Source organism: Bubalus bubalis, chromosome 5, assembly GCF_019923935.1.
Source record: "Bubalus bubalis isolate 160015118507 breed Murrah chromosome 5, NDDB_SH_1, whole genome shotgun sequence".
In the NCBI taxonomy this organism is placed as follows: domain Eukaryota; kingdom Metazoa; phylum Chordata; class Mammalia; order Artiodactyla; family Bovidae; genus Bubalus; species Bubalus bubalis.
In genome coordinates, this window is record NC_059161.1 from 18,824,771 (window position 1) to 18,925,771 (window position 101,001).

The window sequence follows — 101,001 nt, forward strand, 5'->3', positions numbered from 1 at the left end:
TGTGAGCTGTTACCTCATTGTAGTTTTGATTTTAATTTCTCTAATAATTAGTGATGTTGAGCATCTTTTCATGTGCCCTTTTTTTATGGCAGGTAGATTCTTAACCACTGGACCACCAGGGAAGTCCTAGAATATAGTTTAAAGTCAAAGTGAAGTGAAAGTGAAGTCGCTCAGTCGTGTCCGATTCTTTGCAACCCCATGGACTGTAGCCTACCAGGCTCCTCCCTCCATGGGATTTTCCAGGCAAGAGTACTGGAGTGGGGTGCCATTTCCTTCTCCAGGGAATCTTCCCGACCCAGGGACGGAACCCGGGTCTCCCGCATTGTAGGCAGACGCTTTACTGTCTGAGCCACCAGAGGAGCCCTTAGAGTAAATGATACCTTATAATTTTCAAGCATCAATTGAGTGCCTACTGTGTGCAGATAGGGTGAGGTACTGAAAAGAGCACAGCTCTCTATGGAGAAGGACCTGGGTTTGAATCATGCATCTGTCATTTATGAACTCTGACCTCATCAAGAAATGTAACTTATCTGAATTTCAGTGACAGGGAGATAAGACCTGCTGCTGAAATTATGATGAAAAGAGACCATACATGTAAAGTGCCTAGTTCACAGTAAGTATTCCGTATATGGTAGCTATGATTATGTGGGGCACGAGGCGTAGTCCCTGGAGAAAACCTAGAGGAAGAGACACAGCATGTGGCACACACTGTGCCAAGTGCTTTCACACACACACACACATCTCCTATGACTCCCACACTTACACTAGGAAAGAGGTACTTAACTGTTTTTTTTTAAACTGAGGCAAATGAGGTTGAATTCAGACTGTGTCCTTAAGCAGCATCCAGTCTAGCCAGAGAGATCAGCTGTGCAGAAACAGATAAATTTCAGCACAGAGTAGCCAGTGTCCTTTGAGGGGCAGAGCCAAAGGCACTGAGGGGTTGAGAAAGGGAGTGGATTCTGAGGACTGGCCAGCTGGGGAAAGCAGAAGGAAATTAGAGGATTAGAGCTTCCTCTGTCTCGCTGGACATCTCTGAGTTCCTCGATGTCACCACCACAATCGCCTGTTGACCTTGGAAGCCCAGCACAGCTGCTGCGGCAGGGGGAGGGGGGCTGAAGAGCAGGAGGGCAGCCCTGGGCTCTTCCAGCCCTCCCCTTTCTCTCTCCTCCCCTTCACTAAAGCAGTACTTATAAACAAGCCTTCCTATCTCCATTAGGCTCCGGAGTTCTATCCAACCTGTGTTTTTCGGCATTATCCCCAAAGGTCATTGTCAGAATTTTATTTCTTCTATTAACATGAAGCCCAGGGTCTATTTTACAGAAATACATTCCAGATTATCTTCCCTAGAATCATTCTCTATCATGTGAGCTTGACTTGCTTATAAGCACATGTCTGGGCCATTTCTGCACTTGATTTTCAAAACATCATTGGGTACCATTTTCTATATAGTCTGGCTCATAGTAGGTATTACAGAAAGTCATTTAGTCAATATGCACAGTTATTGACTATCTACTATGTGCCAGGTACTGGTGTCTCGGGCCTCATGGAACATACATTCTATGAATGGCTGATTAACTAATGAAGGACATATGAATTTAACTTGAGTATCAATATCTGTGGCAGATTATTAATGAGAAATTGGAATAAATAAACTCTATGGCTTTAATGAAAGTATGGTGTATGCAGTGCCACACAAAGAAATGACTAATTCATTGTGGCAGAGGCCAATCCTTGAAAATGGCATCACTGGGCCTATAAACATGTCATCTTGTAGATGAATAACAGGTCTGTGAAGCTGGGCAAGTTTACAGATTTTTGAAATTTGATCTCAATTTCAGTTGCAAAGACCTAAATTGGGTTAGAGCAGCTTGCCTTTCATCCTCAACCCTCCTTGTTCCTCAGGGATCAATGACTAATTCAGTTTTTTAAAAGTCAGATGGCAGGCAGCCCAAGTTCTCAGCCTCTGGGGGTTACATCTGGTTTGGTGACTTCCGTGGTGCGTCATGCAGGGGCCACATATCTGCAGCCATTATGTGAGTGATATGCAGAGTATAAGCATTGGAATTTTTTCAAGTACGTCAAAGGGCTGTATTTCGGCAGCTGATGAACTCCAAATGTTTTATTTTTTATTATTCCAGATTTTCCTGTAATTGTCTCACCTTTTGAATTTGTGTCATCTCGGTGTGTTCCCAGAATTCTGTATTTAGGCTACTGTCATCTTGCTGTTAAAAAAAAAAAAAATAGAGAGCTTTTACTCAGTTCAGTTAACAGTGTCACCTTAGAATCTACACTGATTCTTCAAAAAGGGAGAAAAGCAGACTGCTTTAGCTTGGGAGTGAAAGTCTCATTTCTCCCTTGGTTTCACTTCCTTTTCCATTCTGGTTTCCATTCCCATTTCCATTCCCATTTCATTCTGGAGTCTCCTGTTCCCTGAATTTAGTTTCCATTTAAGAAGCTATTTTCTCCGAACCTGTTTTTCTCCTTAGTTGTTGCCACTTTCTGGCCCTGGTTTTGCATCTTCAGAGGTCTGGCTGCTGCCACAGTACTTGCCTTAGCCCCAGCCTCAGCTTGCCGGGGCTCCAAGCCAACTCAGCTTTACTGCTGCCACTCAGCCGCTCACTCCGACTGTCCATCTCCAATGGACTCAGAACCTTCTGGTTCCAAACATTCTCTCATACCCAACCCCCACCTCGGAACAAAGGCAGACGCTCCTACTGGGTGCTGCTGCTGCTGCTGCTAAGTCACTTCAGTCGTGTCCGACTCTGTGCAACCCCATAGATGGCAGCCCACCCGGCTCCCCCGTCCCTGGGATTCTCTAGGCAAGAACTCTGGAGTGGGTTGCTGTTTCCTTCTCCAATGCATGAAAGTGAAAAGTGAGAGTGAAGTCGCTCAGTGCAGCTAACCCTAAATGGGAGGAAGCAGGAGAGGAAAATATACACATGATCAATTCTCTTTAGCACTGTTTCCTATACTTCATAGGTAATGAGTAGGAATTGATGGAATTTGTATTTCAAGAATCTTCGTTGAGTTTCCCTGGTGGCTCAGTGGTAAAGAATCTGCCGGCCAATTCAGGAGACATGGGTTCAATCCCCGGTCTGGGAAGAACCCACTTGCCACAGATCCCACTTGTGTAATGTGTGTGCCACAACTGCTGGGCTTGTGCTCTAGAACATGGGAGCCACAACTGCTGAGCTCGAGGTCCACAACTACTGGCCCTTGTGCCCTAAAGCCTGTGCTCCACAACAAGAGAAGCCACCTCAATGAGAAGCCTGCACACTGCAACTGGAGAGTAGCCCCTGCTCACCACAACTAAAGAAAAGCCTGCACAGCAAGAAAGATCCAGCACAGCCAAAAATAAAAACAAAATAAATAAATAATTTTTTAAACTTGCATTATTAACTAAATACTTCCAAGTGATGGTAGAAAGGAAATTTCAGAATCCTTAAGAATAAAAAAAAAAAATATTAAGTATCAGATATTTGGGTCCCCAAGATGGCTGAGTGATAGCCACCGATTTTTTTGTTTAGTCACTAAGTCGTGTCTGACTCTCTGCACTCTGTGACTGTAGCCTGCCAGTCTCCTCTGTCCATGGGATTTCCTAGGCAAAACTACTGCAATGGGTCACCATTTCCTTCTTCAGGGGATCTTCCTTACCCGGGGATCGAACCCATGGCTTCTGCATTGGCAGGCAGGTTCTTTACCACTGAGCTACCAGGGAAGCCCCCAAGATGGCTGAGAACTCTTTTCTCAGCACCTCTTCTCAGAACCTTCCAGAAAAAGGTGGCTGAAGGTAAGAACCTCTGAAATCTGTCCTTGTCCCTAATGTGTGTGTGTGGGAAGAGGAGTGTGGTTAGAATGTTTGGGATACCTAATCTCACAGACAAGGCAATAACAGGATAAAGTACTAAACAAAGAATGTTGATGCTGATGAAACCTTTGAAGAATTCAGATGAGTCCTTGGAGTGCTCATCCTGGGCCCCTCGAATGTCATACAATCCTGAGTGGGATATTTCCCGTCTATGACTTCATTTGTAAGATGACACTGTTCTTTTGCACCAGTACATGTGGACCAGCTAATTAAAATACTGTACTGGTTCATTCAAGAAGTATTTACTGAGTTCCTACTACATACAAGGCATCGTGCAAATGGACTGTCTAATATGACATAGAAATTTAAAAATAGATCGCCATAAATAAACTCCATGATAGGGTTATGTAAAGCCTTTCAGATAATTTTAGCCATTTGTATACACAAATAGGACTTCTAATTCTACCATTTGAATGACTTAACCTGTATTTTTCCACCCTCACCCCTCCCTTCCAAACCAATTCATTCATCTTAGTCTACAGCCAATTTCTATCCGTTTTCTAATGGTAGGATTAGAGCTGTCATGTAAGATTGTGCCCTCTACCAGGACATCTCACCAAAGGGGCAAACAGGGTAGAAATACTCTACGTTCTGCTGGCTAAGCCATATGACCTGGCCTTGGTCAGCGTTCACCCAGAGGAAGGAAATTGTTTTCTAATTTGCATGAATGTCCCTTATATTTTAATTATGGCCCTCCTCAGTTGGTTCATGGACCAGAGATGGAGTAAATGGACAGAGTTTAGTATTGTAATTAAATAAGATTTACAATAAAGATACATATAATGGCATAGATGGTGTCTGTCTAGCTACGTGGTAAGTCATTCATGTAGGTGGCTATATTTGGTGTTCTTTTTACTCAGCCAAGCCAACTATGGGGAAGCAAGAGAGAAGGAGGAGGCCACAGTGAAAGCTTGGTGAGTTCCTCTGGAACCCCAGTTTGAGCTTCTTCCTCAGCAGAGGGTCCCCATCAGCTAAGTGTTTCCAGAGATCTTGTGTCCAGGGGTCTGAAGGCATATTTAACCTACTGAAAGACACCAGCATCTTCCCTCTGAACCAAAGAGAGCAGGCATCAGAAGCCTCAGTCTCTAAAGGAGAAGCTGTTGGGCAAGTAGATCAATGAGAAGCTGCTTTCACCATCAGGGATGAAAGCTGGAGGCCAAAAATACCTTTCCTTGTCAGGCAAAGGTTGGGGGGATGAGCCTTATAAATGAAAGAAAACCAAGTGGTATGATTTAAAGAAAGGATTGCGGTTCCCCAAACTCCCCCAAAACCATATGCAAAATTCTGCCAGATTCATTTGACTTAACTCCTCTCGTGGCGAGTTAAGGTCAGGTGGACTGCTTACGAGTCAGTCTCACTCTGGGGAGAGTTCATTTAATTATTTTGATTTCCTAAGTGCCAGCTGATTCACTGGAGCAAAACGAACTTTTGCTGGATTGAGAGGAGCCTGCAGAGGTTTGGCAGAGGTGTGCTATGGGTTAAACTGTGTATACCCCCAACTCAAGTCCTAGCCCCAGTACCTAAGAGTGTGACCTTATTTGGAAATGGAGTAGTTGCTAATGTAGTTAGTTAAGATGAGGTCCTATCGGAGTAGCATGGACCCCTAATCCAGTATGACTGCTATCCTCGTAAAAAGGGAAAGTTGGATGCAGAGACCCACACACAAGGAGAACACCAGTGAGGACTGGAGTTACACAGCCACAAGCCAAGGCACTACCAGCAGCTGGGAGAGAAGCCTGGCACAGACTTTTCCCTGGTGGCTTCAGAGGGAGCACAGCTCTGCCAACACCTTAATTTTGGACTTCTGGTCTCCAGAACACTGAGATGGGAAATCTGTTTCTCCAGAGCTGCCCAGTCTGCAGTGGGTTGCCATGGCAGTCACTAGACACTAATGCACTGTGGGATGGGGAGAGAGGGGCGAGCCAGAGTGCTTCTGATGGGCTCTGGCTTTCCAAACACGACCACAGCCATACCTCCCACCCACATGTTCTTCCCACAACGTGACTTTGCCAATTTTCCCATTGAGTGCTGAGGTCTCTATACCCTCCCCTTGAACCTGAACAGGATTTTGTGACTTCTTTGACTAATTAGAGTATGGTGAAGGTGACATGGTGTGGCTTCCAAGGCTAGGGCACTTCTGCCCTTGTCTCTTGGGACACTTGCTCTGAGGGAAGCTAGCTTCCGTGTAAGTGGTCTTGCTGCCCTGAGGCCACCACACTGTGAGGAAGCCCAATCTAACCCACACAGAGAGACCACATGGAGAGCCCCAGAGTCTACACAGAGAAAAAGATGCCTGACCCTCCACCCTGAGTTGCTCCAGTCCTGCACTGTTTTAATTCAGTCACTATTTGACTGCAACCGCAAGCCAAAACTGTCTACCCAAATCCCCAACCCACAGAAACTCTGAAAAATATTAATGGTAAAAACAATTGCTGTTGTTTTAAGCCACTAGGGCTTGGGATTTGTTACACAGCCTGCAGGGGTAACTGGAAGATGAAAGGACTTTGGAGAAAGGGAGCCCAAAGGGAAAGAGAGATGCAGAGATGCTACAGTGAGATCAAAGGCTAAAAGACGGCAAAAGTCCAAAGAAAGAGAGGTGCTGAAGGCATTTGAGGAAGGACAGTGGTGGCTTTTTCTCCAACAAGGGCAGTGCAGTCAAGTGGAAAACATCTGGGCTGGAAGACAAATGACCCCACACCCCTCCGGTGCTGCTGCCCACTGGCACTTTGAGCAAATGCCTTTCCCTCCCTGGAGAACGTTTTGTGAACTCATGGTGTGTGGAAGAACAGCTCACCCTGGAAATGTGGAGCTAAAGAGCAAGAATTGCACCCCCCCGCCACACACACATACCCGTGCATCAATTCTTGGGCCTCCAGGCACCCTCTGACTCTGAGGGGTTGTTCTCATGTAGACTCTGCTGCTGGAAGATGCACCGACCAGCCGAGACAAGTATCTGACCACTTGGCAATCACAGTAAATGAATCCAATGACACTCCAGTTTATGCACCCACAGGGATGCTTGACCTACACGTTAGGACAAAGACCCCAGACACGGGTGATGAAAACAAGATGTGACCACTCAGAGGGACCCTGCCCCAAAATGATCAACTGGCCTCCCTAGGGGACGGCTATTCCTCAGGGCCACAACTGCGAAACCAATCTCTCCTTAGGTTAAAAATAGAAGAGGAAAAACTAAGTATGTAGTTCCTTGGAAATAAGGAATGAGCCAGAAGAACTTGAAAGTAGTGGGAGAAGCAGAGGAGGCCAGCTCTCTGATGGGACAGCTCATGTGTACGACAGAGGAGCCTGGGCCAGGAAAGCCTTGCCTGACTTTCTGTCTGCTCTTTAAACCGCTTTCCTCCCTTTCCTCATACACTGTCCTTTAAGTATGATATATCTTGGTCTGTATGTGCTTAACAAGAAAATATATAATAAATAGAGTTTAAAAAACAAGATGAATAAGAAGAGAGCTGAACATATTTCTCATCCACTATTCTTAACTCAAATAGTAGCCTGCCAGGCTCCTCTGTCCATGGGATTCTCCAGGCAAGAATACTGAAGTAGGTTGCCATGCCCTCCTCCAGGGGATCTTCTCAACCCAGGGTTCAAACCCAGGTCTCCCACATTGCAGGTAGATTCTTTACTGTCTATGCTACCAGGGAAGCCCAAGAATACTGGAGTGGATAGTCTACTCCTCTTCCAGGGGAATTTCCTGACCCAGGAATTGAACCGGGGTCTCCTGCATTGCAGGTGGATTCTTTGCCAGCTGAGTTACAAAGGACACCCAAGTAAAGACAATCCAAAGTCAAAAGACGATTGTGGTGATAGCACAGTTGTTTTTAATGTTTAATTAGGTTATCAGATATTTCATAGATTCCAATAGCTGAGCATCTGTCATCAACAAACATGAGCTAATGAAGCAAGAAGTCCAAAATGATCAAGAAATAATGTAATCTTGAGCCACTTGTAAAACAAAGGTACAAAATCATCCCTTTGTATTACATTTATATGATAACTCTCTTTATGTTATAAAATCCCCAAGGGATAAACAGAGATGCTGCTAGTGTGTTACTGGATGTCTCCTCACCACATCCTTGCCCTTGCCTCTGCCTTCTCCTCTTCATCCATACAGACATTTTTATTACATGTTAAGTGTCGGGCAAGGCTCTGGCAACACAAAAAGGCTTTGACTATTAACATCTTTGATGAGACTACTGTGCAGTTGGAGAGACAAGACATTTATATAGATATAGTACCTGAATCACTTTAAGTGTCCATTCAAAATATGTTGAGTCCCTAACTATTCTAATTGTAAGAAGAAACCATTCCAGAAATAAAGCTGCTCTCTTCACAGTGCAATGCTGCTTAAAAGATGGTATGGAAATCGCCCATGGCAACCCTAAAAGCAAAATAAACACACACAAATGTGCTCTTATGCAACTCGGCTGGTGCCAGGAAAGAAACGAGGGGTGGGAGCGTCATCCATGGACAGAGGTGGGGACAGTGGAGCAAGGAATAGCCCTGGCACACTGAGAATGTCTGTACCTGTAACTGTGATGATTAAAGCCGGAGGCAAATGTCACAGTCAAGAAAGAGCAAAGGTCAAGTACACGTTTAAAGTCAGCTGTCAAAGTTGGGTCCGCCAACCTCAGAGCTGAGGTGTGTGGTCAGACAGGGTCGGTGAAGTGGGACAAATGAATATAGAACTGACGGTCAACCAGAAGACCAGTGGCTACACAGGGGCAGGATGAGGGGTAAGTGATGGTGAGGATTTTAAGAGGCTGGAAAGAGTAAGGAGGATCAAGGGAATCCTAATTCTCACAATGGGACTTCTGTTTATTCCCAGTGCAGATGTATAGAGAAAAGCACATATATAAAGGTGAGTTGAGCCCATCTACAATAAACCTCTAGAGGAACGGTAGAAATTAGAACTGAATCCTCTTCTGGGACATACTATCATTTTTACATTAAAAGATGGCAGTTGGGTTCATATTTCTGTATTTCCACTGATGGTGATAATGTCTGATTATTATTTTTCTTACTTTCCCATATAAGACAGAAGGACAGATCTGACAAGGTATATTTCCAAGATGCCCAACTACCAGGCGGAGCTGCCATAAGAACAGGGCACTTCTGCTTCCTCTTAGGCCAGGAAAGGTGTAAAATGATCCCACCATTCACAGGCTGTTGTAGAAACTCGCTGACTGTCCTCATGGAATGGTCCCACCTGTCTGTGGGGTCACAGTCATGGCACCCACAGCTTTTGCATAGTAAACATTTTCCTGAAAGAAGAGAAAAGCCTTTTATGATGTAGTGAGGTGCCCATCATTGGTGGAATTCAAGTGGAGGCTAGATGCTCAAGGCAAAGGCACTGGAGAAAACATTTCTGGCCTTGGATTGAAGGTTTCTCCCAGCCCTGAGGTTCTCTAATCTACCTGCAAACCACTGTTGACAAGTGGGATGTAAGGAAATGTGTCAGAAGAGCAGCCATATTTAGAGGAAATGTGACAAAGGATACTAGTGGTCAAGAACCTGCCTGCCAATGCAGGAGATGTAAGAGAGGTGGGTTCAATCCCTGGGTGGGGAAGATCCCCTGTAGGAGAGCAGGGCAACTCACTCCAGTATTCTTGCCTGGAGAATCCCATGCACAGAGGAGCCTGGCAGGCTACAGTCCATAGGATGGCAAAGAGTCAGACACGACTGAAGCAACTTGGCATGCACATTCTAAAAGATTCCATCAAAAGAGCCTGATACCTGACAGTCTTTAATTTAGAGCCAAAGAATTTTGTAGCTCCTATTTTTCTGCCATGTGTAGAAATGTACATAGATTACAAATGCGTAATCCTGTAATATCCGTGTCTGTTGCAGCTGTTATCAAGAGCTTTGAGTGCTAGGCTTGAGTCCATATGGGACAGAGGAGGCCATGGTTCCTAGAGAAGAGACAGTTGGAAAACAGCCATCTCCCATCAGTGATCTGGTGTAGAAAGGTAGATGACTTTGTTTTTCCCTGAAAGAAAAAGAGTTTGTAGTCAGATATGTGTGATTTTCCTTATAGCTCAAAAATAAATTATACAGTGCTCAGTAAACTCTGAGATTCAGGGGATTAGATCTGATAGACAGAATACCTGAAAAACTATGGACGGAGTTTCGGGATGTTGTACAGGAGGCAGTGATCAAGACCATCCCCAAGAAAAAGAAATGCAAAAAGGCAAACTGGTTGTCTGAGGAGGCCTTACAAATAGCTGTGAAAAGAAGAGAAGCAAAAGGCAAAGGAGAAAAGGAAAGATATAAGCATCTGAATGCAGAGTTTCAAAGAATAGCAAGAAGAGATAAGAAAGCTTTCCTCAGTGATCAATGCAAAGAAATAGAGGAACACAACATAATGGGAAAGACTAGAGATTTCTTCAAGAAAATCAGAGATACCAAAGGAACATTTCATGCAAAGGTGGGCACAATAAAGAACAGAAATGGTATGGAACTAACAGAAGCAAAAGATTTTAAAAAGAGGTGGCAGGAATACACAGAAGAACTATACAAAAAGATCTTCACGACCCAGATAATCATGATGGCGTGGTCACTCACCTAGAGCCAGATATCCTGGAATGTGAAGTCAAGTGGGCCTTAGGAAACATCACTATGAACAAAGCTAGTGGAGGTGATGGAATTCCAGTTGCGCTATTTCAAATCCTAAAAGATGATGCTGTGAAAGTGCTGCACTCAATATGCCAGCAAATTTGGAAAACTCAGCAGTGGCCACAGGACTGGAAAAGGTCAGTTTTCATTCCAGTCCCCAAGAAAGGCAATGCCAAAGAATGCTCAAACTACCACACAATTGCACTCATTTCACACGCTAGCAAAGTAATGCTCAAAATTCTCCAAGCCAGGCTTCAACAGTACGTGAATTGTAAACTTCCAGATATTCAAGCTGGATTTAGAAAAGGCAGAGGAACCAGAGTTCAAATTGCCAACATCCGTTGGATCATAGAAAAAGCAAGAGTTCCAGAAAAAAAACATTTACTTCTGCTTTATTGACTATGCCAAAGCCTTTGACTGTGTGGATCACAACAATCTGTAGAAATTTCCTAAAGAGATGGGAATACCAGGCCACCTGACCTGCCTCTTGAGAAACCTGTATGCAGGTCAAGAAGCAACAGTTAGAACTGGACATGGAACAACACACTGGTTCCAAATCGGGAAAGGAGTGTGTCAAGGCTGTATAATGTCCCCCTGCTTATTTAACTTATATGCAGAGTACATCATAAGAAATGGATGAAGCACAAGTTGGAATCAAGATTGCTGGGAGAAATATCAATAACCTCAGATATGCAGATGACACCACACTTACGGCAGAAAGCAAAGAAGAACTAAAGAGCCTCTTGATGAAAGTGAAAGAGGAGAGTGAAAAAGTTGGCTTAAAACCCAGCATTCAGAAAACTAAGATCATGGAATTTGGTACCATCACTTCATGGCAAATAGATGGGGAAACAGTGAGAGACTTTATTTGGGGGGGCTCCAAAATCACTGCAGATGGTGATTGCAGCCATGAAATTAAAAGACGCTTTCTCCTTGGAAGAAAAGCTATGATCAACCTAGACAGCATATGAAGAAGCAGAGACATTACTTTGCCAACAAAGATCCATTTAGTCAAAGCTATGGTTTTTCCAGTAGTCATGTATGGATGTTGTACTATAAAGAAAGCTGAGCGCTGAAGAATTGATGCTTTTGAACTGTGGTGTTGGAGAAGACTCTTGAGAGTCCCTTGGACTGCAAGAAGATCCAACCAGTCCATCCTAAAAGAAATCAGTCCTGAATATTCAGTGGAAGGACTGACGCTGAAGCTGAATCTCCAATACTTTGGCCACCTGTTGGGAAGAACTGGCTTGTTGGAAAAGACCTGATGCTGGGCAAGATTGAAGGTAGGAGGAGAAGGGGATGACAGAGGATGAGATGGTTGGATGGCATCACCGACACAGTGGACATAAGATTGAGTAAGCTCCAGGAGTTGGTGATGGATGGGTAGGCTTGGCGTGATTCAGTCTACAGGGTCGCAACAAGTCAGAAACGACTGAGCGACTGAACTGAACTGAACTGAAACTCTGAGAAACATTTTTAGCCTACTCGGTCAAGATTCTCTTACTACTTGAGAAACTTCAACTCAAATTCACAAACTCCACAAGATAAAAGAGCAGGAAATCACAGTGCATATCATCCTTGAGAGAGGTGTATCATTATAAGAAAAGAAGAAAAAAATTTTTTTTGCTTCAGTGGTTATCACTTATTAGATTTGGGTTAGAACTATACTTTTTATAAAGAAAACAATGATCCATTAACTCTGAGTTAATTTTCTTGTACAGGGTTGGTGTTTCTTTTAACTAATAGCACACTTTGAACAGTATCACCTGAATTGGGTGATACTATGGCTATGAAGTACAGCCAAATTCCTGGCCCACAACTGGGTTCAAACCCATAATCCAGGGCTCATCAATATTATGCTCTTATCAACTTGAGCACCTAGTGAAGCCAGAGGTGGGAAATGACCTTTGCAAGACTAGACTGTAAGCTTTCTAACAGGGATTGTGTCTGTCTTTTGCATTGTGATAGCCCAGCATTTAATACAATCCCTAGAACACAGGAGGCATTTAATACATGTTTATGGAATGGATGAAGTTTTTCCCTGGGTACCAAGAACCTATATGTCTCATTTCTCCTTTCACTTTTTATTACCCTGAGTTCCATTTTCTAAAGGTATCTACTCTTCCACATTTCATGGGTTGAAAGATGAATTTAGAAGAAAAAGCAGGGATTTCCCTTGTGGTCCAGTGATTAAGAATCCACCTCTCAATGCAGGGAATGCAGATTCAATCTCTGGTCGGGAAACGAGATCCCACATGCCACGGGGCAACTAAGCCCAAGTGCTGCAACCAGAGAAAGTCTGGGTGCTGCAGCAAAGACCCAGTGCAGACCAAGAAAATTAAAAAAAAAGGAGAAGAAAAAGGACTTCCACGTGATTGTGACAGAATAATGTTTGTCAAGATGGGAAAAATAAAGGAAAAATTCTCTCAAAAGTCAGTAGTGTGGGATGATTTGAGAGATTAGCATTGAAACATGTATATTATGTGTAAAATAGATGACTAGTGTCAGTTAGATGCATGAAGCAGGGCACTCAAAGCAGGTGCTCTGGGACAACCCAGAGGGATGGGGTGGGGAGGGAGAGGGGAGGGGGGTTCAGGACTGGGAGGACACATGTGCACCCACGGCTGATTCATGTCGATGTATGGCAAAAACCACTACAATATTGTAAAGTAATTAGCCTCCAATTCAAATAAATTATTTTTAAAAGGTCAGTAGTAATTAACAATAATGAGATCATTTGGTAAAAGACAAATCAATGTCACCGTATCTTCTCTGAACCAACTGCACAAAGGACAGTCCACCCGGACAGGAACTGTACCACTTTGCTGACATCAGGCACCACTTAGGAAACAAACCACTCTCTTTGCAAGCATCATCCATAGTATGTGTTCCCTATATGCTGAGGGAGGTGTTTCGGGTCCTATGGTACAAAATGAGGCCAAACCCAGTTCTAAATGGAGCTTGGAGTGGCAGGTGCAGAAAATAAAACTCTGCAGCTGTGGAGAGACAGTCTGTCATCCCCAGGATCCTTCCACGTGCCTCTTACCTCGGGGCCTCTTTCGCCAGGCTAGGATGCCAACTCCAGCCAGGGCAATGGCGAGGACAATGAACCCAACAGCTTTCATCACCAGAAGTATAGTTTCCGATTCTGAAAGTAAGCAAATAAGGGAGGAAAAAATCCACATGTCCTCCTGCTCTTCTATGTTATCTTTTGGGGACTTTTTTCCTGTGATCATCAAGAAGCCCAGTACTACTTTTCTTACTGTGACTTCTTCACTGCTCTGTGGAAAATAATCTGAAACAGGAACAGCTGTTCCCAAAGTATGGTCTGAATGCCCGAGGTGTCCTCAAGACCCAATCAGAGAGTCAATGAGATCTAAGTCATGATTCCCCGCCCCCCTTTTTTAAATCTCAATCTCTCACATGGGCACAGGGTAATTTTCTAGAGGCCACACAATATGAGATGACATTATCACTCTGACAGCAAATAGAATGCTATGTTTTCTAGTGTTTACTTAAAAAATTTTTTTCTTTAATTTGCAATACAGTAAATAGAAATAGATATAACTTACATAAACAAAAGCTCTTTGGGGTCCTCAATAATTTTTTGAGTATAAAGGAGCCCTGGTACCAAAAAGTTGAGAGAACCTCTGATTTAACAGACCTATTCTAAAGCACGCAGTGATCCATGGTTCATGCTCACCACCTTTCCTCAGTCTCACTCCCCAGACAGCCACAACCCCAGCCTTACCCTGGAAACCCTGAAGAACCATGTGGACTCCGCCATGCTCCACGTGACAGGAGTAAATGTCACCATTCTGAGAATCCAGCTCAACAGACACCCAAGTCTGATAGGTCCCATCCCCACTGGGAAGAATGCCTCCATAATCAGTGTCTTGGACAATTTCTTCCCCGTTTTTCATCCAGTTAATGGAAATTTCTGGGGGATAAAAGCCATAAGCTCTGCAGTAAAGAGTTGTAATCCCTGGGAAAGTTTCTTTGTGATTGACTCTGACTTTGGGGGGCTCTAGAAAAAAAAGAAGTTCAAGTTAAAATAGAAGTATCTTATGTACTGAGTGCACAATACTAGAAAGCAGCAACTGCATTTCCCAATTTTGTTCATTGCAGGAAACATAAAAATAAGAATGACCCAGAACCCAGGTTCACCAATAACAAATTCATTGATCTAAAGCCAGTTTGAGCAGATTTCTGTTACCTGAAACCATTAAAATGAAAATGAGTATTCAGCTAGTGAGTGGGAGAATTGAAACAAACTCCAGTCAACTGCCTCCAAAACCGATGTGCTTGAACAGAGAGTCCATATTCATACCTGTAGTCCAGGTGCCTCCCCAAGGGGCTGCCATAGCTCTGGAAAGCCCCACCATTAAACATCACTCCTGTGGGAAAAGGCACATTGTGTCTGGGAGTTTCCCACAGCATGATACAGACATAATTCATTTTGAATAATGAGATCATGCATGAAAAGTTCTTTGTTAACTAAAAGTTGACCAATTGAATCATATCTTTGATGTATAAGAGGAGTTTTTTCTGAAAGGAATCTTATCCTAATCTCTTAAGGTAAGCAAAGACCCTCTGTGTGTCTTTTTTCTAATTTCAGATTTTTACTCATCCTGGTGTTGTAGGATCTCTTGGTTACTACAAAGCTTGAAGAATTGCATTACCTCCCAAAGTACTGGGCAGGGGGTGCCCAAAAGTTCATTCAGGAAAACCCAGATGAACTTTTTGGCCAACCCAATATTACCCAACTTATCATTAACAGGAGATGGGAGGATTTATCTCACTGAATCCCCCAAAAGGAAGCATCCCTGGACATACTCCACTCAAAACAAGTAGAATTGCTGAGTGTTGTTAAAATGCTGATAAAAAGGTAACTAGGGAAAGTTTTCATGAGGGAGTTACAGGTCACTGTAGCCCAACTAACAAAACAGACTTCAGAAAAGGATGGCTAAAAGCTAAATTAGAGGACTGTTACATATGAAACCGCTAGTTCTGAGGATGTGGGGACAAGGAGTTCCCCCTCCTCTTTACCTGTTCTTTGTAAGGCATCTTTCCCATATTCCAGGAATCTCTTTAACCAAGCAATGCATTCTTCTTCCAGCCAATTCTTCTGATATTGTAACTCATGCCGATTGGCCTCCCATGCCCGCCTGATGATGTCAGCCACATTATCCATGGCCATCCAGGACAGGGTATCTTTATTGAAGATAAGGAAATCCTGTCCATCATACGCATATTGGAGAAATCCCGTGGTGCTTCCATCCTCCAGTAACTCACAGCCGATCATTCTCTGGTAAGTGTGAAACCCTGGAAGACACATAAATGGCAGGAAGGGAGGGGTTGACATGGGGATGTAAAGGTGGGTACCCGGATGATCTGACTAGGGGCATGGCTGGAAGCATCTTCTACCCCAGAATACATTACTGCACAGGCCTAGCATGGCATCACTGAGTCTCCAGAAAGTTCCTGTGATATAAGCCCACCTATACATAGGTATCTACAGAGTACCTACTGCATGTCAAAGGAGTATGATAATTCCTGCCTTGTGGAGTTACCCTATATTGGGAACAACTAACTGATAAACTTTTTACTGCAATGGAGGAGGGACAGATACCCAGGAGCCAGAAATATCCCCGGGGAAAGTTAATGTAGTAAGTCATTGCCCATAAGCAAGCACCTCATTAGGCCTGGAAATAAGACACGCAACGGCTAGATTTAGGAGGAGATGCAGGTCAGCAGCCTGAATGAGGATGGGACAGGGACATGGGGGCACATGGGGTCCTGGGGAAGAAACAGACAATGTGGAAGAGGCACAGGACAGATGGCAGGCACTGAACCCCAGCAACAAGATTGCCTGAGCTTTGCCAAAAGAATGCAGCTCAGCTCACAGCCACTGTCAGCCCAGGGGCCTCTACCGGGTTGGGGGCTAGGGATGGAACGTGCTCATCCTTGCTGCCTTCACCACCTGAGTGATTGTAGTGACGCTGCAGCTGCTTCAGTTCCACCTTGAATGCCTGCTGCCAGCCCCGCAGCAGCTGTGTGTACCTCTCCCAGTGATCAGGCGCCAGGTTTTCCTCCATCCACAGGGCCCGTGGCTCCTTCAGCTGGGAGACACTGTTGTACATGGTGATGGGATGAGAATCCACATACCCGGCTGAAATAAATTCAGGGATCCCATAGCCAGGCTCTGAAATGCCCAGGCGAAAATATCTCAGAGAGTGAGTCCCTGCAAGAGAGGCAGAGAAGTCAAATATTTAGGGTCACGGCTGATCCAGATCCATAAGTTGCTCGATTCCGTCTAAACCTCATGATAGTCCTCCGTGTTCATTTGCACCCATTCCTTCAGGGACCCAGCTGCTACTTCCTCTTATGGAATCACAGAACGCCAGGAACTTAGACCTGGAAAGGACTTCAGAGCTTTAGCCAAGACTTGGAGCCTGTTTTGTTCAGGTTGAACATTTTTACACATAACTCAACTTGTAGGTGAAGTAAAGTGCTCTGGTCTTTGGAGGAGGGGCCCAGGGCCACTCACTGGCCCCTCCAGGGAGATCTATCCCTGAAGGATTCTGAGGGTTTGAAAACCCTGACAACCAACCCCCAGGTTTCACCAGCAGAGGCTCTAGGGTGATAAATGAGGGCCCCTATCTCACTGCTGTGCATGCACATGCACGTGTACACACACACACACACACACACACACACCGGGTTGGTTAGTCTACTCAACAGACCCACAGTGAGACCCTACATAAAGACTCAGGCCTCCCAAGGAAAATTTTTAATTTTTCCTTAAAAAATTTAATTTTCAAATTTTAAAAAGCAGAATGCTTTGTCTATTATATCAAACCAACTCTGAAAACCATTTTCCTATTCTTTCTCTACTTTTTTCTTCTAGCCAAACCTCACTGTAAGAATTGTCATAGTCCCTGATGGTCAAAAGCTGGCTAAGATGAAACAAAACTACGTGACTTTCTCTGCTGCTTTTGCACTGAACTTCTCTCGTGTCAACCAGGAAGCTCCGCGTCCGGTGGAGACAGCGCAGTCTGGAAGGAATGGGATGGTGTTATAATGGGGTCAGTGCAGGGCGTGGGCCTTCAGGGAAGACTTTCTAGAGAAGATACATCTTAGGGGAGATCCTGGGATGGGGAGGAGGTGAGCAGGCAATGAGGCTGAGCAGGGACATAGGAGAGAGGACAGATAGTAGGAGCAGAACAGAAAACAATTTGTACAGACAGAGGCTAGGAGAGCGGGGTTCACTGCGGGAACCAGTGGCCTAGGATGCTGGAGCTCAGCAAGCATCACATAGGAGAGGCGAAATGACACCTAAGAGGTAAGCAGAGCCGAGGCCAAGGAAACCAAGGTCCTCCATGTCCTGCCAAAGAGCTGGAGGGGAGAAAAGACACAGCACGGTAGCTTTCTTCCCAGGCTCTGCTCACTGTTGTCTGGAAATGCCCATCTCTAGGCCTTTTATCTTGTTACCTCCTGCCATCCTGACCCATCAACATCCTCCCCAGTCAGCAAAACGCATCTCTAAAGACAGCCCCCAAGACCAGCCCTGACATTTGCAAGGCTGTGTCAAGAGATCAGAGGAGGCCCACATGCCAGAGGCCCAAATATCTTACAGGGATAAATCAAGCTAACAAACTGTTTAGTATGTTCTACCCTCCCTACCTTGACAAATATCCTGTCATATGACCTCAAAGCCCAAGTTCAAATTCAAAAATCTGACTTGGTGGTGGCGCAGAGAAAGCTAGCCTCCATCCTCCAGCCCCTGGGCCTTAGCCTGAGACCCACCTCCTTCTCTACCTTCCCCAAGTCCCCCCAGCTCTGCTAAGGGCCTGGTGCTCTCTCATTCAGGCTCCATCTATAAACACTGCCTCTTTGCCACCTCTTGGACTTAGCAGAGGCCTTACCAGCAGCATAGTCCATCCTTAGGAGGATGGACCAAAGGAAGAGGCCCGTGTAAATTCAAGCAGCCCTGAGTCATCTGGGCAGAGAGCTGCAGGTTCCAGATACCTGTGGTGAGGTGCAGACCCAGGGCAAGCACCTCCGCTTGGCCTCATGGACGCTTGCTCTGTGGGGAAGGATGTGGATAAGGGAGTTGTTGGAGCAGGGCCCTCTAAAAGGTGGAGCCACATCCACGGCTTCTCTTGTATGTGTCTAAGAGCTGCCCTAGACACCATTTCCCCCAGTTTTTTCCAGGTAGCTCATCCCACTGTTGTCCCCTTTGTGAAGGCTCAGATCTTCAGGCATGGCGTTGGTTGCTGTGGAGAACCTCAGATGGGGGTCAGGGTGACCCCCAGGTTGAATGCCACTTAATGAAGTTTACTCCTTCCTCTTCATTTTAAATATATGTTTAAGAAAAAAGTCAAATTAAAAAAAAAAAAACAGTTCACAAAATGGTTGGGTTCATGTTTGTGTATGCACATCTGGCTATAACTTTTTCTAAAGCTGTTTATGAAAGAATCCATACTGTGCAGACTGTCTTTTAGAACAGGCCTCCCCAAGGCCAGGGAACCCTCACCTCAATCCCAGGGATGGGGAAGCCTGGTGGGCTGCCGTCTATGGGGTCACACAGAGTCGGACATGACTGAAACGACTTAGCAGCAGCAGCAGCAGCAGCAGCAGGATTCCCTGAGGCCGAACCAGGCCTACTCAGCCCCGGCCCCTTCCAACCAATTGCACCAGTTCTGTAACCTGCAGGATCCTCCAGTTTTCTTTCTTTCTTTCTCAGTTTTCTTTCTCTCTGCTCTTCCAGCTGGGGTGGGAGCAGTTTTTGGCAGCACCCATGTCCCATGGGCCCCCTCCCTGCAGGTAGTATCCTGCATGTCAGCTGTGGTGCTGAGCAAGATGGAGGCTGTTCTCCCCCAGGCCTGGGCAGAGCATAAAGGCCCCATGGTCCCTCCGTACTGCTTTGACCTTTTATTCCCCACCCCTCTCCCTTCCCATGGCGATGGGGGCTGGAATGGGGAGGCAACCCAGTGAAAACCTCTGAGACTGGACATAAGACCATCACAAAAGTGTTGCTTCTTATGAAAACAAGAGTGAGGATAAAGCAGAGGCATAAACTCTATCCCCGAAACAATAGTTCCATATTCTGCCTTCTATTCTCTTATCTTTGTTCACTGTCTACCCACTTCTCAGTCCTAAGATACTTAAGAACTGGGATTTAGCTTCTTCCTTCTGTATTTCCTATAAGGCCTAGCACAGGGAGCCTAGCGCATGGTTGGAACTTAAATATTCGTAGGTATTTGTAAATTGTTTGCAAAACACTATTTTTATGCTTCAAAATAATTAATTATGCTGGAATGAATGTGAATCAATTTAACTTCAAACTTATGCTTTATTATAAAAACATTTTTGGCCTCACCACATGGGTATCTTAGTTCCCTGACCAGGGGTCCAACCCAGGACCCCAGCAGTGAGAGCTCCAAGTCCTAATCACTGGACTTAAACTTTAAAATAGAAATTTTAATAAAATTAAATTAAATTTTAGTTTTATAAAATTAAATTATAATTCCCAGGGAATTCCCAGGAACTTATACTTTAAAAAATACTTTTCATAAGGCGCAAGCTGGTGAATGGGAAGCAGAGCTGAAATCTAATTTACATCCAGCCTAGAGTCTGCAAAAGGTGTAATATGGTGGAATCTGCAACCGATTTTGCAAACGGTTCTATTTCTCCACATCTGGAAAGGTTTTGTGGTTCCTCCGCAGATTATGCAATTGCTCAAAGATGGAGGCAAAAGAAGAGCAAGTCATGAACATTTTCTCACACTTTCTTAGTCTCCATCTGAGTACTCAACAAACATGTGAGTACCTTCTCTGTGCTAGGCGCTGTTCTGGACTCTGAACACATCACATACAAAACAGGTAAAAATGTCTGCCCTTCTGGAACCTGCATCCTAATGGGAGGACACAAGGAAGGCAGACAATATAAAATAAATACATATAACCCGTCATTTAAAAAGTGCAGTGGATAAAAATAAAGGTGCAAAGAGGACTAAACAATGTAATTCTAAACAGCGGAAGTTAGGGAAAGCTGGTCTGAGAAGACTTTGAACAAGTGCCTGCAGGGAACAAGGGAACCAGGCAGATGTCTGGGGACTGCGGTCCAGGCAGGGGGATTTTGTACAAAGGCCCCAAGGAAAGGTCAACCTGGCACATTCCGGAAAAAGCAGTGAGGCCTGGGGCTGGAGCTGAGGGGGTGAGGGGAAAAGAAAAAGGTAGGAATTGCTTCCACGCTTCCGATAGCAAAAAACCTCATAGAAATCAAATCCCAGACAAAGAATGAGAGAGAGGGAGGAAGAAGGATTTTAAAAAGAGACTATGTCATTGACATATAGAACTTCCCTCGGAAACTGGGTTTCCTTCTATGACATCTGGGGTCTGCGTGCCTAGTAGATGCCAACAAACAAATAAAAAAAATAGTATTACCAACTTGGGGTATTACTGCTCATTGGGGTTATTTATTCTAAATGAGTATCACTGACATCATCTCTATACATAATATCTACAATCCATGTAATTTCACTTTCTTACAAAAATGTAACTTTATAAAGATTTGCGTAATCCAGAGTTTAGAGGTCAACAGAGAGACACATGGCCTGTTGCCAGCTGTCCAAGGACAGTGGAATGCCCTTTTCTCCAACCTCCGAGTCTTGTTCCTGGTTTTGGAGCAGTTTTTCTCCACCAGCCAGCCCTGACTTCACAGGGTGCTCTGCCCCTAAAGGCTGGCCTCCATCTGCCAGTCGCCTGCCCATCCAGCCTCGTGCAGTCAAGCTGTGGCTCTGCTCCAGGACATCACAGCCTTGTCCCCTTCCTCTGCCATGCACCCAGTTACCCATCTGGCGTATCCATAGGTATGAGCCATGCTTGCTCCTTACTTGAGCTTCTAAAATGTTACCTCAGCTGTGATGGGAAGTTGGTTGACAGATGTTAAGTCAGTAACTCAGAACAGAAAAAACAGGAGAAAATTCATGGTACCCTTTCTCTCATGATACATTAGATCTTGTGATAGGTTATATTCCTATGGATATGCTGTCCGGATGATTAGATTTCCATATAACTATGAAGGTTGAATCATTTGAAAAGACCTCTATTGGACTAGTTTTGATCTACCAAAATGGCAATTTCATATGATTCATTCTGACCTTCTGATTCTTTCTTCTTGTTACAATAATTACAAAATTGGGTTTTTCTCTCCCTTTCCATGAACAGATTATCAACATCAATCCACTTAGTGGACTGAAATCTACAATTTTGAATTTGGTCTTCTGTCTAGGCCAGTCAAGCTGCTTCTCAAAGAGGCATCTCTGTCCCAACAGCCTCTAGATGTTGCTGAAAAGACATTGCTGATAGACGTTGCTGAAAAGCCTGAACAACACAACTGAAGAGCAATCAGACCAAATATAGTGGTGACTTTACATCCTAAATTATGTTCCTTTTAGCCTGTAGATGAACTAGCTGGACCATTTTGACAAAAGGCTGTGGAAATGACAATAACTGCTAAAGTATTTTCAGATAGTCATCCATGAGGGCAATTGATATTTGAGTTTCTACCATGTAAGAGGAATTGTGAGGCAATGTCAGGAAGGGAAAGACAGATCAGACACCAGTTTTTTTCCTCCAGGAATTTACAGTATTATTGCAGAGCCAAAGTGAAAATGAAAGTGAAAGGTGCTCAGTCATGTCCAACTCTTTGCAACCCCATGGACTATGCAGTCCATGGAATTCTCCAAGCCAGAATACTGGAGTGGATAGCCCTTCCCTTCTCCAGGGGATCTTCCCAACCCAGGGATTGAACCCAGGTCTCCCACATTGCAGGCAGATTCTTTACCAGCTGAGCCATCAGGGAAGCCCATTGGAGAGCCAAAGAATGTGACAAAAATAAATACAACACAGGGACATATGGCAGCAAGCAGTAAGTGCCACAAAAGAGGCACCAATGGAATGTTCCAGCAACTAGGAGAGACATCCTGCTCTTCCATGAATGGATCCAGAAATGCCACAAGGAGGAGATGGAAAACCCACTATGAAGTTAGGCCTTCCATGCATCATGGAGCACAGCGAAATCTGAATCATAACCCTCAGAACCACGCTTATTTCTTGAGTGCAAACCATGTGACAGCTACCATGCTAAGTCTTGGATAAACATGAATTATATTTACTTCTCAGTGCAACCTTTTGTGTGTGTGTGTGTGTGCTCAGTCACTCAGTTGTGCCCAATTCTTTGTGACCCCATGGACTGTAGCCCACCAGGGTCCACTGTCTATGGAATTCTCCAGGCAAGAATACTGGAGTGGGTAGCCAGTCCATTCTCCAGGGGATCTTCTCAACCCAGGGATTGAAACAGGGCCTCCTGCATTGCAGGCAGATTCTTTAGCATCTGAGCCACCTGAGAAGCCCTGCAACCCTTTGAGGTAGATCTTAAAATTCCCAGGGCTTCCCCAGTGGCTCAGAGAGTGAAGAATCCGTGTGCAATGTGGGAAACCCGGATTTGATTCCTGGATTGGAAGATCCCCTGGAGAAGGGAATGGCTACCCACTCCAGTATTCTCGCCTGGAGAATCCCATGGATAGAGGAGCCTGGTGGGCTACAGTCTATGGGGTTGCAAAGAGTTGGACACAACTGACTGACTAACACTTTTCACTTTCTTAAAATTCCCATTTCACAGATAGGAATGGGTTCAGGGAGATGAAGAAAATTGTCCAAGATCATCCTTAGAATCCATAAGTAGAGGGCCCAAGAATTTCCCTCTGACCTGTCAAGCAGGAAGCCTCTCTGCCTTAGACTGCCCAGCTGTTCAGAAGCAGAGGCCCTTCCCCATCCCAGGCTCTGTTTCAGGCTCCTTGCCAGGCTCACCATTGCTCTCTCCCGCCCTCTTGTGTCAAGGATGACTCACTAATCCCAGATTTTCCTGTTCAGGGGAACCAGACTTGAGACCTTCCTACAACTGGCTGTGAGTCCTGACTGGATGACCAGTTCAACAAAGCCCCAATTATTTGTTGGCCCTCCCAAATGGCCCTATGTCTTAACACAGTCAAAATGATTATGATTCCTGGGAACTACTCTCTGGAATTTCAGGCATCGTGGGAATGAGAGGGAGAAGTGGAGGGTGATATTTTTAGTTAAGAGGGCCTTTGGACACTAGTCCAACTACGCAGTGATGTGGGTGGCTCTATATACTTCAAGAACTGCCAGTCTCTCCTAACAACTCCTCTCACTACAGAAACTTGTTGAGGGCCAGGAAGTGCTGAATGTGGCGGTTTGACTTTTAAGTTACTCTTTTAAGGCTACCCTTTGGAGGTTACCAGTGTCCCTTTTAAATTTTATGCTTTTCTGAACTTCCAGTAGGCACAGTCCTAACTGCTAGGAATACAGCAATTAACACATCAATGTCCCAGCTATCTGAACTCCTTTCTAGAAGGAAGACTGGCAGTAGCTAAGTGTATAACACAAGATCAGCTGCTGACAAGGGTTTTGAAGAGAAATAAAGCAGGGAAAGGAAATATACACAAAAATAAACAAATTTTTTTTTAATGGAGAAAAAGATAATGAAAAAAGAGAAAATTTAAAAAGAGAAAAACTAATTTAAAAAAAGAAAAAAACAAGGAAAATAGGATGTGAAGAGGGATGATCTTATAGGTAGAGGGACCAGAAAAGGCTGTCTCAGCAGGTGACACTTGAGCAGAGATTTGAATGGAGAAAGGAAGCCAGCTTAGGAGAACCTTCCAGACAGAACAACAAGCCGAAGTCCTCCAGAAAGTTGCCCATTCCATGTGTTTGAGGAATAGCAAGGTCTACTGTGAGCCATGTAGACCTTCAGAGAATGAATGAATGAGCCCTGATGGTTTTTTCCCCCAGTACTCTCTGTATACGATGATGACCACAGGTCTCCTATTTCCCAGAAGAATTACAATTTTATGAATTTTATTCTTATAAAATGATTCATTGAAGTTGTAACAAAATGTGATTTGGTACTCATACTCTTGAAAGGTTTTCCATAATAAATATAAACTTGGCCATCAGAAAGAATGTCCTTTATCATCTGTCTCAATTTGGGTTTCATAAAGCAAGTATTTAAAAAGTCATGTGTTTTCTCTTTAACCTAGGCCCCTTCCTTTGAGACCTTGGGAATCCTCTAGTGAGAGGATGACCAAGGTCAATGGGTTTTAGTAAGAATAGACAAATATTCCCACTAGTCAGAAGAAAATCTACAAATTAGTTGAATTTCTTGGATTTAGACAGATTCAATGTCAATTAAGAAGAAGAGGGCCTTAGGGGAGTAAAACAGTATCTTGGAGAAATTTCTACTGCATGTACCTTGGCAACAGCTCCATGGAAACAGACTGGAGTCTAATATGGTCTATAGCAAGTGCCCATATTTTCTCATGTTAACTCTTGGAACTCAAGGTCATTTCTTAGCAGATAATTTGCAAGCCTGTCTCTTAACACTAGCCCAGTTGACAATTCCTGGGACTTATCTATCATCAGTCCTTATCTGTGGAGGACTTCATGAAGCAGATTGATATAGCATATTGAAATATCCATAGAGTTATGAATAACGTCAAGAGACTGACCTTGGTGTTTTTCAGGATCAACCATACAAACCACATATGGCTCTGCCGGAGAGATCCCATGCCTGCCCCACCTGATTACACCCACCCCTCACCAGCTCACAGTTTCCCACAGGCTGGAAACCTCTTTCTTTTTCATGCAAATTCTGCAACCAGAATAAACCACAGTCATGAATTTAGTCATTATTGCTGCCCAAGTTCTCTATGGCAATTCTCTCTAACCCTAACCCCAACCTTTTTAGCACCACAGATTGGTTCCCTGTAAGACAACTTTTCCACAGCCTGGGTAATGACGAGGGGTGGGGGACGGTTTCAGGATGATTCTCATAAAAACCTAGATCCCTCCCATGCATAGTTCGCAGCAGGTTCTTGAGTGTTCCTATGAGAATCTAATGCTGCCGCTGATCTGACAGGAGGTGAGCTCAGGTGGTAATTCAAGCTATGGGGAGCAGCTATAAATATGGATGAAGCTTTGCTTGCTTGCTCACCTGCCTGCCGCTTACCTTGGCCCCAGAAGTTGGGGACCCCTGCTCTATGGCATACAGTCGGATCACTTCAATTTCTTAGAATCATCACCTTGGAACATAAAACCCAGGAGGTATTTATTAAGTGCCTATTGGTCACTAGAACATACAAGGGAAACAAGAAAAATGAGATCTCTCTCCCTGCTTTAAGGAGAGCCTTGACTGAGAGATTTTGGTAGATAGAAAACTATAAAACTGGGAGCAGGAGCTATGGGAGTACAAAGGCAAGAGCAGGTTACTGAAGGCTATGGAGTCAATGAGAACACCACACTGGAAGTGATGCTGGAGTGATCTTAACATTGCTCTGTGATCTCAAACACTCTGGTATCTCCTCCCTGCATTTCCACCTCTAGAAGCTCCCACCCAGGGCCAGCATTTGGTCCAAATATCAACAAGACTAAGTCCTTTTTCATAACCCCATCTCCCTTCCCTGTTAGCACTCCTCAATGCTCAGCGTGCTCAGTCAGGGTCCTGGCAGGTAATAGCCTTCACTCTAGATGAGTCACATGAAGAAACTTCAGTGGAGGGACTCTACACAGAGCTGTGAGCAAGGTTACAGGAACAAATGAGGGATGTTAGGGAACCCAGAAGCTAGCAGTTATAAGAAGCCCTTACCAGCCCTAGTGTTGTAGCGATTAGAGGAGCAAATAGTGTTCCTGAAGCCCAGTGGTAGCTAGAACCATGAAAAAGGAGCTATTCATGGAAAACTACATTGTGGAGGGACACAGCTATTATACTACCAGAGGCACTAGAGAAAGAGGGAAAAGAAGAAGATAATACCTCAACCTCGCTTCGCTCTCTGATTGCTTTCCCTCGGCGTCTCCTATTGGGTGAACCCAAACAGAAATCAGCCTGTGAGAGAGACCAGGTGATGTCGCCTGTAGCAGTCAACCCCCCCGGAACACAACACAGGGCCAAGAAGGATGCAGTGGAGGGAGCCAAGAGAAGGAGAGCCAGCACAAGGTGACCTTCCCTGCCCTTCGTAGGCAACTGGTTCTATTTCTCATCCTGTCAGTTATCAAAGTGTCGAGCATCCACATCCAGAGACGCTACAATTTTGTGGGAAAGCCCGGGACTGTGGGCGGGAAGACCTGCATGTGCTTCAGACTCTGTTCATTATGTGAGCTGAGTCCACCTCTCTAGGCCTGGATCTCCTCATCGGGAAATGGGAATATTGTCTCAGCCACAAGGGTTAGTTAGACCAACACATAAAAGATTATATTTAGGGGATATTGTGGTCATATTATTGGAGAGTTCTTTGAGAATCAAATACAGGCAATATATAGGCTTTTTACCTTCTAGAAATATCACTCCTGCCCTCTTTTTATCCTCTCTTACTTTCACCTTCAATCTTTCCCATTTCTGACTTGAATGGTAGGACTTTTCTATAGAAGTTTCTATAGAATTAGGACCTATGTCTATCTTGTCCATGGTCATGTCCCCAAAAGTGCCATCACATAGTAGGCCATCAAGAAACACACAGATGTTTTGAAAGAGCTCCTTCCCATCATGCTCATGCATCGTTGTCTATGATGGTAGCCCAGATGTTGTCCAGCAACCCCCTGGGAGTGCTGAACTCTAGCTGAGAAAGCAGTTGCTTAGAGCAGAGAAGCCTGTTGCTTCCAGCCCACCAGTCTTCTCGTGTATTGGGGGCAACAGAAAGCAACTGCTTCCCTAGTAACACAGGTTCCCCGTACAATGAAAACGTTTTTCTACTCAGTAGATAACTCTTACACTCAGTACACAAGTTCAGAACCATGGTTTTATCTTTCTGGGATCTTGTGTCACGGGTAGGGCTTGTGGTGAGGAGGATAAACAAATAAATGTGAACAATGGATCTGCTCTACTCTTCAACGCACCTGAAACCCTGACCACATCCTCATGACACTCACCAAGCTAGTAGGGAGGGAAAACAAAAGTAAAAGAAAAGACATGAGCAGAAAAGAAAGGGAACAACATTCAGAAAGGAAATAGGAAGTGAGGAAGTTACCCAGAGGGTTTTTCCAGAATGGCTTTCAACCCCTCAGAAAAGGTGGGTAACATCAAGATCCTACACACACGAACTGGAAAACTGTACAGCTTTCCAGTTCATCACTCCAACAAGTCCTGGGTTGAATAAACACACTTTTCTGCCCCTGGCTTCTTCATTTCACCAGGAGTTTTAGGAAGGCAAACTGTTTCCCAGAGGCTCCCTCAGCTGGGGAGTTTAGAGCAAAGAGAACTTGGGGTACTCACGAGCATCGCCGAGCTTCATCATTAATACAATGATGAGAGGCAATAGGAGCATCATCAGCCCCTCTAAAATCCTTCTCTTCTGATTCTTTTAACAAAAACACTGATAGGTCCCTGTTGATCTTTCAAGAACCTGTACTGTATCGGCTCTCTCCGTTTTTTGGTGATTCAGCAACTGTGACATTCAAGGTCTCTCTCCCAGTCAAAACAGTGGAAATGTTGGTGTCATCAGTTGCTAGGTAGCATAGAGAGCAAGAGAAAACTAAAGCACCGCCTTCCCCACTGACCTTTAACCCTTTGTTGGTCTGAGACACTGATTGCTCCTTTGCTGTTCCTATCTTGGTCCTGTTACCAACTTCTAAATATTTATGGAGCACAGCTATAAGAAAGACACAGGGAACACAAAGATGAATCAGTTCTGGTCCCCCAGGGAGCTCAAAAGAAAAAGAAGCCTTTGTTTATTCCCTGGAGCTTAGGTTTCACCCAAGGTCCATGAGAAAGATTCACACAAAGTTCCCAGGACTTGCTCTGGCTTCCTATAATGCTGCAGTCCACATGTCTGATATAATACGTATCCCCTAGACTATCTTGTCATTTTTAGCTTACATCTATCTTCCATGCTGCTCTAGCACCCCCAGCCCAATAGCTCAAAAATGCTCATTGAATAAAGGAGACCTGGGGCTTAAAGAAGATTCTGAGGGGCAGCTGGCTTGGCTTCCTAGCTTAGCAAACCTCAGCACAAAGCCACAGCTACATGGTCATCAGGAGAACACAATGACTTGGGAAACAGAAGTGTAAGCTTGTTCAGGGAGTTGGAGGACAGGCCCAGACAGGAGAGAGGATGTAGAGGTGAGCAGGAGAGATGAGTGGAGGCAAGGCCACCAGGCAGGCCGGCTTGAGCTTCTGCTCAGGGACCTGGGATGTTTGCATCCTAGCTACTTGATGTGCAGGATCCCAAATTGTGTTGAGGCTCAGTTTCCTCGATTTATCTATTTTGCTTTGAAAACTTTTTCTTTTGTATTGGGGTACAGCTGATTAACAAGCTATGTTGTGATAGTTTCAGGTAAACAATGAAGGGACTCAGCCATACGTATTCATGTATCCATTCTCCCCCAAACTCCCCTCCCACCCCAGACTGCCACATAACATTTAGCAGAGTGCCCTGTGCTATATGGCACACCCTTTTTGGTCATCCATTTTAAATATAGCAGTGTATACATGTCCATCCCAAACTTCCTAACTATCCCTTCTCCCCATCCCTCCCTACCAGCATCAGTCTTCTCAACTTTAAAAGAAAATCCTGGCATATATTTCACAAGGCTTGTTGAAGATTTAGATGAGGTTATGTTTACAGCATACAAGGTAGATAGTAGAACATACCAGTTTCCTTCTGCGGTAGGTGGAATAATACCCCCTTCCTCACCCCAAAGATACCCATATTCTAATTTCTAGAACTGGTGAATATATTAACTAGTGTGGCAAAAGGGACTTAGCAGATAAAATCAACTTTAAAATATTGAGATGGGGAGATTATCCAGGATTATCTGGTGGGTCCAATCTCAAGGGTTTTATAAAATTGAGACAGTCTCTAGAACTGGAAAGAGAAGGAAGAGATTCTCTCCTAGAGCCTACAAAAGGAACACAACCCTGCCATCACTTTCATTTTAGCCCCTGAGACCCACTTTTGCACCTGACCTCCAAAACTGTAAGAGAATAAATCTGTGTTGTTTTAGGGCACTTAGTTTTGTAGTAATTTGTTCTACGAGCAACAGAAAACTACATGTCCTCCATATCCCAAAAGAAAAAAAGAAGCCAAATAATGAAATAATAATGATATTTAACAACTCTCAGCATCTCCTAGCACCTTCTCTTCTCAGACCTTTGTATTTCTTCCTTTCCTTCCTCCTTCCCTTCTCTTTCTTTCCCTTAATTCTTCACTTAACAAATGCAGGGCACCCCTGTGCCTCTCACTCTCAGAGCCCCCAACAGTCCCCGGGATCTCTCACTAGCACTAATGTCCCACAGCAGGAAATTCATTTCTTCCTTTGAATTTCTGTTCATATCTTGTTACAAAACTGCATACTGTACTGCAGTCTGCAGCATTTACATTAGAAAGTAGGTATGGTGACCATGCTTTTCATTTTTAAGTCATTTTATCCTAAGTGCAAATTAACAAATACAATCCAGAAAACTTGAAAGAACATTAAAAAGAGTAATAAGATAAAAATCGCTCTTCAGAAAGCCAATGTTAACATTGAAGCTCTATACAGTCAGCAAAAATAAGACCAGGAGCTGACTGTGGCTCAGACCATGAACTCCTTATTGCCAAATTCAGACTTAAATTGAAGAAAGTAGGGAAAACTACTAGACCATTCAGGTATGACCTAAATCAAATCCCTTATGATTATACAGTAGAAGTGAGAAATAGATTTAAGGGCCTAGATCTGATAGATAGTGTGCCTGATGAACTATGGAATGAGGTTCGTGACATTGTACAGGAGACAGGGATCAAGACCATCCCCATGGAAGAGAAATGCAAAAAAAGCAAAATGGCTGTCTGGGGAGGCCTTACAAATAGCTGTGAAAAGAAGAGAAGTGAAAAGCAAAGGAGAAAAGGAAAGATATAATCATCTGAATGCAGAGTTCCAAAGAATAGCAAGAAGAGATAAGAAAGCCTTCTTCAGTGATCAATGCAAAGAAATAGAGGAAAACAACAGAATGGGAAAGACTAGAGGTCTCTTCAAGAAAATCAGAGATACCAAAGGAACATTTCATGCAAAGATGGGCTCGATAAAGGACAGAAATGGTATGGACCTAACAGAAGCAGAAGATATTAAGAAGAGATGGCAAGAATACACAGAAGAACTGTACAAAAAAGATCTTCACGACCCAGATAATCACGATGGTGTGATCACTGACCTAGAGCCAGACATCCTGGAATGTGAAGTCAAGTGGGCCTTAGAAAGCATCACTACAAACAAAGCTAGTAGAGGTGATAGAATTCCAGTTGAGCTATTCCAAATCCTGAAAGATGATGCTGTGAAAGTGCTGCACTCAATATGCCAGCCAATTTGGAAAACTCAGCAGTGGCCACAGGACTGGAAAAGGTCAGTTTTCATTCCAGTCCCCAAGAAAGGCAACGCCAAAGAATGCTCAAACTACCGCGCAATTGCACTCATCTCACACGCTAGTAAAGTAATGCTCAAAATTCTCCAAGCCAGGCTTCAGCAATATGTGAACTGTGAACTTCCTGATGTTCAAGCTGGTTTTAGAAAAAGAAGAGGAACCAGAGATCAAATTGCCAACATCTGCTGGATCATGGAAAAAGCAAGAGAGTTCCAGAAAAACATCTATTTCTGCTTTATTGACTATGCCAAAGCCTTTGACTGTGTGGATCACAATAAACTGTGGAAAATTCTGAAAGAGATGGGAATACCAGAACACCTGACCTGCGTCTTGAGAAATCGGTATGCAGGTCAGGAAGCAACAGTTAGAACTGGACATGGAACAACAGACTGGTTCCAAATAGGAAAAGGAGTACGTCAAGGCTGTATATTGTCACCCTGTTTATTTAACTTATATGCCGAGTACATCATGAGAAATTCCGGACTGGAAGAAACACATGCTGGAATCAAGATTGCCGGGAGAAATATCAATAACCTCAGATGTGCAAATGACACCACCCTTATGGCAGAAAGGGAAGAGGAACTACAAAGCCTCTTGATGAAAGTGAAAGTGGAGAGTGAAAAAGTTGGCTTAAAGCTCAACATTCAGAAAACGAAGATCATGGCATCTGGTCCCATCACTTCATGGGAAATAGATGGGGAAACAGTGGAAACAGTGTCAGACTTTATTTTTCTGGGCTCCACAATCACTGCAGATGGTGACTGCAGCCATGAAATTAAAAGACACTTGCTCCTTGAAAGGAAAGTTATGACCAACCTAGATAGCATATTCAAAAGCAGAGATATTACTTTGCCGACAAAGGTCCGTCTAGTCAAGGCTATGGTTTTTCCTGTGGTCACATATGGATTTGAGAGTTGGACTGTGAAGAAGGCTGAGTGCCGAAGAATTGATGCTTTTGAACTGTGGTGTTGGAGAAGACTCTTGAGAGTCCCTTGGACTGCAAGGAAATCCAACCAGTCCATTCTGAAGGAGCTCAGCCCTGGGATTTCTTTGGAAGGAATGATGCTAAAGCTGAAACTCCAGTACTTTGGCCACCTCATGCGAAGAGTTGACTCATTGGAAAAGACTCTGATGCTGGGAGGGATTGGGTGCAGGAGGAGAAGGGGACGACAGAGGATGAGATGGCTGGATGACATCACTGACTCGATGGACCTGAGTTGGTGATGGACAGGGAGGCCTGGCGTGCTGCGATTCATGGGGTCACAAAGAGTCAGACACGACTGAGCAACTGATCTGATCTGATCTGATCTGTCTGTTCAGTACTTTGCTGTGACTATATATGTATGTATAGAAACACACTTTGGGGGATTCATTTTACCAAAACAGTTTCACATCCTAATATTATTTTGTAATTTATTTTTCACTTAACAATTTCCCAGTACCAACATGCATTTTTATAACATAGTCTTAAATTTTTTAAGTGAATGGATTTAATAAGTTCAGTATCTTAAAGGACAAGTGAAGACTGCCCGACTAAGCTAGAAAGCATTGGAGTGAGAAGTGTCCTATTCATTCCCCTTGGGAACTAGCTCTACCTCTGAGCAACTGTCTAATCCTTGAACCTCAAGCTGTATTTGTCACAGTAGTTTGTGTTTATCTTGTTTACTATGGATCTATGTCTTTGGTTTTTGAACACTGTTTTATTATATATATCTTGAGGCCCTTCTGAAGAATCTGACCCATTTGCAATGGGACAAGTCATCCTCAAAAACCAAAAGACAAATTATTAAGTTAGCAAAAAAGTCTAATTCATTAAATGTATTGTGAAAGGGAGGCCTGGCATGCTGCAGTCCATGGGGTCGCAAAGAGTAAGACACAACTGAGCTACTGAACTGAACTGAACTGAATGGATTGTTTTCAATATACTGTAGTGTATTTTATCCCATTCAATAAGTCATTTCCTCTGGGGTGTTTTAAGAAGTTCAACAGGGGTGTGTGTGTGTGTCTGCATGTGCCTGCGTTATGTCTGTGAAATCTGATTTGAGCCATTTTCAGTGATTAGTTAAAATCCATTCACCAATTTTGGGACAAGGCTAGCCCTTGTCCCAAATGATCAGTACAGTACAAATGATCAGTAAAGTACTATAGCAAAGAACATGGATTTAGGAGTCAGACAAACTTATCTTCAAATGGGGCTCTGCCACTTCATACCTATGAGTCCTTAGACAAATTATCAACCTCTCCAAGCCTCAGGTTTGTCTTGTGGAATATGGGGGTCATAACAATATCTGCCTTATAGAGTTGTGTGGATTCAATGAAATCAGCAGTGATGGAACCAAGAGGTGATTTGTCACTTCTTGGGACTTCTGTTATTGTTGTTTAGTTGGTAAGTTGTGTCCAACTCTTTTGTGACCCCATGGACTGTAGCCCGAAGGCTTCTCTGCCCATGGAATTTTCCAGGCAAGAATACTGGAGTGGTTGCTCTTTCCTTTTTCAGGGGATCTTCCTGACCAAGGGATCGAACCTGTGTCTCCTGCTTTGTGAATGTGTGCTAAGTCACTTCAGTTCAGTTCAGTTCAGTTCAGTCGCTCAGTTGTGTCCAACTCTTTGTGACCCCATGAATTGCAGCACGCCAGGCCTCCCTGTCCATCACCAACTCCCAGAGTTCACTCAGACTCACATCCATCGAGTCAGTGATGCCATCCAGCCATCTCATCCTTTGTCGTCCCCTTCTCCTCCTGCCCCCAATCCCTCCCAGCATCAGAGTCTTTTCCAATGAGTCAACTCTTTGCATGAGGTGGCCAAAGTACTGGAGTTTCAGCTTTAGCATCATTCCTTCCAAAGAAATCCCAGGGCTGAGCTCCTTCAGAATGGACTGGTTGGATCTCCTTGCAGTCCAAGGGACTCTCAAGAGTCTTCTCCAACACCACAGTTCAAAAGCATCAATTCTTCGGTGCTCAGCCTTCTTCACAGTCAAACTCTCACATCCATACATGACCACAGGAAAAACCATAGCCTTGACTAGACGGACCTTTGTCGGCAAAGTAATATCTCTGCTTTTGAATATGCTATCTAGGTTGGTCATAACTTTCCTTCCAAGGAGCAAGCGTCTTTTAATTTCATGGCTGCAGTCACCATCTGTAGTGATTTTGGAGCCCCAAAAAATAAAGTCTGACACTGTTTCCACTGTTTCCCCATCTATTTCCCATGAAGTGATGGGACCAGATGCCATGATCTTCATTTTCTGAATGTTGAGCTTTAAGCCAACTTTTTCACTCTCCACTTTCACTTTCATCAAGAGGCTTTTTAGTTCCTCTTCCCTTTCTGCCATAAGGGTGGTGTCATCTGCATATCTGAGGTTATTGATATTTCTCCCGGCAATCTTGATTCCAGCATGTGTTTCTTCCAGTCCGGAATTTCTCATGATGTACTCGGCATATAAGTTAAATAAACAGGGTGACAATATATAGCCTTGAAGTACTCCTTTTCCTATTTGGAACCAGTCTGTTGTTCCATGTCCAGTTCTAACTGTTGCTTCCTGACCTGCATACAGGTTTCTCAAGAGGCAGGTCAGGTGTTCTGGTATTCCCATCTCTTTCAGAATTTTCCACAGTTTATTGTGATCCACACAGTCAAAGGCTTTGGCTTGGTCAATAAAGCAGAAATAGATGTTTTTCTGGAGCTCTCTTGCTTTTTCCATGATCCAGCAGATGTTGGCAATTTGATCTCTGGTTCCTCTTCTTTTTCTAAAACCAGCTTGAACATCAGGAAGTTCACAGTTCACATATTGCTGAAGCCTGGCTTGGAGAATTTTGAGCATTACTTTACTAGCGTGTGAGATGAGTGCAATTGCGCGGTAGTTTGAGCATTCTTTGGCGTTGCCTTTCTTGGGGACTGGAATGAAAACTGACCTTTTCCAGTCCTGTGGCCACTGCTGAGTTTTCCAAATTGGCTGGCATATTGAGTGCAGCACTTTCACAGCATCATCTTTCAGGATTTGGAATAGCTCAACTGGAATTCTATCACCTCTACTAGCTTTGTTTGTAGTGATGCTTTCTAAGGCCCACTTGACTTCACATTCCAGGATGTCTGGCTCTAGGTCAGTGATCACACCATCGTGATTATCTGGGTCGTGAAGATCTTTTTTGTACAGTTCTTCTGTGTATTCTTGCCATCTCTTCTTAATATCTTCTGCTTCTGTTAGGTCCATACCATTTCTGTCCTTTATCGAGCCCATCTTTGCATGAAATGTTCCTTTGGTATCTCTGATTTTCTTGAAGAGACCTCTAGTCTTTCCCATTCTGTTGTTTTCCTCTATTTCTTTGCATTGATCACTGAAGAAGGCTTTCTTATCTCTTCTTGCTATTCTTTGGAACTCTGCATTCAGATGATTATATCTTTCCTTTTCTCCTTTGCTTTTCACTTCTCTTCTTTTCACAGCTATTTGTAAGGCCTCCCCAGACAGCCATTTTGCTTTTTTTGCATTTCTCTTCCATGGGGATGGTCTTGATCCCTGTCTCCTGTACAATGTCACGAACTTCATTCCATAGTTCATCAGGCACACTATCTATCAGATCTAGGCCCTTAAATCTATTTCTCACTTCTACTGTATAATCATAAGGGATTTGATTTAGGTCATACCTGAATGGTCTAGTGTGGTTTTCCCTACTTTCTTCAATTTCAGTCTGAATTTGGTAGTTGTGTCCAGTTCTTTGTGACACTATGGACTGTAGCCCACCAGGCTGCTCTGTTCATGAGATTCTCCAGGCAAGAATACTGGAGTGGGTTGCCATTTCCTCCTCCAGGGAATCTTCCTGTCCCAGGGACTGAACATGCATCTCTTGCATCTCCTGCATTGGCAGACGGGTTCTTCACCACTAGCGCCACCTGGCAAGCCCCTCTTGGGACTTTAGAGCATCATTACCACACACACATAATTACCATCCCAAATAACCCATAACTTCAAAATATACACTGGGTCTGCCATCTAATGTCAGTTCAAGTCTCCTAGCCCTGTTGTCCGAAGAAGTTACATTCTAAACCTGCCCCATGTAGAAATTTTGGAGCCACTTCTGAAGAGTATGCATATATATTATTTAGCACAATGTCTGGTCCATAGTAAGTAAATGTTAGCAATCGTTATAACTATTGTTGTTACTCACTAGTTTACCAAGCGAGATTGTAGTTTTTCCTTCCCTGTGCACTAACAAATTCATAGAAAAGGGTAAATGTCATATCTGCCTCTCAACAATGGTTTGAATTCACTATTTTATCAAGTTCAGGGTTTCCCTTGTGACTCAGTGGTAAAGAATCTGCCTGCCAATGCAGAAGGTGCAGGTTAGATCCCTGGCCCGGGAAGATCCTACATGCCTCGGAGCAGCTAAGCCCATGCACCACAACTATTGAGTCTATGCTCGAGAGCCTGGGGAGCCACAGCTACTGAGCCCACAAGCTCTAAAGCCTGTACTCCACAACAAGAGAAGCCATCACAATGAGAAGCCCACGCACCACACTTAGAAAGTAGCTCTCGCTCGCTGCAACTAAAGAAAAGCCCACGCAGCACCAAGCAGCCAGCCACAAATAAATAAATAAATTTTAAAAGTTTGTTGAATTTCACTAGTATAAATTAACTTTGCGAACTCACTAATATCCTTTCATTCATACACTCTTAACCTGCCTTATTCTAAAAGGGATTTAAAACTGCTAACCCTTGTTATATTTTTGCATATGTGGTCACTTGGCTTTCTCACTTATCTTTCTTCAATTTTTCTTTCTTTTTTTACTTTTTATATTTCTGATTTTTGAAGTATATACTCCATTGTAGAAAATGGTCAAACTTTAAGGACATTTTCTTTTTTCTATGTGTAAAAGTGTTTCTTCATATAAAAATGAGCAGAATTGAAATCATATTATAAATATAATATTGTCTTGCTATTTTCAATATATATCATTACACAGTTTTAAACAACCTTTTTGGTGACCATCAAATGGATGTTTCAGAAATTGTTAATCACTTTCTTGTGTTAGATATATAAGGAAAGAAAACACAACTTGCATGTGGATATTCCCTATGGTTGGTGCTGGGAAATGTAGACATAGCCAGGTCAATGGATGCCAACAAGAGCCAGTGTCTTCTGGAGTGCTCCAGAACAAGCACATGCATCTCAGGGCTTTTAAAAGATTGGGATGAAGATGAAGAGTATAATACCTAATGTCTACATAGCACTTTTCTCCCTTACTCAATCTTGTTTCAAAAAGATGAATGCAACAACAAAAAGACAAACACAATTTTTAAATGAGCAAAGGACTTGAATAGACACGTCTCTAAAGAAGATATGTGCTGTGCTTAGTCGCTCAGTTGTGTGCGACTCTTGCAACCCCACAGACTGTAGCCTCCCAGGCTCCTCTGTCCATGGGATTCTCCAGGCAAGAATGCTAGACTGGGTTGCCATTTCCTTCTCCAAAAGAAGATATACAAATGGCCAATAAGCCATTTGTTTATTTATATAGAAAAACATGTATTTAAAGTTTGGCAAAGGAATGCTGCTCAATATTCTGTAATAACCTAAATGGGAAAACAATCTGAAAAAGAATAGATATATGTAAAACTGATTCACTTTGCTGTACACCTGAAACTAACACAGCATTGTAAATCAACTATACTCCAATATAAAATAAAAATTTAGAAAAATTTTAAAAATAAAAATTAAGTTTGGGAATTTTATACAATGAAATGTTTACATGAAATGATGTTCAACAGCACTAATTATTAGGGAAATGCAAATCAAAACCACAATGAGACATACTTCAAATCCATTAAGATGGCTACTATAGAAACAAAACCACACATAAACAAAATAACAAGTGTTGGCCAAGATGTGAATAAATTGAAACTCTTGTGCACTCATAGTGGGAATGTAAAATGGTGCAGCCACTATAACAGTCTGGAAGTTCTTCAAAAGATTATGATCCAGCAATTCCAATTCTGGGTATACACCCGAAACAATTTAAAACCGTATCTCAACTACATACTGGTACATCCATGTTCATAGCAGCATTATTCACAATTGTCAAAAGGTGGAAGCAATCCAAGTGTCCATCAAGACAAGAATGAACAAAGAAAAGGTGATGTATACATACAATAGAATGTCTGCCTCAAAAAGGAAGGAAATTCTGACACATGCCGCGACATGATTGAACCTCGAATACCTTATGCTGAGTGAAGAGTCAATCACGAAGAGACAAATACTGTATGAGATACATGTATTACAAATACTGTATGAGTGTATGAGAAGCGCTTATATGAGGTATCTAGAGAAGTTAAATTCATAGAGGTAGGAAGTAGAAGGGTGGTCAGGCAGGGGGAGCAGAGACTAAGGACATGTTTCAGAGTTTCAGTTTTGCAAATAAACGTTCTGGAGGTTGTAGAAAATGTGACTGTAAACACTACTGAACAGAGTACTTTAAAATGGTTAAGATGGAAAATTTTATGTTATGTGTATCTTACCACAATTAAAATTTCAAAACTATTTTTTAAAAAGACCTAGGGGGACACAGAGTATTTTAAACACTTTGCAAAATGAAGTCACATTTAACATCCCAATTGATCCTTAAAATGACCTAGTGAGGGAGTAGTTTAGACACCATTCCCATCTGAGAATGGAAGAGATCCCCTTGTTGGAGTGATATGGGACTCTCACAGCTTTTAAGTAGCCCGGGTTTATTCTGGCATTCCTAGCAGTGGGGTGTGATTTGATCCTTTCTGATGCTCATCCTCATGAGCTCATGACCTGGTGGCCTGTGCCCTCTTTCTGCATTGGCATTTCCTATTTCAGCACAAGATGCCTTTCAGGATCCCAGTAGTATCCTCCACCACTCACTCTCCTAACTTTGGAGACTTGCTCAGAGACCCAGGGTTTTCACGGCTGACCACTCAAAATCTCAGAGTTGGAATGTTACCCTTTTCCAGCAAAATGGACAGAGTCTAAGTACTATAGCTTGACAAGTCCTGACAAATTCACATACCTGTGTAACCTACAGTCCTGTCAAAATACAGAAAATCACTAGCCCCCAGAAAGTTTCCTTTCCTAATCATATTCCCCACCCAAAGGCAACTACTGTTTTGATTTTTTTGCTCCATAGGAATTTTTAACTCTTCTTTTTTGGGAGGTAGTAGAGGGTGGGGAGTGGGTAGAGGAGATGACTTTTTGCTCAGTGTTCTTCCTGAGTTATTATGTTTTTGTTTATGCAAGGATCTGAGGCCTGTTAAATTTAAAAGAATAGAAGAGAAAAAGAAAAGAAGAAAAAAAGAAGAGAAGAGGGAAAAGAAAGAGCTTCCTTTATTTTTCCTTCCATTTAAGCTATACTTCCATTTCCCTGGGGCAGCAGAGGCCAAGGTCTGGGCTGGTTTGAGAAAGGATGACATATTAAAGAAAGAGACACCCCTTTCATGGAATAGATAATAAGAGGCTATGCCAGGTATTGAGGTAGTAGTAACATTGGAAGTCTCCCTCCCTCTGCGAGTTTACAGTTTAGTGGAGAGAACCAACATACATGCTCTAAGCCTCAGTTGTGTCTGAGTCTTCGCTGCCCCATGGACTGTAGCCCATCAGGTTCCTCTGTCCATGGAATTTTCCAGGCAAGAATACTGGAGTGGGTTGCCATTTCCTCCTCCAGGGGTCTTCCCGACCCAGGGATCAAACCCATGTCTCTTGTGTCTCCTGCATTGGCAGGTGGATTCTTTACCAGTGTACCACCCGGGAAGCCCTGGAAAATCAACCTGCTAGCAGTTAATTTACGTTCACCCTAATTCTAGTCCTCCTATGTTCTTTTTCTCAGTGATTAGAACTAACAACAACCCACTTCCAACTCCAGAACACTCCTTCTTTCACCAGCTCTGAAAACGCTGAACACTGAACCATTCACTCACCAAATCCCCGAATGTTGCCTCTAAAGTATTTCTCAAATATATCCCCCCTCTCCATCCTAGTTGCAGTGAGCCTATCTCAGGACACCCTCACCCCTTCTCTGGACCATGACTTCCCAGCTGACCTTTCAGCCACTGCTGCACCTATGTCAAATGCCAGAATTATCCTGTCAATTCCCTCAGCTGAGTCTTCACAGTTCTTAACATCACAATCAAGGGCCCCGAGAAACTGGCCCTGCCCATTTCCACCCTTAGCTCCTGCTGCCACAATCCTATTCTTTCCGTTCCAGCTATGCCCCCTGCCATGGCTTCTCCAAAGGCTGCCCTGCTGTCTCCTGGCTGCCTCTAGCCATTGTTCAGAAGTCCTCCCCCACACACAAATAGATTGGTGGCTTGTCTCCGTGTTTCTCTGGCAACATATGCCTTTCTTTCATTATGTAACTGGCCTTGCTCTCCTGCTAGTCTGAGAATTCCTTGAAGTCAAGGACCAAGCCTGTTCATTTCAGTGCCTAGCACATAGTAAGATGACAACACATGCTAGTACTATTCTGAGCACTTCTCAGACACTGACTCATTTAATGCTGATGACACTCGATGCTGCTGCTGCTAAGTCACGTCAGTCGTGTCCGACTCTGTGTGACCCCACAGACAGCAGCCCACTAGGCTCCCGTCCCTGGGATTCTCCAGGCAAGAATACTGGAGTGGGTTGCCATTTCCTTCTCCAATGCATGAAAGTGAAAAGTGAAAGTGCAGTTGCTCAGTCGTGTCCGACTCTAGCGACCCCATGGACTGCAGCCTACCAGGCTCCTCTGTCCATGGGATTTCATTACTCTGTCCATGGCAAGAGTATTGGAGTGGGGTGCCATTACCTTCTCCGGACACTCTATGAGCAAGGTGCTATTATGATATTCATTTCTTAGTTGAGGACAGTGAGAGACTAAGCAGCTTGCCCAAGACACAATACTCAGGAAATAGCAGAATTAGGATTTGAACTCAGGTAATCCAGCTGCCCAGGTGGCAACAGGGCTAGAGAATCTGCCTGCCAGTGCAGGAGACATGGGAAACATGGGTTCAATCCCTAGGTCAGGCAGATCCCCTGGAGTAGGAAATGGCATCCCACTCCAGTATTTTTACCTGGAAAATTCCATGGGCAGAGAAGCCTGGTGGGCGACAGTCCATGGAGCTGCAAAGGGTCAGACACGAATGAGTGACTGAGCAGTCTGGCTGCAACTATGGCTCTTAATCTTTATTCTCATCTTCTCTTCATTTTCCATGTGTTTGTTGAATGAATGAAAAATGATTGATTCCTTTTGAGTTCCCCATCTCAGTATGTTCAGAACCAAAACAGTTCTCTTCCAACAGCTTCTTTTTCCCTATATCTGACCTCCTTCAGCTGCTCCTCCAGGGTCTCAGAGAAGCCTGGAGTCTGATTTTCACCTCTCTCCCCCTTAACCCCATTCAGCCTTTCACCATATCTAGGTGTTTTGTTTTTCCTTGGAAACATCTACCAGATTGTCTGCTTCCTCTCCATTTACGATTGCTGCTGTCCTGTTCTGGTCCTCAGCCCTTCAGGCTGGATGACCACAGCAGCTTCCAGACTAGTTTCCCTGACTTCACTGCCTTACTTCCTTGGGGCCTTGGGGTTTCCACGAATTTTTATTTAACCCTCACAGCAATCCATGAGCTAAATATTATTATGCATGCTTTATAGATGAGGGACTGAATAACAGAACTCAGGTTCAAACAGGATTTGTCTAGTTCAAAGGACTCTTCCAACTCCAAAAAGACTGGTACTTTAAGCAAGTCACTTAACCTGCAAGAGTCTCAGATTTCTCATTTGTAAAATGGGGATAATAACAGTAATTACCTCCTGAGAGCAACTGAGGTAACACTTAGCACAGTGCCTGACATACAGGAAGTGCTCAAAGATAATCAGCAATTAATGTTCACAGACCCCATAGCATATCTAACATATGAATTTGATAACTGTTCTGATCAAAATACTTTCTGGAAGTGCTTTTGAACCATTTAGCTCAGAAGAAGTTGCCATATCTGGCCCCTCCTTTGTCCCTCAAAAGTTCTTTCTCCCGGGAAGCATCACATGCTGTATGAAAAAATTATCTTACTGGTCACTTTGAGAAAGGCACACAGCAATAGAAAACATACGCGTCTGGTGGAAAGTGCACAGATTCTCTGATTGCCCTGTCCAGGTTGTATGAGCGCAGGAAATCTCGAAGCCTCTCTGAACTTTTCTCATCTACTAAATGGTAATAATAATACCTTCCCCCCAAGAATATTGAGATAATGTACATACAGCCTTCAGCACATTGTTGGATATAGTAAGACCTATGTAAAGTTGTGCAATATAGTCAGATAATGTATACGAGCAGGCTTTATTGTAAGTGGAGGATGAGATGGATTTCTAAATCAATATGTTATCAAATTCAAGCATCAAAAGTAGAGGAAAGGTGAAAGAATTGTGCAAAGGAGATACTAATGCATACCTAGGACTGACTGCAGCCATGAAATTAAAAGACGCTTACTCCTTGGAAGGAAAGTTATGACCAACCTAGATAGCATATTCAAAAGCAGAGACATTGCTTTGCCAACAAAGGTCCGGCTAGTCAAGGCTATGGTTTTTCTTGTGGTCATGTATGGATGTGAGAGTTGGACTGTGAAGAAGGCTGAGCGCCGAAGAATTGATGCTTTTGAACTGTGGTGTTGGAGAAGACTCTTGAGAGTCCCTTGGACTACAAGGAAATCCAACCAGTCCATTCTGAAAGAGATCAGCCCTGGGATTTCTTTGGAAGGAATGATGCTAAAGCTGAAACTCCAGTACTTTGGCCACCTCATGCAAAGAGTTGACTCATTGGAAAAGACTCTGATGCTGGGAGGGATTGGGGGCAGGAGGGGAAGGGGACGACAGAGGATGAGATGGCTGGATGGCATCACTGACTCGATGGACGTGAGTCTGAGTGAACTCCGGGAGTTGGTGATGGACAGGGAGGCCTGGCGTGCTGCGATTCATGGGGTCGCAAAGAGTCGGACACGACTGAGCGACTGAACTGAACTGAGGACACCTGAATGCCTTTCCGGCGAAGAGACAAGCAGCTCCAGCCCCTGAATCCTGAGGGGCAAGTGGAGAGAAGACCCACCCTCCTCCACCGCCTCCAGAGCCCCGCCTCCTGGGTCGTGTGACAAGGTGCCCAGGGCCCGCCAACGAGGGGCGGGGTCGGCTGTGATCACGTGTGCACGGGTGCGGAAGTGGTGCGGCGGATGGCGTTCGTGATTGGCCGAGGCCGAGGAACCTGGGGGCGGAGCCAGGCGGCCGGACGCTCCGGGAGGAGTCGGGGGAGGGGACAGCCGCGGGGCCGGCTCCGGAGTCTGGATTTGGTCTGCAGTGCCCATCGAGTGCTGGACCAGCGGCTGGCCGGTGCACCCCGCCCTGCGCGCGCAGAGGCTTCGGGACCCCCAGGCCAAGGCGCAGGCCGCTACGAGAGGCGGGTAGGGTGGGCAGAGGGAAATTTGGAGGGCGCGGGCGCCCTGTGCGCGGAGCAAACGTGAGGCGGCCGGGGGCCGGGACGCCATGTCCATGGAGGACCCCTTCTTTGTGGTGAAAGGGTGAGTGTTGCCGAAGGCTCCACTGGAGGAGGCGGTGGCCGTGTTGCCTGCCCGCACCTCCCCGCCTCTCCTCGTTGTAGGGGGGATGGGAGGCAAGTAGAGGCTGGCGTGGGGACAGTGGGGACGGCTTAGCCTGGAGGGCCGTGATCAAGTGTCCAGAAACATCCCTTTCCCGTCCTACCTGGACTGTGAAATCCATGCCCCCAATCAAGCCCCTGGGGAGGGGGTCCCCTTTGGCCTGTGCGCTGCCCTACAACTTATTTGGACGGGAGGAGGGCTTCAGCAGTTCTGCAGGTGGGAAGGGAGCTTAGGCGTCCCAGACCAAACTGGGGCTCTAGTGGAGCACGGGGCCCTGCTTCGAAGGGGGAAAAACAGCATCTGGGCAGGAAAAGGGAAATGGCCCTCCTGAGCTTTGTAGTTGGCGTGGACGGGGGTGAGCTCCTATTGTCCATTGAGTTCGGAGCGCTGGCCCCGCAGACTGGTGAGACCATAACATGCCCAGAGGCGTCTGAGCACGTTAGCAGGCTTGGAGGCGGGGGCGCCTGGCTCCGGAAGACGACTCAATTCAGTGGGGGAGTTTTTACTGAGTAATGGGAGGGGAGGAAAGCAGCCGTTCAAACTCAGTGATGATGTTGGAAGGAAAACAAAATGAAATCAGCCAAACTAAACTTTCCTTAGCTTTCTGTTAGCACCGGGTTTTTCCCACAGTGCTAAAGGAAATGAGCGCTTGGTTTTTAACTCCCTGATTTCATCCAGGCTGTTTGACAGGTTTCCCCCATTTCTTCCTCTGCCTTTCAGACTAGAACAGCCTTAAACTTATTTTTCCCCGTGAGCTGTCGTGACTCCATCTTTGATTGCTCAGTTGTTTGCAGATACCCAGAAACTTTAATGGCACTCTGTTATATAGGCTTTGTAGCCATTAAACAAATTCAGGGAAGATGGATCCTGTTGTTACAACTTGCCAGCTTTTGTTTTAAATGTCAAACAAACGTTTAAAATTTGAGAACTGCAAAGTTCCTGAGAGATCAGTGCTAATCACCCTAAAGTACAGCTTTGCTTTCAACTAGTTCCTAGCTCCCTATTTCTATTTCTGTAGGGGTAAAAGCTGGCCAGTTACTTGAGGGTGTATGTGGTTTTTGTTTTTGTTTTTTAAGGTTCTTCTAAGAAAATTTAAGTGATACTCTAGGTGAAATACTTTATTATCCATGATACAGTAAGATACATTTGTATATATTTTAACATTTCCCTAAAAAGTTTTGCCTTCACCTGACTTTAGATGGGAAAATCTGAGTTTAGATGATTAATAATACATGGATCTCTACCTGGAAAATGTTATTAGAAGAATTGATTTTTTTTTTAGGTGTTAATTTTAAAATGTGAAAGCTGTGTGTTTTTCCTTTAAACGTTTTTAATTCTTAGGTTTCAAAGGTTATGTCTGGCAGTGGAGGCTGTAGATAATCAGAATTTTTTGTTTCATTTTTAAATGGAATTTGTGAAAATGCTAAATTGCTCTGCCATCTTGACTTTTTTTCCTGATAGTACGGTTTGCCAGGGCTTGCTCACTGATTAGATAGCACTGCTTTATTGAAACATTGGCCAGGAATCTTGTTTGACTTTTACATTGTTTGAGCACATATCTTTTAAGATATCAAAACCTTTTGCTATGGAAAAGTAAAATTAGCTACATGAGTGTCTCCAGATAATGTGGTGAAATATATGGGGAGCCATGTACCTCTGTTTATTAAAAGTTTTGAAAATACACTCACTGTATGATGTGGAAAAATGAAAGAAGCCTGAATTGTGACCTTTAGCCTAGGAGCTGATAGTCTAATCTGAGAAACAAGTCACCCAATAATTAAGTAGAAATGACTGATGGAAATGATTAGTGCTGAAGTGAATCCAACAGATGATAAGTCCCCTAGTAGTTCGGAGAAAGGCATCCCATTAGGAAAGGTTACTATTGGAAAAGCTTTGGACATAGTAGCAGGTCTTGAATTGGGTTTTGAAGATGAGTATCACTTAGATGATTCAGTCCTGTGTGTCTTTTCTGGACTCATCAAGAAGAGTCTCTAATTGGTCTTCCTGCTTCCAGTCTCTTTCCTCTTGCGTCTGCCTTGGTTTTGTTGGACGAGTGTTCTCCAGAATGAGTGTGAGCCACACATGCCATTTTACATTTCCTAGTCGACACAGGGAAAGTGAAAAACATGTAAAGTGAATTTTAATGTCATCGATAACCTGGTATAGTCAAAATATTTCAACATGTGATAATTATAAAGATTATTAACGAAGACTCTCACGCTTTTTGTACTGTCTTCAAATCTGGTGTGTGTTTTACACTTAGAGCACATCTCAATTTGGATGCTGAATTTTCATCAGAGACACTTGATCTGTTTTTAGAATTCATTAAACTTACAGTTGAAAAAGTAGATTCACATACCCAAATTGTTCCAAGTATATTTTTAAATTTTTTGGTAAGTGAATTGAGTGTCAGTTTTTAAATTTAAAGTAATTAAAATTTAAAACTTAGTTCCATAGTCACACTAGCATAGTTCGGCAGTCACATGTGGCGTCCATATTGGGCAGGACAGGTGTAGCTCTTCTAGAACCCAAGCAGGAGTTCCCTACTTAACATCATTTAGTGGCTGCCTGTTGCCTGGAGGAAAGTCGCAAGACGTCCTGGCCTTGTGATGCAGCCTTCCTTTACCCTTCGCTCATGGTACCTGCCCAGAGCTCCAGGATCTCCAGATTCAGTACGGTGACTGTGACTGTGGGACTGGGTGCTCTGGCCCATGTGCATGCATTCTGCCGGATGCGCGCGCTCAGCACGCAGGATTCAGTCAGTGTCTCCACTGCCTCCAGAAAGCGCTTCCTTGACACCTGTAACACATTATCGCACCTCTTCCTCTGGCTCTCTGTCATTATTACTGTGAGGTCTGAGGGTTGGAACTGTTTGTTTTTCCTGTGTTTCCAGCCCGCCACCTTGAATATATAGCATAAATGTTGAATAAGTTCTCTTTGGTGGTTGTGGTTGGTAAGGAATGGTGGTGCGTGGATGAGAACACAACCAGCAAAGGCCCTCAGATGGGCATGGTGTGTTTAGAAATCAAGGAGGGCATCCCAGGCGGAGTAGGAAGTTTATTTGGAGAAGTAATAATAATAATAGCTGACATTTAAAGGATGCAACACCTATGCCAGGTGTTGCAAGCTCAGTAAGCACTTTATAAGAATTACCACTTTGTAAGAAGAGTTCTATGGTGTGGGTATTAGCCCCACTTAACAGATGAGAAACTGAGCTACCACAGGGGGGTTGAGTTACTTCCCCAGGGTCACAAAGCTAATAGGTGGTAGACCCAGGATTCAACATTCAGCTGCCTAGTTCTCCTCATACTGTTAACACTTCACAGAACAGGTAGAATAAAATCAAGAAGAGCTCATCTTGAGGCCATTGGAAGTTTTCAAAGCAGGGAGTTCAGTTCAGTTGCTCATTTGTGTCCTACCCTTTGGGACCCCATGGACTGCAGCATGCCAGGCATCCCTGTCCATCATCAACTCCCGGAGCTTGCTCAAACTCATGTCCATCGAGTAGGTAATGCCATCCAACCATCTCATCCTCTGTCATCCCCTTCTCCTGCCTTCAATCTTTCCCAGCATCAGGGCCTTTTCCAATGAGTCAGTTCTTTGCATCAGGTGGCCAAAGTATTGGAGTTTCAGCTTCAGCATCAGTCCTTCCCATGAATATTCAGGACTGATATCCTTTAGGATGGACTGATTTGATCTTGCTATCTAAGGAACTCTCACAAGTCTTCCCCAACACCACAGTTCAAAAGCATCAATTCTTTGGCACTTAGCTATTTTGAAACTCAGTGAAACTATGAGCCATGCCGTGTAGGGCCACCCAAGACAGATGGGTCATGGTGGAGAGTTCTGACAAAATGTGGTCCACTGGAGAATGGAATGGCAAAACACTTCAGTATTCTTGCCTTGAGAATCCCATGAATAGTTATGAAAAGCAGGGAAATGACATGAAATTAGGGTCCTGAGAGTATTGATTTGGTAGTAGTGTTGGGTGCGTCAGTGTGAAGAAAGATTAAAAAGGAGACCAGTTAGAAAGCTATTTCAATTTAAATATTCGGTGATTGGTGTCTGAGTGTTTGAGGTTCACTTTGTGAGATTTTGATACTGTCGATGTCTTGTTCAGAGCAGAACACCAGAACATGGGAGAAAACCACCACAGTCGGGCAGCTGGGCTCTCTGGGCAGGTGTAGCTCTACCTGGCCCATATATTCACAGTGGTATTTTTGCTCCCAGAACTCTTAGCTCTACTGAGTAAACTGAGACCGGCCCTTCACTTGTAGTTTGACTAGTGGACCCTCTTCATGTGTGTTCTCACTGAGTAAGCTTGATTATTCCCATTGCATCAGGTGGTTCTGCGTACATCCCGCACCCTAGTCACTCTGACCCAACTCTCTCCCAAGTGTTCTTCTGTGTATTTTACTAATTGTTTGACATCCCCCATACTGTGGGATGGGTATCTTACCCCCAATTCTTTTTCATTTCCTTCCCCCTACCTAAAAATCCCTTCCTCCTCTTAGCCCTGTTCACTCCTGACTCCACACTGTATCAGTCCTATGTCCACTTGGTCATCAGGTCCTCTTAGTGCATCCCCGGGATATCTCTGGAATTCTCTTCCTCTCTGGTTTTGGTTCCTCCGCCCTCATTCATGTCCTTGTCCTCTCCCACCTGGACTCTTATAAGTGTCCTCTTCAGCAAGCTTCATTGGCACTGCTGCCGGATGTGGCCTTGGAGACATGATCAGGTCACAGCTCTATCCAGAATCCTTCATTCTAAAACACTTACCGAGTGTTCTCTTTTCGTTTACCAGGGGCGAAAGGTCCAGCAGTGGGCAAACGACATACCTGTCCTTATGAAGCTTATGTTCTAGGGACAGGTGGTAAACAAGTGAACAAATATATGGTATATCAGGTGGTGGTAGATTCTGTAAGAAAAACAAAGCTGGGTGCAAAGGGAAAGGAAATGCGTGCTCTGGATGTTATTCTTCTTTTTATGTGACTTCCAGAGGCAGTGAGATTTGGTGAAGGAACTGAACTGTGTAAATCAGGCTGATCTAAAGTTGGAATCTCACCTCTATCCATTATTTGATGTAACTTTTGGCATGTCAATTATCCTCTCTGAACTTGTTTCTTTAGGCACAAAATTGGCTTAACAATGCCTGCTTTATCGGTTATGAGGATTAAATGAGTTAAGGCATGTATGTTGTCTTGGCACAGTTTGGGGCGTCCATCAAGTGCTCAGTAAACATTCTCTTTTAAATGTCTATTTATGTGTCTCCTTCCAAATAGTCTGCCCTTTCTAAGACGAAAGACCATGTCTTACTGGTTTTTTGTTCTGTTTTTATTTTGGAGTAACATTTAAAGTAACATATGCTCATTTTAGAAAACTTAGGAAATAAAAGTATTTTTAAAAAGGATTAAAAATTCATTGAAGGGACTTCCCTGGTGGTCCAGTGGCTAAGACTCTGAAGCTCCCAAGGCAGGGGGCCTGGGATCAATCCCTGGTCAGGGAACTAGATCCCACATGCTGCAACTAAGAGTTTGAACGCTGAAACTAAAGATCCCGCGTGCCACAACGACAACCCAGTGCAGCCACGTGCATAAATATTAAAAAAAAAAATTCATTGAAATGCCATCATCCAGAAATAGTTAAAATTTTGGTGTCTTTCTTATGTGTTTCTGTTAATGGTTTTATGTAATACTACCCATCAGTTTTTGATCTCTTATCATATATCAGTCACTGTGCTGAGAATCTGCCAGGGGTTGTCGTTTTAATCCTTATGAACTAGGTACTAGTACTATTATTATTATCATTTTACAAATGAACAAAATTAGTTAAAAAAAACTTCCAAGTTCATAAGCTTGTAATTGGAAAGGCCAGGATTTATATAAATTGGTATTATTGTTATTATTAATCATGAAGAAATTGGGATCATACTGTCTTGCAATCATTTCATCTGTATATCTTTATATCCTTAGCATGCCTTTGATGGGGAGGCTTTTTAATGACTGCCTTTGTATTTTGTCATATAAATGTAATATAATTTATCACCTGGGATGACATTTATGACGTTTCTAAATTTCTCATTATTACAATTATTGTAATGATAAGCCCTGCTTGTCACAGGTCTTCATTGCTGTTTCTGATTATTTCCAGAGCCTTTATTCCTCTAGCAGAATTGCTAATTCAGTGGGCGAGCATATTTTCAAAGCTTCTGATACATGTTACCAAATTGCCTTCCAGGATACACTCCTCTCCACTCTACTCCCCACTCCACCCCCCCAAAGTTTGATGGACCCATTTCCCTTGATCCCTTGCCAGTACTGAGATTCTCATTTGAAGAAACCTTGACTAATTTGCTAGGTGAAACATACCATATTTGAATCATGTTTTTTTCCATCATTGTCTTCAGTAAGGTCCTACATAGTGTTTGTTGAATGAATGATCCCGTTTTGAGTTTCGGGATCTGTAGTTTTTACCCCTCTTTTGTTTGCACCTTGTAATCAAAATAAGCCATTAAGAAATTGAGTGGTGGAATATGAGAGTATTTTGTACCAAGTGAGCCTCTCCTGTAGGGAAAAGGCATAAATACTGTGTTCCTTTAATATTTTGCTGGTTTGGAGGCTTTGTGTGCCTAAAGGAGGATAGTTTTATTTCTATGTTCTTGGCTATGGATCCTGTTGAAATGATGGTGTAAGTAAGCAGATGAGCAAAACAGTATGTTTTACATTGTATTATTCTCTATCTCTTGTCTCTGTGTAGAACCTTTTATGAGCTCCTTGAAGGCAAGCATTGTGCACTTTATTCACAATGTTGAGAAAAGTTATCCTTATTTATGAGTACTATTATCCAATAAAATTGAATATAAGTCAAGTCTCATTTTCTACTTGTTGAAAATCCATCAGATGTTTCTTTCTTTTTCTTTTTTTTTGCCTTGCTGCATAGTTTGTGGGATTTTAGTTCCCCAACCAGGGCTGGAACCCACACCCTTGGCAGTGAGAGTGTGGAGTCCTAGGCAACTCCCCAATCAGATGTTTCATTGTAAAAATCATTTTGCAGACATTTGTTACACACTTATTGAATTCCTGATACTCTGTTTGGCTCCTGGTTTGAAGAACACTGTGCAGCTGTGTGAAGCAGTTTAGGTGATAGACGATAGGGATTGCATGTAAGATTTTGGAATAGAGCTGAGATGCTGTGGAGACAGAAAAGACTCCCTGGGGAATGTTGGTCAGGGACACTTGCATGAAGCAAGTAGGGCCTTAATCTGAGCCATGAAGGAAGTGTCTGCTTTTCATTTGCAGAGGTGTAAGGACTCTTCCAGATGGGGAAGCGGTGAGCGAAAGTCCAGAGCCAGAAATGAGGAAAGGGAGGATGAGAAGAAGAGCTGCCAACTGAAACAGATTTTGTTTCAGTGAGAAATCAGGTTGGAAATTAAAGTTGGCCCCTTTGTGGGGAGGAGGAGGCATGGAATACCCAGTTGAGGAGTTAAAATTTAATCTGTTTGCTTTTGTAAATTCTTAATGAGGAGGCGGTTTTAACAGTTGTTACCATGCCACTTGCCTGTGGTCAGACAACTTCTGAGGGCTCAAACCCAGGTCTTTTAATTCACTAAGAAAATAGATTTGTCAGGAGGCTTTGCAAAGATGGGGTTGAAAAGTCTTGTTACTGGAAGGCGCCTCGTGCTCTGGGTCAGAAGAACTTGAGGTCTGAAACCAAGAAGTCTGAGCCCCTGTTCTCTTATTTGTTCAATGAATGCAGACTGGTTATTGTGAAAGTTCCTTCTAGATCTAAAATCCAGTGACGCAGCTTAAGTAGAGGTTGTGCAAGGTGAGAAGTAAGAGGAAGAGTCAAAGATGATGCTTGTCTAGACTAGTTTCAAATCTTGGAGAATAGTGTCACTAATAACTAGAATGAGGAAGTTAGAGAAGGAAGCAGTTGTTGTTGTTTTTGTTTCTGCTTTGTTGTTTGAATACTTGCTTTTTTGTAGGAAGAATATGATTAGTTTGGTTTTAGGGAAATGGAATGATCCTGGAGACAGCTAAAATATAGGAATTAGTCCTGGGTGACTGGTTAGGGTTGGGACGGCAGTTGGGGAGTCATCAACCTCAAGGGATCGTTTGAACCTACTAGTGTTGTTGAGCACCTAGAAACTGTAAAAGTATTGCTGAAAATACTGGGACCAGGTGGAAGAAGAGGAAAGAGAAAATTAGTAGAAGCTAAAATAGCACAATATCACAAAAACAAGGAAGTGAGAGTTTCAAGAAAATAGAAAGGCTGTGGTGTCAAGTACACTGAAAATGAGGGCGAGCTCAAGTCACCCGTAACCGGGACCTGCGGTGTCCCTGGGGCAGTAGTTCTGTCCCGGGGGAGCTGTGGAAGTGGCGGCAGGTTGAGGTCAGAATTGTCTAGAACTGTAGGTAACTAAAGGCTTTTTTTTTTTCCGCCTCTAGGAGAATTATTGCAAAAGGTATTATCACTGTGAAGTTGAATTTGAAAATGGCGGTAAGGTCAAGTGTCGCAGGTGTGTGTGTTTCCCCTTATAAAAGGCTTGAGTGTGTAAGTCAGGCGGTGAAAAGAGCGCCTCCTCACCTAGCCTGAGGGGTTGGTGGTGGGACAGGCCAATGGGGCCCAGGGTGGGAGAATGATGCAGAGGCTCACACAGCCTAGGGTTTTCAGTTTCATCAGTAGAGTAGAAACCGTCTGCCCTCAGCAGCCTCTCGGTGCGTTGGTGAACCAGGGACCCCTGTTTCATACATACGGGATGACATACACCATGGGTGCTGCTCCAGACACAGGTGTTACAGCCTGTGTGTTTTTCCAAAGGTGGCCGTCCAATATCTATCCTGTCCCATTTGCTTTTCTTAAATTGTGAAGCTGGCTTTCTTCTATCAAGCTGGGATCTTCGTTGCTTTTCTTTGAACCCAGGCAGACCTATGTAACTGCCTTGACTGACAGAATGAGGCAGAAATGACACTGCTTGACTCCTGAGGATTAAGTCACAAAAGACACCCAGTTCAGCTTCCAGTCACATCTTTGTGACTTGGGATGCAAGTCCAGTTCTACTGCAGCCCATCTGCTCGAGCGCTCATGCGGCGAGACTACGCAGGCGCAGAGATGCTACCGAGGAGCGCCTCCTGCCGCAGCCCCCCACCCAGGGAGTCTTTCAGCTGAGGCCCCAGACAGTGTGGAGCAGGGACAAGCCATCCCTTCTGTGTTTGGCACAAATTCCTGGCCCAAAGAATCCATGCACGTTTATGATCCAGCAATCCCACTGCTGGGCATACACACTGAGGAAACCAGAATTGAAAGAGACACGTGTACCCCAGTGTTCATCGCAGCACTGTTTATAATAGCCAGGACATGGAAGCAACCTAGATGTCCATCAGCAGATGAATGGATAAGAAAGCTATGGTACATATACACAATGGAGTATTACTCAGCCATTAAAAAGAATACATTTGAATCAGTTCTAATGAGGTGGATGAAACTGGAGCCTATTCTACAGAGTGAAGTAAGCCAGAAAGAAAAACACCAATACAGTATACTAACGCATATATATGGAATTTAGAAAGATGGTAACAATAACCCTGTATACGAGACAGCAAAAGAGACACTGATGTATAGAACAGTCTTATGGACTCTGTGGGAGAGGGAGAGGGTGGGATGATTTGGGAGAATGGCATTGTAACATGTATAAATATCATATATGAAACAAGTCGCCAGTCCAGGTTCGATGCATGATACTGGATGCTTGGGGCTGGTGCACTGGGACGACCCAGAGGGATGGTATGGGGAGGGAGGAGGGAGGAGGTTTCAGGATGGGGAACACATGTATACCTGTGGTGGATTTATTTTGATATATGGCAAAACCAATACAATATTGTAAAGTTAAAAAATAAAAATAAAAAGAATATAAAAAAAAAAGAATCCACACACGTAAGAAATGGTCATTTGTTGCCCCTGATTTTGGAGGTCATTGTTATACAACCAGAGTAACTGGAACAGATGCCAGTTCAGAGCCTATCAGCATGGTCAAAGAAGAAAGGAGAAATCAAAAGGCTGGTGGAGGCTGCACCTACGATTATCCTGCAGTTTGTTGGCCCAACTGAATGACAGGTTCAGGGAAACTGAAGCTCCCTAATGGCTGAAACACTTCTTTCTCCCATCTTACCAACAAATTTGGTGAGATCCAGCTAAGAAATGATTTTATGGACATCTGAATGTATTGCCTGAAACCCAAACAAAGGGTTGGCTGGGATGGTGAACTTTTCTCCATGGTGGAACAGACTGGGATGTTGTATTGTCATTCAATTGCTCAGTTATGTCTGACTCTTTGTGACCCCATGGATTGCAGCACACCAGGCTTCCCTGTCTTTCATCATTTCCTGGAGCTTGCTCAAACTCATGTCCATTGAGTCAGTGATGCCGTCCAACCATCTCATCCTCTGTCGTCCCCTTCTCCTGCCTTCAATCTTTTCCAGCATCAGGGTCTTTTCTAATGAATCAGTTTTTCACATCAGGTAGCCAAAGTATTGGAGCTTCAGCTTCATCATCAGTCCTTCCAATGAATATTCAGGATTGTTTTCCTTTAGGATTGACTGGTTTGATCTCCTTGCAGTCCAAGAGACTCAAAGAGTTTTCTCCAACACCACAATTCAAAAGCATCAATTCTTTGGCAGAATGTTGTGTGGTAGGGGCTTAACCAGCAGTGACTAGAGGTTAGTGCTGGCTAGCTTCAAACAAACGGGAACTTCCCTGGTGGTCCAGTGGTTAAGACTCCTCACTTCCAATACAGGGGACAAGGGTTCAATCCCTGGTCAGGGAACTAAGATAAGCACATGCCTCATGGTGTGGCCAAAAAGAAAAAAAAAAAAAAACCCACAGAAGAACTGGGTTGGTTTCATCCTGCCAATCTCAACTCTTTTTAAGGAATGGAAGAATCCAGTTTTGAAAGCTTGGATTACTTTATTTTTGCTTGAAAGATACATTCTTCAAAGACGCAGGCTGTGTTTTCGTTTTTGACGTTTGCTTACTGGAAGGAAGCTCTGTGTTACAAGTGGTCCCATGGGCCCTGGTATGGCTCGCAGTGAAGAGCCTTCATTCTCTTGGTCATAGAAGTTGTTATCCGTGAGGATGTGATGGGGCTCATCATTTTAATGGGCCGTTTGGTGGACAGCAAGGGGAAAAGCCTCTTCCCTGGTATTTCCACTCTGTGACTCTTGTTATCCATGAAATGTGTGAGTCGAGACTGACTTCAAAGCATCTGCAGCAGATGTGGGAGTTAGCCATCTCTCTCCTTCAAGCGGCTGAAAGATATCTCCTGGTCCGTGAGCAGATTATTACTTACCAAGAAGATAGCTAAGCTGAAGTGAAGTGAGTGAAGTCGCTCAATCGTGTGTGACCCCATGGACTCCAGCCTATCAGGCTCCTCCGTCCATGGGATTTTCCAGGCAAGAGTACTGGAGTGGGTTGCCATTTCCTTCTCCGGGGGATCTTCCTGACCCACGGATTGAACCTGGGTCTCCCGCATTGTGGGCAGATGCTTTATGGTCTGAGCCACCAGGGAAGCCTCTGTACCAAGAAGCTAAGCCGAAGAACTCCAGAAATTCAAGGTATACATGGCCCCTCGTAGAAAGTTCTGAGCATCAGACTTTAATCATTCCCATTATGCACTTGGAAGAAAAACCTGAAAATAGCTAAAGCAGACTCTACAGGAAAAAGAGGCAATATCGTGTGATTCCTACCTTTCCAGAGACTGCAGATGAAAGTGGATCACCATTGACTAAGGAGTCGGCAGCCTCAGAGCTCCCTACAGGGTGCAGCATGCTCACAGGGGCTCAGTGTGTGGTGGGCGCTAACCATGAGCAGAGGATGGTGCACCTACATGTGTGGGAATGCACACAAGTTCATGCAGAAACAACCCCTGTACCTTTCCTGGAAAAGTAGGTGAAGAAAGCTCCACCTGAGATCCTCCCAAATACCAAACAGCTGGCCTGGTTATATACTCCTGTGTCCTGTTCATCGGTTTACTTGGAATGACAGGTGATTCTAAACATTTAGTCCCAGGTATTTACAAATAGTTCTGAGCTGAGTGGGTTGTGTCACTAGTTAGTGTCTTTTACTTCTTACGTGTGTCTTCAAACTGTTCAGGAATCCCAAGTTCTTTTGGATATTCTGGGCACCATTAATATTTGGCTTAAAATATTTTTTTTTTTTTTTTGTCTGTGATACACATTTTCTCTCCATGCTTTCTTTTTCAGGCTAATACTAAGCTGAAATGATATTAAAAGAAGAAAAATTGGGAGGTGTTATAAACTTTGAGGGACCCTATTATAGATGCTATTAAGATGGGATTCCTTGACATACTACAGGTTCTCTGGCTTTTCAGATCAGAACCACTGCTGACCATTCCCACCTTTGTGATCCCTTAAAACACATCTTAGAAAAGTAAAATAAGACTACTTTGACTTTCTTATGTCTCTGCTACTACTTGAAGACTAAAAATGAACGAGATTGAGAGTGATACGAGCCAGGTCACTGGCCGGGCATGTGGGGTGTTGAATGTTATCCTGGGATCGCTTAGTAGCATTTTTCTAATTCCTGCCATTTCTTTCATTTCTTTTTTAGGACATGCTCAAGTTCTTGCATGCTTTAGGACTCTTTGATTTCACTCTGTGTTGCTAGAATTGAATCCACCCACCTGCTCCTCCTTCCTCTCAAGTCTGAGTCGTCAGCGTCTTTAAAGTTGTGGTGATGAAAGTATGGCCCTTGGCTCCCAGTGTGGGGGCCATCTCAAGATCCTTTCATAGCAGAGCCCCTCAGCTTCAGATGCTTTTGCTACTCAGATGTTATTTACTTTTTTCATCATGTTAACATTTAAACTGATGGTGCAAAAGCAGTGGCAGGTAAAACTGCTCGTGCCTTTCCCTAAATCAAGGCAGTGGCACCAAAATCATTCCTCCCTCGTGGTGAAAAAGAAAAAAGAGAATCACGTTCCCTTCAGATTGTTCTTCGTGAAACAGTAAAAGAAATATTAATTTTATCTAATCTTGATTCCCAATAACACTTTTCCTTTTCTAAAAAAAAAAAAAATAGTTGGTCTCTCTCTCTCTTTTTTTTTTTTTCCACTGTTGTGTGCACCCTGTGGGATCTTAGTTCCCTAACTAGGAATCAAACCTGGGCCCCCGGTGGAAGTGCAGAGTCCTAACCACTGGACTGCCTAGGAAGTCCCAACTTTTTAAAAGTTATGATTAGCCAACAATAAAACCGACCCTTTTTAGTGTATACTTCTGTGAAATTTGACAAATGCATGTAGTCAGTAACCACCACCTCCACAAGTAAGTTGTAGGACAGATCCATCACCTCTAGAAGTTTCTCTCTGTCCCCCTCCCGCCATGTCCAGCACCTGGCAACTACTGATGTGTTTTCTCTCCCTATAGTTCTGCCTCCTCTGTAATGTTACAGAAATGGAATCATACATTGTGTGGCCATCTAACTTCTTACACTTTGCATGATGCATTTGGGATTTGTCCTTATTGTTGCACGTAGGCATGGTTTGTTCCTTTTTATTGCTGAGTACTATTCCATTGTGAAGGTGTACCAGAGCTGTCCATTCCTTGGTTGAAGGACATTTGGCTTGTTTTCAGTTTTTGGCTATTATGACTAAAACCACTGTAAGAATTTGCAGGTTGTTGTGTGAGTGTGTGTGTTTTTGTGTCATCTTGAAGTGGCGTTGTTGGGTCATATGGTAAATGTATGTTTTGTATGTTTAATTTTAAGAAACAACTACACTGTTTTCCAGAATGGCTGTACAAGTTTGTGTTGCCACCAGCAATCCATGAGAGTTCCAGTCACTCCACTACCTGGTCAGCACTTGGCATTGTCGGTTGGTTGTGTGAGGCCATTCCAAGTTTGTAGTGGAATCTCATTATGGATTTACTTTGCATTTTTCTAATGACTAATGGTATTGGGCATCGTTTCGTGTGCTTACTTGTCACTTATATGTTATCTCTAGCGAAGTGACTGTGCAGATCTTTTGCCCTACCCCCCTTTTTTTTAAGAAATCAACTCAGTTTTCTTTTTTAAAGATTTGTTTGTTTATTTTGGAATGTGCTGGGTCTTCATTGTGCCCATTTTTTTAATTGGGTTTGTTTAAGTTTTGAGAGTTTAATATATATATATGTATATTGTAGATACAAGTTATTTAATCAGAAGCGTAACTCACAGTTGTTTTCTCCCAACCTCAGTACGCACTTTAATATTCTTCGTGACAGCATGAGAGAGTGCATGGGGCACTTTTGCTGTACTGTAAGATGACTGACTCCAGCGAAGGCCCTTCGGTGATGCAGTTGCAAGCTGAAATAGCTTGCTTTTTCCTCCACAGAATCTCATTTTCTTCTTCAAAGAATGACTTGCAGACTGGTTATTGAGACTTGCATATGCTCACAAGGATCAAAATTATCCATTAAAAACCTTGAGATTTTTCTCAAAAATGAATGAGGTGAACCTGTCACTTCTTGGAAAACAACTGACAATATTTTTACGGATGATGAAATTAGGGCCTTTTTTAAAAAAAGAATTTGGGAAGCTTGATTCAACTTGTATCATGTTACAGATTCCAAGTAGTTAAAGTTTTTGTAGTGGGATTGGTGGTGATACTATTGTATGATTTTGGATGTTGTGTAATGAAATGAGTCAGCATTTGGAAGATCTTTGATGCTTGGTAAAATACTTTGCAAATGACCAGTACATGATGGGTGAAAGATTCATTCACTATAGAAGATGGAGCAGTGAGTTGCAATGTATGAGGTGTTCACAAGGTCTTTGGTGTGGTTTCAGCTTCATATTGCCGCTAAGCTTTAAGAAACTGCCACTTGTCGAGTTTTCTTAGAGCGACAAAAAAGAATATCCACAATTATCTGAAAAGACTGTTAAAGTACTCCTCGCTTTTCCAACTATATATCTGTATGAGGCTGGATTTCTGTCATCTGCTTCAACCAAAACATATGTAAACCATCAGTGTAAACGCAGTTGTAAGAATATACCTGTCCTGCTGTTAAACCAGATATTAAAGATTTGCAAAAATGTGAATCAGTGCCAGTCTTCTCACTAAATATTTTTATTTAAGAAATTTTTTGCAAAACATTAACATACAGTAATTTCATTGTAATGTTTTATTAATTGGTAAATATTTTAAAATATGTTTGAATTTCTAATACGGTATGTGACAACAGATAAAGAGCCCACATCAAATTAAGTTCTTTGGGGGTCTTCAGTAATTTTGAAAAGTGCAGAAGAGCCCTGAGACCAAAAAAGTTTATGGATCAGTGCTTAAGAGTTTAATTCCAGCATCCTGGTTGTCTGGTGGTGGTGGAGAATGTGGTATGCTCCAGCCTGAGACTTCTAGTTTTCAAAAAACAATTCAGAATTCAGATTTCCTTTACAGAACTGGTAATTTTTATGTCCTTTAGAATGAGATATATCGTCTTAGATAACTTTTTAACTGCCTTCTATTATCAGAGAAGGTATTCAACACAATTCAACACAAACTTCCCTTCACCAAGTACTTCATATTATGGGAAAATGTATGCCCTTTTCTTTACCAGATCAGCCAGAAACCTCAATAAAGAGTAAAAATAGTAGATTTGCATCTCAGTTACTTAGTCCTTCCTCTTTTTGTCTCAGATAAGAGTTTCTCTTTAGCACTTAAAGCATAGGGCTGATGTGAGAGGAGCAATGAGGGGACTTGCTGAAACCATGCACTGGGTGTGAACATAGTAGACTGTTCCTGGTAGATTGATTGTGGGCCACAGAGCTCAGTGATTTATCCAGCCGGATCCAGTGTCTATAATTCTGTATTTAACATTCAGCTTTTTAGCTCTCATCAGTATTCACAGTCCAAGATATTATAAGGTACCTTTTTTCATTTTGTTAGTGCTGTCTCCTCTGACACTTGAAATGTCAGAGGGAATAGGATGCATGCAGCTCCCTGTTTTAAAGCCATAGGCAACAAGCACACTGATTGAACACCCAGAAGAGTCGGTTAAGAAATTATGGAAGGATCATAACAGATATCTTAGTTTAGGAGCATGAAGGTTATAATCTTTGTACACAAGAGACCATGATTATAAAATGACTCCTTTTTGGCTTTTATACATGGTAGTGTTAGATTATAACATTTAATGGTAGATATTGGCCCAGTGGTGGGGAGAAAGGTTTTTAAGACCTTGCGGCTGTATCTATAACCTAAAAGAAAATAGACCGTAGTACTTAATGGCCTAGTCTCACCCCCTGAACTTGAAGCACACTAATCTTCTGTGCAGAGTAGAAAGTACAGTAGAGATATATAAAGCTAATACTGTTGGGGAATCTTCTAATGAGATTTTGAATTTTAAAATGTCTCAGGTTAAAATACTTACCTTCTAAAAGACAAGCTGTGTAACAGTAACTCTTCTATCTACCCTTTTTTACCCCCCTTTCACAGCAGTCTTCCTAAGGAAAAGAAAGTTGTTTTAGAATCTTCATCTGAATATAAATTACTTCGCACCAACTAGCAGCATGTGTGAATGTTAATGGTCCTTTAGTTAATTTGTATTATAGCTTCTTAGATTATTAAGTATGGTCTGTTAGAAAAATTAAATTTTGTCCTTTACAAAATTTAAAGGACACCCTGGTGGCTCAGATGGTAAGGAACCCACCTGCCAATGCAGGAGACACAGGAGACGCAGGTTTGATCCCTGAGTTGGGAAGATCCCCTGGAGAAAGAAATGGCAACCCACTCCAGTATTTTTGCCTGGAAAATCCCACCGACAGAGCAACCTGGGGTCACAAAGAATGAAACGACTGAGTGGCTGGCAGTTTCACTTTACGAACAAACTTGATGTTATAGCTGCTTAAGTGGTGGCTGTTTTATTTTGAAATCAACTGAAAACATAATACTCAGACTATAATTTAAATTTTTGAATTTTGATATTTGTCTGTGAAGAGCCTTCTGTAACAACGGAGAAACACTTTGGGGAATGGTGGTTCGTTGCTGAGAGTGGGGTCTGATTGCAATGGTTAACATAAGTCTTGTGTTAACTTGTTCATAGTAAGTGTTGTCTCATTTCTCTCCTTTCCCTTCACCTGGTTACAGAGAGGTTCAGAAAGCAGTCAACACTGCACAGGGATTGTTTCAGAGATGGACAGAGCTCCTCCAGGACCCATCCACAGCCACGAGGGAAGAAATCGACTGGACCACCAACGAGCTGAGGAACAACCTCCGGAGCATAGAGTGGGACCTAGAGGACCTCGACGAAACCATCAATATCCTTTTCTGAGGCATCTATGCCATGTGAGGCAGATAGGCAAATGGACGGTTTTCAGTCAGATGTCTCAAATACATAGATTAGATATTTCCTTTTATCATTGATTGATGTTGCTCTTATTTGTGCCATGGCACACTTAAAATCATTGCCCAGGAGGCTAAGATAGAGTAATCAAATTCTGCTTCAGTGCATGACAGATTCTGCAACATAGAGGCAGCATAGTGCAGTGGCTTTGAGCTTGGACCCTGTAGTCAGACTGGGTGTTCAAGTCCTGCCTCCGCCAGTTGCTAACTGTGACTCTGGGCACTTTGCTTTTCAGTAGAACCTTAGGTAACAGTTGTAGCTAGGTCATACGATTGTTGAAAGTTTATCGGGTAAAGAGCTTAGGATAGTGCCTGACCCAGTGAACTTTGTTTTTTGTTGTTGTTGAGTCATTCAGCCTGTGGGATCTTAGTTCCCCAACTAGGGATCAGACTGTGCCCCCTGCATGCCTGCTTTGGAAGCTCAAAGTCCTAACTACTGGACTTGCGTGAAGTCCCCACAGAGAGCTTCTGTGAGTGTTAGCTGCCATTATTTTGAAGAGGTGTATACAGGCCAATATTGTACATTGTAATTAGAGATCAAAAGAAAATCTTTCCCCAGACTTTACTGTTCAGTGCCAGTGAGCGTTAGAGAGGCGTCTTGTCCCATGAAACTGCACTTACTAAAGCAGATAGATCTATGTGCCAAGTTATGCTATTGATGTTAAGTAAGTTCACTGATACGATGGATGAACCAGGGAACTGTAAAAGTTGGATTACATGGCCGTTTTTTTCAACTGGAAATATTCAGTCATAACTTTAGATTGAAGATATGCCATTTGCATGTTCTGAGGCCTGTTCTGTTTTTTGAGTGTAACAAAACATAAAGGAAACCAGATTTTGTCCAGATCAGTCTGTAGTCAGCACACAGGTTCATATAGAGTTGACTTGTGGAGTGGATAATTTCTTTTCATCAAAATGACCCTGGGGTACCTTTTAAATTATTAAAAGACAGATGTGTTCTCTAAAACTAGTGGAAGAGAAATATGTGAAGGGGTGGGAGCAAAACCACCCTTACAGGGAGATATGTCCTACCTCGAGATAGAAGGGAAGAGAAGAAGATTGGGGGAGATAGAGAAATTGTGAGATAAAGAGAACAAAAGTTTTAATAGATATCGTCATTCAGCAAATAGTCATTGAGTGTGCTATGTGCTAGACATCTTGCTAGTTCCTGAGATTGGATTGATAAGCAAAAGTGTACCAACCCTTGTAGAACTTATGGTGGGGGTAGAAGGGGGCTTGGAGGAGGGAGAACAGACATTAGTCAAATATTATTACAAATGCATCCTTGCAGACGATAAGAGATGAGTACAGAGAGCCATGGAGTGACCCAGGGTCGGGGCGAGAAGAGCAGGGAAGCCTCGGAGAAGAAGCCTCGATTTCTAGATTAAGAAGCAGAGTTAGCCTCTTGACAGAAGTGGGATGGTTGGGAATGGCAAATGAAAACGGCTTGCAAGCGCTGTCCTGGGAAAGATGATCTGGAGTCAGAACAGTGGCAGGCACGTGGAAGAGCCTAGCTTAGCTGTGGGTTTGTAGTGAACCCAGGCAGGTCACCTCTGCCTTGGGGCACAAGGAACCCTGTCTAGCTGTGGGCAGAGAAAGTTTGAGGATGATCAGTGTAAGTTGACTGTGTGTTCAGAAATTGGGCCAGATTTTATTGCTTGCTTGTGAGAGATCTGCGGTTTAACACTGATGTTGGCTGTTAGGTTTTGGCTGATGAAATTGCTTTACCTTGACTTTTTGACCCACGCATAGTTGAAGCAAATCCTAGGAAATTCAACCTTGATGCAACCGAATTGAGTATAAGAAAAGCCTTCATCACAAGTACTCGGCAGGTTGTCAGGGTAAGGAGTGAAATCTTATTGTGTTACTTGTGCAAGAAAAAGCCAGACTGCTCCAAACTCTTTCCCTTAATGTAAACTACTAGGTCAGCTCTGAAACTCCTCCTTAAGTGAGTTAAATGACAGTTTCCACATATAATTTCTCTGATAGAAAAGAAATCTATTGTTAATATCATCAGGCTTATTTCTCAGAGCAAAAATGAGGGGGTAGACTGCTGGCTTTGGGAAGGTTATTGTGTCCTTCCTGTCCATCCGTCGCATTCTTCCAGACCAGTTGTCTTTTTTCCTCTTTATTTCTTAGTATGCTGTGTTCCTAGACAAAAAGAAGAACTATGGTAGAAACCATTTGGTTTCCTGATTGATTGGTAATCACTTTGCATTGTGAAGAGTGCTCTTACTGGGTTTGGATGGCGGCCTCTTCTACCATCTGAATTACTTCTGGAACTCTTGCAACCCAGTTACTGACATTTCCATATACAACTGCTTGACAGCCTTTCGGGAGTTATCCAGAGCAAGCAAGCCATCATCAGCCTATAAGAAATCAATCCAAGGGAAAAAAAATCTTTAGTCTCAGATTATTTTGATATTAACCTATTGTTAAAAAGACCTAAGAGAAAATAGCATGTAAGTGAAATATCATTAAGATATGTTTGTATTTTGAAACTATATGGCTAAGCCAGTTGATTAGCATAACTAGATGTAACAGAACCAGCTGTCTTTAACATATGTACTAGAAAGCAGCTTCCTTGAATAAAAAGACTTGGGATCATACCAGTGCTAACATATGGCTTTTTAAGAGTCATCTTAGGCAGGAACCTTGCTATGTGTTTGCCAAAGACTCCGTGTCATGTGATTTCCTTTTGAAATTATTTCAAATGGTAGGTTATCGCTGAGCTTTAAACGATTCTTGTTTCTTGCTTTACTCATTAGTTGCCTTTCTGTATCCATATACCTAAAAATTGTTTAGAAATAAACCCATGTTTATGGGGTGGTAACCTATTTAGATCTAGGAGCCCCATCTATGTGTTTCTCTGGTGGCTCAGTTATAAAGAATCTACCTACCAACGCAGGAGACTCAGGAAATGTGGATTTGATTCCTGGGATGAGAAGATCCTCTGGAGGAGGAAATGACAACCCGCTCATGTATTCTTGCCTGGAAAATCCCATGGACAGAAGAACCTGGGGGCTACAGTCCATGTGGGGTGACAGAGACACTACTGAGTGACTGAGCACTCAAGCATGTACTGAGCATGTACACCCCATCTATACAGTGAACATTTGAGTTAGACATTCCTAGTCTCTAGCCAGTTCAGAGGATATTCTGATAAGGAAGCCCTGTTTTTAGGTGGTATATTGTTTGGTAAGGCAAACAATTTCCCAGTTACTTACTTTATAAATATAGTGTGTGCTTTTTAAATTTTTTGTGATAGGTTTTTCTGAAGATGACTTCTGTGGATGTTGATATTTAAATGATGCCTTGCAGTGATGCATATATTCTTGACTTTAATCATTATATTTATTCTTTCTGCAAGGTAGTACTTACAAGTTCTGCACATTGAAATTCAGAGGTCAATACAGTAAACGTTAAGTGAGTTGCTATAATTGAAAGTGTAATCCAAAGTTCATTTTCTAGTATTTGAAAAGCGTTTTGAAGTATGTTCTTTGAAATAAGTATTCTAAATCATCTATACTTCACAATGTTGCAGAGTCCTTTTAGAGTTGAGAGCTAAAGTAGACTCAAAACGGTGTGATCCAACTGAATGTGTTAGAGTTTTTGGTCCTTCTTCTAATTTGGAAGCTGTTACTATTTGCCAGTGGTGGGTTTATAGTACCTAACTGATTTTTTGCTTCTCTGATTTTAATAAATTCTAGTTGAGGTTTTGTGGAAGAAAAGGAAGTGGTAATTGACACTAACTTGATTTTTTTTTTTAAAGCATTGTGTTGATTCAGTATTGTTATATTCAACTAGACAACATTTGTATCCAGAGCTCTCTGAGTTCCGCTTCAAGGACACTGCTAGCATGGGTTCAGAGAGTTAGCATTTTGGGTAAATGAGACACAAGACCAGGCTCAGATTAGGACTTTGTACACCACAAGTTTATGCAAGCTCCTGTGTTACCAGTATCAGTTAGATGTCATTCAGTTGCTTGAAGGAATGCATTTTGATGCATTTGTGCCAATTGTGCTTTCTCCTTCTTTGGGCAGGCAGTGATACGTTATACATTTTTTGTAGCTGTTCTGTCTGAAGAACTAAACCTTTCTCTGGGTTTCTTCTCAATTAATGTCCACTGTTTTTGCTTTTAAATAAGTCATTTTTATTTAAAGAGTCTTGTGTATGTTTTTCCAAGTGTCTTTTTAGCTTGTGCAGTTTTTATTAAGTCTTACCAGCAGTTTTTTACTAAAGAAAACAAAGTGAAGTGAATTCGCTCAGTCGTGTCCAACTCTTTACGACCCTATGGACTGTTACCCCTCATACTCCTCCTTCCATGGGGATTCTCCAGGCAAGAATACTGGAGTGGGTTGCCATTTCCTTCTCCAGGGGATCTTCCCAACCCAGGGATCGAACCTGGGTCTCCCACATTGCAGGCAGACTCTTTACCCTCTGAGCCACCAGGGAAGCCCAAAGAAAGCAAACATTTGTGGAGTTGCCTATATATCAGAGATTTCACATGTGATTTATTTGTGTTATGGAGATCCATTGCAGAAGTGACATTGGGTTAATTTAATAGTGAAAGGTTTTTGTAGTCAATGGCAAAATAGTGAATAAGAAGTGAGAGGACATGAGTTCTAGGCTCCCCTGAGACCTCAGTAAATTTTCAGCATGGCAAGTCATGTAGCCTCTCTCGATCTCAGTTTTCTTTAACAAGTAAATGATCCTCACTAACTGCAACTTTCTGAACTTTTCAAAGGCAATCAAAACTATAGCACCGTCTCCCCAAAATCCATCTCTTCAAATCTAAGAATTGTTTATAGTCAGTTATAAGTCATATAGAAATGGCTTTGGTTAATCAAAAAGAGTGAGGCATACTGTGTCACTACAAATGAGGCTGGGATGTGAGTCCTCTGCGCGGGAAGCGCTGGGATTTCCAGCGTGTTATTCACTCAGCTTGGAAGATGGCGCAAAATGGGAACAGCATACACAGGAAGTTGTTTCATTTATTTGTTGTTTTTTTTGACAAGTGACCCATATTTTATCAGTACTAACTGCTTCTTGACTGCTTATTCTAAACTTCTTATATTAGAAAGAAGATGAGTTTTAATTATGTTTTTGGCATGACAGGTGTTACAAAATAATCAAAACTGTTTAGTAATGTAACTTAAAATCCCAAATCCTAATAAGAAGGTGATCTGTGGCACGGTATCCGGCAGTTTTTACCCTGCATAAAGAAAGGACCATCCTGAAAGTGAAAGCCACAGCTCTTTGCCTTTTGCGATGCCAAACACAGGATGTGCACCACACAGCTATTGAGATCACTGACTGTTGGAGCTAACACACACCCACACAAACACACATATTTTATTAAACGGAAAACTTAAAAATGGGAACTTTTAAATGTGTATTTCATTAAAGTAATGCATGCCCATTTTAAGGGCTTCCCAGGTGTTGCTAGTGATAAAGAACCTGCCTGCTAATGCAGGAGACATGGGTTTGATCCATGGATTGGGAAGAGCCCTGGAGGAGGGCATGGCAAACCACTCCAGTATTCCTGCCTAGAAAATCCCATGAACAGAGAAGCCTGGCGGGCTACAGTCCATGGGGTCACCAAGAGTTGGACCCAACTGAAGCAACTGAGCACACGCACACACATGCTTTTAAAGAGAATTAGAAAAATTTTACAAAAACAAAAAATAGAAAAAGAAACCTAAACTCAAAATAAACACAAAAACAGAACTTTGTTTTATTTGTACATATTTGTGATTATACTGTTATGTAATCATAAGTGTCTTTAAGTTTTAAAATTAAAAATAATCTGTACTTTTAAAAAATGCACATAATTTTGATGAATAAGAAAGGTGAAAATGTGCCTCCATTCTATAATTCCACTCTATAAAAATAATCAGTTTTATATATTTTTTCTAGGCATTTCTATAAAATGAAATTGAAATATATTTTTAAAAGAAATGATATATTAGTTTGTAATTTTATATGTAAAAATATTGTGGACATAGTTTTATATCAATACAGATACATGCTGTCTAAGAGAAATACTAAAGTACAAGCTATCTTTAATTTTCTAGTAGTCATATTTAAAAAATAAAAAGAAACCAGTAAGGAGAAGGGGGTGACAGAGGATGAGATGGTTGGATGGCATCACCAGCTCAATGGACATGCTGCTGCTGCTGCTAAGTCACTTCAGTCATGTCCGACTCTGTGCGACCCCATAGACGGCAGCCTACCAGGCTCCTCTGTCCCTGGGATTCTCCAGGCAAGAACACTGGAGTGGGTTGCCATTTCCTTCTCCAATGCACGAAAGTGAAAAGTGAAAATGAAGTCGCTCAGTCGTGTCCGACTCTTCGTGACCTCATGGACTGAGCCTACCAGGCTCCTCCGTCCATGGGATTTTCCAGGCAAGAGTACTGGAGTGGGGTGCCATAGCCTTCTCCGTCAATAGACATAAGTTAGAGCAAAACTCCAGGAGATAGTGAAGGACAGGGAAGCCTGGTGTGCCTCAGTCTATGAGATCACAAAGAATCAGACACAACTTACCTAATGAACAATAACAAACTTAGTATATTTTATTTAAATTAGTATACCCAGAAGACTGTTACTTAAACATGTAATCAATATTAAAAAAATTGAAATTTCTATAAAGTTTTAAAAAATTTTTTACTAAAACTTACAAATTTGGCATATATTTTATATTTAAGCATATCTCAATTCAGAAGTGAGCTTTTCATTGGAGATACTTCATCTGTATTTAGAGTTTATAAAACTTACAGTTGAAAAGGTTGATTTACTGGAAAATAGCCAGATTTTCCAGACATATGTGAAAGTTTTCCCAGTAACTAAATTTAAATCTAAATTAATTAAAATTAAGTCAAAAGTTTAATTCTTCCGTTGTACTAACTCATTTTGACGTGCTCAGTGCATAACCGTAGTTGGCTGACAGCTATTGGACAGGGTAGATTTAGAGTATTCTTTTTCATAGTTGCATACTTTATTAATCCCCCACAATGACCCTATAAAATAGCATCTTATATGGAAGAAATAAACACTTTGAAAAATTGAGTAATTTGTCCAACCTTGCATAATTATTAAAAAGCATAACTAAGCTTGAACCCAGGTCTTTGACATGAGAGGCTATCCTCTCTTCTCTAACCTGCTTCTGTTATGATTTGTTTGATCATTGACCCTGTTGGTACGTATTTATGTGGTTAATTTTTGGCAATTACAAACCATACTTCAGGAACTATCTTTGTGAGCGTATCCTGGATATTTAAGTACTAAAAAGTTCAATGAAAATGCCCATTGTAAACACAGATAAATATTTTCAAAGTATCAAGACCTTATCAGTGATATTTCTTAATAGCAGAGTGCATATTTTATATTTCCTAATACCTTTGGCAACACTAAGTAGTGTTCATATTTTTTATCTTTCCCACTCTAACCAGGAAAAATATTTCTTAGCTTGTACTTCTTTGATTATTAATGCATTAGTGCATCTTTTCATGTTTGATCATTTGTATTTTTCTGTGAATTGTTCACTGAACTATCTTCCTAAGTGTAATATCTGATACATGATATTACATTGTATGGGTTTACTATCAGTTACTATTCTTGTGCTTGGATATGATGCTTATTTATTCTTTCACATTATAAATAAAACTGCAGTATACATCTTTGTATATCTGTTTTGGTATATATTTTATATTATTTCCTTAAAGTAAATCCTATTAGAATTACTAATTAATTAATTCTAATTAATATTAGAATTAGTAAAGTAATGCTCAAAATTCTCCAAGCCAGGCTTCAGCAATATGTGAACCGTGAACTTCCTGATGTTCAAGCTGGTTTTAGAAAAGGCAGAGGAACCAGAGATAAATTGCCAACATCTGCTGGATCATGGAAAAAGTAAGAGAGTTCCAGAAAAGCATCTATTTCTGCTTTATTGACTATGCCAAAGCCTTTGACTGTGTGGATCACAATAAACTGTGGAAAATTCTGAAAGAGATGGGAATACCAGACCACCTGATCTGCCTCTTGAGAAATTTGTATGCAGGTCAGGAAACAACAGTTAGAACTGGACATGGAACAACAGACTGGTTCCAAATAGAAAAAGGAGTACTTCAAGGCTGTATATTGTCACCCTGTTTATTTAACTTATATGCAGAGTACATCATGAGAAATGCTAGACTGGAAGAAACACAAGTTGGAATCAAGATTGCCAGGAGAAATATCAATAACCTCAGATAGGCAGATGACACCACCCTTATGGCAGAAAGTGAAGAGGAACTCAAAAGCCTCTTGATGAAAGTGAAAGTGGAGAGTGAAAAAGTTGGCTTAAAGCTCAACATTCAGAAAACGAAGATCATGGCATCTGGTCCCATCACTTCATGGGAAATAGATGGGGAAAGAGTGTCAGACTTTATTTTTCTGGGCTCCAAAATCACTGCAGATGGGGACTGCAGCCATGAAATTAAAAGACACTTACTCCTTGGAAGGAAAGTTATGACCAACCTAGATAGCATATTCAAAAGCAGAGACATTACTTTGCCAACAAAGGTTCGTCTAGTCAAGGCTATGGTTTTTCCAGTGGTCATGTATGGATGTGAGAGCTGGACTGTGAAGAAGGCTGAGCGCCAAAGAATTGATGCTTTTGAACTGTGGTGTTGGAGAAGACTCTTGAGAGTCCCTTGGACTGCAAGGAGATCCAACCAGTCCATTCTGAAGGAGATCAGCCCTGGGATTTCTTTGGAAGGAATGATGCTAAAGCTGAAACTCCAGTACTTTGGCCACCTCATGCGAAGAGTTGACTCACTGGAAAAGACTCTGATGCTGGGAGGGATTGGGGGCAGGAGGACAAGGGGACGACAGAGGATGAGATGGCTGGATGGCATCGCTGACTCAATGGACGTGAGTCTCAGTGAACTTCGGGAGTTGGTGATGGACAGGGAGGCCTGGCGTGCTGCGATTCATGGGGTCGCAAAGAGTCGGACACGACTGAGCAACTGATCTGATCTGATCTGATTAGAATTACTAGGTCAAGGCAGTGGATATTTGTTACAAATATCAAAACTGTTAGTACAAAATGCCAAATTTATTTTCAGAGGGTTGGTTTGCCTTCTAGCCATTGTTCAGGAGCAATAGTTCTTTTTTTTTTTTTTTTTAAATACAAATAATTTAAAACTTTAATTCTCTCACAATTCATTTTGATATCTGTCTTTTTCATTTTTTGGCTTTTGTATGACATACATGCATACATATATACACACACATATATATGTTTCATGTGTACAGCATTATAATTCAACATCTGTATATACTACAAAATGATTACTGCCACTAGTCTAATTATCATCTTTCACAATACAGTTGACCTTCTTCATTCATTTCACCTACCCACCCCCAACTGCCTCTTCCCTCTGGTAACCATTAGTGTGTTCTCTGTATTCATCAGTTTGTTTTTGTTTTATTTTGTTCTCTTGTTTTTTTTTTTTTTTTAAGAATCCATATATGAGTGAAATCATAAAATATTTGTCTTTCTCCACCAGAATTATTTCACATGGAGAAATATCTAAGAGGACTCTTGGCATGAGGACTCTTCTAAGATAAAGATATCTTAGCGTGATATCTTTAAAGTCTAGCCAGGTTATCATAAATGGCAACATTTCATTTTTTATGGCTGAATAATGTTCTATTGTATGTATATGTGTATATACATACTACATCTTCTTTATCTGTTCATCCATCAATGGGCACTTAGGTTGTTGTCATATTTTGGCTATTGTAAATAATGCTTCAGTGAACATAAAAAGGCATATTTCTTTTTTAATTAGTATTTTCATGTTCTTCAGGTAAATACCAAGAAGTAGAATAACCTGGTCATATGATAGTTCTATTTTCAATTTTATGAGGCATCTCCATACTGTTTTCTGTAGTGGTTGCACCAGTTTATATTCCCACTGATATTGTACAGGGCTTCACCTTTCTCTGTGTACTCTCCAACGTTTGTTGTTTCTTGTCCTTTCCATTATAACCATTCTAATGGGCATGAGGTGATATGTCATTGCATTTCCCTAATAATTAGACATGTCGAGCATCTTTTCATGTGTCTCTTGGCCATCTGTTTATCTTCTTTGGAACAGAAGAAATGTCTATTGGGCCTTTGAATGAAGTTTCTGAAAACCAAGCGAGGCCCCAGGGCGAGCTTAGCACGTAGGCTATAAGTAAATAATAAAACCTGCCCGCTTCCTCGCCAAGAACTCCAGGCAAATTTGCGCTGAGATGCCACATGAAACGAACACATTTTCTGCCTCCTTGCCCCTGCCGCACCGTCCAGGTCACTCACCACTGAGCTCTGGCTTTGACTCAAAGCAAGAGGGAAAAAAAGAATACACGGGACTGCATCAAACTAAAAAGTTTCTGCAAAGTGAAAGAAACCATCATCAAAATGAAAAAGTAGCCTACTCAATGGGAGAAGATATTTGCAAATCATGTATCTGATAAGAGGTTAATATTTAAAATATTAATAAAGTACTCATGCTGCTGCTAAGTCGCTTCAGTCGTGTCCAACTCTGTGTGACCCCATAAATGGCAGCCCACCAGGCTCCCCCATCCCTGGGATTCTCCAAGGCAAGAACACTGGAGTGGGTTGCCATTTCCTTTTCCAATGCACAAAAGTGAGAAGTGAAAGTGAAGTCACTCAGTCCTGTCCGACCCTCAGCAACCCCATGGACTGCAGCCTCCCAGGCTCCTCTATCCATGGAATTTTCCAGGCAAGAGTACTGGAGTGGGATGCCATTGCCTTCTCCGAAAGTACTCATACAACTCAACAAAAAACAAACATTCTGATTAAAAAGTGGAAAGAGAATATGAATAGACATTTTCTATTCCAAATAGAAATGTGGACAATAGACATTTCTTTTTTTTTTTTAACTTTAATTATATAACAGTATAGAAAAGTGTATACACCTGTATAGAAAAGTATATACACCCCAAGTATACAGTTTGAAGAATTTGTAAACTGATCACAACCATGGAAGCAACACCTGGAAGCATTCCAGAACATTCCCAGCAACCCCCAGAAATCCTCTTGTGTACCTTTACAGTCATTGCTCCCCCTTCACTGTCTTACCGTCTAAGAGCAAAAATGCATTCTACAGATAATGTTCAGAATCCAACTAGAACTTCAGAGTTACTTTTCCCATACAGGTGTGCTGCTATTTTTATTATGCAACTAATATTCAATAGGACGCTTCCCTGGTGGCTCAGATGGTAAAGAATCTGCCTGCAATGCAGGAGACCCAGGTTCCACCTGTGGGTTAGGAAGATCCCCTGGAGGAGGGCATGGCAACCCACTCCAGTATTCTTGCCTGGAGGATCCCATGGCCAGAGGAGCCTGGCGGGCTACAGTCCATGGGGTCACAAAGAGTTGGACATGACTGAGTGACTAACACACACAGTGTTCAGTACTTGTAAAAGGCTATTATAAAGTGTATTGAATGTGTTTTTTAAAATATATTTTTATTTGTTGTCTTGGGTTTTAGTTTCATCATGCAGGGTCTTTTGTTGGGGCCCATGGACACTAGGCACACTGTGCAGGCTCAGTAGTTGGACTGTGCAGGCTCAGTAGCTCCAGGGTATATGGGATCCCAGTTCCCGGACCAGAGATTGAACCCACATTCCCAGCATTGCTGGACTACCATGGAAGTCCCCCTAAATGCATTTTTCAAAAGCATATATCATCCTAGTCAGTGAACAATTCTGATATACTAAATAAGTGAGATTATACTATTCATATTGTTTGATTGAAAATCAGAATGTCATCTTAAACTCTAATTGATAATTAGAAAAGAAATCCTGCAGTCCAGGAGGTAATAGCATAATGGTCTCCTTTGAAGGCTTCTAGAATTTGTGTGGACCAGAGCCTGTCAAACAGCTTCTCATCTGGGAGACTTGTTTTTAAACTGTTCCTTAAGTTTCATTTAGTAAGTAGTTCTGAGTGGGGGCCAGGGACCTGCATTTTTAATAATACCTCAGGTGACTGACTCAGGTAAATCTCAAACATTCAAGAAATATGGCTTATATCACTGTTTCTCTTGTTTTAAGTATGCCAGTATCTGGATCTTTATGGTGAATACTTTTTTTTACTAAGTACATTTTTTCTCAGTTTCTGTGGGTGGCATTCTTTTTTTTTCCTTTTGAGGTTTGTGAACAGATTAACTTAGGTAAAGATTCCTAGAATTTATGGGTTAACTGAGCACCCTCAGATGCCCTACCTACTTGCCCAATATCACGTCCAAGCGTTCCTGTGCCCTCTTGTTGAAGGCTTCCACCGTCAGGGCACTTCTTTCCCACCCTGGGCAGCACTTTAATGTGTGACAGTAAGATGATCTCTTCACTTCTGCTCTGCTTAATGCCAGCATTTTTCCCAATGAATAACCAGAGTTAACATATGACCCAGAATACTCCACAGCCCTTCTCAAAATACTTTAAGGCTTCCCATTGCCTTAGAACAGGGGCCTGCACTCTGTGGCCCATGAGATCTAAGAATGGTTTTACATTTATTTTTAAAGGGTGGTTTAAAAAAAAACAACACTACAAAGGCGGAATATTTAATATCTACTTCTTTACAGGACTAGTGTGCCAATCACTGCCTCTGTATAAACTCTAAGCACCTTGATGGCCTTTGCCTGTTTTGGTCAGCCTTGTCCAACTCCCAGCACGCAGTGGCTCCTTCAGCAACGAGTCTTCTCAAAAGCTAAACCATTGAGCCGTTTGCCTGCAGGCTTTTGAGCTTGCTGTTTCCTTTGTCTGGAATTCTCTGGCTTTGGGCTTGTTCTGTGGTGGGCTGCTTCTAGGCCCTCAGGTCTCGATCAGGTAGCATCCCTGTCTTTCTAGAGTGGCGCTCATCCACTGGATTTCAGCCCCATTGACTCCCTTCCTTCTAGAATGGTCGTCACCTTGTTGAAGTGTGTGTGTGTGTGATTGCCATTTGCTGCTGCTTGTCTACCGTGATGTGAGCCATGTCAGGCAGGGGCCCTGTCTGTATCATCACTGCTGTGTGCAGGCACACATCAGTCAGTATCTGCTGAGTGAGGGACCGGGCAGACTGAAGGTTGCAGCAAGGTGGTTATCAAACGTCCCATAGTAGGAATTAGGAAATGTGGCACCCTCATCTACCATTCCCTTGTCATGCGTCCTGCAAGAAGTTTGTAAAAGCCTAATACGTCAACATTTGCACCTCTAAAGTAGCCTATGAGCCAGCAGAAAAGAATATTTTGGCATCCCTTTTTTTTTTTAAAAGAAGACTTATAGTAATCATATACTTAGCTGAAATCATTTTAAGGTATATTGGGTTGTAGTTAAATATGCAGCTGATGGCTCATATTTAATAAAGTGTTTTGCATTAGATTAAGTAATGGGTACATTCCTTTTTCTTGCCATACAAAAAAAATTTTTGTATCACTCTGGAAAATACTGGCATTAGAAATAGTCTATATGTCCCATGAATCCAACTCAGAAATAAAGTGACCTGTTCATCACTATTTGAAAGTATTCTCTGGTGTTTAATGGTAAGTATACTTTAAAGTATGTGGTTTTTTTTTTTAAACATGTATTATACTTGAAGATCGGAGAAGGCAGTGGCACCCCACTCCAGTACTTTTACCTGGAAAATCCCATGGACAGAGGAGCCTGATAGACTGCAGTCCATGGCGTCTCTAAGAGTCGGACACGACTGAGCGACTGCACTTTCACTTTTCACTTTCATGCATTGGAGAAGGAAACAGCAACCCACTCCAGTATTCTTGCCTTGAGAATCCCAGGGATGGGGGAGCCTGGTGGGCTGCTGTCTCTGGGGTCGCACAGAGTCGGACACGACTGAAGCGACTTAGCAGTAGCAGCAGCATACTTGAAGATGGGCTTCCCATGTAGCTCAGCTGGTAAAGAATCCGCCTGCTATGCAGGAGACCCCAGTTCGATTCCTGGGTCAGGAAGTTCCCCTGGTGAGGGGATAGGCTATCCACTCCAGTATTCTTGGGCTTCCCTGGTGGCTCAAATGGTAAAGAATCCACCTGCAGTGTGGGAAACCTGGGTTCGATCCCTGGGTTGGGAAGATCCCCTGGTGCAGGGCATGGCAACCCACGGACAGAGGAGCCTGGTGGGCTACAGTGCATGGGGTCGCAAAGAGTCAGACACGACTGAGACTAAGCACAGCATATACTTGAAGATACAAGCATTGAACACAAGCTTTTGTGTGTATGCCCAGGATTGCCATTTACTGGCTGTGTGACCTTGAGAAAGTATCTTAATCTTTTTAGATCTTAGTCTTGTCAATTGTAAAATGAAGGCAATGCCAGCTTCATAGGTTCGTTGTGGATAGATCACATAGTGATCTAATGTGTACGTGTTTAACAGTGTTTTGGCCTGTGGTAGGTACCCAGGAAATACTTTCTCTTTCCTCATATTTAAATTTAGTATCCAGGTTACCTCTTTTTAAGGGGATGTCCTTCTCTTTATTTCCTTTATTTTTGAGACTGAAAATAGAAGGCAAAAAATACTGCCTTTTTGTTTAAAAAGTTAATAATGAATTATGTATATTTTGCTAGTGTGCAGAATATTAACCACAGTTTTAAGGATGTTCATTTGTTTTCTGGTCTTCTGCTTATCTCGTTAGGATATGAAAGATCAGATGTCAGCTTCATCTGTGCAGGCGTTAACTGAGAGGAAAAATAGACAGGTGAGTAAGCGTTGGAATATACAGTATCACAGAAAATACACAGATGCGTGGACTTGCAAATTCTGACATCCATGTATCATGTCTTCAAGCAGAAGACCTTGGTGCTGAGCCCGTAGAGATGGCAGCAGCCTTCCCCCTCCCCCGCCACACCCTCCGGTTCTCGCCTCTGGGCTCCCATTGCACCCTCTGTGTGCCTCATAGCCCTTGCCACAAGCCATTTATTCTGCACCTGTGGAGCACATTCTGTGTGCCAGGCGCTCTGTTAAGAGCTGTAATTGCTTGCTTTCTTGTCATTTTCTCTGCTGGACCTCAAGCTTCTTTCTGCATGGGGAGGGATTATGTCATGGTTTTTCTCTTCTTGTTTTTTAGATTTCTAGCTGCCCATGTGTAGAACGCTCTAGACATTTAATGATTGAAACTTTACATAAAGCATTTGAAGAAACTTAAATATGTGTTAAATCTTTCACTGTTTTGTGTATCTTTTTTTTTTCTTTTTTGATGTGAGGTCCAGTTTTTGTAAGTTATTACAAATAAATTATGAAACCTAATAAATTTCAGAAACCAAAGCCCAGATACTGACACATCAAAAATAAAAGCTACAAGAGACCCAATCCTTGAATTTAGTAGGCTGATAATTGAAGAACAGCTCACCATTTTTAATTAACTAGGAACCAGTAGTTTATGATATACTCTTCACTTTATACCTGTAGGTATTTCTTGACCCACTTAGTTTTGAAAACAAGTATTCTAAAAGCTTGAAAAGGGAAGAGGACTCTCTAAATATCTTCTAGCTTAATTTCCCTGTTTTCTTTCCCCACATGCCACTTTCCAAGTCACTGTTGTTGTTTTCCCCCATCCACCTTCCTTGCTTGTAACAGTGCAGACAGGAAAAGACATTAGCTAGCCATCCCATCTGGCACTGACTCTTGGAAAAGCTAGTGAACTAACATAAATAAAATGTGCATTTATGCATAGCCTTTCTGACTGTGGCTGGGAATTTTGTTTTAGGCGATGAGTAAAATATCTTTGGGCTTCCCAGGTGGCTCAGTGGTAAAGAATTCACCTGCCAATGCAGGAGACTTGGGTTCGATCCCTGGGACAGGAAGATCCCCTGGAATAGGAAATGGTGATCCACTCCAGTATTCTTGCCTGGGAAATCCCATGGACAGAAGAGCCTGGTGGGCCAGTCCATGGGGTTGCAAGAGTTGGACACAGTCCAAGTATAGGTCCCAGTATCCACCATAGAGTCATTAGAGTCTTTGTATCAAAACGAGCAGGATCCTTTCAATCAGCCCCATGACCAGATGGGGCAGAAGCATCCTCCCAAAACCTTATGTCTGCTCTACACCCGAGACAGTCACCATCCAGACTCTTGACTAAGGCTCTGGGCTGTGGAAGTTCTCAGGCATCCTGGTCCTCTTCTCATATCTGCCTCAGAACTCAACATACATCCTGAACTTCTCTGAATGTAGACTCTGAAATGTGGCCATTTGGCCGAATTCATGTCTCCACGTCAGGCAAGGCTAGTATGGGTATTGAGGGGCTTTGCAGAGAACCAAGGAATCAGTTAGACTTTTAACAGTTCCAGAGCTAAAGGGTACCTGGTAAGTTTTGGCAGCTCTACAAGACAGAAGAATCATAGTCACTAGCTTGGTCCAGTTCTTTGGTTAGAAAGGCTTGTGAGGATCCCAGGCAGGGTTAGCTCACTTTCCTGGCTGGCCTCTTCAGTGAAGGAAGACATTCCCAAACTTAACCTTTTCTGACTACAGAATTCCTCAAATTCATACTAGAGAAAACAACCCTGGCATCTGGGGGCCCAGGTGGAGAACTGACATCAGGGCCAACCCTTGTTTAGGTTATCAGGGTCAGGCCCCCACTGTGGCCATGCTGCCTACCAAAGCAACCCCTATTCCATCTGGAAACCTCTAGCCTTTTAGTTCAGCTGAAGGGCATTGGGATGTATCTGTGGGTCACACTGAGCAGACATTGGTGGTTCTTGTGCCTCCACTGTATGAGGGACATGACTTAGTTTCTTGTCACTTTAGGGAACTATCTCCTCCCTCCTCCAAACACCAAAAATTTCCTTGGTCATACTTAGATAGAAAGGGCTCTGGATGTCTGGAATCAGTTAGACTAGGACCTTCAACAGGTCTCCAGTGAAATTCCAAGGGTGCTAGGAAGAGCTGGTCCTATGAGAACAAGTGCTTTATGATCCACAAAGCAGTGCACAGAGGGGCTTTAAGATTGCTTTAAAGTTGACTCTCACTTGCATTTTTAATGGGACAGAGCTCATTTGTGAGTCCATAGAAAGTGCCCTTCATGGCCTTCTTTGATTTGTACTCCGCAGGCACCAACCTGCACCAATCCATAAAAAGCTGACCCCTGGAAAGACAGCTTATGAGCAGTGGGAGAACTCTTCATATCATGGTGATGAGGCCCTTGTTTAGTGAGAGTAACGGTTTGTCCCTCCTGCTCTGCTGCCCCTGGCCCCGCTCTCACAGGCCCTGCTAGGAGACAGTGGTGGACAGAACTGGAGCACTGGAACAACGGATAAATACGGGCGCCTCGACCGGGAGCTTCAGTTGGCCAACTCCCATTTCATCGAGGAGCAGCAGGCACAGCAGCAGGTACCTGAGTGGAGGACAGGGAGGTGGGAGGCCAAGCACTACCCTCCCCCTCCTCTGCCAGCCAGGGCTCTGTTGCTGATGACAGGCAGGATGGGCCAGAGCTGGCCTCACAGCTGCCAGAGTCTACCTGTGTGATGGTTGCTTTCATAAAGGGTGTTGCAGACACCCTTCAGAGCATGACAGTTTCAAGAGAACCAAGCTTGCTTAGACCTCTTAGGACAAGCAGACCAGACCCCCGCAACTGACAGAGGAGACCATTGACTTAAAAACACAGCAGCCTCTTCCCCAGCCTCTGCTTCTGTACTCAGCTTTTTGTTCATTTCAACAAAGGCACTTTGAGAAAAATTGAGTCCTTGTGTTTTCATCGAAAATTGTTGTTGTTTCCATTAGATGTAAAAATCATTGCTTTGGTGGAGGTTAAGGGGTGGAAGGAAAGGTTGATTATATTTGTGTGGTTGCTTTTGATTTGTATTCATTAAAGGAAGCTAATAGTAAAGTGTCTGGGGATTTGAGCATTATCACCCCATCAAAACTATTGGTTCTTAAATACTGTGTTTTATATATACATGTTGATCTTTTTCCATTAGCACATCAGCTTAACCATTTGTCTCCTTAAATTGCTATTAACCAAGCAAACTTTTTTTTTTTTTTCAATGAAAAGTGAGGCTGCTGCAGCACAATTAAAAGTAAGTTGTGCTCAGAAGTTGCCTGCAAGGTAGCTTACTGCCGCAGGGCCTCCTCACATGTCCTTGATGAGGGAGCAAAGGACTCTGTGTGTGTAGTTTTCCCATGTCCAGAGACCTGCCAGACTTTCTCTTACAGTTAAGTTGTGGCCAGCTGTTGCCAATTGAGACCCTGACCCTGGCAGCGGGCTTCCTCTTCCTAAGCATCCCCACGTGTCCGTGGTCACTGCACAGGTGCTTTTGGCCATTGTCTGTCCCTTGCTGGACTTCAGCCAACCAGGGTAAATCTCTCTGGGTGGTTTCAAGCCCCGCTGACTGTTTCACAAGTTGGATCAGCAGGGGATATCAGTAGCTTGACAGCCCAGCCTTTTGAGCAGCGTGTTCTCTGAGGCGGACGGTCTGGTCCTTTGATTTCTGGGCTTTGCTTCTGAATGTGAATTGTCCCGAGTTGGCAAAGAAGCTAGCAGCTGCTCGAGTGCTGGGCTTGGAACCAGGTAAGATGGATTTTAATTGCTTATTTCCCATTTCTCTGGCACCAGCTGATCGTGGAACAGCAGGATGAGCAGTTGGAGCTGGTCTCTGGCAGCATTGGAGTGCTGAAGAACATGTCCCAGCGCATCGGAGGGGAGCTGGAGGAGCAGGCTGTGTGAGTACCGGGATGCCCCTCTCGCCTCAGAGAGGTGAAGGGAAGAGCCATCTTAGGAGATCCCTGAAGAGCCTGCCGGTTACATGGCTAGTAAAGCCAAAAGCTGTTTTGTTTCTAGCTGCATCTTTACTCTGTTTTATAGACTAGCCTCTCCAAAAAAGGCAAATCCATCAGATACAATTTTCAAGAAGGTTTAGGCAAAGTTATTAGTATTTTTAAACATTTGCAAAAGAGGTACCAATTCCTCTGAACAGCTGACTTCAAGTGTTGTTGTGAATAGGAATGTGAAACTGTTAGGGCTGTGTAAGCTCCATGGAGATTTTTTTGTCCCAAAGAGGATAAGACATGGGCTAACTTAACTTCATCATTGCGTGCCTTTCCTGCTATATTAAATGGAACTTTTTGCTCTGTATCTTAAATTTTGATTTTGTTGGGGGGGGGGGAGTACAAGTTTAATTCCAACTAATAAAAAAATCTTCTCCTACAATGAAAAAGTCTTCTCCTAGAAAAAAGCACAAGAAAACATACCTGGATTTGTTTTTCCTTAAGAAAAATCTCCATTTGCACTCCTGAAGTAGGACACCAAAACCAGAATTCTTAAAATATGCTACCTTTGCCATTTCACAAAATATTCTTGCTGGGGGAAAAAAAAATCTAGCAGGGTATTTCAGAAACTCTCCTATCTTGATTTTGTGTTCAACCTTATGGATTCATTTCTTACAAATTCAAACTGGGCATCTTGTTCTCCTGGGAGGCCCCAGGGTATCCACAAAGCAGCCAAGAGAATAGATAGGGTCCCTGCCATCAAGGGTTCACTGCTCACTTGGTGGAACGGATATTATAGAAATGGTGCAAGTTGTGCAGGGTAACAGAAGTGGAGAGCTGCCAGTGGGGGAAGTGTGTGGTGCCTTGAGGGCCCTAACAGCCTGAACTGGAGACCTGACTCAGTCTAAACTCCCTGAGAAGAGAAGAGAGGTTTAACTGGAACTGAAGAATGAGTAGAAGGTACCAGGTGGGGTGGGAGGAAAGGGTGAGGGGAGGATCTCCTGGAAGGAAGAGTCCTTATAATGACTTAGATGTGATATGTGCACACAGCAGAGAGGTTTAGTGTGTCTAGAGCACCGGGGTTGAGAGGGAGGTTACAGAAGTCAAGTCAGGGAGGCAGAGAACAGATCAGGGAAGGCCCCAGAAGCCACAGTAAGGAGTTAGGACTTGTCATTCAAAGGGCGATGGGAAACACAACCCCAGGGAAGGTTGTGTTAGTAATGCCATGGTCAGGTTTATGTTTGGGGGAGATCCATCCATCTTTGGTTTTGATGGTGAACCACAGTGGAAAAGACTGGAAGCAGGGAGGCCACGTAGGAAGGTGGCAGAACAGGAGCCTAGGTATGCAGCTTAATTTGTCTGAAATGCATTCTTACCCTAAAATTTGCTATGCGGATGGGAAAGAACTAATTATTTGAGCAGTTACATTGGTTGGGTAGATGATAGAGCCTGGCAGACTTCCAAATAAAGACGGTGAACTGAACACAACCTCTTTATCTCCGTTCCTACTCTGAAGTCCACGAGAACAGTAACAGAGGTTTTTATTTGTATTTAATGGCATAAAATCTATGGGGACATAGAGCTTGGAATAAGAAACAGTGATCTTAACATTTTAGCTCCTGGAAAGCAGAAAGATAAATGGTGAACCTGAGAAAACAGGGTCCTTGGTGAGCAGAGGGGAGAGCCCAGAGCGGTGTGATTCAGGCCCCAGACCCCCAGCTGAGAAGAGCATGTCCTCACTTGTGACAGTGGGAGCCCTGGATGTTGACCTTATCCAACCAGGACACAGTTCTGTTGGAAGGAAGGAAGGGGGAAGAGAAGTGGGAAGGATGCAGAGGTGGGGAATGGAATGGGAGGGCGGCTAAGCCCTAGGCTTTCACTGTGCAGAGTCAGCGGGATCTGGACACCGAGCTGCCAGCGTGTAGCTTCAAAAACTGGAGAATGCACCCAGAGAGTAGTGGAGGGGCTGAAAGCGGTGGCCCTCGGGGATGGGGGACAACTGTGGTTTTTTATAAAAGGACTGATTGGCTCTACAAACTATGTATGTGTGTAATTCTAATAAAAATAGGTAAATTAAAAGGAAAAAGTGGGTCTTACACTTAGACCCGTGCTGTTCAGTACAATAGCCACCAGCCCCCACATGGCCATTGAGTACATGAAATGTGGCCAGTCTAAACTAAGAAAGGCCCTGGGTATAAATGCACACCAGTTCTGAAGGCCTTAGTGTGAAAAAATATAAAATTGCATATTGAAATGATAGTTTTTTTTAGGTATATTGGGCTAAATAAAACAGGTTATTAAAATTAATTTCAGCTCCCTTTTTTAAAATGCGGCTACTGAAAAATATGAAGTGGCATAGGAGACTCACATTGCATTTCTTTTGGACAGCACAGAGGTAGGCTAGAAACTTGGTTTTTTTAATTCTGTTGTCCTTTAGTCACTAAGTCATATCTAACTCTCTTTTGACCCCAAGAGCTGTAGCCCACTAGGCTCCTCTGTCCATGGCATTTCCCAGCCAAGAATCCTGGAGTGGATTGCCATTCCTTCTCCAGGGAGATCTTCCTGGATCAGGGATTGAACCTGCGTCTCCTGCATTGGTAGACAGGTTCTTTACCACTGAGCCACCTAAGAAACTTGGTTAGTGCATGGTTAATGAGTGTCCTTGGACTGGCTGGAGGTTGGATGACTTACCCGTTTTTGTCTTGAGTAAGAAAGATCTTACACAGCACACACAGGTAGCTCTTGTTTATCAGCATTTGCCCTGTGGATAGGTCTGCCAGCTGCAGGGCCAAGATGCTACCAGAATCTAAAATGAGCTAAAAAATGTTTTAATTTGAAAATTCAGGTGAGGGACAAAGGCTTGTTTGTGTAGTTGCCAACATGGGGGATATTTAATGACTGACTTAATGAGGAGTTGGTTGCCTGAATCCTGCAGGGCTCTCGGGTGCCTCATGTGGGCCCAGACCCAAACCACTCGCTGCCCTTGGTGCTGCCAGAGGAATGAATAAAGCCTTGTTAAGAAGCCCTCTGGTTACTAATTAGTATGTCATACTCTAGCCTCAAGATAATCATATATTAATCCAAAGTAGAATAGTCTGGAATGCTTAGTAATTTATGAAATAAACACTGTTGGTATGAGTATTGTGGTGTTTTCTTTCCTAGCCACACCTTGGACAGCAAGCAGTGTGAGCCTCAGGGAGCTGGTTCTCTGTGCGTGTAGATGAGGTGCATGGAGCTCAGTCCTGAGGCTGCCCAGCTTTATGGTAAAGCATGGGGTGGCTTAAAGCAGATGATGATTTGATCAAAGTCCATTTCTTAACTCACGCTACTATAAAGTGCTTTGTGTGGGGCTTCCCTGGTGGCTCAGACAGTATAGAATCTGCCTGCAGTGCAGGAGACCTGGGTTTGATCCCTGAGTTGGGAATATCTCCTGGAGAAGGGAATGGCAACCCACTCCAGTATTCTTGCCTGGAGAATTCCATGGACAGAGGAGCCTGGGGGGCTACAATCCATGGGGTCCCAAAGAGTCATATATGACTGAGCAACAAACACTTTAAGTTTTATGGGAACCCTGTTGATAGGATCGCCTGCTTTTACAGATAAGGGTCCCTTGTCCAAAGTAGCAAGTGGCAAAGCCTGGTTGTCTGATTCACACAGCCTTCTTTCTGCTACACTGTACTGCAGCTGAGTTTGTATTATTGTATGTTCAGGTCCCCATTGGCCTTGGCTGCAGTTCTGCAATCTAGAAAGCTCTAAAAAAATTTGCAGCAAGCTCTTGTTACAGAGGAACCTGACCTGAACTGACTGCAGCCATGACTCCTCATAGTTTTCTTTGCAGAAATATTAACTTGGGTGTTTGATGACAGCCCCAGACTCTGCTGGGGGTGTTGGCTAATACACCGTGTATGTAACTTACTACTTTTTCAGATTTCCAAAATTCCGAACTCAAAAACAGATCTTGTCCCTAGGATAAAAAGATTGGGGGGTCTGAATCCCAATGTTGTCTGTTTGGTGATTGCTAAGACTGAGGCCCAGATCCCAGTAATTTAACTCCATGGCTGCTGTATCTGGAGCTGTGCTGAGCAACCTCCTCCTGTGTCTGCTTGTCTTTCTAGTATGCTGGATGATTTCTCTCACGAGTTGGAGAGCACTCAGTCTCGACTGGACAATGTGATGAAGAAACTTGCAAAAGTATCGCACATGACCAGTGGTATGTATGTGCTTTTAAGCTCCAGAATTCTTATTTAATTCTAGAGACACAGTCTAGGGGGTGTCTCATGGGTGCACTTGTTCAGATCCTCTGGCACATTTTTGTTAGACGTTGGGGTCGGGAGATGGAAGACTAGCACACACAGGCCCAGTCTTCGGCTTGTGGCCTTCATCTGGGAAGAGCCTTCATGGTCCCCACCATGCAAGGCTGGTGCTGACGTTTCTTCTGGTGGAGTAACTTTCTTTGCACTTACAAAATCGTTCATTTTCCTTTTTTCCTATTTCCTTACCCAAAGAGGGAATTGGTTTCCCAATTCCCAACTAGTAAGAGCTAGTTACTGTTTATCCTGGACTGACTTTTCACTGAAAGAAAAACCTCTACATTTCAGAAGATGGCCTTGCAGATCTCATTTAAACTGTTTTTATTTGAATCTGTAGTGAACTATTCCAGCAAATTTATACCAGGCAAGGGATGAAGAAGTAACTTTTTTCAAATTAGTTACTGTGTAGGAAGATGAGTGCCAGTGACTATTTTTTGTTACTACAACCTATCTTCTCTAAGAGAAATAACATCTTTTTAAATCAGAGAAAATACAGTATCTTTTTTCCCTCTATTTGGTGGGAGACTCTGGGTGAAGGGAGGGACTGAGACATCCTTCAAGGGCACCTATGTGTTCTTGAACCAGAGCACCCCCTCCCCCATCAGAACATCCCCTGTGTCTTGACAGCTTTCTTCAGTTGATTTCCTCTTGTTACATCTGTATGACAGAGTCTAACAGTCCACTCTTGCCTTTTGAGGCAAAATTTAAATACAAGTGTATATTTGCTTCTCAGCTGTTTAACGCATAGTCAAGTTACATAAGACTTCTCTTGGGCTCTGTTTCTTTTATATATAAAAAAATTGGATGACGCCTATCTCTCAAGGTCATTGTGAGAAATAAATGAAATAGTAATTAGTGTACAGATGTTTAACAGTGTCTCTCATGTATTAGTACATAGTAAGTGTTTGTTTGGGAAAAAAAAGGGGGTAAGTCAGGCAGAAGATGGCCCTGGGGGGCCAAGGACCTGTTACATCTAAGACAAAGGGAAGCTCCTAGCCAGACTGGTTTCCTTCCTTCTCTCTAGGGCACATATGCTTCATGCTTGTAGTAGGCTCTTCATTGCCAGCGGCAGGCCCCAGCTCACTTCGTCTTCCACACATCTAGAGGAGTTTTATGAAGTCCTCTTCCCACTTATCTCTGTTCTCTCTTCTTCCACCCCTTCCCTCCTCTTTTTTTCTCCTTTAAAGAAAAAAAAAAAAAAAAAAAGCTTTTTACTGAAGTATTATATAACCAGTTTCAACCAGATCTTTCACTAGTGTCTGTATTAGTGGCAAAGTCAAGTAGCTACTTCAGCACCGGTTTTGTTTGGAGAGAACAGTGTAACAAAGATGCAGTGTGTCCTTGTCTCCAGCATTCTGGGAATGAGTAATTTAGAAAAGTACTTGCATTGTGATAAGCCGCTCTGTGTGTATAAATAGCCCTGACGTCTGCTCACGCTGTCTTCTACTTAAGTCTGCTCACGCTGTCTTCTACTTTATCTCCCCCCAAAAAAGTCTGGGGAGCAAGTAAGAACTTGAGGTATGTCCTGTCATACCTCAAGAAAGACAGCCAGGAAACAGAGCGTTTACGCTGAAAGGCCCCTGGGTTTGGACAGCTTGCCTGTGGTGTTCATTGTAGTATCTGCTACCCAAAGAGAGCGATTCGGGGCCTCCTGCTTGGCTGTGCTGGCTTCGATTTGATGACGGGGCAGTTTGGTGTTTGTCTCTGTTCTTCGTAACTTTGGGGAAAGTTCACTGCTTTTCGATCAAGCCTACATACAAAGAAAGGGTAGCAGGACACACTGGAGTGTGTGATTAGGCAGTTAGTGAACGCCCACATTTCACAGGCCTGCAGAGGCGAGGCCCCTGCCCTCCCCGTGCCTGGCTGCTTTCCTGGGCAGAAATCTGCCAGGGTGCCATACTTACTGTTTTGAATGACCCAAGAGAGACACTGGTCTTGTCATTCTACCCAAAAGAAGTATGTTCTTTTGAGTGGATACCCAGGTTTTCTTCCCCTCACTTTCCGAAGTTCTGTTGTTCATCTTTTCTCTTTAGGGGAGGAGACTGTTGAGAGCAGGAAAATCCTGCAGAGTCCCCTCTGGGGTTCTGCACCACTACCTCCCACCCCCGCACCTGACTTTCTGAGACAGGTCCAAGCTTGCAAAAAGGCTGGTTAGAACCATTCACTTGGGGTCACAAAAACCCTCGTGGTTAGTACCCACCCCTTCTGGGGAGAAGTCCGCTAGGGTAACAGCTTCCTGGGGTCACCCAGTTCATGCTTCCTAGGAGCAACTTACACTTCAAAGGGAAGTAGATTTAAAAGCACATTCCTGGATTGTGCTGGCTTGTGTGCTTTTTGATGAAAACCCCTGTTTAGTGCAGTTTCAGAAGAGAAAGTGATTGGAGGTGGGAGGAGGGCTGGGTAGAGGCTGATGGGAAGCTGGTTCACTGTTGGAAGTTCAGGTCTAAGATGGTAGGATGCCTTGGGCAAGGCAGCGAGGAGGTATTTACCTTGACTGTATCATCTTAGAAGAATATAGATTAATCACTTTAATGAGAGGATTTTTAAATTATTGTAAACATTTTTAAGTAGATGAAAGAAGGCTAGATACTTGAGTTTTCTGGACCATTGAAGTGATAGTTAAACTGGTGAATACTGTTATCTGGAGTAGGCAGACTCACCCTCCCCACACCCTTTGGACTAGTCCTGTCTCAGAAAGGAACAGGTGGACTTGAGGTCTTGATTCTAATCCCACTTGCTAAGTGAGTTTCTAGCGTGTGTGATGGGGAGCGTGTGTGATGGGGAGCGTGTGTGATGGGGAGCGTGTGTCATGGGGAGCGCAGTGAGCCACTGGAAAGGTACTTGCTTTACTTACTGTTGGTTGGTAGCAGTTCTGTTGACCGGTTCTAAGACTTTGCTTTCTGCGACATTTACTTTAGTTATATGTTTTATGGACCTAGTATTGCTTTGTGTAAAGTTTCGTGGTCTATTTTCCTAGATTCAGACCTTTTTACAATGTGATTCTCAATAGTAGTGTTGTGCTAAAATCTTTCAAATAAACTTTTGATGAATTGGGAGGGGTACCTTTTTACTTCTACTTAAACAGAACTCTTATCTTACTTCTAGCAGCTGAGCTCCAGTGTCACAGGCTTTAATCTCAGCTTGACCTTTTGTGCAGAATGGCAGGGGTCCTCTGTGGGGAGCCGGCTTGCTCTTCCTACATCTGCCCAAGCAAAGGGCGCATCCTGAGGACGACAGCATCCTGTGCCAAGTGTGGGCCCACAGAGGGTGCGGATACTCGTGTTACGTGGTCCTCCGGCAGCCCTGTGAGTTAGGGGCACTCAGCAAGGACTGGGGGGGCCCTGCTCTCATCTGTCCCTCGGGGCCACCATGCTCTGGGGTCACTTAGATGGGCTCTGGCCACTTTGTTTCCTGCGCCTGTTGTAAATTGTGAGTAGGGCAGAAAGCTTCAGAAAAGACATTCCACTTTGACTTAGAGATGTTCATGTCAGTTACTTTAATACTGGTTAAAGCGATCTTTCTTGCCCAGGATGGTGTGAAGCCCGTCACACACCCATGATCACTACAGCTTGCTTTTTCAGCTTTTTGTTTCCTGAAGTGACCACCAGCAGCTTTCATCTCCTTTCTGTCCTCCCATCGTGCTCCTTGAGAAAAGACCATGATTATTATTTAAATGATGTGACTTTGGTGGGCCATTAAAGCGGATGAGCTTTGACCTGTAACACCAATGCCAACACCTTTTCCAGGGATGTGATAACCGCCAGCGGAAAGCTGCAGGCCGTAGATCTTAAGAGAGCTGGGACACAAAGCCAGTACTTCTTACGAGGCTGGCTTTCGGGGTATGGGCAGGCTAGGAACAGCAGCGGTCTAGTGCCAGGTGCCCGGGCAAATTGGGGCCTCTCTTTGCCATCATTTGCCCATTCTCTGCCCTTTGCATGCCCAGGTGTTGCCTTAACTGTCCTGTAACCGTGTCCTGGGGAAGGTCGGGTCCTGGGAGGCTGACCCTCGTGTCCTGCCTTCCAGATCGGCGCCAGTGGTGTGCCATCGCAGTCCTCTTCGTGGTCCTGCTCATCGTGCTGGTCCTCTTCTTAGTGCTGTGACGGCGGGGCCCCGGCTCGCTTCCTGCTGCACACACCCCGGGGGACAGGGAGAAGCAGCGCGCGGCGGCCCGCTCCTCGCAGCCCTCTCCTGGAAGCACAGCCTGAGCTGACTTGTCTCTCCGTGACCCCACTGTGGAGACAGCGCCTCCAGCCCAGTGTGGGGAGGGCCAGTGGGCACAGGAAGTCGAGGACTGCACACTCCTGGCTCCCCGGCTCCCATTCTGAGGACAGCTGGCTCTGCTTTGCCTCCCCCGGAACTCGCTCCCCCTGGATGGCCTTCGAGGAATCCAGAAAACTTCGCGGACTCGGCTCATGTTGGCTGACGCTCATTCCATCCATCTTTGGCAGCTCTTTTCTCCCGTGCAGACCCTTCGCCCCTCAGACGGCTCGCGCTGGCCACTGCAGAAACACCTATGGGGGTGTGGGTGCCTGGATGGGTCTCGCGTCCTGTCGAGGCAGTGCTGTCTCACCCCTGAGAGCTGGTGGTTGGTGGGGACAGAGAGCTCAGAAGTACTTTGTGACAGAAGATGCAGTGATTGGTTTTGCAGGGGTAAGTGCTAGGGTGAAAGTGCTTCTCTAGGCGCTATTTTTTGTGGTAGGAATAACCAGTGGAAAAGAATGAAAAGCACTGGGCTTTGGGGCTGCTGGCAACTTGTGGCTTGAATTAAAGGGAGGACGGAGCAGCAGGGCACAGCTGCGGAGGGCGGGTGAGGTCGCCGGGGTCAGGCCCTGGCTGGATTCATGCCACTGTCATACAGCCACCTCCCCAGAGGGGCAACTTGCATTCCTAGGGGGACCCTGAAATGAGCGGCTCAGCGGCTCACGTGAGTGGCCTGAGGTCCCAGGGTGGCGTCCCGGCAGTTTTTATTCCAGCAGCACTCCGCCTTGAGGGCTGGGAGTGGTCAGTACATTAATGACAATTACCAGAAACCATAATGTCAAAAAAGGCTAGTTCTGGACCAGATTTTTCTTACCCTGTAATTGCAAGGATGGGTAGGTGAACATGGTTCCTTCTTTCCTAAGACGATGTGGTTTATCATCCATTCAAATAACTGAGCCCTTCCGGATTTAAATGACAGATGCTTTCATTGGGTTTTAGTTGCTGACTCTGCTGAGACACTATACACTCCAAGCTTCTGGTGACTTTTAAAATGCCTCCAGTGTACATGTGTATATATTTTTATAACTTCCCTGATGAAAACCTAGGATTGAAGTAGCAGCTGAGCCCAGAGCCAGCGTGTGGCTATGGCAGCTGCCGGTCCCTCCCCACCATCTCTCTCTGCACTTGTGAAGCAGCATTTGGGCAGAATTCTGGCTTCGACTCCTGTCTCCTCATCTTTCGGGGTCCATTCCTCAGCACACTAACTTTTTTTTCCCCCTTGTTTTGTTTGTATCTTGTTTTTTTGTTTGTGTCGAGCTTCTGTTTTCCCTTTTGTGTGTGTGTGATTTGCAGTGATGTACTTGCCCAGCTAACTCTTGAATTGCACTTTGGAATAAATTCTCATAACAATTTTTTTAAAGAAGGGTATTTTCTCATGTTTAGGATCATGGTAGGTCAGGAAATCTGCCTGTGGATGAAAAGCTGAAAGCAGGTTTATAGAATTAAAAGGGAGGTTGACATCCACGTTTACACTCCACTCTACTTGATATGTAAGTTATTTCTTTTCAAATTAGGGAAAAAAGTGATTTTTACAAATGGCTTCAGATATAGGGTACTAGATTACTTCTCCAAGTTTTGAGCTTGTTAAAATAGTCTCCTACAAGCCAAAGACACAGCTGGTCCTTAAAATGTCTTTGTTAAACATCCATGTGGACCTTGTCTCAGTACTGTGATCCCCACCTTCCGTGTTACACAAAGCAGCCCCTTCTTGATGAATTACACGATTGCCCTGTTTAAACGCCATGCTGTTCTCCGGGTGTTACCAGATTGACCATGTCCTTCGAAACTGACATCATGTCTGCAGGGCCTGTTGGGAACACGCTGGTCATTAGTAAGATTCTCCCCAGGCTTCAGGGACCAAGTTTTGTGATGCCAAGGCTTAACTACTAACTGTTTGGGGATATTGAGAGTTGGCAAACTTGCTCATTTAAGGTGTTTGCTAGACTGTGGCTGTTGCAGACCAGACTGAAGAGGAAACTATTTCGAAAGTTTACTTAATATATCTGGGCAGTGCAGCATTCTCCCTGTCTTTCTGACCTTGGAGGAGCTGTTCTCTGATAGGCCACCTCTTAATGTGTTTGTCAGATGCACAGCCCCAGCTGACCTGATCCTGGGTCTGACCCTGGCTGTTGTATATCAGGACTGGGCAGTCACTGCAGACCAATGTTCATTTGAAGGCTCCCCAGTGAAATTCCAGACTGTGGCAGACAGAGCATGCCAGGGGCTTAGATTCATTTCTAAGGATAAATGTTTCCTCATCAGTGACCTAATGCTGTGAGTTCCTTGCAGTGGTCCGCTGGCCCTGAGTGGTGGAATGGGGGTGGAGCAGATGCCTACAATACCTCCATGAGGCTCAAAGGCACTTCCGGTAGCCATGGGGCCTTTGCCCTCCTCAGCATGTACTTCATTCATACTCATCATTGCTAAAAAAGCTGGCAGGATATGATGGATAACAGAAAGAGCTCAATTTCTGTTTATTGGAAGAACATTTTACTGATCAATTGGTTGGGCAGGGTGGGTAGAATGGGGGAATGATCCACTGAAAGAATTTGCCAGAGCAGGAATCCAGCTGGGAAACCAAAACACCTTTAGTTCTTAGTCCTGGTTTTTGATCTTGTCTTTGTGTGAACTGTGAAAAATCACAAACGCACTCTGTATGCTGCTTCCGCATGGCAATTGGATGTCACAGCATGTGTGTTACATGAGGCTCTTCACGCCAGAGCTGGGGGAGAAGCTTGGTAACTTGCCCATTATTCTCTGCTTTTAGCCAGAGTTAGACAGACTGATGGGTCTGGTAGCCAACGACTTGGCAACTTCCACTCCTTCTCACCTCGTGAGATTAAGGGCTGCGAAGAGAAACGCAGCCTTAACTCCAGCAGAAATCTGTCTCTCTGAAGCGTTTTACCTTCTGTAAGTGAAAGTGGCGGAGCCAAGATTTTTCTTTTGGTTATTTCCCTGGCTGTCAAGTGAGACCATTACCACCTTTCTCGAGAATTCATAGCATCCGAAGATCTAAAACCAACTGATAAATACGAGTTGCTTTTCCACGCTGGAATTTGAACCATTTGGTGTTACCTTGTACACAGGACAAATTTGTAAACAAAATTCGGACTGTCTAGAAAGCTAAAGTTCTAAAATATGGAACACAGTACTGCCAGTGCTCCCTCTTTGTCTTCCTCTCACTGGCATTTCTCCCCCTTCCAGGTTTTTTTAAGGAAAAAAGAAATTTTTTTAAGACTGTTCTTTGTCTATCAAGTGCAGAGAGAAGGTGAAGCCACAAGGCCCCGTAGTCAGGCAGCCCCGTGCCTGAGCACAAGGCGTGAGTATGGGGCCCAGGGTAGGACCCTGCGGCCTCCCCCTCCCAGCCTTTACGTCTCTGGGGCGGCAGGGGGGGGGCACTCCCGGCAGGAGGAGGTAGCCTTTCTGCCCCATCTGGTTACCTGTACCCAGCTCCCAGCCTGTGCTGAAACCAGGGAGCTCCTTTGGTCTGCCTGATAACGCTCCCAGAGAGACTGCTGACTGCTATCGGCTGTTGAGTCCAGAAACCCAGGAAAGTTCTGAGTCGAGAAGAGAACAGCCTTCAGAGACCAGAACAGCCCTGCTGTGAACCTGGAGGCCAAAGCTCCAAGCTAGCCGACTTCTGGGGTGTTAAGACTCAGAAGGACTTTGTCACTTAGCTGTCCTCATGTTTGGAGAGATGACGCACTCTCAGCTCCCTCAGCAGACACGGGAGTCACTGGGTGGGTTGCAGTCCAGACTTGGCACCGGGAGCCCACCCACTGTCTGGGACAGGCTGACCTCAGTGATGGGACGTAGGCTTGTAGCGACCTGCGCTCCCCACCGAGCTCAGCCACTGGACAGCTTCTGCTTTTGGGTGAACACAAGGCTCTGAATGCTGCAGTGGCGCTCGGGTCGTGTTGCTGTGGTGTCCGTGGGTTGCCAGCTCTTTGTTAGGTGGTATTACCGTCTCTTTACTAGGACAGACACTTGGGGAGGTGAGAAAGAAAGGACAAGAACTTGGCTTCCCTCTGATGCAAGCTAACGTGTTGGTGCTATTTTGCTTCGCATGTGACTTGTGTCCAGAAACGCCCTTCCCCGAGGCCGTGCGGGGAACTGTGCTTAGACAGCATCCAGGCGCCTGCCCTGCTGCTTGGGCTTCACACGAACATTTCATGGTCCTGACCCTTTGTGACAAAGTGTATTTTGCCTTTTTTTTTTTTTTTTTTTTCTTAAAAGTTACGACTTATCCAACCTGAAGCCACTTGATTATCTGGAGGGTATTAGAAACAAGACCACCCAGCTTCATTGTCCGCAGACCAGAGCTCGCAGGCTTGTTCCCTGGCGGCAGCCCAGCGCCCTGCTCCAGCCCAGCTTTCTGGCAGCCCCGGGGTGGGACCAAGTTCAGGGAGTTCTTTTCCTGCTCTGCAGAAAGTAGGTTTTGGCTGAGACTGGGCTACTGAATGGGAATTGTGACCCCACGGTTGGTCGGTTCCAGGACAGGCAGCCGTCCTAATCCTCAGGAAAACAGTGTGTGTACCCTGTTGTCTGTGCGGGGTGAGGGGAGGCCAGGCAGGTGTCCCACTAATAAGGCACTGGAACTGCTTGCGAGCATCACGTGATGACGTCCTGACTGACCCGGGCTGGGAGAACACCCAGGGTGGGGGGTGGCCTGGCAACCAGGAGAGGGCCAAAGCAAGCAAGCTGTAAATGATGATGGATTTGGGTTTTGTAAGTGGAAATATGCTTCCACTGGCTCACTTGTAATCAGAAATTAGTGTAATTAAAAGTTGTGTAATACATGGCATTGCTCAGCAGGACTAAACCATTTTTTTTTTTTCTTTCAAGGATAAATAACCTTAAAGCATTTTATTTTTAATTAGCTAGAGGTACAAATGAAAGTAGTGAGATCAGTGATTAGAAATGCAAAAGCCGTGGTGATTTCCAGATGGTGCTTCCGCCCCAGCTCCACCACCCCAGGAGAACAGTCAGAGCCCGGGGCCAGCAGTTCCAGCCTCGCTGTAGGTAGGTCTCGCTTCCTTTATGCAGTAGCTCAGCAAGTGTGGAGTGGGACCAGTGGTGGTTGCGTCCCCTGGGGACTTGCTCGAAATGCAGATTCTCGGGCCCCACCCCAGACCCACTGACTTGGATGGGGCAGTGGGCTGTTTATCAAGCCCTCCAGGGGATTCTGATGCCCACCCAAGTTTGAGAACCACTGCTCCCTGCATTGTGGAATTTAGGCTACAGTAAACCACTGTTGTAAAATAAAACAGCTTCATGGCCTTGATTCTAATCCTGACATTAAAATTTGATGACACAATAAACTTGAAAACTTTTGAAAAATACTTGTGTTTAAAAAAGCCTCCACTAGCCATCCTTAAAAGTGATATTTTTACACCCAGAAGTTTATCAGTAATGTTTACTTCTACTCTTGAAATCATGTTACAACTGTACAAAGAATACTGTTCAGTATTAAAGAGAAATGGAGAGACCATGAACTTTGTCCTGGTTTTTGATTTGGTTGGTTTTTATTTTTAGTTCTTTTCAGACCAAAACACAGCTGCCTCTCCTCCTCCTGCTTGCACTAATAAACATGAACCTGTGCATATGGCTGGGGTAGGAAAAGTTTGTGGCTGGTGTGAGATGTGAGTTCTAAATTGTTTTCTCTGGCTGAGTAAGTTATATATGAATTCTTAAACCCCCAGCCAGCCATACTATGCATTCATACAGCACCGTTTCAGTTGGGATGAAGCACCTGGGGGTCAGAGAGACTATAACACAAAGGAATCGAGTCCCCGACTTGCCGTTCACTGAAGTGTTAGCATACAAAAATATTGCCCATGCCAGTTGGTAGTCAGAAGAGCTTGCCTTGAGCTCTGTGGGACAAGGTCGGGCTGTGTGAGCTCATTAAGGACGGGGTCTTCACTTCTTTTGCCATCATCCTCAGATTGAGCACGTTCTGTGTATGTGCCAGGCACTGTTCTAGTACCTTCTGTTAACGCATCTAGTACTGGAAATGCCTGTGTGAACTGGAGAAATTTCCTCATTTAGTCTTACCTCAAATCTGCACATGAGGAAAGTTGGACACGAGTAGTCTCTCAAGGTCCATCCGCAGCTGGTGAGGGGCAGAGCCGTGTACGTGTCCCCCGCACCCTGCTCGGAAGTGGGCCCAGCAGTGCTTCCCGAGTCCTCAGCCTCATGACCCCCTGACCTGATAACTAGAAGGGGCAGAGGCGAGTCAACATACAGCCTTATGAGAGGAGTGCCTGCTTATTGAGAGCTACAGTAACTGTTTCCCGGGGAGGAAATGGGTCTACGTATCTCCTGATAAAGCCAATCACCTCCCCACAGCTCAGGGGACAACATGGACCCCATGGCATGGACTGAGGGGAGACACACATCCCCACGGCCGAGAGGTCCTCTTCCCGCAGCACCTTGACCCTACTCCCAGCTCTGCTGTTGTTCCAGAGGTCCCACTGGCTGCAAGTTTTACACAAAACTCACACTGGGAATGTTAAAAGGCAATGCTAGAGGCACAAACGGAAGCCCCGGGAAGGGCAGACCATCTGTGCCACCACGGAGTCTTCACTGTCGAGGAGGACACATTTCAAAGTGTGCCCCATCCTCGGAACGTCCCGGGTGCCAGCTGTCTGGGAACAGGGATCCCCTCCACCCCCCACAAGGTGCTGGCAGCCAGAACGCAGCTGTGGCCCCTGTTTGGTACAGGCAGAGCCTGAGCACAAACACCCCACCACCACCTCTCAGGGAGGGAGTGGGGGGCTCCCGAAGTCACCCTGGACTGGAACGTGGACTCCCAAAGCCAGCCTCTCTGACCTCTGCAGGGCCGCTTCCTCCCTCCCAGTCTCTGTCCACCCTGATGTGCACCATTAAATGGCTCTGTCTCCGTTCACAAAAGCTCACAAGATTGGGCAGCCTTCGGGAAGGATCATCAACTCTTCCAGGAGAGCAAACTTCCAAAATTTTTTATCTCATTAGTAGCTAATAAAGCTAATACTTTTGGCCAATATTTGATGATAATCTGGTACGCCAGCTGGTCTTTGACCAAGGCCTGAGGGACATGACCAAGGCCTGAGAGACTGTTTCTGTTTATTCTCACAACCCCATGAGGGAAATACTGTTAAGGCCCATTTTAATGTCTGAAAACTGTGGCATGGAGCAATTACGAATCTTCCCCAAGATTACAACCATTGTATGACAGAATGGGAACCAAGTTCTGACGGATGATGCAGCCTTTCTGAGGAGTCACTGTCCAGGTTTCAGGGGTTGTGAGCAGATGTTTCTCTCACCAAGCCGTTGTTCTAACCGGAGAAACAGGTAAAACTGAGGAGAAGCAGAAGGCTCAAATAACTTGCAGTACAAGCAAGCAGCAGGTGAAAGCACGGGACTAGAAGTGCCGAAGATGGTATTGATGGACACCCGCCACCTTGAACTTGACCATAACTCAAACCCTATAAGCCTACTGCAGAGTTCAAGAAATCTGGTCAAGGACCTCAGGCAGGTCAGCCTTGCTGATAAAATGTTCTGAAGCTTTTGTTCCTTTGGCTGGAAATGTGTAAAAAAATAGGTGAGCCAAGCTCATTATATAAACTCAGAAAAGCCTGGAGACAGGCTGAGGAGCACAGGATGAGAAAGCTGTGGCATCCAAAGGTCACCATGCGCCCCGTGGCTGCCAGCGCTCCTTGTTCCTGAGACAACACTGAGCTGGGAGGGAAGCTGGTGAGTCTGGGACTGCCTCTCCTGGGAAGCCTTTCTGCTCACCAGGTGCGATGGGGCCACCTGCCTGGGGCTATCATTGTAGCCCTTGGTACACTGGTTTGTCTCTAAGCACAGCTGTAGCTGCTTCCACCCTGGGTATCCCAAGGACAGGGAAGGCCTCTCCCCGGTGCCCGGCATTGGGCCAGACCCCTAAGGGCAGCTTCACACTGTGAGTCGGGGCCCGAGTCCAGATTGCAGAAGGGCAAGACAAAGGCAGGCCCAGCAGGCAGCTGGGCATCCACTGGAGAGCCCGGATACCCTCCAGGCCTGGCAGGACAGCTGTTAAGGCCTGGCTCTGTGGGCAGAGTGTCAGAGCCAATTGCAGCAGCCCCTTCCTCGGCACCCAGCACTGCGACCTGGCCAAACCCCAGCCTGAGAGAGCTGGGCAGAGCTGCCTGCCAAGGAAGGCTGTTGCCATTTTCAAGCAGGTGCTCTGGCTGTCTAGAAGAAAGGGAAACTTCAGAGAGGATAATGGAGAGGGAGGGAAGGAAGGGGATCAGGTGACAGCCTGTGGGGGGAAGTGGGCAGATGAACCAGGGAAGTCCAGTTGTTGCCAGGTAAGTTTGGTGGAGGATAAATAAGCAGTTCCCTGGGGCAAGAACGGCAAGGAAGAGCCCTTGAGATGAGATTCTACAGGAATTAAGCAGAGGGGGCCATAGTCAGCATGCAGGGGTTGATACTGATCAGGACCCAGTGGGGCTCCTGGACATGGAAGCCTTTCTGTCCCCCTTTTCTTGCTTGTAGGGAACAGACTCCAGCCTCCATGCCCTTCCCTGAGTTCCAAAGGGCAGATTCAAATAGCTGGTAATCAGGGAAGAAATGGAAGAGAGACACAAGGAGAAACAGTCAAGAAACAGTTGTGCAGCCTTGCAGCAGGGTCCTGGTTCCTTCTCAAGGGATACACCTAACAGTATCTTTGGCTAAGTGTGTTAGTCTCTCAGTCATGTCTGACTCTGTGATCTCATGGACTGTTGCTTGCCAGACTCCTTTTCCTTGCAATTCTCCAGGCAAGAATACTGGAGTGGGTAGCTATTCCCTTCTCTGGAGGATCTTTTTGACCCAGGGATCAAACCTGGGTCTCCTGCATTGCAGGTGGATCCTTTACTGACTGAGTGACCAGGGAAACCCATTTTGACTAAAACTCCCAACAAATGAAAGATGTTAGCATTCTTCATTCCAGAGAAGACCACCTGAGGCCGGATTGAAGGAAGCAGAGAAGCTCATCCTGAGATTACCTGGGACCAGATTAAAGGAGTGCAGGCCCTGGACATACCCTAGTCTTATCAGCAATCCCATCCTTGAACCATTACTAGAAAACTCCACACCAGATCCTTCCAGGTTGGCGCACACAGTTTTCAAAGAAAGAAGCCTGCTGTGTCTCCCATTGCTTAGCAAAGCAATAAAGCTATTCTTTTCTCAGTTCAGTTCAGTCACTCAGTTGTGTCTGACTCTTTACAACCCCCTGGACTGCAGCATTCTTTTCTATGTCACCCAAAAATTCTGTCTCCAGATTTGACACTGGTGCACAGGTTTTCGGCATCGGTGTCATGGAATGCTTCTGCGGGTGGACACGTCTAACATATTTGAAGGCTGTCTGGGGTCCACGGGTGGACGAGGGGAGACTGCCCCAACAAAGACACATAAATAAGATAAATGGGTGGATGTGAGTGTGTGGAGTTGGGATGCAGCAGAACCAAGAAACCAGCAATTGAAGTTTGAAGCTCAAGCCAAAAACTGCCCTTGTGGGATTCCTGCTGCCGGTGGCCAGAGTGGAGGACCAGGAAGCCCTGTCCCGTCACGGTGCCCCACCCCGGGTGCAGGCCTCCTCAAGGTGACAGATGTGGGAGCAAGGATGCCTCTCGCTCTCAGGGGCCGGGCGCATTCACACCCGCCCTCAGGCCAGGTTTCAGCAGCTAAGTTGGGCAGCGCTGGGCCCTGAGGGCAGAATGGAGGGGCCAGCCTCCCAGCCTTAGCCCCAAAGATGGTTCTATGCCACCCTCAGAGCAGAACACACTTCAGATTACAACTCTGGGACACACACATCTTAAAGGCATTTTCCATACAGAACCCAACCTTGCCTTGTGTGAAGCACTGTTAATTATTTTTTAATGCTGGTCTTTCTTTAAAATATCTTGTGACCCACTAGTAGAGGCCTGCAGTTCAGAAACACTGTTCCATAAAATGATTTGCCCGCCCTACTCCCTTCCCCACACCAGGAGGTGGGAGCACCAGCTCCATTTCCCTGAAGGAAAACCGAAGCCAAGCCCCCCAGGCCTGACATAGTGAAGGTCATTGCAGCGCTGGGCCTGGAGAGCTGATCACAGGCTTCAGGGATTGGGGGTAGGGGGCTGGTGGGGTGGGAGGGTGGCTCAGGGACCTCCAGAGGTGAGCCCCATAGGATCGCAGAAGGGCAGACGCAGGCTGGGAGTTGCAGAGGGCCGGGTTCAAATCCTACCTCTGTTAATTACTTGCTGTGTGACCTTGGATAAGTAATTTAACCTCTGAGTCTGGGACTCCTAATTTGCAACTCGGAGATGAGTAGTCCCTCCTTCGCTGAGTCACTGTAAGGATTCAGGATTGTGACCTTCCTGTCCCCAGCAGAGCTCTGCGGTATTTGAGGAGCAGGCCGAACAGGGTGGGGGACGGCACAGTGACTGCACGTCCCTGGATTCCCAGGTCCACCTTGGTTTCCAAAAGTCGACTGGGGCCTGCCGTTCCTCCACGTGAGAGCGCTTGGGGCACTGCGCGCACCGGGTCCCCACGCCCGCACCCCGACACGCGTGCCGCCCGGCCTCACCTCGCTCCCCTCGCCACCCGCTCCAGCTCGTCCCCCTGCCGCGCCGCCAACGCCGGGCGCGGTCCCCGGGCAGCTCCCCAGGCTGCCCTCTTCCCCCTTCTCCCGTCCCCAAAGGTGCGCTCCTCGAGGATAAAGCGGGCACCAATCCGAGCGTCCCAGCTGTGCGGGCTACGGGGCATGTAAAACCCCCAAGACCCCAGTCCCGTCAGACTCCAGGCTCCAGCCCTCCCGCGGTCTAAGCGCGCCCCGACCTGCTGGACCTCCCCGAGGGGACAGCGCCCGGGCCCTTCCCCGGCCCCACGGAGGCGAGGACCGGGCGGCGCCGAGACGCGGGAGGCGGGGGCGCTGACCGAGGCAGGCGGACCGGAGAGCGGCCGGCCCCATCCTCCTGCCGGCGCGACCGGGGCCTCCGGGGCCGCCGAGGGGCGGGGAGGGCCGACCGGACTTGCCGGCGGCGCCGTAGGCTTCCCTCATGGCTCAGTCGGTAAAGAATCTGCCTGCAATGCAGGAGACCCAGGTTTGATTCCTGGGTCGGTAAGATCCCCTGGAGGAGGAAATGGCAACCCACTCCAGTATTCTTGCCTGGAGAATCCCATGGACAGAGGAACCTGGCGGGCTACAGTCCATGGGGACGCAAGAGTCGGACACGACTGAGCGACTAAACCACCACCACCACCTGGAACAAAGTAGCCAAGAGGGGAAGGCTTGGTGGGCGCCCTCCACAGACCTCGGACCTCAAGCCGGAGACACCCAGCAGCGCTCTGCCGAGGAGACGCGCTCTCGCCCCTCCAGTATCGAGAAAAGGCGATCCTAAAAAAAAGAGTCCAAATCCGCATCCTTCCTCTACAGACCTGCCAGACCGGCTCAACACCCGCGGCTTTGGCGGGGGCTCCGAGATTGCCATCGCACCTGAACAGGCTCCTGGCTGTCCTAAGGATATTGGCACGCCTGAAGCCAAATTCGGGGCCATTTTCTGTTCTGTGTGGTCGCAGTGTCAGATGCCCACCTGTACGAAGAGATGTCTGGACACACAGCTTACACAGCCACGGGAGGGACAGAGGGCAGATTCAGGAGAAATACATACTTTTTAACATGCTGCTTATTTTCTGTGCCTGAACATCTTTTCCTTTACCTTCCTGGGAGTTCTTCCTCTTCTTACAAAACCCTGCTGAAGAGCCTTTCCTCCCGCTTCTTAAGCAGGCCTCCCTTAGCTAATCTCAGATAATTGCCAGCCTCTCTACCCCAGGGAGAACCAGGTGCCTCCTCTCTGCACCATCAGGCCAGGTGGTGATGCCTGAGTCTTCCCCTAGCCTCTGGCCAGGTAAGGTGGAGCCCATCTCTCTCATCTCTCTGAGCTCCTGCATGGCCCATGGCCTGGCTCCTAGTTAACACAAGGGCTTCCCTGGTGGTTCAGCTGGTAAAGAATCTGCCTGCAATTTAGGACACCCAAGTTCAATCCCTGGGTTGGGAAGATCCCCTGGAGAAGGGAATGGCAACCCCCTCCAGTATTCTTGCCTGGAGAATTCCATGCACAGAGGAGCCTGGCAGGCTACAGTCCATAGGGTCGCAATGAGTCAGACACGTCTGAGCGACTAACACTTTCTAAATAAGAAGGTTCTGATGGCCCTGTGGGAGGGATGGATGCCGCAGCGCTGGACCTAGCTTTCCAGGTCAGCAGTTCCCCAGGCAGAGCAGATGGGGAAGGTCAGACAGGAGGCCGGAGAATCCAAAGCCCCCTCCTACCCACACAAGTCGGGGCCCAGCATCGCTTTACTCCAGGAGGGAGCACCTCAGCCTCTGTGGAATTACAGTAAAGCAGGTCTACTTCACACACAGCCCAGAGCCTCCCTCCCTCCTCCTTCCATCCAGCCTTTTTTTGGCATGGGGGACCGGGGGAGGAGGCTGCAGTATAAGAGTGGGCCCCCAGTCAGAGTACTAGGTCTGAACGGCCTGTCATCACTGCTGAACTTGGTTCTCCATCTGTGTAAAAGAAGACACTAGATGGGACATCCCTGGGAGGACTAGTTTAAGGATGAAATAAGATGTGTTAGAAGCCTGACCCCGCACCTGGGATCTAACAGATGCAGCTGTTCAGGGCTCCTTAGAAACCTTCCCCTACTCAGTCCCAGCCCA

The 101,001-nt window shown here is 44.3% G+C and overlaps 2 protein-coding genes and 2 long non-coding RNA genes across 9 annotated transcripts; 2 read left to right on the plus strand and 2 right to left on the minus strand.

Moving 5' to 3' along the window:
* Positions 1-258: 258 nt before the first annotated feature.
* Positions 259-28,040, minus strand: LOC102411787 (major histocompatibility complex class I-related gene protein). Of its 6 annotated transcripts, none has more exons than XR_326678.4 (7): positions 27,854-28,040; positions 16,485-16,745; positions 15,551-15,826; positions 14,253-14,441; positions 13,548-13,649; positions 6,719-6,892; positions 259-2,222 (listed from the first exon to the last, which is right to left on the minus strand). XR_326678.4 is itself a non-coding variant. In XM_006048606.4 (6 exons), exons 1-6 carry the CDS (start codon positions 27,906-27,908, stop codon positions 2,215-2,217), a joined length of 978 nt encoding a protein of 325 aa, XP_006048668.1. In that variant the 5' UTR covers positions 27,909-28,038; the 3' UTR covers positions 261-2,214. The 6 variants fall into 6 exon arrangements, 4 of the variants coding, with proteins under 4 accessions (XP_045021607.1, XP_006048668.1, XP_006048667.1 ...); XR_326676.4 differs by having other exon boundaries at positions 260-2,222; positions 14,253-14,528; positions 27,854-28,038; XM_006048606.4 differs by lacking the exon at positions 6,719-6,892 and having other exon boundaries at positions 261-2,222; positions 14,253-14,528; positions 27,854-28,038.
* Positions 28,041-43,252: 15,212 nt separating this feature from the next.
* Positions 43,253-93,793, plus strand: STX6 (syntaxin 6). The gene is made up of 8 exons (XM_006048603.4): positions 43,253-43,523; positions 60,733-60,902; positions 62,734-62,828; positions 75,665-75,727; positions 78,229-78,354; positions 79,577-79,683; positions 83,844-83,938; positions 88,062-93,793. Exons 1-8 carry the CDS (start codon positions 43,489-43,491, stop codon positions 88,136-88,138), a joined length of 768 nt encoding a protein of 255 aa, XP_006048665.1. The 5' UTR covers positions 43,253-43,488; the 3' UTR covers positions 88,139-93,793.
* Positions 45,610-46,098, minus strand: LOC123333644. The gene is made up of 2 exons (XR_006551069.2): positions 45,961-46,098; positions 45,610-45,700 (listed from the first exon to the last, which is right to left on the minus strand). It is a non-coding gene; the product is annotated as an uncharacterized LOC123333644 (long non-coding RNA).
* Positions 49,109-60,726, plus strand: LOC112585059. The gene is made up of 3 exons (XR_006551068.2): positions 49,109-51,021; positions 52,049-52,119; positions 56,226-60,726. It is a non-coding gene; the product is annotated as an uncharacterized LOC112585059 (long non-coding RNA).
* Positions 93,794-101,001: the final 7,208 nt, after the last annotated feature.

What these genes read in the sequence shown, in the direction of transcription:
- STX6 (XM_006048603.4), top strand. Translation starts at nt 43,489, where the DNA reads ATGTCCATGGAGGACCCCTTCTTTGTGGTGAAAGG. An exon ending in AGCAGCAGGCACAGCAGCAG is followed by an intron (nt 78,355 to 79,576) that starts GTACCTGAGTGG and finishes CTCTGGCACCAG; the next exon opens with CTGATCGTGGAACAGCAGGA. An exon ending in GAGCTGGAGGAGCAGGCTGT is followed by an intron (nt 79,684 to 83,843) that starts GTGAGTACCGGG and finishes TTGTCTTTCTAG; the next exon opens with TATGCTGGATGATTTCTCTC.
- LOC102411787 (XM_006048605.4), bottom strand. Translation starts at nt 27,908, where the DNA reads ATGATGCTCCTATTGCCTCTCATCATTGTATTAATGATGAAGCTCGGC. An exon ending in GCGTCACTACAATCACTCAG is followed by an intron (nt 15,827 to 16,484) that starts GTGGTGAAGGCA and finishes TGTGTCTTCCAG; the next exon opens with GGTTTCACACTTACCAGAGA. An exon ending in CTGGCGAAAGAGGCCCCGAG is followed by an intron (nt 9,876 to 13,547) that starts GTAAGAGGCACG and finishes TTTTTCTTTCAG; the next exon opens with GGAAAAACAAAGTCATCTAC.